This window comes from Simochromis diagramma, unplaced genomic scaffold, assembly GCF_900408965.1.
Source record: "Simochromis diagramma unplaced genomic scaffold, fSimDia1.1 OVJJ01000432.1, whole genome shotgun sequence".
NCBI classification, from domain to species: domain Eukaryota; kingdom Metazoa; phylum Chordata; class Actinopteri; order Cichliformes; family Cichlidae; genus Simochromis; species Simochromis diagramma.
The window spans coordinates 29,770-172,929 of record NW_024387260.1 but is presented as its reverse complement, the minus strand read 5'-3'; the positions used below and the strand labels follow the sequence as shown (position 1 = coordinate 172,929).

General features: G+C 42.0%; 3 protein-coding genes and 4 long non-coding RNA genes across 12 annotated transcripts in view; 4 read left to right on the top strand and 3 right to left on the bottom strand.

The window, feature by feature from the left end:
• The window catches only part of LOC120715328 (stonustoxin subunit beta-like), an 18,213-nt gene extending 6,897 nt beyond the window's left edge, over positions 1–11,316 (top strand). The window contains exons 2-4 of one of the 2 annotated variants that reach the window (XM_040002246.1): positions 4,008–4,103; positions 6,814–8,265; positions 9,445–11,316. In XM_040002246.1, the coding sequence (XP_039858180.1) occupies positions 4,013–4,103; positions 6,814–8,265; positions 9,445–9,986 (2,085 nt within the window). In that variant the 5' untranslated portion in view covers positions 4,008–4,012 and the 3' untranslated portion in view covers positions 9,987–11,316. Of the gene's footprint in view, positions 1–3,988; positions 4,104–6,813; positions 8,266–9,444 lie in introns of those variants that run through there. The other variant, XM_040002245.1, reaches the window with a different exon arrangement.
• Positions 11,317–25,315: 13,999 nt separating this feature from the next.
• Positions 25,316–43,593, top strand: LOC120715325. Of its 4 annotated transcripts, none has more exons than XR_005691595.1 (3): positions 25,316–25,538; positions 36,179–36,183; positions 43,583–43,593. It is a non-coding gene; the product is annotated as an uncharacterized LOC120715325 (long non-coding RNA). The 4 variants fall into 4 exon arrangements; XR_005691597.1 differs by lacking the exon at positions 36,179–36,183 and adding an exon at positions 25,650–25,654; XR_005691596.1 differs by lacking the exon at positions 36,179–36,183 and adding an exon at positions 38,320–38,326 and having other exon boundaries at positions 25,316–25,541.
• LOC120715327 lies at positions 25,784–45,540 on the bottom strand. Its single transcript, XR_005691599.1, has 3 exons — positions 45,530–45,540; positions 36,218–36,221; positions 25,784–26,020 (listed from the first exon to the last, which is right to left on the bottom strand). It is a non-coding gene; the product is annotated as an uncharacterized LOC120715327 (long non-coding RNA).
• An 8,843-nt stretch (positions 45,541–54,383) lies between these two features.
• On the bottom strand, positions 54,384–91,723 carry LOC120715324 (protein NLRC3-like). Of its 2 annotated transcripts, XM_040002242.1 has the most exons (10): positions 91,662–91,723; positions 91,457–91,586; positions 91,099–91,200; positions 90,319–90,385; positions 88,343–88,541; positions 86,391–88,185; positions 81,360–81,513; positions 76,083–76,276; positions 55,755–55,801; positions 54,384–55,593 (listed from the first exon to the last, which is right to left on the bottom strand). In XM_040002242.1, exons 2-10 carry the CDS (start codon positions 91,573–91,575, stop codon positions 55,061–55,063), a joined length of 3,210 nt encoding a protein of 1,069 aa, XP_039858176.1. In that variant the 5' UTR covers positions 91,576–91,586; positions 91,662–91,723; the 3' UTR covers positions 54,384–55,060. The 2 variants fall into 2 exon arrangements, 1 of the variants encoding a protein (XP_039858176.1); XR_005691594.1 differs by lacking the exons at positions 54,384–55,593; positions 55,755–55,801; positions 81,360–81,513; ... (3 more) ...; positions 91,457–91,586; positions 91,662–91,723 and adding an exon at positions 60,813–60,853 and having other exon boundaries at positions 76,083–76,256; positions 86,391–86,505.
• An 11,980-nt stretch (positions 91,724–103,703) lies between these two features.
• LOC120715321 lies at positions 103,704–110,545 on the top strand. The gene is made up of 3 exons (XR_005691592.1): positions 103,704–104,401; positions 106,879–109,565; positions 110,186–110,545. It is a non-coding gene; the product is annotated as an uncharacterized LOC120715321 (long non-coding RNA).
• Positions 105,316–106,982, bottom strand: LOC120715322. The gene is made up of 2 exons (XR_005691593.1): positions 106,312–106,982; positions 105,316–105,662 (listed from the first exon to the last, which is right to left on the bottom strand). It is a non-coding gene; the product is annotated as an uncharacterized LOC120715322 (long non-coding RNA).
• A 2,436-nt stretch (positions 110,546–112,981) lies between the features above and the next one.
• LOC120715330 lies at positions 112,982–143,003 on the top strand. Its single transcript, XM_040002248.1, has 7 exons — positions 112,982–113,346; positions 129,040–129,378; positions 130,487–130,825; positions 131,415–131,516; positions 136,035–136,286; positions 139,641–139,802; positions 142,945–143,003. The coding sequence occupies exons 1-7, from the start codon at positions 113,310–113,312 to the stop codon at positions 143,001–143,003; spliced, it is 1,290 nt and encodes a 429-aa protein (XP_039858182.1). The 5' UTR covers positions 112,982–113,309.
• The last annotated feature ends 157 nt before the right edge of the window (positions 143,004–143,160 follow it).

Genomic DNA, 143,160 nt, shown 5'->3' with positions numbered 1-143,160 from the left:
CTGCCATCCATGGATTCTGTCAGTGTTTTGATCTGTTCACCATCAACATTGCGTGCAGCAGCAACCACAGCCTCCCAGACACTGTTCAGAGAGGTGTACTGTTTTCCCTCCTTGTAAATCTCACCTTTGATGATGGACCACAGGTTCTCAATGGGGTTCAGATCAGGTGAACAAGGAGGCCATGTCATTAGTTTTTCTTCTTTTATACCCTTTCTTGCCAGCCACGCTGTGGTGGAGCATTGTCCTGCATGAAAATCATGTTTTTCTTGAAGGATGCAGACTTCTTCCTGTACCACTGCTTGAAGAAGGTGTCTTCCAGAAACTGGCAGTAGGACTGGGAGTTGAGCTCGACTCCATCATCAACCCGAAAAGGCCCCACAAGCTCATCTTTGATGATACCAGCCCAAACCAGTACTCCACCTCCACCTTGCTGTCGTCTGAGTCGGACTGGAGCTCTCTGCCCTTTACCAATCCAGCCACGGGCCCATCCATCTGGCCCATCAAGACTCACTCTCATTTCATCAGTCCATAAAACCTTAGAAAAACTAGTCTTGAGATATTTCTTGGCCCAGTCTTGACGTTTCAGCTTGTGTGTCTTGTTCAGTGGTGGTCGTCTTTCAGCCTTTCTTACCTTGGCCATGTCTCTGAGTATTGCACACCTTGTGCTTTTGGGCACTCCAGTGATGTTGCAGCTCTGAAATATGGCCAAACTGGTGGCAAGTGGCATCTTGGCAGCTGCACGCTTGACTTTTCTCAGTTCATGGGCAGTTATTTTGCGCCTTGGTTTTTCCACACGCTTCTTGCGACCCTGTTGACTATTTTGAATGAAACGCTTGATTGGTCGATGATCACGCTTCAGAAGCTTTGCAAGATATCTCACTATTTTTGACTTTTCTGAGCCTGTCAAGTCCTTCTTTTGACCCATTTTTCCAAAGGAAAGGACGTTGCCTAATAATTATGCACACCTGATATAGGGTGTTGATGTCATTAGACCACACCCCTTCTCATTACAGAGATGCACATCACCTAATATGCTTAATTGGTAGTAGGCTTTCGAGCCTATACAGCTTGGAGTAAGACAACATGCATGAAGAGGATGATGTGGACAAAATACTCATTTGCCTAATAATTCTGCACTCCCTGTAGTGCAGCAAACTAACATGTTTGTCATGCACTAAATTGCAGAGGATCTTCATGCAGTCTTCAAAAAACATGGTTAGTCTGCCTCAGTTTGTTTAACAGCATGTTTAAATCTGAGCTCTCTTTTTTTCTCTCCTGTCTTTTTTTTAAATCTTTTTCCATCTCTGCGTAAAGTTAGCTCTCTTTCTTTCTCTCCCTGTGAAATACAGCAGCTGGACCTTTAGCTGCAACACACTGTGAGACAAACTGCGCACAGTTTGTGTGTTTGCTGGTGTTTGTTGAGCTGATGGAAAGGCTGCATTTCAAATTGCCCGACACAACATGTTACTCCCTTTACGTTCGCTCCTCCTCTGTAGCACTACCTCGATGCTGAAGTATAGCAACTGCAACTTACAGACACCTGCAGTCGTTCTGGTGTTGTGGTAAAAAAAAACAAAAACGCCACCATCATAATTTTACCCCTGACATCTCTTTTTATGAACAATCCTCTGGTGATTAATAAATGAACAGGATTCCTTTCATAATTTTTATATTTTTTCTGTTCATAATTTTTATGCACAGCATTTCTAGGCGTAGCCAAGTGGCGGAAGGCTTTCACTTGGGTGGTCTCAGGATCTCATCTTTGCTTTTTGTGGATGATGTGGTTCTGTTGGCTTCATCGGGTGATGGCCTCCAACTCGCCTTGGAATGGTTCGCTGCCGAATGTGAAGCAGTGGGAATGAGAATCAGCACCTCCAAATCTGAGGCCATGGTCCTCAGCCAGAAAAGGGTGGATTGCCCACTCTGGGTCAGGGACGAGACCTTTCCCCAAGTGGAGGAGTTTAAGTATCTCCAGGTCTTGTTTACAAGTGACAGGAGAAGGGAGCGGGAAATGTAGTGATGTAGAACAATGACTTCACACAAAAGCAAAGTAACAAGCCTGTTTTGAAAATGTAAGAAATAAAAAGTAGAGAGAATTTTTAAAAAATGTAATAAGTAAGCAAAAATAAGAAAGCAGTCAGAAAAATAAATACTGAAAATTATACAAGTATACAAATATCTGAAAATTGCACGTAAGTACGGTACAAAGATTTATACTTCATTACTTTCAAGTTCTGACAATAATACAGACAAAACCCCTAGCCCCCTATAAGCAAGCACTTGGTGACAAAAGAAAGGAAAAACTTTTTAACAGGAAGAAACCTTTAGATCCAGGCTCAGGGAGGGTCAGTGATCTGCAGAGTTAGGGCTACGGAAGGAAGACAAGACAAAAGACACCATGGAAGTGACCAGGAAATTACTAATAAGTAATGATTAAAGGCAGAGAGGCGTCTAAACACATAGCCTGATAATAATGAATTACAGTTGTCCAGCCTAGAAGTAACAAATGAACATGTTTTTCAGCATCCATCTGACACAAGATATTTCCAGAGACATTGCACAAATGAAGGTTAAAATGTTCACAGTGGGATACTGTATTTCTCATGGTCCTGTAGAAGTGTTTTTGGGTTTTGTACTTTTAGTTTTTGATTCCATCATGGTTAATCACTGTACTGTTTTGGTTTCTCTCTCAGTATGTCTAGCTCCTTAGCTCTTTAGTATTTCCTGAATTCTAGTTTCAGGTTTTGTTATGTGGCCTCCCTGTGTTCTGTTTCCTGTTTTACTTTGAAGGTCCATGTCTTGTATTCTGTTTTGCTTCCTCCCTGTCTTCTCATGTTTAAATAGGTTCAGCCATGTCTCCCTCCTGTGTGCAGTTTCCTTGTTTTTCTCTTTGCTCATATAAGCTGTGTCCAAATTAAGGGGTAGCATGCTTCGATGGATGTATTTGTAGGCAATTACGTCACAGCGACACAATGAGGACTGTCCAAATTCGAAGACTCCTCCAAGTGAGAAATGTGTCCTATTTTTCCCAGATTTAAAGGATGTGTCAGGTGTATCCTTCGTGGACCTGGTTCAGAGACTTATCACCGTGAACAAAGCAAGACAATCAAAGATCGATCCATTCAATTTCATGCCCATGAAGGGCAGGAAGTAAACATCCCTTACTAAAGAATGTCTGCAATTAACCACTATAACCTCCTCCCCATCCTACAGGTGGAGGAGGAGAACAAAAGAAACACGCACCCTAACATTAACCCTCATGCTGTACAGAACCTGTGATGTCCAGATGGTATTTGTCAGAGTTTTACCCCTGATACTGCTGGATAAACAGAAACTCACTCAGGAACGAGGTCACACAGAGCTCAAGTTTTCACTCGCGAGAGGGAAGCAGTTGTCTCCAACCCATTTCAACTTGCTTCCCCCCTGCAGTTCGTTTTTATTTTTTACACATATGAATATTCATAAAGCTTGTTGTTGTGTTAACTAAGAGAAATTACTATATATGGTTACAAAGTGTGTTGTGCAAGCGTGGTTATACGATGTGAGTGCACCCCTCCTAGGATGATGTCAGTATCTTGTCCCGCCAGGTGACTTCCTTCATTGAGTAGAGTCTGTTCTTTTCAAGGCTGCTTGTTCCTTTAGAGGTTGTGCAAATATTCATATTCACGGGTTACATAGGGATCAAATAAAAGCATTCTAGCTTTTTAAATGGCAACCTACAACAGATACATTAAACCTAACCGTATTTCTCTTGTGTTCTGCTGTGAAAACTTTTGGATTTAGGGATCTTCTCTTATTTGTTGTTTGTGATCAGGGCAGTTCTGGAGAAGATGGGCCTGCAGGGGAAAGTCACCCCCTTACAGTGTGTGTTTTCCTTTGCTCGTCACTAGTCCATCTGTGTTACCTCTGTGTGTCTTCCCTATGTTGCCTCAGCGTTACCTCCTGAAGAATGCTGAATGGTCACCTCATCTCTAAACTGATGTGTTTGGATGTCTTTATTTGTGTAGGAAACATGGCCTCAACTATTACCGAGGTGGCTGCTCTCGGCCGACCTTTTACCTTAGGGATGCTCTACGATGCCCGGAGCGATAAACTCATCCCAGGTAAATGTAACCTGTCAGCCAGGATAAACATATCTTTGCCCAAATCTGTATTTACACTTTTTTAAAAAGTCGAGAGTCAAAAAAATCACCAAAAATCATAACATATAATAATAATAATAATAATAATAATAATAATAATAATAATAAATTTTATTTATAGGCACCTTTAAAGACCCTCACGGTAAACTTACATTAGTACAACAAATAAAAATATTAGGTAAACAAAGATAAAAAAAAACAAGTATCAAAGTATAAAAGCTAAACAAGGTAAAAATAGACCAAGACAGAGTCATGATGAAGGGTATGCAATTCTGAATATCCGGAGATCTTGTGGAAGTGCATTTTAAAATCTCGGGCAGAACAACTAAAGGCTGTGAGTCCCATGGTAGTCAGGCAAGCAGGTGGAACAGACAGAATGGAAGCTGAAGAAGAGCGGAGTGTTCAAGGGGGTGGGTACGTATGGAGAAGATCAGATAAATATGGAGGAGCAAGGTTATGAAGCGCTTTGAAAGTAAAAAGCAGGATCTTGAAATTGACGGTTAATACTACAAAGATGAAACTAAGAAGATTGAGTGATATTATTTTCATGTGCTGTGAAGGAAAGAGTGCTGCCAAGACTCTTAACCTGAGGGGGAGGTGCGACAACATAGTTATCAATGGGTAATGAAAGACTTCTGGTAGGAACTTGTGAGTAGTCAGTTTTGATTTGGTACCTATTAAATAAATTATGTTTTGTTGCCATTAAGTTTGAGAAATTTATGTGTAAACCAAACCTTGATTTCACTTAAACAATCAGGAGTGGCTGTGGGTTTGGAAGATAAGTAGAGCTGGGTGTCATCTTTTGACTTTTGCTGTCATGATGCTGCCAGGTCTCTCTTGGAAATTAGATTTTTAATCTCATTTAGATTTTTTACCTGGAAAAATAAAGGAAAAATTAAAAATCTGCATAACAGTGAAATTGGATGCCATATTTTCTGAAAATATTACCTAGCGGTAGGAGATAAAGTAAAGGACCCAGGACAGAGCCTTGGGGTACACCGGAGTTAACTGGAGCAGACGGTGATCTATGAGTAAGTAATTGAACAAACTGTGAATGGCCAGAGAGATACGAGGTAAACCAGGCGAGTCCTATATCACTGATGCCAATAGATGCTAATAAATGAAGAAGTGAGAGATAGTATCGAAGGCCGCTGTAAGGCGAAGCAGAATGAGGATAGTGTTGAGTCCAGAGTCAGCTGCAAGCAGAAGATCATTAGTGATTTTTACTAGAGCTGTTTCTGTACTATGAGATGAACGGAAGCCAGACTGAAACTGTTCGTGCAAATTATTTCCAGTGAGATGTCTATGGACCTGTGCAACCACTGTCTTTTTGAGAATTTTGCCTAGGAAAGGCAAATTTGAAATTGGCCTGAAATAATTTTAATTGGTGGGGTCTGAACCATTCTTTTTCAATATTGGAGTTATCATTGCAGTCTTAAGAGAAGATGTAATAGAACCAGAGATAAGAGAGGAGTGTACGATATTAGTGATCAGTGGGGCAAGAGATGGGAGTGAGAGTTTAACAAGATTAGTCAGCAGTGGATCAAGTTTACAAAATGATGATTTTAACTTAGTAATTATAGAAGATATTTGAATCATTGTAGGAAGTTAAAAGCTCAATAAAGAAGATGACAGTTGAGTATGGGAAAAAACACAAGTAGAATAATTGACCATATCACAAGAAGAGGGCAATTTTTGATGAAGATTCATGATTTTTATATTAATAAAAATCCATAAATTTGTTACAGACTGCAGCACATGTGTATGTATGGCAAAGGTAATTGGAAGTTTAACAATATTGTGTAATGTAGAAAACAAAGTATCAGTTTTTTCTTCAGCGGACTCAATAAAAAAGTGGGTTAAGCAGATTTAGCATGATAAACAGCTTCTTTACAATGTTGTATATGGCTGAGATACATGTCCTTATAGAATGTCCTGTTTTCCTGAAGAGACGTTCCAGGCGGCGTGCAAAAGTTTTGAGTTTTATATGTCAGATGTCTTCCATTACTCATCTCTTTATACCACAGTTTTAAATCTGTAATCAAACAGTTAACACGAGACAGGGAAGACACATAGGTTGTATATAAAAAGGTATTTTTTTTATGGTATACTTTGATAAGATAAAAATTACAGCACATTTAATATGTGACTTTATAGAGTAATTGAGATCACTCAGAAGAGCCCCTCATCTCAGGGATTCACAATACCTGAGACATTGGGTTTAATTTATGGCTGTACAATAAAAAAATTTTAATCTAAAACTGTGACCAAGAAAAAAAAATCTCTTGGTCCAAAAGTTTTGAAGAACATCTTTTTTTCTGAATAGCTATAAAACCAAACAGCAACAAAATTTTATAGAGTAAAATGTAATTCACCTCAGTTACCACAAAAGACATAAAGAACAAATATGAAGAATGCATGCAGTAACTCTTTATGAGACATGTGCTAATCTGCTCCTTTTTATTCTATTTTATTCAGTGTATTGCCATTTAAAGTTCTTTGTAATATTATTATTAGTAGTAGTATTGTAGTAAAAGAACCGAATAATAAATAAATATAACAAATGGATATGAAATTTAAATGCACTGCATTAAAAAAAAACAGATTAAGTATACACTCTGGTAAGATTTCTAATGACTTTTAACCAGTTTGTGGATCTCACATCTTACAGGTGTCACACTGTGGGATGACAAAACTCTACAGGAGAAATCGGTGCAAAATGATCATCACAGCAGTAACTTTGAAGTTAGTAGCTCTGATTCCATTGAAGATAAGTCATCTTTGTTGAGCATTGATGCTTCACTGAAGGCCAGTTTCTTTGGAGGACTCATTGAAGTTGGGGGATCAGCCAAATATCTGAATGATAAGAAGAAATCTCACAAACAGAGCCAAATCACGCTTCAGTACAAAGCTACCACCAAATTCAAACAGCTGATGTTGACTCCTGATGAAACCAAGAACACTCAAGGAGCAGACGATGTGAAGCATTTGGCAACACATGTAGTCACAGGAATCCTTTATGGAACAAATGCTTTCTTTGTGTTTGAAAGTGAGAAGTTAGATAGTAGTAGTATTCAGGAGATCAAGGGAACCATGCAAGCTGTGATAAACAAGATTCCCTCTTTTAATGTTGATGGGAAAGTTGACATCAAGCTAAGTGATCAGGAAAAAGCTGTGACTGATAAATTCACCTGCCAATTCTATGGAGACTTCATTCTTGAAAGCAACCCTGTAACATTTGAAGATGCAGTGAAGACAGTCAGCCAACTTCCAAAACTACTGGGAGAAAACAAAGAAAATGGTGTCCCACTGAAGGTCACACTGATGCCACTGAAGAATTTACATCCAGAAGCTGCTGAGGTGCTGACAGAGATCAGCATTAGACTTGTTATAAAGGCTCAAGATGCACTGAAGGGGTTCCATAATGTGGAAATAAGATGCAATGATCTGCTGGAGGACATAGTGGTGAGAAGCTTTCCACAGATACAAGAAAAGTTGAGCAGATTTCAGAAGCTCTGCATATTTTTCCGATCTTCACTCGAACAGACAATGGCCAAGAAACTTCCCTCCATCAGGGCAGGTCAGGAAGATGTGCAGGAATTAGAGAAAGTGTTTGATGGCAGAGAGAAGTCACCGTTCAGTCAACAGAAATTAATGAAATGGGTCCAAGAGGAAGAGAGAGAAGTCACCATGATCAGATACATCGTAGACATGATGAAGGGAACAAAGATGATCTCAGATCAGTTTGAGCTGGAAAGAGAGGTGTTTAAACCAGGAGTAGAGGATGTTCTCTGCTTTGTTTTCACCTCCCTGAAATTCACTGACCCATATCTGCAGAACATGTCTGACTACTTGGATAAAATTAAATCAAAAGATACTGACGGTGTCACGCCATCTACCCAGGACCAATGGTACTCCTCACATGAAGTTATAGCCAAAATGAAAGAAAAGGCAGAAGCTGTGAAGAACTGTAGCAGACTGTTTATTACAGCCATTGAAAATGACAAATACAAAGGAGCAAGTATCTACCACTACAGAAACACAGTCCTGGTCACCGATGATTTCTCAGGGCCTAAAGTTGTTGATGTGGAAAAGGTAACCAGCAGAAGAGATCTGATGTGGTGTAAGTACCAATCATGGTGTAAACAAAATTACACTCTTTCAGTTCAGATTGACTCTAACCTTTTGGTCCCATGACATTATTGCTGATTATTTTAATACACAGTGTCTTAAGACCTTGAAAATGGAAGGCTACTGGACTTTAGGTTTAGGTTTTAGGACATTTCACCTCTGATCCAAGAGGCTTTTGGAATTCTAAAATCAGAAATTCCTTTATTTTTAACTCCTAGTGTGGGTTTTCCCAAAACATACTAATCCTGTGTGTTCTGTCCTTAATGTGCATCCCTTTGTCCAACTTCACAGCTGACTGCATCAATAAACATCAGATATTAAATTCGACATTTTTATTCTGTTGTTTACTTTTTAAAATTAAATTAAACTAAAAATAGACATATTTGTTTTACATTTTTGTGATAAAAATAGGATGAAATTAACTTAGTCATTAGTGTCACAAGCAATAGCTCTCCAAGGGAGAATTGTTATAGAAAACATATAAACAGATAAACAGCTTGTCCTCGAGGGAAACGCACAGCTATTTTCTATTTCCATCACCAACAGAATCATGAAACCCTACCAAAATATAAGCTTCTGGGTGTTTTCCACAATGATAAAGAGCAAGGACCAATGAATGTAATGACAATGGGAGTGTGGCTCGATATTATCATAGACTTGTGGATGAAACCACTGAGAGAGCTTGCTCCAACCCATTATGTGAGCTACTGACCTACTGTCACCTAAGTCAAAGAGGTGAGTGGAGGATGAAGTGCCTGGGAAGGTAGGGGCTTATGACACCACTCTGTTCAATAATGATCATTCACAGTGGGCATAGATTACCTCTTTAATAGATCAAACCTAAAGAAATCCAGTTGCCTTCTTTTTTTAAGCTCTCAAGACTAACATGACCTGAATGACTGAGAACAAAGAGTTTTTTCTTCCACCAGGATAAATGTGACAAAAATGTACTTAATGCAGGAGAATAACAATGACCAACAGATTTTAACATTGTTTTAGAGATAGATGTCTGTTTCAGCAGCATGGACAGGAACTATTAAGGCAATACTTTCAGTGGACCAAACACATTGTTGTAGTCACTCAAAAGGTTTTAACATTTATAAAGAAAAGTAACTCATTAACTAATTTTATATAATTGTGAATGGTGAACCAGTTTTGTTCTCTCCAACAGATGCCTGTGATCTCACTCTGGATCCAAATACAGCATACAGCTTCCTCGCTTTATCTGAACAAAACAAGAAGGCAACATTTGGAGAATGTCAGACAAATTTTGACCTCCCAGAGAGGTTTGATTCATTGCCTCAGGTTTTGTGCAGGGAGGGGCTGACTGGGCGCCATTACTGGGAAGTGGAGTGGAGTACTGGTTCTAGTAATAACGTTGGTGTAGCTGTTACGTACCAAAGCATTGTAAGGAAGGGGAGCAGTACGGACATAGGACTTGGTTCTAATACCAAATCCTGGTATTTTGGTGTGTACGAGCAAGAGCTCAGTGCTTGGCATAATGGTAAAGTGTGGAGCGAAAGTCTTCCCAGTACCGGCTGCAGCAAAGTTGGAGTGTTTCTTGATTGGCCTGCTGGCACTCTGTCTTTCTACAAAGTCTCCCATAACACACTGAGTCACTTCTACACCTTCCGCACCACCTTCACAGAGGCTGTGTACCCGGCTTTCTGGATTAGGTACAAGTCCAATTATGTTGCCTTGTGTCCAGTTTAATTAGAGCAGCAGAGTCAGTCATAGCTGTAAAAAGTGTGGCCAAAAACAGAGTTAAAACACTTGTGCACAAATACATTCAAACTCTTGTGATATGTATCCTATGATTAATTTCACTGCTGCATTATGTTATATTAAAAAAAAGGAACCATAACATGATGTCTAACTGGCATGTCCTTATGGCTAAAGCAGCTTCCTCCCACCCAGACAGGGACATTACAAAACCTATTAAGGTGTTTTGCTGTAACTGGCACTGAAACTTTAGCAACAGACATCCTTTTTTTGAGTACTGGTAAACTCTTTTTCTTTTTGCTTGTCTTTGTCATAACTGCATGATAAAACTAAATGTATTTTAACACACTTCTTAATCACTGGTTCTGTATTTTGGATTACCGAGATATTTTGGAGAATTCAATGCTTCCAACTTTGTGGGAAGAGTTTAGGAAACATTGTTTTCTGTTCTAGCATGACTGCACTCCAGTGCACAAAATAGGGTCCACAAAAGCATGGTTGGAGAATTTGGGAGTGAAAGAATGTGATTAGCGTGCACAGAGCCCTGACCTCAACCCCAAACACCTTTGGATTGAACTAAGATGGAGCTTTTAATGAAAACATTGATGTCTGACCTCACAAATCATCTTCTGAATGGGAAGGACAGTGGGACTGAATGGTAATAATTTACAGACTTAATAGGAAGTTCTTGAATTGACTCTGCCTCATACTTTAAAACTTACCATGATTAAGGGAACATTGGGGATTCTGCTTAAAAATAGAATCACGTCTTTAAAAGTATTCCTGTACTTAATCTTTTGAAAGGATGGTAAATGTGGTGCTGGTTTTTGTTTCAGTATCTTACTTGGTTTACAATTAAGAGATAATTATTTTTCTTATTTTTACTTACAGATTATCATTCACAGCTATCAGTGTGATAACCAAAAAAATACTGCATTTGTAAAAATTAACGTGTATTGTAAGGGAGTATTACTTTAACAGATAGTGAGGCAATATGTGTAACAGCAGCTAATTTTTTTTCTGTTGGACATAGAAACTTTTGCAAGAATTTGCCAAATCATCACGTCCTTTCTTTCCAGCTCAAACAAACTTTGTGTAACACTGACATTTGCTGGACATCCTCAATAAAGTTGAATCCTGATTTGAACACTGTTAGAAATATCGTTTGGGTTGTTACTGAAAAAAAGTAATGTATAACACTTTATTCATTACGTTTCTTCTTAAAATAAATGCATTCTACTACTTAATTATACTTCAGGGAAAGTAAATTGTTACACTACTCATATGTTAGGATAAGATTATACTGTTGTAATGTAAAAGCATTGGAATAACCATACATCAGCACATATTTCCATGTCAATAAAGACATGGACAATATTTTTCTTGTTTTGGATGATGTTGATTATAGATGCAGTAATAACCAAGTCAAGTTCTGTGAGATCCCCTTGTTACCTTTTCATAAATACGCCTATTAGCCAGACCCAGAAATATTTAATGAAAATATTCAGTTACCGTATTTTTCGGACCATAATGCGCACCGGATTATAAGGCCCATTAAGAGAAACAAAAACAGTCAGATAAGTCAAAATTTACTCAACTCATTCTTCTTTCTTCCTCCACTTCCTTGCCATTGATTTATTAATGTTGAATTCTCTGGCAGCTGCTCTATTCCCATGTTGTTGCAGTATATTAATGACTAACCTCGTATTGTGGATGGATTATCACAGTTGTTCTGCTGACCGAAGTTTGGTCTGTTTACAGCATCCTGCCATGTGATTGCATTTGTCCCTAACCACCAGAATCCCTCACGTTAACTTATATCGAGTGGAAAACAGTTAGCGTTCATCCTCCAGCTTCACTGTGTTTATGTTATGCTAACATAGCTGTGTCGCTAGCGATCACGTAGCACATCATTATATACCAGCTAGTCCAACTTCAGTAACCCTACAAGCGTCACTGCTGTTTAGTTTTCTCTCTTCATTTATGTTGGAAGTGATAACAGAGCTGTACGTTCCAAAACCCCGCAGTCAGGACATGCTATATTGTATTTAGATAGAAGCTAGCGAGCTAACTTCCTGCTAACTTCTAACGCCGTTAAATGTCATAAATTCCGTTTTCATAGATGCCTGGATGTTAAACTTAATTGTTAAACCTGGTAAAGCAGCAAAGCTGATCATTTTATTAAAGATGAAAGAATTTAGACAGTTTTTAACTCTCAGTGATGCCACAGTGATCATTTGACTTTGGGACCTGAAGCGGACCCAGATGGACCCAGATCACTCTGCGAGGCTCCTGACTACGGTAGCCGTAATGATCTGACAATCCATCAAGTGGTGTGGCATTGTAGCTTACCAAAATTGTACTAAAACATTTTTTGACAGATTTTTGAGTGCCATGTACCACGTAAAATTTGTTCGAGGTCAGTAAGCACAACCAGAATTCATACATAAGGCACAAAGGATCATAAGGCGCTCTGTCGATTTATGAGAAAATTAAAGGATTGTAAGTGCGCCTTATAGTGTGGAAAATACAGTAATAGGAGTTTCAGCTATCTTTTACGGTGTGGTCTGCTGGGGCGGCAGCCTCTCTGATGGCGACAGGAAGAGACTGAACAGGCTGATCCACTGGGCCAGCTCTTTTCTAGGATGCCCTCTGGACCCAGTGGAGGTGGTGAGTGACAGGAGAATGGTGGTAAAGGGCCCCCATGGCAGATCAACACTACTGAAAGTCATCAAGCATCATCATCTGCCTTGGTATCAGATCCCCGACAGCCCTGTTAACCAACCTTACCAATAACCCTCGGATAGAAGGCCCACAACAACAACCACAAGTTACCAATATAGCTATAAAATGGATAAGAAAACCCTGAAGGACATAATCCTTCCATTGCCCAAAGACAGAGGTCACCCACTCCTCCAACGGATTATCAATTCCAAAATATTCATGCATTTTTAAATGATGTTCTGAGTCCCTCCAGGGCTCTAGTTACAGAAAACATCTGGGGCCGTATTGCTGGGAATGAAAGTGCAGCACATCTCTCCAAACATTGCACACACACACCCTTTTTACCCACTAGATGTCAGTTCTCTTAGTTTTCATGCTTTTTTTCCCTCTCTGGACAGTCTGTCCCCCTTTAACGGGTGGACCACATGTGGGATGACCGCTGTGTTTGCGCAATTGTCATGACATAAAATCAAAGACTATTACTAAAACTAATACTCTCAGACCTCCCATTACTTTCAAGCCTCCCTCGATCCCCATTCTGGTTGTTTCCAGTTTTGTGCTCAGACTAGAACCTCTGTCTGAGGGGCTTTTGACCTTTTTTTTTTTTTTTTTTGCCTGTCCCGTTTGGCTCTTTTGCCATCAGAATTATTGTCTAAAGGCGAAGAAAGATGCCCAACGGATTTACTTTACCAAATGGACCATCCCAGCTTTGCCGTAATGGTCTATTTGATTCACCTTTTATTGTTTATTTTATTTTATTATTTTTATTTTCACTTGCTAGATACGGGACAGACCTGAATGAGGAAAAGAAAAGGGAGAAAGGAAGAGTGGGGGAAAACAGCGGAGAAGAGGGACGGGGATAAAGGGCAAAAAAACAAAAAACAACTAAATAGGCAGACTAAAAAAACAAAAAAACAAAAAAAATACATATATCAATCACCTGGATCACCTGTTGAGAAAGAAAAAAGAAAACAAGCAGAAGAAAAAGAGAGCAATACAATAAACAACATCACGATGATATATGGGAATATAACAGTAAATACTAAATATTAAACATTATTGTGCAGCACGTAAGATCGACAGCACACAGTGTGCTTTGAGGTAGGAGCCAAAAAGGGTGTAGTTTGTGTGTGTGACCACCCGTGTGTACACCTGTGAGCATGGACGCGCTTGTTTTTTTAAAAGGTTCCTTCATGTTATGATCTGCTAGAGGGTGTGGGGGGGGCACAGCCCCGTCCTTCAGGGCATGAAGCAGGTATGGAGGAGATCAAAACTCCAGACATCCAGAGGCCCCCAGAACACAAGAGACCAAGGAAGACCAACAGAGGGGCAGCCGCGCCACTGTCCCAGAAAGAGCTGAGGAGAGTCCCAGATGAGGGCTCACTCAGCAGCCGCGGAGCAGAAGCCAGGGGGGGGTGTAGTGATGTGCCCGTGAGGTCTGCCGGCAGCCAGCTGCCCCAAAGTGGCCCGAGCGAGTCCCAGGCTCCAGGCCCCGATAAGCAGCCACCAAGGAGTGAGCCGGTGTGTACCTGGATGCGCACCCCCGGACTCAAAGATCCGCCAACGCACCGATGTCTGAGGGTGTCTGCCACTGGCAGGGGAAGTGGTGGTGGGAGATAGGCCTCCATACCTTGGAAGGCCTGAGATGTCCCCAGAGAGGTGGCGTCTGATACCCAACCTGACATACAGGGAGTGCAGAATTATTAGGCAAATGAGTATTTTGTCCACATCATCCTCTTCATGCATGTTGTCTTACTCCAAGCTGTATAGGCTCGAAAGCCTACTACCAATTAAGCATATTAGGTGATGTGCGTCTCTGTAATGAGAAGGGGTGTGGTCTAATGACATCAACACCCTATATCAGGTGTGCATAATTATTAGGCAACGTCCTTTCCTTTGGCAAAATGGGTCAAAAGAAGGACTTGACAGGCTCAGAAAAGTCAAAAATAGTGAGATATCTTGCAGAGGGATGCAGCAGTCTCAAAATTGCAACGCTTCCAAAGCGTGATCATCGAACAATCAAGCGTTTCATTCAAAATAGTCAACAGGGTCGCAAGAAGCGTGTGGAAAAACCAAGGCGCAAAATAACTGCCCATGAACTGTGAAAACTCAAACGTGCAGCTGCCAAGATGCCACTTGCCACCAGTTTGGCCATATTTCAGAGCTGCAACATCACTGGAGTGCCCAAACGCACAAGGTGTGCAATACTCAGAGACATGGCCAAGGTAAGAAAGGCTGAAAGACGACCACCACTGAACAAGACACACAAGCTGAAACGTCAAGACTGGGCCAAGAAATATCTCAAGACTGGTTTTTCTAAAAAAAAAAACAAAGCAACATACTAGACACAACACCATCGCATTAATCTAGCTAAGTGTAAACAGCAGTAAATACTAAAAATTCAATGTTGTTGTGCAGCACGCAGGACAGACAGCGCACAATGTGCTTTGAAGTAGCAGCCAAGAAAGGTGTAATTTAAGTCTACGAACAGTGAACATCCGTGTGCATACCTGTGTGGATCAGCGCGTTTGTATTCAAATGGTTTCCACATGTAATGGTCTGCAAGAGGATGTAGCGAGCCATAGCCCCGACCCCCAGGGCATGAAGCAGGCATGGAGGAGATCCAGGCCCCAGACATCCAGAGGCCTCAGAGTGCGAGAGCCCAAGGAGGACCACCGGAGGGACATCCGTGCCACCCTCATGGGAAGGGCTGAGGATCCCCAGACGAGGCGTCACCCAGTAGCCACCGAGGAGAAGCTAGAGGGGGCTGCACCGGCGTGCCCGCCGGCTCTGCCTGAGTGCCCAGCCCCGGACACCAAGATCCAACAATGCACCGACCCCTGAGAGCATCAGTCACCGGCAGGGAGTGTGGTGAGGGGAGATAGGCCTTGGAGGGCCTGGGAGTTCCCAGAGCGGTGGAGTCTAAGACCCGACCTGACATATAGACACAGACAAACAGGCACACACAGACACAAACATGCATGTTTGTTTTCTATTCTTCTTCTCTCAACAGGTGATCCAGGAGATTTTTTTTCCTCCCCCCCTTTCTCACTGTCCCTCTCCCCTTCTGTTTTTCTTTTCCTTCCTCTTTCTCTCTCCCTTTCCTATCCCTCACTCATGTCTGTCCCGTCTGTAACATCTGAAAATAAAATATAATAAATAATAAAAACAAAGGTCGATCAAATGGACCAATACGGCAATGCCACGATGATCCATTTGGCAAAGTAAATCCATTGGGTATCCTTGTTGGTCTTCAGACAACAATTCTGACGGCTAAAGAACCAAATGGGACAGGCAAAAAAAAAAAAAAAGACTGATTTTTCTAAGGTTTTATGGACTGATGAAATGAGAGTGAGTCTTGATGGGCCAGATGGATGGGCCCGTGGCTGGATTGGTAAAGGGCAGAGAGCTCCAGTACGACTCAGACGCCAGCAAGGTGGAGGTGGAGTACTGGTTTGGGCTGGTATCATCAAAGATGAGCTTGTGGGGCCTTTTCGGGTTGAGGATGGAGTCAAGCTCAACTCCCAGTCCTACTGCCAGTTTCTGGAAGACACCTTCTTCAAGCAGTGGTACAGGAAGAAGTCTGCATCCTTCAAGAAAAACATGATTTTCATGCAGGACAATGCTCCATCACACGCGTCCAAGTACTCCACAGCGTGGCTGGCAAGAAAGGGTATAAAAGAAGAAAAACTAATGACATGGCCTCCTTGTTCACCTGATCTGAACCCCATTGAGAACCTGTGTGATAGGGTTTCCGAAAGAGACTCAGGCGCAGGCCAGGGTATCCCTTTAAACGAAGAACAGTGCGTTTATTTACAGTGAACACATTCACCAAGTGGCTATATACAACGTGCAGGGGGAAACGGGTCCGGGTCGCCAGGGTCCGTGGGAAACAGGGTTGGGAGAAGGGTGTTCCACACTCTCTGTACAAATGTTCCTCCTCAATCACTCCTCTCAGCAACGGGTTCCAACAAAACGGTCTAAACACAAAAATGTCGGGTTAGCGGGATCACTACAAGAGATTCTCAAAACACAGGTTGGCTGGTACATAAGTCTAACTGACACTGATAGCTCAACGATCCAGCGAAGACTAGTGCAGACTCGCCATCTAAGTAGTGCACAGGGTCCATGACAGCACCCCCCCCTCAACGGGAGCCCCCCGGCGACCCACCAGGCTTACCAGGATGAGACCGATGGAAGGCCCGCAGCATACGCTCGTCCAGGACAGCGGCCCGCGGAACCCAGGACCGCCCCTCAATGCCATAGCCCTCCCAGTCCACCAGGTACTGGAAGCCACGCCTGCGGCGGCGAGAGTCCATAATCCGCGTGATGGAATAGGCGGGCAAGCCATCCACAAGCTGAGGGGGAGCGGAGGGGGCCTGGAAGGAGGGCACAGGGGGCTACTCCGGACAGGTTTGATTTGGGAGACGTGGAACACATTGTGAATCCTCATGTTGCGCGGCAGCAGGAGTTTCACAGAGACGGGGTTAACCAGCGCCGAAACCTCAAACGGACCGATGAAGTTTGGACTGAGTTTCTCGGACTCAGTCCTGAGTGGAACAAAGCGCGTGGACAGCCATACCTTTTGTCCCACGCTGTACGCCGGGGCCGGTGTGCAGCGGCGATCTGCGATCCGTTTGGTTCGGTCCTTGGTACGCAGCAACGCCGTCCGTGCGACCCGCCAAGCTCGTCGGCACCTACGTAGATGGGCCTGGACAGACGGTACAGAATGCTTACCCTCGACAGAGGGGAAGAGAGGTGGCTGGAAACCCAGTGAGACCTCGAAGGGAGACAGACCGGTGGTGGAGGACGTCAGACTGTTATGGGCGTACTCAATCCAGGGTAGTTCATCACTCCAGATGGACTGGTTAGAGGACGCTATGAACCGCAAGCTCTTGGTTAGCTCACTCACACTAACCGTTGCTTTGGGGATGGTAACCGGAGGACAGACTGACCCTTGCTCCTAATGAGGAGCAGAATTCCTTCCAGACGCCAGAGGTGAACTGGGGACCTCTGTCAGAAACTATGTCCTCCGGGATCCCGTGCAAACGAAACACATGGAGGGTAAGCAGTCGTGCGGTCTCCATGGCCGTGGGAAGCTTGGGCAGAGCTAAGAAGTGGGCAGCTTTAGAAAAACGGTCTGCGATGGTAAGTATGACAGTGTTACCTGCTGATGGCAGCAGTCCGGTCACAAAGTCCAAAGCTATATGGGACCACGGCCTGGACGGAGTCGGCAGGGGATTGAGCTGTCCAGCGGGCGGCTGACAAGACGGTTTATTCCGGGCACAGGTAGCGCAGGCAGAGACGTACTCCCGAGCGTCTTTAGTCAAGGAGGGCCACCAGAAGTAGCGCTGGAGGAAGTTGATAGTGCGGTGGACCCCTGGGTGGCACGTAAAGCGGGCAGTGTGGGCCCATTGAAGTACTTGAGAACGTACTGATTGAGGGACGTAGAGCCGTTGGGCAGGCCCACCTCCCAGATCCGGTTCCGACACCTGAGCCTCCCGAATGGCTGCTTCGATCCCCCAGGAGATGGCGCCCACGACACAGGTGGCGGGGAGAACGGGAGCAGGCTCAGTGGTGTCCTCCGAGGCTGAGTACTGACGGGACAGGGCGTCAGGTTTGACATTCCGGGAACTGGGTTTCAAAGAGATGGAGAAGTGGAAACGGGTGAAAAACAGGGCCCACCTGGCCTGTCAGGCGTTGAGCCTCTTAGCTGATTGCAGGTATGCCAGGTTCTTGTGGTCAGTCCAGACGAGGAAAGGCTGAGCCGTGCCCTCCAACCAGTGCCGCCACTCCTCCAGGGCTAGTTTTATCGCCAGCAGTTCCCGATCCCCGACGTCATAGTTTCTCTCTGCAGGGGACAGACGGCGGGAGAAGAAGGCACAAGGGTGGAGCTTACTATCCTTCCGTTGCGACAGAACCGCTCCAACCCCTGAGTCAGAGGAGTCAACCTCGACCACAAAGGGCTGCGTGAGGTTGGGTTGGATCAGGATGGGGGCTGAGACGAATCGTTTCTTCAGTTCTTGGAAAGCTACCTGAGCCTCTTTGTTCCACTGAAAAGGAAGCTTGGGAGAAGTTAATTGGGTCAAAGGCAAGGCAACTCGGCTGAAGTCCCGAATGAACCGCCGGTAAAAGTTGGCAAACACAAGGAAACATTGCAGTTGGCGCCGATTAGGAGGTTCCGGCCACTCCACGACGGCCTTTACCTTCACAGGGTCTGGGCGGAGGTCTCCTTGGTCGATTATGTACCCCAGGAATGCAACGGTGGAGACGTGGAACTCACACTTTTCTCTTTTGACGAACAATCGGTTTTCGAGGAGTCGCTGCAGGACCTGTCTGACATGGGTCTCGTGCTCGGACTGGTTTCTGGGAAAGATCAGGATGCCGTCTACAGTGGGGCAAAAAAGTATTTAGTCAGCCACCGATTGTGCAAGTTCCCCCACTTAAAATGATGACAGAGGTCAGTAATTTGCACCAGAGGTACACTTCAACTGTGAGAGACAGAATGTGAAAAAAAAATCCATGAATTCACATGGTAGGATTTGTAAAGAATTTATTCGTAAATTAGGGTGATTAAACAACGGGCGATTCTCTGCGCTCTTCTCTGTGCTCTTCTCTGTGCTCCTCTCTGTGCTCTTCTCTGTGCTCTTCTCTGTGCTCTTCTCTGTGCTCTTCTCCTCTTCTTGCTTCAACCTCAGGGGAAACTTACCCTGTGGTCTATTATAGACCTGAGGATTATTCTGACCCGCAGTTTGAGTTCTGGCACTCTATCTGACTCAACCAAGCCAGGGCTTCGGTCCTCCTTGGTGCGGTCCTTCTGGATTTCCACCACCCTCCTTCGTGGTTATTGCTGTGGTTCTGGAATCCTCTCAAGGTGACTAGCAGGGGCCCAAACGGCATGACTCTTGACCCCTTGTCTTGGCATCTCGGTGTTTACTGCGAAGGATCCTTGTATTTCCGTGACCTTGTCTAATGTCTGCTCCCTCCTCTGTAAGAGACAGAAAAGGAAAACACCTCTCTGCCTAGCCTTAATAATCTAATGTTATTATCCATTGTTCTTCTAGTGATTCAAAGTTGGTTTAGAATATCATATTCAGTACTCTCTGACCCAGAGACTTATTCAAATTATTATCTATGTGTGTAAGCGTGTTTGCAATTACCCCTCTGCACTCTACGGCTACGTTTACACTTCAGGTCTTAATGCTCAATTCCAAGTTTTTGATCAAATCCCATTTTTTTGTGTCTGTTTGTTCACACTAAAAATAAAATGTGACAGCAAATGCGCTCTACTGTGAATGGTTCACGACCCTCAAAGCGGCCCGCATGGTAATTTGGTATGGGTAATTTTTTCTCTGAGCTGTGTGATGAAGTGAGTGTGACAGAAACACTCAGACTGTGTTTCTCTGCTTCATCAAGTCAAATCTGGTCCTCAGAGACTGAATAAAGTCCTGTCCCACTAACAGCAGCTCCAACAGTCTGTTCACTGCTTTCTTCCTGTCAGTCTTCATCTTTCTGCTGCGTCTCCTCTTCACACTGACCACTTTCTATCTAACAGTGAGCTCCCTGAAGCAGCAGCATTCAGCCTGTTAGAGTCAACACAAATGTCTCCATCCAAGCTCATGTTGTGCTTTGTTGTCCTCTCAGTCCCCCAGGTGGAGGTGGATTCAGGGGTGGAGTCTGTCCAGCTGCCCTTCAACACCACACTTCACCTGCCTGTCTTTGTGGCTGGATGCAAAGGTTTGTAGCTCTCCTTGTAAAGAGAAACATCTTGAAGCTACAGAGGAGCGTCTGCAGAAGAAGACAGGGGAAAGAGGAAGAAGCTGAGGCCGCTGGAGAAAAGACAGGAAAAGGAAATCAGCTTCATTTGTTGGAGGCCGTTTGTTCATCACACTGAAATATTCCCACTTTAGAGACAGAAACAAAGTGAAGTGTGGATTGATGTTTGTCTCCATGATTTGGGCCCTGGAGTCATTTCTTCATCTCCCACTTTAAGACATATTAATGTCAGCCTCACACGTCCCACAGTGGACACATTTCTATTTCTAGATGATATTTGGAGGATTTTCAAGTGTTTCTCTGCTGTCACAGCATTCTGCTTAAGGCCTCTCACATCAAGATTCAGTTAAACAACAATTATAACTAAACAATTTGACGTAATGTTAATTTTCATTAACATTAAATTAAGTTACTGGATTGGCAATCACACTCTATTAATATTACTCGTTTTACCCCAGTTACTAAATAAGAAATTAGCATAGAAATAGAAATAGAAGAAAAAGAAATAGAAAGAAATAGAAATAGAAATAAATAGAAAAAATAAAAAATATATAAATATAATATATAAATATATAAAAATATATATATAAAATATATATAATATAATAAATAAAAAAATAGAAATAGATAAAGAAAAATAGAAAAAGAAATAGAAAAAAATATGTTGTTGGTTTTACTTAATTCAATAGTGGACATTGGTTGCACACAGGTGATTTGCTTTGGTAGCAACAATTGAGTTAAATTAACACAATCTATTCATGTTCAATAAGCCTGTGCAATTTGTGTTGATAAAATGTGACTTAAACATGTTTTGATGAAGTAATTTCAGCTCTTGGAATATTTTAATCCTTCACAATTTTCTCACTTTATCCCAACACCATTCAATAACTTTTACCCAATACTACTTGGTCACTTAAATACTACATGTTATCTTCAAATTACATATATTCTAATGTCAAATACACAATTTTCAAATGGAGGCCTTATAACAGATTGTATTGTTCTCTTCCAAGATGGTTGCTGGCATCCACCAGTAACCTTTCAAAACAAAAGGTCTAATTTCACTGCACTGACAGTAGGTAAAGAATTAAACTGACATTACTCCTCTACTGAATCTATATAAATCAACAGTTAAATAATGTCAGTCTTTCCGTGTTCTCTGGAATCAATCACAGCAAAGAAATTAGACTGTTTCTTTTGATAAATGTTACAGGTAACCATCTTGGGAAAGAACAACACAAAACATTCTATTTAAGGCCTCTGATGTCAAGATTCAATTAAACAACAATTATAACTACACAATTTGAGGTAATGTTAGTTTCCATTAACATTAAATTAGGTTACTGAATTGCCAAACACATTACCCATTTTACCCCAATAACTAAAGAAATTAGCACTTGCATGTCCAAACCTTTATTCAAGAGACGCAGAAATAACATTGATAGAGTGACTGTCAAAATTTCCAGCACTGATCATACTGTGACATCTTGGTTCAAAACAGCATTCTTAGAAATATTCAGGGTTCTTTACTTCAACTGAATGAAACTGATAAAACAGTTTCACACGACCCATATGGGATATTTAGATATAGATATTTATTTCATTCATTTCAAAGGTTTATTTGCATGACGCACAAACAGACACAATTGAAAGGTACAAATGTGTTGTGCATGAAACGAATTCAAACATGCTGCAGATGTGTGTCACAAGTTGATCTGGCTGTAGGCTGTGGCACTTGGCCAGAGGTGGCGCTGGTTGACTCGACATGTTAGTGCACAAAGTAAGCTGCTCGCTGTAGTTGTGAAGCAAAAACGCTGAAACCGGAGAAATAAAACGTGCGAGGGGAATGATAACGACGACAAGTCTCCCGATCGTTTACTCTTGCTGTCCTGTGAACAACATCGGCGTGGTGTTAATTGTTTGCTGTTTTCGCGTCGCGCATGAGGATATCACCAGGTAAACCCGCGACATTTTTAAACATTTTGTTGTTCAACAGCATCAAGACTGACGGAGTGTGTTTGAGATAACCTCACAAGTGTCACAGATGACACATTTGGCGTTTTTTTTGCTGGTTTGTCGGTAGCAGCTCCTGAAATGCAAGACTGCCACACATCTGTTCGACCAACGCCGGTTGATCTAAACGCCAGTAGATCTGGAACACCGGCAGCCGAGTTTGCTAAAAGGCCTCTGGTGAACTTTAAAACACGTTGAGGAGGTAATTTAGCCATTTAAATCAGCTGTGTTGGATTAAGGACACATGTAAAACCCACAAGACACCGGCCCTCAAGGCCTGGAGTTCCCCACAATATGTTTTTCACCTTGTGGCAGAGTCGTCAAAATGGATGGTTTTACCACTTTCATAATGAGGGGTTACGGAGAAAAAATTGAGTGTTTTACCCCTTGTGTGACAAATTTAACTTTTTGTTTTAATCTCAGTACCGGAATCACTTTGCCAAATTATTAAAGAGGACTACTGGTCCTAACCAGTCCAATGAGGATCATGTGGATAACGAAATGCATTTTTTAATGTTGCAAAGCCACAATCTACTTATAAAACACTAACCATGAACTCCTGCACCAAGATGCAGAGTACTTTTGACTCCCTTCAAGCATCAATGTCATAACAAAGAAAACTGAGATTTGTGAACTCAAAATTTTCAGTAGCACAGAAGAAAATGATCAATGACAAAAACTCTTGACTTTTTGAACCAGTCAACATGCAACACCAGCATTTACAAAGCAATATTAAAAGTTCCTGTTTGACATGAACTTTATAGTTTCCAGAACATATATTTAAAAAAAAAGGAGCAATTTCTCATAGTGAGCCAGTAAATGCATGACGAAATTTATGGCGTCCTTTCAGTGGAATCAGTACTCACGGTAATAGTTGACTGTTTCAATGGAAGCAGCAAAAAAAGTATTGTACTGACCTACTGCAATACATCCTAGTTTCAAATTTGCCACCCAACAACACACAAGTTACATCCTCATTTTTGTTCAAGTGTGCATTAATGCAAGTCCAGTAATCACCTTTATGACAATACATACAGGTATAAGTTAAACCTATGGCCGATTTTGGATTTCACAGCTGTATTAATAAAGCGCCCTGTGTGAGTATGCATGCACCTAATGGTAAATGGTAAATGGCCTGTATTTATATAGCGCCTTACTAGTCCTTAAGGACCCCAAAGCGCTTTACATATCCAGTCATCCACCCATTCACACACACATTCACACACTGGTGATAGCAAGCTACATTGTAGCCACAGCCACCCTGGGGCGCACTGACAGAGGCGAGGCTGCCGGACACTGGCGCCACCAGGCCCTCTGACCACCACCAGTAGGCAACGGGTGAAGTGTCTTGCCCAAGGACACAACAACCGAGACTGTCCAAGCCAGGGCTCGAACCGGCAACCTTCCGATTACAAGACGAACTCCCAACTCTTGAGCCACGATCGCCTCAATTATAATAGATTTACTAATAATTACAAAGTAAATCTATTATAATTAAGTTACAGAAACCTTAAGCGAAAATAAAATGTACTTTCTCATCATAACACCTTGAACGCACAATCCATCAACTGACCCCCGGTGAAATGCAGAATAGAGGTCGTCTCTCAATCTGCAGCAAAAAAAAATAGAAAAGACAAAAAAAGGACAGCAGGTGAGGGCAACGGGGGGGATGTAAGCTAGCATAATGCCGCTGATGCCATTAGCTGAGGCTTTTCAATGGCTAAAATCTCACTAACACATAATGTAACTGAAGATTCAGTTGGCAAGTCAATTCACACAGAAAACCAAATTATGTTATGAGCGCCTCGTAGTTAAGTGTCGTGATATTATGGCTTTTGCTCCAAAAACAAATTCAAATGAAAAAGCGCCAATTCTTTGACAACAGATAAAACAGCAAATAAGCTAATGGCTCTTATTTAGCGTTAATGTTACATGGCGATATTCTAGACGTTTAACTACATTTTGGTAAATATTAGTTCGAAAAATCAAGACATACCAAAAAATCCAGAAGCAGCTGCTCGACTTGACTGAGATGGATGCCTTCTTTAAACCACGATCCAAAGACCCCAAGACAAAATCACGTGCGGTTTCAGGACATTTACCATTGCTATATTATTAATAATAATAATGGATTGTGTTTATATAGCACTTTTCTAGGCACCCAAAGGGCTTTACAATTCCACTATTCATTCACTCTCACATTCACACTGGTTTAACAGGAAGCCACACTCATTGGCTTCCTGTTAAATCCAGAAATGAATTCAAAATCCTGCTCCTCACATACAAGGTCTTAAATAATCAGGCCCCATCTTATCTTAATGACCTTGTAGTACCATATCACCCTATTAGAGCACTTTGCTCTCGCTCTGCAGGCCTACTTGTTGTTCCTAGAGTATTTAAAAGTAGAATGGGAGGGAGAGCCTTCAGTTTTCAGGCCCCTCTTCTGTGGAACCAGCTTCCAGTTTGGATTCGGGAGACAGACACTATCTCTACTTTTAAGATTAGGCTTAAATCTTTCCTTTTTGCTAAAGCATATAGTTAGGGCTGGACCAGGTGACCCTGAATCCTCCCTTAGTTATGCTACAATAGACGTAGGCTGCCGGGGGATTCCCATGATGCATTGAGTTTTTCCTTTCCAGTCACCTTTCTCACTCACTATGTGTTAACAGACCTCTCTGCATTGAATCATATCTGTTATTAACCTCTGTCTCTCTTCCACAGCATGTCTTTTTTTTTTTTCTCTTAACATTTTATAGGTTTTCTGATTAGTCACGCAGGAAAACTTCAACAAGTACATTCTGGTTAAACTTTCTGAAGGAAACGGTTTCCAAGGCCTAATCCGTGGATCGACTTCCTTCGAGGCGTGGACGTCTATCAGCAGAGAATGTACCTTCACCTATCAGCAGAGAATGTCCCTTAGTCTGTAACACAGTCAAATATATTCTCAGGTAATATTCAAGCATGCCATTCAACGTGTTAGTACGAGCTCGGGAGCAGCTTGGGAGAACAAGAAAACAGAGACTGCTTCAGGTTGTCTTCCCAAATTGACTCAACTTTATTTACAAGTACAACAGTTTATATAGAGGGTAAAATTCATGAGACAGCAGATTATCAGTTTAAACCAGTACAGACCAAGATAAGGGAGCGTCTTCCTGCCCTTGGGTGAAGAAGCATCCTTTGTGTAGTTTATCAGTTCAGCTACAATTGTGATTATCTCAGCGACATATTTTCAAGGCACAAAACAAAGAGTTCTTTCATTAGTGAAATCTGAAACAAACCATTTGGCCTTCAACAGGTGTCTCCTAAAAGATTAAGAAACTAATGTAGCTGAGGGAGTGATCTCTGTGGTATTTCAACCTTGTACCAGCCTGTGATTCTCACACATCAATTCTTGGGTCAAAGAGAAAAATAACTAAAACAAAGGGGCCTTATTGAATGACAGAGTTTTCCTGCATAATGTCACTATAAAACAATATCCAGTAAATGCTCCCATGGTACTAAAATACCTAACACTTTCCATATGGGATAGGTGGATAGTAAAATCTGGTTATATCATTGGAAAATTCCCCTTTTTTCCAACATTACAAGTTTATCTTAAAGCTGGGATTCCTTCTGGGCCAAAATATTTTTTAATATAATCAATAATAACTGTATTAGATTCCGGAGAATGATGTGAATTCTCTGTAGGATGGTTGTCTTTCTTTTCCCTTTGATTATCTATGAGTCTTTTTAGCTTCTTCTTGATGCCTTCTGTTGGTGATTTCTCAAAACCTGTATGGCCTGAATGCAACATCAGGGTTTGTTACACTGGACTTTTTCACAAAGGTCATAACACATAACATTTGTGTGGTCTTTGGCGCTCTGCGGATGTCACTTCCTGCAACTTGGTGCTGTTCCCCTCAGTCCTAGAGGCCCTGTAACGTGCGGTGGAGATGAAGCCAGCCGCGGAGGTGTGCAGGTGGAGAGCGAATGAGCAACAGCTTCTGACTTTCCACAACACTACACATGAGCGGGAGGAGGGAGGTATGCGGTCTTCACACACCCCCGTTCTCTGCTGACCATCGGGGCGGGGGGGCTGGGAGGAGGTGTTGGCCGTCCGATTGAGATCTGGGATGCGGGGCCTCCCTGCTGCTGCGGAGCCTGGGGCGGTCTGCTTGCCTCCACCCCGGGATAAAGGGTAACATCTCCTGGGTCTGGCTTCTGTTTCCCCCTCTGGGGGTGAGGGTACCTGGACCCGGGGTATAGAGTATGTTTGGGGAGTGTGATTGTGTGTACATGTCCATTTATGTCTATCCTTACGTTGGGTGAGTGCTGAATGTTTGTATATGTGAGCATGAGGGTGGGAATGCATGTTTGTGTCTGTGTGTGCCTGTTTGTCTGTGTCTATATATTTCAGGTCGGGTCTTAGACTCCACCTCTCTGGGAACTCCCAGGCCCTCCAAAGTGTGGAGGCCTATCTCCCATCACCACACTCCCTGCCGGTGACTGATGCCCTCAGGGGTCGGTGCATTGGTGGTTCTTGGTGTCCAGGGCTGGGCGCTTAGGTTTGTACCAGCTCACTCCCGGTGGCTACTTGGTGGGGCCTGGCACCTGTTGCTCGTTCAGGCCTCTTCCAGGTGCGTCTGGAAGAAGAACAACATCTTCAATGTTGTTTGCTTCGGATTACTCCTCACCCCCCACCCAACCCTGTGGCTTATTATGTCTTTCGTAACGTTGTGCTGTGGACATTTATGTGCTTTTTGTGCAGAGGAGTTTTTTTGTTTCCTGTTCTCATGCTGTCCTACCACGGGAGCCCAGCATGAGAAGAGGTCTCTTTTTTTCCTCTTGTACTTTCCCATTGTAGTGTACATTTCAGTGTTTTTTTCTCTAACGCTACCGATCTCCGACTTGTATCCCCATGTGATGTCTATGTCGTGTGTGTAAGGTCGGGGGGGGGGGTCCCATTTCACTGTAGGGCAACCTGCATGTGGCGAATAAAGCTTGGATTGATTGATTGAAAAGAAAATATTCTCAGCCATCCCACAAATGTGCCGTTATGTGCAGAAACACTAATAATTACTTCTATTTACTTAAACTCTTTCAAGTTGCTTTTAGAGCCCAATCCCATGAATTAATGCTTCAATTTTGAATTTGAATTTATTTATTTAGAAGGGAAAGTGCAGTTTAACATAGTCCAAGTACAAAGCATGAAACTGATGTAATGCACATAAGTTTATATTGCTGTTGCTATAAATTAATTTGTTTAATGTATGAACAGTCTGTGTAGATAGGCTTTTAAGGTGGCAAATCTTAAACCCTAATTTAATAGTGCTGGGACCAGTATTTTTTACATTGTACTATGCATGCTTCCCTTCCTGAATATTATTAGAAAAAGAAGGGTACATTTTCAGTGCTTGACAAAATTGTATTTGCTCCATTTTGCAACGTGAAGAATCAGCCAACATGAGTGGGCCAACTGATGAAAGAAAAAGAATCTAATTTTCTAAATTTCTTTTTTCAGGACTTAAAAAATTAAAAAGTACCTGCTGACTTTGTGGTTGGCATCAGTTTGTCAAACTCCAGAAGTATGAGGAAGTGTCCTACAGTGGCATCAGTTCCTGTCACTCCTTCACAAACAAATATCCTGCACTTGTTTTCTGTAGTCACAAAACTGAATTTGGGATTTCTGCCCAAAGCTAATAGTGACATTTCGACCCAAACAGCCGTATTTCTTGAGTGTCAGCTTCAGAGCTGCACAACATGTTGATTACCACAGCTCAAATGGAAGAAAGCAGTCCTACATAGTTGTTTCATATGCACACCGAAAGACATATACTGTTAAAAAATGACTCCAAGAAGGCCAAGGTAATGCCATTTAGAACAAGCAGAGAGCATATTTAAGATTTTGGGGGCTGAGTACAATAACTTCAAGTTATTGTATCATTTTTTATCTGAATTTAGAATCAGGAAATTAGAGGTCACCCAAGTCTTTATATCTTTAAGACATTCCTGCAGTTTAACAAATTTGTATAACTAATTATATTAAAATGACAAAAAATTTAAACTCATTCTTTATTAAATGTGTTTCTTCTATAATTTGTGTGTTCTTTAATAGAAAGCAAGACACCCATGCTCATGCCCATGTTCGGATAACGTTAGGAGGAAGTGGTAGAGCGCAACACTGAGAAGAAGTGTAGAAAACAAGTCATTTCTAGTCCTCTTTAAAACTCTATTATCAGTTTAGTTAAAAAACATATTTTTGTGTTTTGGTGAAATGAAATTAGTTGTATGAACGCTACCGTATGCTTATTACCACTTAATAAGCAGAAGTTGTATTCCTAATCATAACTGGAAAAGATCACAGGGTAGATTTATAGCCCCTGAGTGTCAGATTAATTATTACTTGACTCACAACCATTTTCTCAGAACAATGTGGTTTTCATGCACATATGTATAGTACATATCCAACTGATATCTCTGTATAAAAACATTACAAAGACCAAAGCTAACCAAGTTCTGCTGGGAAAGAAAGAGAGCTCTACTTTCCCCTTTTACTGGTCTTCTATTCCACATCCTCATGTTTCTTGTATTGTGTCAAGCTTATCAGTTGGCATGATTGTTAGATAATGGTGATATCTTTAAAACACAACAGAGATGAACCAGGAAAACACCAGCTTAGCTGAAAGAAGCCGTTTGATCGGGTTACTTGTTGTTGCGCTGGAGGGAGTGGCTGAAAACTTCATCCTGATTTGCTCTGCTTCAGGTTGTGTTAATTTATTAATTCTTATGGCAGTTTCTGTGGCTGTGATAAGGTCCACTACGGGCAGCTGTAGCTGTCCTGTCTAAAAAGATCTTCATCTATTTTCCCTGACTGTCCTTGGGTTGATGACCCCCCTGTATTTCAGTTCATTTCCCTGCGACAGCCGACCCTTGTGAGTGTCGCTTGTGTTTTCTGTTTTACTTTGAGAGTCTCGTGTCCTGTGTCCAGTGTTTTGAGCTTTGCTTTCCCCTGTCTCATTATGTCAGATTAGTCCCAGCTGTGTTTCCACCTGTTCCCCATCATACCGTCACAATGCTGTGTTTTTCTCCTCTGTGTTTCTGCTCACTTCCTAGTTCTCAGTTCATGGTTTGTTTTCTAGTTTGAGTTTCTTGTTTCCAGTTTCTCCTTTAGGTTTGTATTTGTCGTGAGTTTTTCCAGCAATAAAGCTGCCGTTTTGAGTTTATTCTTCAGGCCTACATACGGGTCCTCATCCTGCTTGCCATACAACACAACCATGACAGTTATTGCAAAGATACACCAGCCTTAATGCAGAGGATAAGCCATTCAAGTACAGTTGGACTTCCTCATCAACCGCCCCAGGCGTAAACACCTCCAGACCATAATTTCAAAGCAACAAAAATACAAGGCCACAGACCAAAATATGACTGGGTTTGACCTCACAAGTAATGTAATTAAACAGCACCTTTCAGCTGAGCTGGTGTTTCATCCGTTCATCTCTTTTGCATTCCTCTTCCTCATTCTCTCAAGATTTCCTCAATCTCCAACAGTCTGAAAAGAGAAACAAAAGGTTACCAGCTTCACAAAATTCAAACTCCAGAAGTATGAGGAAGTGTCCTACAGTGGCATCAGTTCCCGTCACTCCTTCACAAACAAATATCCTGCACTTGTTTTCTGTAGTCACAAAACTGAATTTAGGATTTCTGCCCAAAGCTAATAGTGACATTTCGACCCAAACAGCCGTATTTCTTGAGTGTCAGCTTCAGAGCTGCACAACATGTTGATTACCACAGCTCAAATGGAAGAAAGCAGTCCTACATAGTTGTTTCATATGCACACCGAAAGACATATACTGTTAAAAAATGACTCCAAGAAGGCCAAGGTAATGCCATTTAGAACAAGCAGAGAGCATATTTAAGATTTTGGGGGCTGAGTACAATAACTTCAAGTTATTGTATCATTTTTTATCTGAATTTAGAAGCAGGAAATTAGAGGTCACCCAAGTCTTTATATCTTGAAGACATTCCTGCAGTTTAACATATTTGTATAACTAATTATATTAAAATTACAAAAAATTAAAACTCATTCTTTATTAAATGTGTTTCTTCTATAATTTGTGTGTTCTTTAATAGAAAGCAAGACACCCATGCTCATGCCCATGTTCGGATAACGTTAGGAGGAAGTGGTAGAGTGCAACACTGAGAAGAAGTGTAGAAAACAAGTCATTTCTAGCCCTCTTTAAAACTCTATTATCAGTTTAGTTAAAAACACATATTTTTTCCACAGCATGTCTTTATCCTGTCTTCCTTCTCTCACCCCAACCAGTCGCAGCAGATGGCCCCGCCCCTCCCTGAGCCTGGTTCTGCTGGAGGTTTCTTCCTGTTAAAAGGGAGTTTTTCCTTCCCACAGTCGCCAAAGTGCTTGCTCATAGGGGGTCATATGATTGTTGGGTTTGTCTCTGTATCTTCTGTACAATATAAAGCGCATTGTTGTGATTTATATAAATAAAATTGAATTGAATTAAGGAGCGCAAAAAAACTTCATCCTTGTTTTGTCAAATCTTCATTAAAATGTGATTTAAAAAATGAACAACTTCACTTCTTTGATTAATACTGTAGCTGTTACTGCAGTTGTTACTGCCACCCATCCAGGTAGTTGTAGGTACCCACCCTGTTACATACATGCTGATTCTGACTCAGAGTCTCAATGAAGGAGGAAAGGAGGGATGAAGGCAGCCTAGTGTTGGTCATGTGTGTCCAGGAGTCATCCAGGGCCATCTGTGGGGATGGATCCATGGATCCATCTGTAACAGGAAGACAAAGTCCAGCCTGTAATCACTGGCATCCTATCAGGCACAGCGTTTCCATCCAGTATCCTGACTACGCTAACAACCCATCAAACGTCTCCTCTTGTCCACAGAAGTCACACTTCCCTGTGTCATGTTTATCTTTTTAAGTGTGCTATTCAAGCCTGTGTGACCAAATCTGACTCTCCAGATTATATCCTCGTCTCTTCTGCAGCTTCTTCTACACGGCCCAACTGTTTTCTGTATAATAATATCTGCCTTTCCCGTCTCTGTCCCATTGTGCCTGCCACTCGTCCTTAGCTTGATTATACTCTTCACCTCACGTTTACTGTATTTTATAGTCAAAACTACACGACTTCTTCCTGCTGCACCTTTTGCAAACGTATCGTCCTGTTCATTGCATCAACACCGATATTCACAGGAAGCCATAAAAAATCCACTTCTGTCCCTCTGTGTTTGATTCTATACAATAAATGAAGTATATCAAAAACAATATCTTGCCTAGAGTCTGAAGACATATTACCTGTACTCACTAGCACGCTGCTAGAGTCCCAGCAAACCAAATACCTCCCTATTGGTGCGTCCTCCACCCAGTTCAAAGCCAGTAAAATCACTACCAGCTCCCCAGTATAAACTGCCACATCATCTGTAATTCTTTTACTCATCACCAAACTTATTTCTGGGAGAACAAATGCAGCAGCCGTTTTTTTATCTGACAGTGTTGATGCATCAGTAAATATCCTCACATGACCTGAGAACTTTCCCACTATATGAACCTGCTTTTAGTCGCCCCTCCTCCCTCACCCCAAGCTTCCTTTAGAACATAACTTCACTGTGGGTTTTACCAGCTGCTGCTAAACTGAGAGGTGTTGGTGCTTTATGTGTGAAGATGTGCATGTTTGCATCGGTTTAAAAGTGCAGATGGCTTCTTTCCTCATGTGCACCCATTTCATATGTTTTTATTGTGATGTTTAGTAATATCTGCTTTCCTCCTTCAGGGAGACGATAAAGTGAGCTCAACCTTAAACATGTGGAGAGAACATTTGACCAACAGTCCTGGGACGACTACAGAACAATGGTTTGTTTTTAAATGATAAAACCTTTGTTAAGGTTCAAAAATTGAGGAAGGAGAGTACAAACAACCATGGTCCAGAAGATCTTGGTCAAACAATGATTTTAATGACTACACGCGTGGGAAGACAGGAATTGATCTTCGACTTACTCAAAGCATACACAGATTTTTATAGCATCAGGGTTTTAATTAATGACGCCCCTTCATACGTCACAGACAGAATATATACATACGTCAAATCAAAACCACAATGACTTTTAACACAGTTCAAAAGAACATTGTCTTCTATTTTCATGGCCGGTACTTCCTGTCTACCTTTCAGTTCTTGTCTTGAAGTGAATTGTTCCTCTTTCTTGCCGAGACAACAAGAAACTGTTCCTCGTTTACAGAGACACTTTCGCAGTTACAACCAGACATGACTACCCTCTCACCTATAAATAAATCTAACTAATGTGTGTGTGTGTGTGTGTGTCACGACCTCACTCAACCTCCATGTCACCTCTTCAGAATAACTTAGACTCTGCTTTCACTTCTGCAAACTCTCTGCAAGCCTGTTTCCTGTCAGCCTGTGACTTTTAGTCTTTCTGAAAGACACACTATTAAACCTCTGAATGCAATATCAATGCTGCAGATTATATTATTAATGCAATGGTGATGATGATTCTTTAACAATAGCAGTAAAATAATTTCCCTGCACCTTCATCAAAGTTTTATAATGGAAATAATGCTGAGCCTGTTTTATGATGTTTGCCCTGCAGCATCAGGCATGATTAATACTGTAACAAACCGTGTGTCACAGTTATAATGACTTTAAATGAAGACTTGGATTGGATGGAGATGTTTGCTGGATTTTTACTGACTGTCACTTTAAATGTTTTCAGTTTATTTCTGTTCAGCTTCTAAATCTACTTCTGTACAATGTTTGCTGAGTTTTGCACTTAATGACGTTTTTAAGAAGAATAAATAAAACCTGACTTCATACAAAAATAAAGGTTTAATGATAATGGATTGGATTTATATAGCGCTTTTCAAGGCACCCAAAGCGCTTTACAATACCACTATTCATTCACTCTCGCATTCACACACTGGTGGAGGCAGCTACAGTTGAAGCCACAGCTGCCCTGGGGCAGACTGACAGAAGCAAGGCTGCCATATCACGCCATCGGCCCCTCTGGCCAACACCAGTAGGTAAGTAGGGTAAAGTGTCTTGCCCAAGGACACAGCGACCAGGACAGAGAGCCCGGGGATCGAACCGGCGACCTTCTGGTTACAGATACGCTACCCAACCCCCTGAGCCATGGTCGCCCCGTTACAGTGTTACAGTGGAGGAGAGTGCACATAATAAGAGTCATTAACAGAATTATAATCTGTCTCATTTTAGGACCAGCTCACAGGCACAACAAACTACAGTGCAATCAATGCACCAGTTAAACGTCCATCTGCCCGGCTTACAGCCAATGAACAATCAGTACGGTCCCCATTGTCCCCACCAGTGTTGGTCAAGTTACTTGAAAAAAGTAATCAGTAACTAATTACTGATTACTTCCCCCCAAAAAGTAATCCCGTTACTTTACTGATTACTTATTTTCAAAAGTAATTAGTTACTTAGTTACTTTTTAAAAACACGATTTACAACCTCAAGAGGTGATAAAGCGATAGATCTCTCAGCCCAATTCTACTTTTTCTACATAATCCATCATACAAAATGTAATCAAATGGAAAAGTCTCTTTTTAAAACTTGTTTTATTAGTTTTAATCTTTTAACTTTATGCATCAAGCAAAAATGTAATTATATGCAACATTCTCTGACTGGAAGAAATTTGTTTAATATTTAAACCTATTTTCTGCACATTCCAGCACATAAAATAGATTTTTTTGTGTTTACACTCAGTCTTTCAAATAAATGCAAGTAAAACACAGCAGAAAATAAATAAAGTCAAAGACTCAGCAGTCCTGTTGCTCTATTTTGACCTGTAAAGCAGGAGTGGCGTAGGCGGAGGTTTACCCTAGTGCAGGTGTGCCGCAGCGGTCAGTGGAAGAATCCGCGAGTTTCTCTGTGAGTTTCCCATTACGTGGTAGCGCACTCGGTGCTTGCTGGAAGTTTAGGGGGTTTTTTCGCTGTAAAAAGAAGTTTTCTTCCCACGCACGATGGACGCTAATGTTTTTGTCACTTTTTATGGAATCAAACTCAAAGTAAGGTCAGTACTTCCACGCTTTAAACGCTGCACGCTCATGCTCTCTCCCACAATCGATATGTGATCCATTGTTGATCTGCACACAGCTGTTGTCACGAACGTCACACTTGCTTACGTCACTGTCATGAGACATTCTCGCAAAAAATCACGGTTTTAGTAACACAGTAACGCAGCGTTCCTACAGGAAAGTAACAGTAATCTAATTACCGTTTTTGCAATAGTAATCCCTTACTTTACTCGTTACTTGAAAAAAGTAATCAGATTACAGTAACGCATTACAAGCAACGCGTTAATGCCCATTTCTGATCCCCACCAACATCACTGTACTGGAAAGACTGTGCTGCCATGGTCAGAGATGAACTGATACTAAAATGTAAGGCAGCTGATGTGTGTGGCCTTAGCAGCACAAATGCATCATGGCTGCAACGCTCCAGTGTGTTTAAACATTTGAACATTTCTGTGGCTTCAAACCAGCAGCTCCTCTGTACTCAGTCATGTTTGTGTGTCTGTCAGTTAAAGTGATTGTTGTTTTTAAAAAGCCTTTTGTTTTTGAGTTTTGTGAGCAGTGCCGAGCTTCTCTTTAGTCTAAGGTGAGTCTATATATTTGATTCCATGTTTGGTGTGATTTTCAAAGTCAGTAGCAGCAAACGCTGAACAAGTTTGGGAACATCAGAGACAGCAGTGGATCTACTGACCTGTAGGTGTTGGAGGTGTTTGTGTGCAGCTGTGGGTGAGTCAGCTTTATTTCACTTATCGATGACAAAGCGCTGTTAGCTTTGAGTTAGGATCCACTGAGCTGTTTCATCTACTCTACTATTCATCTACTGCCAGCAAGCAGAGCCCTGGTTTGGCTTTATAAGCTGGATGTGGCCTTGCTCAAGGGCACTTTAGCAGCATGTTCCCAGCAGTAACAGAGGGATTCAAACTGGTGACCCTGGAGTAGGAATCACCCAGAAAAGTCACCTTATGTCAGAGGTTTTAGTAAGACGCTGAACAACATTACAGCTCTGATGTCATTGATCTGTGCAGTGAGGACATATTGAACTATGAGGACACAGCTTATAGGTTCAACACTGACCCTGGGTCAGCATGTGCAGGCTGCCATGGAGTTGGTGTCACCGCTACAGACAGCTCAGGTTCAACTAGTTCTTCTTTGATTTGCTTCTATAGCACAAAGTTTGACACCAGTCTGGTCCAGTTAGCATCTGAATCCATAAACGTGTGATCTTGTCCCACCAGAGGAAGTCAGCATCATGGGGATAATGTCTACAGCAGGAAAACCACAGGGACAGTTGGGTTTGCTGCACATCTGAAACACACAAGTACAATTAGCTCAGATATGTTCATGTCTCTAACACCAATACAATGACTGAGTGCTCTATAGGAGCCAATGCTAACAACTGTAACACTGCTGTTTGTCATGGTTTTTAGACCAATGATAACAAAACGTTGGGAAAAGTGAAATACTGGAACATGAAATTGTTAGGTTTTGTATTGTTTATTGTCATTTATGCTTAGAAATATTTAACCATATATGCTTAGAGGTGTATAATCAATTGTGTAGTGATAGGATGTGTGATCTTTAGCAGGGAGCATCCTACATCCTGGGAGCATGGGAAGAGGTCGTACCTTGTTTTATTGTTTTATGGCAGGATAAACGTGTCTATATCTGTTTTAGTCTAAGTGCCTTTCGTTTAGATGAACTGCTGGACTTCCAGACCAGCAGGTGTAGGGAAGTCATTTATGGGGTCACACTCTGACCACACACACACACACACACAGTATTCTTTGTTCACATGTATACCTATGTAAGATGTTATGTGTTAATGACTCTATGCATATTCATGGAACCACAATAAAAGGAGTGCTATGGGGAACCTGGCTGAGAGTCTGACGGAGGTCAAGTGGTGGGACGACACTTGGCTCCAGGCAGGTCTCCCTCATGCATGAGTAACATGAAGAACTTTGCCTACTTGGTGTTCAATGCTTTTGCTGTGTTTTTAAATTGTCTCGTTCCAGCAGTGGGCCTGTGCTAGACAGACCCAACATTAATTGGTCCTTCGATGCCGGACCCCTAGAATTGACATTCAACGAGGGGAAAAAGAGACACGCCGAAAGACGTCAGCCAGGACGTATAGAAGTTCCTGTAGTAAAGTCCTGAGACGTGAGAATTCGTCATCGGGCCGGTGGATTAGCTGTCTGGTTTTTCTCCTCGCTGGATGGTGATTGACGGGATTCGAGATTAATTCAAGAATAGCACCAAGTAAGTACTGTACAAAGAAGAGTGCTGTAGCTGCATGGATACACGCAAGCACGGTCGCGCGGGTTTCACGCGGACCTGAGCCGTGCGGTTAATCGCAGGCTTATAAACAAAAGAGAGCGACACCTATGCCGCGCGGTTTCACGCAGGCAGGTGCAGCTCACTGACTGCGCGGGTACACGCGAGTCCAGGAGCTCAACGGCCGTGCGGGTTCACGCAGGCTGGGGAAAGTTATAGGCCTATTTGTGTTGTTTGTGTACGTCTGTGTCAGTTGTTAAAAGTAATCTGCATTAAGCTTAGGGTTGCTCAAATTCAGTACAATGACATATGAGATGAAGTAAAATAGGTAAATATTTAAACTAATGAAGTGCATAGAGGCACTTGACCTGTGTGAAAGGCTGTCGTCTTATTATGAGCCATTGTTGAGATATAGAGCACACCTGTGAAAACAACTAATATGCTGAACATGGTATGAATCAGCTGAAAACTACTTGATGGAGAAGCTGAGTTGAATATGAAAGTGCAAGTCTTTGCCACTGTGTGCAAAGCACGCAACCACTGTGAGGTTGCGTTGCGGTCTCTTCTGAACTGATGAGCAAGCTACACATTATCAGATCGAGAGCTGTCTGAGAACTCATCAAAGAGAGGGAAATAGAACTATGATAACTGTGATAACTGGAGTGTGCAGCGTTTCCGTGAGCATAGACTACAGCTCTGCATTTAACACCATAATTCCCTCCACACTCACCACCAAGCTGGAGCATCTGGGACTCAGCTCATCTATGTGTCAGTGGATCTCCAACTTCCTAACTGGCAGACCACAGGCAGTAAGGATGGGCGGACATGTCTCAGCCTCCACCACTCTCAGCACTGGAGGCCCCCAGGGGTGTGTTCTGAGCCCCCTGCTGTACTCTCTGTACACATATGACTGCGTGGCCACTACCAGCTCCACCACCATCATCAAGTTTGCTGATGACACCGTCATGGTGGGCCTGATCTCTGATAACAACGAGACGGCCTACCTGAAGGAGATTAGGAATCTGGAGAACTGGTGCCAGAGGAACAACCTCCTTCTAAACGTCAGTAAGACAAAGGAGCTGATAGTGGACTTCAGCACTAAGCAGGAGAGGAACTACCAGACCCCTGTCATCAACGAGTGCCCAGTGGAGAGAGTGGACAGCTTCAAATACCTTGGAGTTCACATCACGCAGGACCTGTCATGGTCCTGTCACATCAACACCGTGGTGAAAAAGGCCTGTCAGCGTCTCTACCACCTCAGACGCTTGAGAGACTTCCAACTGCCCTCCAAGGTGCTCAGGAACTTTTACTCGTGCACCATAGAGAGCATCCTGACGGGAAACATCTTAACCTGGTTCGGGAACAGCACCATGCAGGACAGACGAGCTCTACAGAGGGTTGTGCGATCAGCTGAGCGCACCATCCGCTCCGAGCTCCCTGACCTGCACTCAATCTACAGCAGGCGGTGCTGGACCAAGGCCAGGAAGATCGTGAAGGACCTCAGCCATCCCAACAACAGACTGTTCTCTCTGTTGAGGTCAGGAAAGCGATTCCGCTCCCTGAAGACCAACACAGAGAGACTGAGGAGGAGCTTCTTCCCGCAGGCGATACGGTCTCTCAATCACACCACCACACAGTACTGACCGACACATACAGTTCTTACACACACACTGGACTTTCTGGACATTGTTTTCACTTCATCACTTAACCCTTTACAGCCGATCAGAGCGGGCACGCTCCATTTTGCGTAACTATTTTTAAATCCCGGTAGCTCTGCAACCACGTAAGCTAGCGCAATAATTTTTTTTGCATATGAAACTGGAGGAGTTGTACTTACATCTGATGCCATCAGCTTGTCCTAGGTCACAGTTTCCTTCCACATATAGCTTTGCAAAAACTGCATAAAAATCACTTGCAGCAAACAAAAACCTATATTCCAGAAACACGCTTCGCCGATCCGATCAGCTATTTGTAACCACTTCCTAGTCCATCAGCGCGAAACTTATCACATGACCGCATGACCTGCCCGAAACCGGAAGTGACGTCATTTTGCGGAAATGTAGTTTTTTTTACGACCGGGGCCTTATGAGCCTATACTTGTGTTTTAAAAAGTTATGTTTGAGTTTATGACTTTCTGTGTCGTTTTTGGGATGCTTAGGACTAATATTGCACTGCTGGAAATAGTTTATTTTGATGCATATGCTGTTATTTTGCAAATTTGCACTTAATATTTATTTTCGTTTTTTCCTGCAGTGTATAAAAATTGGTGTATTTCAAAAATAAAACTATGAAGACACTCAAAATAAATTTCCTGTGGTGGGAAACTATTTTGTGCAACTTTTTTGTATTTACAGTTTTGAGGGATGAGCCTCTTAAATTTCTCTAACTAGAAATATATGTTAACAAAACAAAAACGATTTTTCAATTTTTTTGTAGTTATATGCACTTTTTTGCAAATTTATGTAATTACTATGCACCTAATGCAGAAATATTATTAAAATTTAGGCTGTAATGGTTGTATTGATGTATAGCAACTTGAAATGCTCCCAAAAATGGCTCCACAGCATGTAAAAATATAATATAAGCTCTGGCGGACTTGGTTCTATGGTAGGTCTTAAAGGGTTAAATCACTTTAAGCATATTTGCACTGCACAAGACATAATGTGGATTGCACAACTGGACATTATATTCTTCATTTCCAGTTAATACTTGTACAGCTGCTGTTATTGTGTATATATTTATTTATATTTCTTCATACATTCTTATATAGTTCTATATTGTGTATTTTGTTGTACAGTTATTTTATTTTCAACTTTAATTTATATATTTTATCTTATTCTTTCCCAGTTAAATTTACCCTTTTTAATTTTTCATATTTATTTCCTATCTTATTCATAGCCTTTTCCTTTTTTGTTTTCTTTAGGTCACGAGCAGTTGTCCAAGCATTTCACTACATATCGTACTGTGTATGACTGTGTACATGACAAATAAAATTTGAATTTGAATTTGAACAGTTTTCCTGCATCTTGACTCGTGTGTAGAGTGTTTATAGCATCAGCATCATGTTTTTGTTATTTGTTTTGTTGAGGCAAAAATAATTAAATAAACTTGTGATCATGCCTATGGATCACCATGGCACATATCATCAGCCATATGATTTATTTATGCAGATGAAAAAGTGAGTGTGAATGTGTCTGCCGTCACAGTGTTTTTGTGCGCTGTGTGAAAGTAATTGCCTTTGATTGTGAGAGCGGTGATTCTGCAGGTCACCAGCTATTTAAAAAAAAAAGAAGAGTGAAAATGAGCAAAAATTTAAATTTTAGATGAAAATAATAATAGGAAAAAGGTTTTGTGTTGATCAGCCAAGAACAACTACCATCTAATTTTCTGCTTTTAAGAAAAGATTGTTCACAAAAACAGAGAGAGAGAGAGAGAGATGTTTGTTGATTAAGCAGTGATGATAATAATGAACATGTCTTAGTTTGTCACTTTCAGGTGAAAAGCAGACCTGAATCAATTTTCCACATGCAGCGGTCGGAAGAAAGTTATAGTTTAACATCATTGGAAACATGCAGGCCGAGTTTCTGGCTGACTTATTTACAGCGCCATGTGTCTCTCAACCTCACAAGCGAGCTCTCACTCCTCCCTGAAGACAAGGAATGCAGCTCCAAAGAGCAATAACATGGCAGATAAAGAGACAGCAGCAAAGTCCTGAGCAAAGAGTCCCAGCAAACAGCAGCAGTGTGGACAAACAGCATCAGAGAAGAAGAGCAAACCCATCATCCTGCCTGATTGGATGAATGGCACCGTGTTTACAACAAGCTGCAACTTCACTGTGCATGTGAAGAAAACTTTTGAGGAGAACTGAGGAGACTGTTGGAGTTTGACTGATAGGTTTGTAGCCTGAACCCATCCGCTGGAACGTTAAAGACAATATAATTACACTGCAAAGCAAGACACAAGTAGGCAAAGTTCTTCATGTTACTCGTGCATGGGAGAAAACCGGACAAAGCGCCGTCCCTTCGCTTGACCCCAGTTGCTCTCGTCTGTTCTCCCGTACCACTGCCACTTTCATATTCAATTCAGCTTCTCCATCATGTACTTTTAGATGTTTCATACAGGGTTCAGCATATTAGTTGTGTTCACAGGTGTGCTCTATATCTCAACAATGGCTCATAATAAGACGACAGTCTTTCACACAGGTCAAGTGCCTCTATGCACTTCATGAGTTTAAATATTTGCCCATATCACTTCACCTCATATGTCATTGTACTGAATTTGAGCAACCACAAGCTTAATGTAGATTACTTTTAACAACTATCCACCTCAATTACGTCTATGGTCTGGCACACAGGCTGTTGTCGATCAGGGCAAGCTAAAGAGTTAACATTTTGTGTCAGCAAGGAGTGGGGGAAAGCCCTTCACCAGAGCATAGCTGCTGATGTGGGCTGGCCCTTCTCCACACACCCCCGGTTGCTTAGGAAACCATGATAACAACAACAGACGGTGTCACTGACCACGTGTTCTGCTCCGCACACACTCACACAACAATAACAACAACAACGACGACAACAACGACAACAACACAAAATAGGCCTACTCCGGACTCACACCGGACCGCTCGGGACCCTGACCCAGTTGTGGGATGCTCACCCAGTCGCGCGACAAAACCCAATGAAGGGACGCTCGGGACACACACCCAGGGCGATTTCAAAACCGGACACTCACCGGACGCTTGGGCCCTTGGGCGATTTAAACAAAACTTCTTTTTCGGGACACTAACCCAGTTATCGCTCCTCGTCATTCATCGAGGAGAAAAGACAGACTGCGAATCCACAGGAACTTCCTGGCTGACGTCAGTCTTTCAGCGTGCCTCTCCTCCCCTCGGTGAATGCGATTCCAGGGATCCGGCTCGAAGGACCAATTAATGATAGGTTTGTAGCTTGAACCCATCCGCTGGAACGTTGAAGACAATATAATTACACTGCAAAGCAAGACACAAGTAGGCAAAGTTCTTCATGTTACTCGTGCACGGGAGAAAACCGGACAAAGCGCCGTCCCTTCGCTTGACCCCAGTTGCTCTCGTCCGTCCTCCCGTACCACTGCCCTTTTATTGAGGTTACATGAATATGCATAGGTTCATTAACATATGACGTCTACATACACACAAAGAGTACCTTGCCTGTGTGTGTGTGTGTGTGGTGGATGTGTGTGTGTGGTGGATGTATGTGTGTGTGGTGGATGTGTGTGTGTGGGGTACTGCTGATCTAAGGGTCATAAAAGCACACAAGCAAACATCCTTGGTCAGGAAGAGGGTAGACCCTCCCTCATCCTAGATAACACCGTGGGGAAGTCCAGCAGTTCATTTATACACAAAAAGCACTTAGAGTAGAACAGACATAACTACGTTAATCCTACCATAACACAATTAAACAAGGTACGAACTTCCCCATGCTCCCAGGATGTAGGTGTGCATTCTAGTGTGGAATATACACCAAGGCTCTGTAGCCTGTTAAAGATCACACAACTTATCACTACACAATTGATTATACACCTCTGAGCATCTATGGTTAAATATTTCTAAGCATAAATGACAATCAACAATACAAACTCTAACATTGACATTTGCCACCTTTGGAGTAAAATAGCAAGAAGAGACAGTGAAACACAGGACAAAGCTGAAGGAGAACTGCCGGCTGTTGGACTGTTGAAGTGGGAGAGGACAACAGAGTGAGAAGACTAGGTGAGAACACAGAGGAGTGCTGGTGTTTAATGTGGGAAATCAAACTTTAGGTTAGCAAACCTGGGGAAAAGAAAACTGACTGCTTAAGTTGGAAAATTGAGAAGGAGTCTGAAACACTGCAAAAAAGAAACATATACAAAATCACACACACAAGCAGAACATGCATTAACCCTACTAACACTTCCAAACACAAGAGAGCTTATGAAGATTAGACAACATCTTAAGCGTGTGAGTCTGTTTATCATCTTGTCCAAGTCACCTCGAGACCAGTGGACTCATAGCACATTAGTTAAGAAATGGTCAAATAATAGCAGAGAAGTGTGTAAGAAAGGCAGCTTTAAGAACATGTCCTGCTGGAGATGCAGCTCCACAGACATGCATTAAACCTGCCTAATAACACAAACACACATGCAATGAAGATCAGCTTGTTATCTCTCATCAGTGTTAAAATAGTGTTAATTTAGCAGACACTCTTTATCAAATGCTGAATTTATCCAATGCAAAAAATTGACTCTAGGTTGCAGGACAACAGTTTAATTTTTGTGGGAAAAAGATTCTGGTTTGACCAACCAGTGATCAGATAATAAATTTAGTTGTTAATATAGTAAATTGGGAGAAGCTTCCTGCTTTATTAATGCAGCAAGTAATTTACTGTATATGGGGAATTGTCTTTTGTGATAATATTTTGAACATGCTTTTCTGTTGTCCTGTCATCTTAGTGGGTTAATAGCTGATATGCAAATTAGTTGATCGTTCTTAGATTAATGAAAGGTGATTGAATTCTAGTACGAGTGAATGGGATGTGTTGGAGTTTGTTGTGTGTTGAGTGGAGACTCTAAAACACTGGGTTTCCTGTTTTGAGGTGCGAGTGAATCCTGTATTTAGATACACAACTTTGAATACGTCAGAACAAACTTCTTTTGTGAAGTGCATGACAACATGTCACATGTTTTATGATGAAGGGAAAAAAGGAAAACTGAATAAAATCTGTGACCTAAATGAGTGAAGAGCACAGACCTGGGGATTAAACTCATAGCTAATATGACATTAGGGTTATGTTGTGTGTTGTGCGGCTGATGGTTGGTTTGGAGTGAATCTAGCTGATGATTTTTTTTGTTGTTGTTGTTGAGCCTGCCAATTAGTATGATGGTATGATAAACCATGCTAATGGTATGATTTACCCTCCTGAGATGAGGAGCTTGTGTCATGACTTAACAAGGCCTTTTTATTTTGATACTTTCACAGTGCACTGAAAGTTTTGTTTGATAATCTCTGTTTGAGCAGATCTGCACGTCGGGAATTAAAAGTGCTACACGTCGTCGAGAAAATTGTTACAAGTGAGTTTCTCCACATTAAAATGGGCTCTGGAGAAAGCCACTTATTTGGGGACAATTAGAAAATGATAGTTCCTGCCCAAAAAGGATTCAGCCATGTAATCCGATCTAAAGTTCTTCTTTTTCTTTTTGAAATGACGTCATTTTGCTAAGAGTGGAAACTAAATGCGACGATCGATTCCACTATCAGCAAAGAAAGAAAGAATGAATGTATGAATGAATGAATGAGTGAAAGAAAAAAAAACTGACTGACTGGTAAAAGCTGACAAAAGCTGACAAGACTTTACTGATGTAACACGACTGTGTGAAGTTAACGCCCACCTGACAAAGGTGCAGATGAATCTATGTGTGTTTCCTTTTACAGGAGCAGAAGATGACAGCAACATTCGAGGTTGCGTGATGGTTTTAATAATAATAATAATAATAATTAATTTAAATGCCACTTTCTGTGTCTGTGCATCTATCAGGGGTGTTATTCACTACCTTGTGTTGCTCACAGAGGAAACTGTGAGAAAGTGTGTACACACCTGCGCAGTGCTAACATTTACATTTCTATTCTATAGCATTACAGTTCTTCATGTGACTTGATGATGCAATTTATACCAGGACAACTGGCTGATGTTTTTTCCTACTACAGGATTTTTGGGTTTGTGTGTGAAGAAAACTGTGTTTATAGGTTAGGAGTGGTGATGCTGTTACACTGTGTTGTTGGGAAAATGTGAAGGTTACTTTGATGATGTGAATAACATTCTTTCCACAGCTATGGATGGTTGACTTTATGGTGTTTTTATAGCACCTCTGGAACCTGTCGACCTGCGTCTGACCACTGATGGTCAATGTGTATTGCTAATGTTTGTTTTTTCTAAGAGTGTATGTGGAGGATTCAGCAGAAGCGGACAAGTGACATGAGAAAAACGAATAAGAGATGCAGTGTTTGTGGAATAGTTTAATATGGAGCTCATTAGCTGGCCACTTTTGAGCTCCTAGTGATATATGAGTGGAGTGACTTTGCTTAAGAGCAGTCACCGATTACATTAATGTTGACTGAGTACATGGGATGATCCATGTCTGAGGCAAATTATGGTAATAGTTGTAGTTTACTGTTTTGAGAAAACCTGCACATGATCCTTGTCTTGCTGATGTTGAATGCTTATTGCTCTTGTGATATAATTGTTTACAAGTGTGAAGTTTGATTTCACTTCCAGATCTTGTTTTCCAGGCCATGATAGTGTGTATGCAGGCTCCTGGCAGAGCCAGTTTTTAAGCAAACTTAATATGCAAAACACGCTAACATCTTTTATTGCAGGATTATAGGTCCAGGGTGGTGCTGCTCCAGAGGAAGAGATGCCCTGATGTTGCCTGGGACTGTTACGGCCGAGACCGTTTTAGACGAGTGACAGGACTCAAATGCAGGACGCCGAACAGCTCGTAAGTAGATTTTAAGAATAATGTTTAATGACTCCACAAATATTCATAAACAAAAAGGTGAGTTAGACAAGTACGACGTTCCACCACTGAAACTAAGTAACAATCTGGTCCGGGTCAGAGGGGACAGCTATTCCGGGGATTGGACTGGAAAGCGAGTCACATTAGATCCAGGAAAAGGTCGGGGTCACTGTAACAGAGTGCAGATGTTCAGATACGGATAAGGAGACTTTTGACTATGTTGTTGGTTCAGAATCCTCCTTCGTACTGCGTACTTGCCACAGGTGGTCGGAGATGACATAGAGGGGTGAGTAGTCCGGGTGTGTAATCCAAAAACTCCTGGCGTGGAGGCAGAGAGGCAGGTAGGTGATTCGGGTAATAGCCTGTGGGACTGCCAGATGGTCCAGTATCCAAGTAGGAGCTTTTCGGCAGGGGTTGGCAGTTAGGTGTAGCTAAGAGAGAGGAGCACAAAAGACAAACATACAGTGAGGCAAGGTGATTCACAAAATACGTAGGGAATTATGGTGGTGGCCTGCACTGACTGATGTTAGCAGAGAACCTGGCGAAGAGAGATTGAGTACGCTGGCCTTGTGAGTCCCCGGCTAAATTACCCACAGGTGTAAGCGATCAGCAAAAACACTGAGGCCCCTCCCAGGGGTGGAGACGCCGGCTCGGAGGGAGACACACTGGCACACACCCGGACCATGACAGTGACAGGATTTAGCTAACCTTTTACTTTAAGACAGGAATCTAGGTTTGATGAGTTGACTCATGGGAGTGTCCATGCATCAAGAGGAGGGGTCCAGGATTAACATGAAACAATGAATTAATATTAAATTTGGATTTTTATGATTTTTGTGAGATTTGTGTGATTAACAGTTCATTTACAGGTATTAAACCTATGCAAGTGGTGCATCCATGTTCAGATGACGCTTTGATGGCCTATAAGTGAAGTTCACTGAACTAAAGAATGTGGTTTGATGATTGTTGACATGCTCTCCAAATAGAAGTTTTTCCTCCTAGCAAGGAAATACAGGTGCAGCAGTCAGAGTGTTGCTGAAAGGGATCTCCTGAGAAATCTTCAGAGGCCCAGTGAGAAGCAAGAACCATTCCAGGTATAGCTAACAGCCCAGGCAGTGGTTGAGGTCAAAGGTCGAGCTGGTTGGGGCCCATCAGGAGCCACAGCAAGGACTATGAAGCTGCGTTGGAATGAGAGCTGTGCCAAGGGGGCTTTCCAGAGGCCAACAGAGGAGATTGTGGACAACAGACGGGCACCTGAAGGATGAGGGGAGCGTGCCAAGCTCCATCGACAGCGCAGAGGGAGTCTAAGGATGGCATCATGATTCTGTGAAAAGCACAGGAACCAGAAGCTATGGTGGTGATGACAGCAGTTTCCTATGAACATCACCTAATGTTGTGTCACTGTACTATGCATATGATGACACTCTGAAGGCTGCTGGGATCACAACAGCAGTAAGATAACTGGACCCAGCACCCTTTCCACAGAGGGGTTTTTCTGCAGAGCGTGGACAATGGAGGAGTCATAAGTATCCCCCTCGCAGGACGAAGGCCTGAAGTGAGGTGATGGGGGTTGGTAGAGGCCATAAAACTAGAGTGCTGACAAGGTCTGCAGCTTTCAAGATAACTGAGACCCATGTTGACAAACAACAAAACCAACTGGTACGTTTGAATGTCTATTCTACATACATTTGGACTCTGGTCCTATGGACAGTGATGGAAACAACTGGAAGAAACATTCATGACGCCCTGCCGAACTAAAACCACCCTGCACAGATGATGGGTGATCACCGCAGAGCTGGGATGTTTTTGAAAATGTTTCTTTCTTATTTTCACTATTAAATTAACAATTCCTTTGTTTGCTCGTAGGATGTAGTTTGCCATTGGATGAGATCAATGAGGAATGGGATAACTGCTAATACATTTGTTAAACTGTGTATTTTTACAGTAATTTAGGGTGATTGACATATGCTGAGTATAAAAATGTTTGCATTGAAACTGTCAGACATGAAGTATTCATAACTGGGAACTTTTCTAGCATAAAGGTCAAAAAGGGGGGAATGTTAGGTTTTGTATTTTTGATTGTCATTTATGCTTAGAAATATTTAACCATATATGCTTAGAGGTGTATAATCAATTGTGTAGTGATAGGAGGTGTGATCTTTAGCAGGCTACAAAGGCTTGTGCACACCTACATTCTGGGAGCATGGGAGAGGTCGTACCTTGTCTTATTGTTTTATGGTAGGATAAACGTGTCTATATCTGTTTTAGTCTAAGTGCCTTTGTTTAGATGAACTGCTGGACTTCCAGACCAGCAGGTTTAGGGAAGTCATTTATGGGGTCACACTCTGACCCCACATACACACACACACACACACACACACACACACACACACACACACACACACACACACACACAGAGTATTCTTTGTTCACATGTATACCTATGTAAGATGTTATATGTTAACCCTTTAGAGCCGGTCGGAGCGGGCACACTCTGTTTTGCGTAACTATTTTTAAATCCCGGTAGCTCTGCAACCACATAAGCTAGGGCAATAATTTTTTTTTGCATATGAAACCGGAGGAGTTGTACTTACATCTTATGCCATCAGCTTGTCCTAGGTCACAGTTTCCTTCCACATATAGCTTTGCAAAAACTGCATAAAAAGCTCTTGCAGAAACAAAAACATAATATTCCAGAAACACGCTTTGCCGATCCGATCATCTGTTCATAACACTTCCTACGTCGGAATAGACGTCAGCACGAACCTTTGCATGTCTGCCATTACCTGCCCGAAACCGGAAGTGACGTCATTTTCACGGAAATGTAGGGTTTTTTTTACCATCAGGGCCTCAGGGCCTCTACTGGTGTTTTTAAAATTTATGTTTGACTTTATGACTTTCTGTGTCATTTCTGGGATGCTTAGGACTCATATTGCACTGCTGGAAATAGTTTATTTTGATGCATATGCTGCTTTTTTGCAAATTTGCAGTATAATATTTATTTTCATTTTTCCTGCAGTATATAAAAATTGGTGTATTTCAAAAATAAAACTATGAAGACACTCAAAATAAATTTCCTGTGGTGGGAAACTAGTTTGTGCAACTTTTTTGTATTTACAGTCTTAAATTTCTCTAACTACAAATATATGTTAAAAAAGCAAAAACGATTTTCAATTCTTTTGTAGTTTATTGCACTTTTTTGCAATTTATGTAATTATTATATACTTAATGAATACATATTATTAAAATCTGGGCTATAATTGTTGTACTGATGTATAGCAACTTGAAATTCTCCCAAAAATGGCTCCACAGCATGTAAAAATATAATATAAGCTCTGGCGGACTTGGTTCTATGGTAGGTCTTAAAGCATAGGTGTCAAACTCTGGCCAAATTTGGCCCGCAGCCTAATTACATTTGGCCCGCAAAGACATGCCAAATTACTATTAGAGCTGGCCTACTGGTATTATACAGCTAATATATATATCGTTTTGTATTAAGCTTTGCTTGTTCCATATTCAGTTTTTCAGCAAAACTTGTTTGAGTCCATAAGAAAAGATTCATTCTTATATCTAGAGGAAGATTTTTTTTTCAATAAATATTAATGTTAGCCCGCGACCTTGTTCCAGTTTTGAATTTTGGCCCACTGTGTATTTGAGTTTGACACCCCTGTCTTAAAGGGTTAATGACCCTATGCATATTCATGTACCCACAATAAAAGGAGTGCTATGGGGAACCTGGCTGAGAGTCTGACGGAGGTCAAGTGGTGGAACGACACTTGGCTCCAGGCAGGTCTCCCTCATGCATGAGTAACATGAAGAACTTTGCCTACTTGGTGTTCAATGCTTTTGCTGTGTTTTTAAATTGTCTCATTCCAGCAGTGGGCCTGTGCTAGACAGACCCAACATTAATCATAAATTATTACATTTAAACCAAAATAATACAGCTAAATTTCTCCTGTTGGCTTTTAAGCTGCTCACCTGGATGCTAAATCAGTGCAGTCCTCCCTGAACATTAGATAACATAGATCAACACACACACACTTATTTTTGAGAGGCTGGCTTCACTAAACTCACAGAAACTGTTAAGAAGCTCCTCAAATGATGACTTTGGAGTTTTGTTTTACTGTCAGTGTATAAAAGCTAGAAAAGGAAGAAAACCAGAAGAAATGATCAAAGTGCTGCTGTGTGCAGGAAAAACTACAACATGTTAGTGATAAACACAAACAGGGTGTGAAACACACTCCCAGAGGAAACGCTGTGTGCAGGCTGGATCTGTCTGCCACTTCCTGTATCTCTGCCGCATGCTGCTCTTTGCCCTCTGTCACAGACTGGGACAGACACCAGTGAAACCAGTCACTGTGTTCATCAGCATGTGCTTGTAGCCAGCAGCCTGTAATGTGAAGCTGCTTGAGTCAGTTTTCTGCTTAGACCATGTAAACCTTGGTGTCTCCTACATGTACAGATGTTTCCTACAGACTGTGCTGCTCCAGCTGTCACACAGATGTTGAATCAGCAACATCTGCTGTCACATCCTCCCTTGTGCCACAGATAACAGGCTGCATACAAGAGGCTCACCTCTCCTACCTGCTGCTCCACTCCCCATCACTGTTTTGGCCACGCCTCCCATTGGTCAGCAGGTAAAGGTGAAGCCTGGGACATGGAAGCCTTTACAGCAGAGCTTCATGCGCCTGACAGCGTCCAGCAGCAGGCTGAGGAGAGAAAGGTGACAGAGTTCAAACACGCTGTTACACACAGTTTCTCAGCTCACTTTGATCTAAAAGAGGTTCTTTCCTGTTAAACCAGCTGAGAGTGAGCACATGTTCTCCCCCTGAGGTTCTCATAACAGAGGAAGAACTCAAAGCTGAGGAAGACGAGGATCTCCATCTACTCACAGTCAAACAAAATGACCATTAGAACTGAAACTTTAACATTTGTTGTCAGTTCTTGTGTCACTCAGCACATCTCAGCACATCTCAGCTGTTTCTCTGAGTTTCTGTTGCTTCTGAATGTCTTCCTGTGATTGGCTGTTCACAGAGACATGTCTGACTACATGAATCAGCTCCACATGTTCTCAGCAGCAACATGGAGGCAGCTGTGACAGGTTAAAGACAACATGTTTCTAAGTGCAATTAAAACAAGAAGCAAGTAAAGACACATCTATGATGGAAAGCAACAGAAGAGCAACGTGAGCCAAAGTTAGTGATGGAGGATGAACTGGTTCTGTCTCTGTTGGTGGGGTCATATACTGGCAGGAAGGAAGTTTCTCTGGGATTTCTCCCTCACGGCACCAGTGAACCCTCTGTTTCTGTCACTATTGTCTCTTTGAACTTTGATTATTTTGTGCCTGCTTTTACAGCATTTTCCTATTCATGGTGTTTTATAAGTAGCAGTGTGTGTGAGCTCTCAGGGCCACCATCCATCCTGTAGAGTATCTTGTTATGTGTAGTTTCACCACTGCAGTGATGACCACAGGGTGGCGCTGTGCTTTAAAGTCATCATAGGAAGCCTGAGCTGGGCCTGTTCCATATAACGATATATATTGGATGATGATATGAAAAATCTTTTGTTTCATGGTGTTATAAAATTATGTTACATGGTTGTGATGCTCACTGTAGTGTCTATATTAAAGTTGTCTCTTTCTCTTATATTTAATATAACCACACTACGGACGGTCGTTAGCAACAACGATGGTAAAACCATTGCGTGGCTCCGCCGTCTGCTTGTTTATTTTCCACTTGAACCTTTCACAATAAAGCTCAAGATCCTATTGAAACTTTTCAAAATAAAATGAATCACATGAAAGAGCATGCAGAGAGTTTACGGATGAAAAGCCAAAAAGAGCCGTCAGGGGCTAAAAAATGAATGTTGCAACAGGCTTTTCCCCGCAGCACGCCGTGTAATAAATACTCACAGATACTCACAAATGTATCATTTCATGCATTGGTCAAAACACTCGACGCCCAAATGGAAACACTTCAGGGAAGTTCAGGTTCATTCAAGTTCATTTGCCCGAGATTCAGAAAATTCACAGAAAATGTAAAATTGTTGTGATATATATGTTTATCAGGATGACAGGATATGAGATTATGGTCATAGCGCACAGCCCCAGTGATGTTAAACATAGGGGGTTCAAACCTGTTGCTGCTTCATCAGTGTGGACGTTTAAAGATGGATGTAACCATTTAATCTGCTGTAGAGTTTTATGGAAGTACGAGTGTTTGACTGCTTTTCTAAACATCATATAAAGTAAAACATTTACACACACATGAACCATGAACACTGTGACATCAGCACCTGCAGTAGTGCATGAATAAACAGATTGTACAACAACAATCACAGTGATGTGGTGTCTCCTCATTCAAATGTAATCCCAGCAGCAAAACTGAGCTGAACATATTCCCACTACATGTGAGGAACACCAGCTCCAAATGCTCTCCTGACCTCCTGTGGAGTTTGTGTGGATGACCTGGAGCAGGGTCCAGAGTCCAAGTGCAGGAGCTGGGTCAGCCACTGTGACAAAGGACCCCTCCTCCACTGTGGGAGTCATCCAGGGGCTCCAAGGAAGATCCACAGTGGGGCCAGGGCTGATACTGTAGTCACAGCAGGGACCTCCAGAGCATTCAGACACACAATCAGCTTATTTCAGGACACGTCACTGCAAATATCTGCTCACTTCTACATCTGTGTGTTGGGTTAGAATACAACACATACAAATAAATTTATGACTGTGTGACACAGATGTGTGCAACAGTAACAGGTAGTGCACTACATTTCCCTGCAGGCTTTGCATGCACAGAGCATCGATCCAGCAGTAGTTGGTGCTCACAGTGTTTATGTGAGCTGAACAGTGTCTGTGCTGTCAGTATGAACAAACTGCATCTATCAGTGTGTCTAACATCAGCATGGAAATAACATTTCTAATCACATAGAGGCAAAGACAGCAAGTTCCATCCAAATCTTCCCCTCACACAACGTTTCATGCTGTTCATGTAACAGGAGGTGAACATGCTGGGATTAAAGCTTCATCTCATTAATAACAAACCAAACAGGAGTTTCCACAGAGAAACACTGACAGCACATCATCACTGTTTACAGTTACAACACCATCACATAAAGTCTGTGACTCTGCCCTGCTCAGCTTCATCACCTCCTCTTCACTGTTTGAGGCAGCATTTAACTAGTATGGAGGAATCATTTTTGATCTTTTTAGCCTGTTAGCTGATTACTATGAAAACAGATGTATGTATGAATGAGATGTTACAACATGCAGCAGCCTGAACATTCAGCTGAATAAAGTGTGCAGGAGGAAGAGTCACAGTGTTATTCAGAGCTCTTAAACTTACAGAAAAATGTTAGGAAGTAACAAAGTAACCAAGCTGCATTTGTTTAAATACAACCCATCATGTTCAAACTATGTGAGCTCGACCCCTCTCTGCTCTAGCTCCACAGTTTCATTGATGGTAAAGCATGGTAAAGCTCTAAAGATCCAAACAGGAGAGGTAAAACCCCCCCAAAAACAAACCCTGAGCTTTAAAATGAATAGTGATGATTAAAACCGAGAGAGGCTGACAGCGATCACTAGGGGTGGGTTTGATTACCGATTAAAATCGATTCTAGCTTGGATAACATGATATTGATTCATTAAAATCCTGAATGGATTTTTTAATATAAATTTATTTTGCCCAAAACGCCAAAATCTCAGGTTAAACCTCACAAAATTTCAACAACCACCAAACAGTTAAAACAGTAAATGAGAGCAGGAACACGGACTCTGCACAAAGACGTAAACACAAAGCGTTTACGGATCACGCATCAAAATCAGGGAGATGTCGCTTTCACCCCCGACAGCACGGACATGGTCGGGGCTGAAAGCCGACAGCTCACTGATTCTGATGTTTCGGCACGTCCGTGCTTCGTGTTTACGCCCTGTTTGTGGTGATTCTGAAGCTGCAGGTTTTATCTCTCCAAACATTATTGACTGAACTGCGGTGTAATCTATATTGATGTACATGCATGCACCACTAGGTGGCAGTACTTACCCACAAACAAGAAATGTGTTGGCATGTGAACAGCCATGAGAAAAACTGTATTAAAGATTGTTATTGCTCCACGTTATCGCTTGAGCAGGAGTTTTATTCAAGAGCCCAAAACAACATGAACCAGCAGCAGAAGAAGATCCAAACTACGCTTCACATAAACATTATGGATTCACTCTGACTTTGCAGTGTACCCTTTCACAATAAGAGTCTGAACACATATTTTACCAATTTTACCTGAATTAACATGAAAACACAGTGTTTTTAAAATGGTGAAAGTCCCTCTTTTTACTCCTCCCCTCACCTGTGGATGGATGGTGCTGTTACTGTGGTAACAGCTGTGAGCTTGGATGTGTTTCAGTCCTGCCTGGTTATCACTGAAGGAATCTTTACTTTCACATTTATTACAGGTAATACCTCTGATTTTTCTGACTCGTGTATTATGAACTAAATGTATCCTGATCTACACAGAGATGGATGAGCAGAGGTCACATGATGAAAGAACAAACATGGAGTCTTTTATTTATTTTGATATTTATTGATGAATGCAAACAAACCCTGACACTGAACCATCGTCGAGCTTTCACAGAACAAACCTGATCCCATGACCTGCTGACGCAGACCCAAACAGTAAAAAGCTCCATGGCAACAACAACAAACAGCCTCACATATGTTAACAGAGGCTGTTAGAAGCACAGAGTCTTTACAGTCTTTCTCCTGTTTGGACACAGATCTCTGCACATCTTCATCACAGTTGCTCACAGACGTGCGGAGTGAGTGAATATCAAAGCTAAGTTTCCACCATGTTTGTAGTCTGTACTGGGATGCATGGAGCATCTCTCTATGAGCACTCAGTGCTTTAAACAGTGAGTCCCAGTTTAACCAGCAGCCTTCCCACCACACATCACACAGACATGGAAACTTCAAACCTCAGACTGAAGACACCATCAGAAATAAATAGATTGTGATGAAGATGAATAACTGGAACAGTTTGCTGTGGTTTCTTCCGTTCCTGTCAGAAATAAGAGTCTGGCAGCACTTTGCTCTCCTTCCACATGTTTAAGGAGGAAGTGAAGAAGAGTGAGTGAGTCGTCTTCCTCTGTGGGCCCAACATCAGGCAGCAGCCACGGATTTTTAAAAGCCCAGCACACTGGTTAGAACTACATTCAAAACTATTGAGCCAATATTTTCAGCTTCTATGGCTGAAACATTTTCATATGATGAGCTTCCAACAATGAGTGAAACAGTAAGAGGATGTGGAGAGTTTGGAAACATCCGATTAAGAAAGAGAAATCAAACATTTGGATTCATTTTAATGAGCTGAGACTTGTTGAAAATGCAGAGGAGCTGGTTGTGAACTGAGCTTCAGAGAAACACAACATACTACACAAGAAACACAACATATTGAGATTCACTGTGACGTTTTGAGTGGAAAAAGACAGAAAACAACATGTGGATCCTGGAATAATGGGAGCTTCCATCTTTAAAGGACTGAAGAGGAAGAAGTTTACAAGGAATCATTTAGAACCGTTTCAAACATCAACTGATTGAATCCATGAATCTGAAAACGTTTTTCTGAGTGAAAGAGACAGACATGTACAGACTGAACTATCTGTTCAACGGTCAGAGTGTTTCTCTAACAGGAGGACACTCTTTACACTAAACTCAGCACAGACTCACTGAGGAACCAGAATAGAACCAAAACCCAGGATAAAGAGTTTGAGTGAATGTGGTGTTGAAGGTGTGGAGGTGGATCAGAGTATCAGAGGAGACTCTGTAGAAGGACAGAGTGCCAGCAGGACAGTCCACATACACTGCTACTCTGTTAGAGACAGAGTAGGAGGAGGAGGAGGAGATGGGTGTTTGTCTGTTATTGTGAAGGACAGAACGAGGAGCACCACTATAGCACCACAGACTCCAGGACTGATCATTCCATCCAAACAAACAGTCATCACTGTCTCCTTTCCTTCTGATTCTTCTGTAACTCACTGATATATAAACTCTTCCTCTCCACTCGACCTCCCAGTAACAGCGACCAGTCAGACCATTTCTACACAGCAGCTGATGATAATAATCAAATCTGTCTAGATGATCAGGATATGACTGAACCTCCTCCACACATGTCACCTTCCTGTTGTTGTCAGACAGTTGGAGCTTTGTGTTCACTGTGTTTGTGTCGATTGTGAGTTGACAGGAATCTGATGGAGAGAACAAACACAATCCAGCTGCAGTTAGTGATCCATCATCTGTTCATTGATTGACACTTTGATGATGACTCCTGACATCAGAGATATGAATGATGAAGATGGTTGAATGTGCGCTGCTTTGTTTTCATGAATCACATTAAAAACACACTTACACTTCCTCAGACCTGGTCTCAACCATCGGACTCCAGCAGGCTCCACCCTGAAAGGAGGAGGGGGGTCAGACCAGCATAGTCAGCATGCACACATGGACATTTACATGGCTCTCATAAACATGAACATTCACAGTGTTCATCAAAGTGAAAGCCCGGGGGAATGGATTGTCTGTGGTGTCTGTTTTTTTGTTAACAACACTCTGTATCGTCCACCTGAAGGAGGAAATGTGAACAGTTTATCTCCATGATGTGAAAGGTCTGTAGAGATGTGTTTGTGCCTCATTCTGGACCTTTACAGGTCCTGGATGGAGGAAAGACAGCACAGATGAGCCTCTCCAAAGACCTTATTGTCTGGCCCCATCATGCTTCATGACTGAGGTCAACCAGACCGTGATTGATGGAAACAGGACAGACTGAATGATGGCCATTTCTCCAGACTGCACAGGGTTATATCTTTGGATTAGTTCTGACACATTCGTCAACACCATATCTCCAGTCATTGGAGAAAATATCAGAGCAGAAAAAAGTCACATTTTTACTGGAAAAAGGTTTCCGTTATTAACTAATGCAAATTTGATGTGAGTTAGCATTATCTGATAATTATAACGATGTAAGGAGTTAATGCCCAGTAGGTAGGCTGCCGTTACTAGCCAATGCTAATTTGACTTGAATTAGCATCATCTGTTATCGCTAACTCTTTTCCCTTGCGTTATAACGATGTGAAGAGTTTATGCTAAGTAGGACGCCATTAGTGGGTAATTCTAATTTTAGGTGAATAAGCATTAGCAGCTAATGCTCATATCATTTTCCTTTGCTTTGTACGAATGACAGCAGCTAATGATACGAAGTCTTCCGTTATTAACTAATGCTAATTTGATGTGAATTAGCATTATCCAATAATGCTAACTCTTTTTCCCTGCATTATAACGATGTGAGGACTTAATGCTAAGTAGGCTGCCATTAGCGGCTAATTCTAATTAGGGGTGAATAATACCAGCTAATGCTAATACCGTTTTCTCTTTCCTTATAACAATGTGAGCAGCTAATGCTAATTTGATGTAAATTAACATTACGCGCTAATGTTTACACTGTTTTCCCTTACTTTGTAACAACGTGAGCGGCTAAAGCTAAGTAGGCTGTTGTTAATAGCTAATTGTAATTAAATGTGAGTTGGGCGTAACACGACACCATTTTCCCTTGCATTATAAAAATGTGAGCACGTAATGCTAAGTAGGCCGCCATAAACAGTTATGTCTAATTTTAGGTATATAAGCATTAGCAACTAATGCTCATGTCGTTTTTCTTTCCCTTATAACGATGTGAACAACTAATACTAAGTAGGCTGTCATTATTAACTAATGCTAATTTAACGTGAATTAGCATTAGCCTATATGTAATGTAAACACTGTAACAATGTGAGCGGCTAATGCTAAGTAGGCTGTTGTTAATACCTAATGCTAATTTGATGTGAGTTAGCATTATTGGATAATGCTAGCACTGTTTTCTCTGACTTTTTAACAATGATAGCAGCTAATCATAATACTCTCTTCCCTTGGGTTACAACGATGTGAGGAGTTAATGCTAAGTAGGCTGCCATTAGCGGCTTATTCTAATTAGGGGTGAATAATTACTAGCAGCTAATGCTAATACCATTTTCTCTTTCCTTATAACAATGTGAGCAGCTAAAGTAATTTGAGGTAACTAAGCATTAGTAGCTAACGCTAATACCCTTTTCTCTTGTGTTATAATGATGTGAGAAGTTAATGGTAAATGGTAAATGGCCTGTATTTGTACAGCGCTTTACTAGTCCCTAAGGACCTCAAAGCGCTTTACACATTCAGTCAGCCACCCATTCACACACACATTCACACACTGGTGATGGCAAGCTACATTGTAGCCACAGCCGCCCTGGGGAGCACTGACAGAGGCGAGGCTACCGGGCACTGGCGCCGCCGGACACTGGCGCCACCGGACACTGGGACACTGGCGCCGCCGGACACTGGCGCCGCCGGGCCCTCTGACCACCACCAGTAGGCAACGGGTGAAGTGTCTTGCCCAAGGACACAACGACCGAGACTGTCGGAGCTGGGGCTCGAACCGGCAACCTTCCGATTACAAGACGAACTGCCAACTCTTGAGCCGCGATCGCCCGCGATCGCCCAAGTTAATGCTAAATAATGCTGCCATGAGTGACTCTTTTCCCTTGCGTTATAACGATGTGAAGAGTTTATGCTAAGTAGGACGCCATTAGTGGGTAATTCTAATTTTAGGTGAATAAGCATTAGCAGCTAATGCTCATATCATTTTCCTTTGCTTTGTACGAATGACAGCAGCTAATGATACGAAGTCTTCCGTTATTAACTAATGCTAATTTGATATGAATTAGCATTATCCAATAATGCTAACTCTTTTCCCCTGCATTATAACGATGTGAGGACTTAATGCTAAGTAGGCTGCCATTAGCGGCTAATTCTAATTAGGGGTGAATAATACCAGCTAATACTAATACCGTTTTCTCTTTCCTTATAACAATGTGAGCAGCTAATGCTAATTTGATGTAAATTAACATTACGCGCTAATGTTTACACTGTTTTCCCTTACTTTGTAACAACGTGAGCGGCTAAAGCTAAGTAGGCTGTTGTTAATAGCTAATTGTAATTAAATGTGAGTTGGGCGTAACACGACACCATTTTCCCTTGCATTATAAAAATGTGAGCACGTAATGCTAAGTAGGCCGCCATAAACAGTTATGTCTAATTTTAGGTATATAAGCATTAGCAACTAATGCTCATGTCGTTTTTCTTTCCCTTATAACGATGTGAACAACTAATACTAAGTAGGCTGTCATTATTAACTAATGCTAATTTAACGTGAATTAGCATTAGCCTATATGTAATGTAAACACTGTAACAATGTGAGCGGCTAATGCTAAGTAGGCTGTTGTTAATACCTAATGCTAATTTGATGTGAGTTAGCATTATTGGATAATGCTAGCACTGTTTTCTCTGACTTTTTAACAATGATAGCAGCTAATCATAATACTCTCTTCCCTTGGGTTACAACGATGTGAGGAGTTAATGCTAAGTAGGCTGCCATTAGCGGCTTATTCTAATTAGGGGTGAATAATTACTAGCAGCTAATGCTAATACCATTTTCTCTTTCCTTATAACAATGTGAGCAGCTAAAGTAATTTGAGGTAACTAAGCATTAGTAGCTAACGCTAATACCCTTTTCTCTTGTGTTATAATGATGTGAGAAGTTAATGGTAAATGGTAAATGGCCTGTATTTGTACAGCGCTTTACTAGTCCCTAAGGACCTCAAAGCACTTTACACATTCAGTCAGCCACCCATTCACACACACATTCACACACTGGTGATGGCAAGCTACATTGTAGCCACAGCCGCCCTGGGGAGCACTGACAGAGGCGAGGCTACCGGGCACTGGCGCCGCCGGACACTGGCGCCGCCGGACACTGGGACACTGGCGCCGCCGGACACTGGGACACTGGCGCCGCCGGACACTGGGACACTGGCGCCGCCGGACACTGGCGCCGCCGGGCCCTCTGACCACCACCAGTAGGCAACGGGTGAAGTGTCTTGCCCAAGGACACAACGACCGAGACTGTCGGAGCTGGGGCTCGAACCGGCAACCTTCCGATTACAAGACGAACTGCCAACTCTTGAGCCGCGATCGCCAGCGATCGCCCAAGTTAATGCTAAATAATGCTGCCATGAGTGACTTTTTTCCCTTGCGTTATAACGATGTGAAGAGTTTATGCTAAGTAGGCTGCAATTAGCAGCTAATGCTAATACTGTTTTCCCTCCCTTTCTACAACTTGAGCAGCTAATGCTAAGTAGGCCACTTTGCTCTGCTAGGGATTTGTGTGACCATGATGGAAACTTTGATAAGCTAATGCTGCTAAGCTAATGCTGTTTATGGGCCCTGTTAAAATCAATATTTCAATCTCATTCTGTTGTTTGAGAACAATAACAGAAAAATGTGCACTGGAGAATAAATTTATTACCGGACACTGGGACACTGGCGCCGCCGGGCCCTCTGGCCAACACTAGTAGGCGGTAGGGTAAAGTGCCTTGCCCAAGGACACAACGACCAGGACAGAAAGCCCGGGGATCGAACTGGCGACCTTCCGGTTACAGATACGCTTCCCAACCCCCTGAGCCACATGTTTACACAAGCCCCGCTTGTTTAGAGACTTATTCATCATGAAGAAAACAAGACAGTCAGTGATTGATTGATTTACTTGCAAGGGAGGCCTCGGCCGGTGTCTCAGAAAGCACTCTGAATCCTATCGCAGACTGACCCCAAATCCGGCCTCCGCTCGCTGCCTTTTATTGGGAGAAACAGTTCACACAATACACATCACAGCAAAAGCACCTCCCACCGTAAAACCCCAATGGTTCTAAGACAAGGAACTCTATGTGTGTATGTGTAAACATCTGTATGCATGTGCAAAAACGTGTGTGTGTATGCATGTGAGAATGTGTATGTATGTGTGTGTGTGTTTGAGTGAGTGTGTGACAATGTGTGTTTCTCTGTGTGCATGACTTCCAACTGTTTCTAACAGCATCCTTAGTCATAAAATGGTAATCTCCCCCACACTCAATATATGGTCCAATTCCTGTATTGGTTCACCATGCACAACACAGTGAAGCCATAAAAGGGCAGGAAGCTTACCACACAAGAATCAGTTCTTTCAGATAGGATGTATCTGCAATAAAACCTCCCCCAGCACAGAGTGGCTGGAGAGGTGGTCAGAGACAAAGGAATGTCTTGATCCTACAGATTGAACTCAGATCTTACAAATTTAAGAAACACAATGACACATTCAACAATTAGACTTAACACTGACTGTCACTGTGGACATACAGCATGGGAAACATACACATGGCAGACACTTTATTAGATACACAGTGGCCACTATCTCAGGTACACCTGTGACCTAGTCTATCTAGATGGATAGACTCATATCCTGGATGATTGTAGCTCAGGTCCAGCTCTCTCAGATGGGAGGGGTTGGAGCTCAGAGCTGAGGCCAGAGAAGTACAACCTTCCTCTGTGATCAGACAGCCTGACAGACTGCAGACACACAAAACAACAATCCATCTGTCAACAATCATTTTCTCTTTGTCACAATAACATCTATCCATTTACATCCATTCAATGTAACTTTATTTAGGAGTGACAATTCCCAACAGACAACAACAGTCATCTCAAGCTGTTTAACAGTGTAATGTAACAGCCTCCAATATTAGAGAGAAAGCCCCAACCATCAGACAATCCACTGTGAGCAGCACTTGGTAAGTCAGAGATGATGAGTATCATCACAGTGATGATCATTTCTCTGTTAACCCAGGCTTTCTGCTTCAGGATCTGTGCATGCTCACAGAACAAGGAGACCTTTAAACATCCTTTCACTAAATGGATGGACTGAGCACGCCCTACAGATGAACTGGTGCTAGAGATCATAAAGACCATCAAACAGTCAAATTCAACACTTTAGATGGAAATATGAGATCCATGCTGCAGACAATCATGAACCTGCTGAATTCATGAACATCAAGAATGCAGCGAGTGGTAAAATAAAGATTTGACCTCAGTGTGCTCAGTGTTCCTGTCTATTCCTAACATGATAGCTGCACTTTAGAGCTCTAAAACTGGAACTGACACATATTTAAACACTAAATGTTACTCAGTACATTCAGTTCTGACACTCGCCCACAGTCCAACAAAGGAAACATGGAGATCACATCAGTTTGTCACCAAAGACAAATTATTAGGGCAAGTTAACCTGCTATTATCATATTAACTCATTAATTGATTAACACCAACAATTATCAATTCAATTCAATTTTATTTATATAGCACCAAATCACAACAGCAGTCGCCTCAAGGCGCTTTATATTGTACAGTAGATCGTACAGTAATAGATACAGAGAAAAACCCAACAATCATATGACCCCCTATGAGCAAGCACTTTGTCGACAGTGGGAAGGAAAAACTCCCTTTTAACAGGAAGAAACCTCCAGCAGAACCAGGCTCAGGGAGGGGCGGGGCCATCTGGTGCGACCGGTTGGGGTGAGAGAAGGAAAACAGGATGAAAGACATGCTGTGGAAGAGAGACAGAGATTAATAACAAGTATGATTCAATGCTGAGAGGTCTTTTAACACATAGTGAGTGAGAAAGGTGACTGGAAAGGAAAAACTCAAACTGGAAGGTGGTTCCACAGAAGAGGGGCCTGAAAACTGAAGGCTCTGCCTCCCATTCTACTTTTAAATACTCTAGGAACAACAAGTAGGCCTGCAGAGCGAGAGCAAAGTGCTCTAATAGGGTGATATGGTACTACAAGGTCATTAAGATAAGATGGGGCCTGATTATTTAAGACCTTGTATGTGAGGAGCAGGATTTTGAATTCAATTCTGGATTTAACAGGAAGCCAATGAAGTGAAGCCAAAACAGGAGAAATCTGCTCTCTCTTTCTAGTCCCTGTCAGGAATCTTGCTGCAGCATTTTGGATTAGCTGAAGGCTTTTCAGTGAGTTTTTAGGACATCCTGATAATAATGAATTACAGTAGTCCAGCCTGGAAGTAATAAATGCATGAACTAGTTTTTCAGCATCACTCTGAGACAGGATATTTCCAATTTTAGTGATGTTGCACAAATGGAAGAAAGCAGTCTTACATATTTGTTTAATATGAGCGTTGAAGGACATATCCCGGTCAAAAATGACTCCAAGGTTCCTCACAGTGTTACTGGAGGCCAAGGTAATGCCATCCAGAGTAAGAATCTGCTTATTTCTAAGATTTTCAGGGCTGAGTACAATAACCTCAGTTTTATCTGAATTAAGAAGCAGAAAGTTAGCGGCCATCCAGGTCTTTATGTCTTTAAGACATTCCTGTAGTTTAACTAATTGGTGTGTGTTATCTGGCTTCATGGAAAGATAGGGTTGGGTGTCATCAGCATAGCAGTGAAAATGTATCATCATCATCATCATCGTTTATTTGTGTAGCACTTTAAGAACACACCAGGCAGACCAAAGTGCTGAACAACTCAGATCAAAACAAAAACCAAATTAAAATAATAAAATGAAATGTATACTATGTCTTCTAATGATACTGCTTAAGGGAAGCATGTATAATGTAAATAGAATTCGTCCTAGCACTGAACCTTGCGGAACACCATAATTAACCTTAGTGGGTGAAGAGTATGGAACGCCAGGACTGCCATAATGAATTAATTAAATACACCATTAAATAATTAATTAAATGTGGCAATAATTAATTAAAATTGGAATTAATTAATTAAATAAATAGTTATGACACATGTAATTAATTAATTATTGACAAATTTAATTAATTATTTATGTATTTCACATTTTAATTAATTATTGACACATTTAATTAATTAATTATTGACAAATTTAATTAATTATTTATGTATTTCACATTTTAATTAATTATTGACACATTTAATTAATTATTGACACATTTAATTAATTATTTAATGATATATTTATTTATTTCATTTTGGCAGTCCTGACGCCTGGCTCTCATCATGAAATAATTTTATCTGTCAGCCTCACCCATCAAACTCAGGGGGCGGGGTTAACGCTGATCGAGTCAAAACCATTGCTTTGGCCTGGTGGCCATTGTTTCTAGCACACAACAACCTGCATGTGGAAGCTAACAGAACTGAACTTTGAAAAACCCTGTTTGTGTGTCACCAAATACCGTTTTAATATTTTTTAGCCGAGAATGTAGTGGTTTAATCTTCATGTGTCTGGTCGGTTTGTCAAGATACAGCCTCTTTGCAAAGGTGCTTCGATGATTTCGGAGATGTCTGCCCAGTCTCACGGCAAAGCGTGGGATAGACCCGCTCGCCTCGCATGCAATCCCACCGACAAAGCGCAGGCCCCGGTACACAGCTGTAGTAACCCCCGCTGACTTCTTTTACTGAGGTTATATTTATCGGTGTTTTATTTCCTGATGTTCTTATGTGTCCTACGTGTTTCTGTCGCCAATTCTGAATTATAACTAACATTAAAAACATGTTTAAGGAGGCGAGAGAGCAAATAAATCTGTTTAACATCTGATCTTTGGGTTTTTGTTCAGTAATCAGCGTGACCTGTGTATAAACGCATAAAAGAGATAACGTTGGTGTTTCCGTCATGTAGTAACTGCTGGCTTTAACTGTACAAAGGTTGTTCGACACTATGAAACACATACAGACTTCATGATGTTCGGCTAATATTTTTATTGTGAATATTAATCATGCTGACCTCGCTGTACACCACGCAGCGAGGTCAGCATATCCACGATATCCTCAGCTCCATGAGTTAACACAAAGTTTCCCAGCTGACTATCTAACTGCCAACTATTCCAGAGACGTGAAAATATACAGCATAAAGAAAAGTGTAAGAGACCCAGCAGCAGATTAGAATAACAGTTATACATTTAATAAATCACCAAATGAATCCAAGAAACGAGCAAACCTGTTCCGACAATTTGAGTTTGTATTCCCTCAGCTGCAGACTCGCTGCTGTTTAAATGTTTGAAAAGGAAGATTAGATATAAAGCAAACGTCAAACATAGACTCAGTCTGCCTTCACATTTGATATGAGGCCAGCACGTATAGTGGCTGTGTCCTGTTTTAAGATCATACATGTAAAATTATTGTCTGACCTCCGTCGATCCAGCCGCTCAGAGTCCGTGGTTACCATGGTTACTGCATAAGCAGCTATAATGTTAACAGCAGGCACTGAGGAAACCGGCAGCATGGGTGTTTATGTTTTTCATTGCAAAAGAACCGTCTGAATGGTTAACTGAAGTTAACTTGGATAAATTATAGTTAAGGAGTATCACAGATAACGCCTACGTGAGCTGTGCGACTGTTCACCACTACACTGAAATCAGCAGGCTATTACTGAAATACACGTGCTATATCATAAACTATGATATAAACAGGGAGGTCCTATTAACATGTTTAGTTTTAAAGGACACCTTCCTGCCTTTAGTCTCCTTCATGAGCAGTATTAGTTTTCTTCTAACATCCAGAAGTCTGCACGATGTGTTTCATAGTTTGTAACAAGCCTTTGACAGGTAAACATAACATGACCGAAAAAGCAAAAAGAGAGAGAGAGAGAGAGAGAGAGAGAGTGTTGACATAAGAAGAGAAAATGCTCTCAATTATGGAGACAGGCAAATGGTTCATTTATGTTTGATGTGTGTTTATTCCTCCCTAAATATCGTCGGTTAAGTTTGCCATGCACGTCAGATTTTCCTGCGCATTTTTATACCTCTGCCAACAGAGAGAGAAAAAAAATCACATTCTAACAGACAGCTGGTGCTTAGAATACAGTTGAATAACTATTAAAAAACAGATGATATTTAGATGATAGTTCAGTCTAACACATGTGCCAGTCAACCATTAAACGTCTGTGAAACTATGCAGTTATGAAACGTAACTTTAACCTCAGCCAAACCGATTTGCTCAGTTGTAAATAAAACAGCGAAGTAAACGTGACCCGACAGACAGAACCTGAGTGAATGAAGTCCAGCGTTTAACCACTGAGAGCTAAAACTCAGCTGAGGTTTCAAAGCCGTGTGCCGGTGATTGGACATCAGCCGCTGATGAAGCTGGTTCGCTTATAAAGTGCTCTGTAAGGAAACAAGCTCCAGCAGCTCTGCGCTCGGGGAAAACACTATATTTCCTTATCTTGTGCAGAAAAATGCACTGACATTGCTTTATATCGAGTACCGGCTGCCCAGTTAAACTGTGACTATCACCAGGAAACGTAGGCGTGTTTCTTGAATTAGCAGCAGGTGTTAAACAGCTGACAGATGAGGAGGAGGATGCATGCAGGTAAACTGAGGGTCTGTTGAGCTGATCGCTGGTTTCGTGAGAAAAATGTCAGCTCGTTCTTTATGTTACAGAAGCACAGAGACACAAGACCAGGCGGAAAGAGACGATCGTTCGGTGAAAATGAGAATCTGCGAATGCAACATGTGGAACACGGAGAGTGGAATATGTAAACAAACCGGTTAACGTAACCCCCTCGGTGCACTCTGCATGCTAATTGTTAGCAGAGCTAGTGAAATCTCTGAAAACATCTGAGCACTTTTGCAAACATGTTCTATGTTGACAACCTGACCAGACATACGTCGCGACATTCGCGGCTAAAACAAAAGTGTAGTTGGTGACAGAAAAACGGGGTATTTTAAAACTACACCACCACCATTGCTGCCTGTGATTTGATCTGCATTCTGGGATACCTGGCTGCCCCAAGTCTACACAAGCAATCGATTATCTAGGATCGACCTGTTTTGACTTACTTTGCACGGCAACCAATCAAATGTTAGAGAAGCTGCATGGGCAGCGTTAACCCCGCCCCCTGAGTTTGATGGGTGAGGCTGACAGATAAAATTATTTCATGATGAGAGCCAGGCGCCAGGACTGCCAAAATGAAATAAATAAATATATCATTAAATAATTAAATGTGTCAATAATTAATTAATTAAATGTGTCAATAATTAATTAAATGTGTCAATAATTAATTAAATGTGTCAATAATTAATTAATTACATGTGTCATAACTATTTATTTAATTAATTAATTCCAATTTTAATTAATTATTGACACATTTAATTAATTATTTAATGGTGTATTTAATTAATTCATTATGGCAGTCCTGGCGTTCCATAGAAGAGGACTCTCCATTTACATGCACAAATTGGAGTCTATTAGATAGATAGATATAAACCACTGCAGCGCAGTACCTGTAATACCTACAGCATGTTCTAATTGCTCTAAAAGGATATTATGGTCGACAGTATCGAACGCTGCTCTGAGGTCTAGAAGGACAAGCACAGAGATGAGTCCACTGTCACAGGCCATAAGAAGATCATTTGTAACCTTCACTAAAGCTTTTTCTGTGCTGTGATGACCTCTGAAACCTGACTGAAACTCTTCAAATAAACCATTTCTCTGCAGATGATCTGTTAGCTGTTTGACAACTACTCTTTCAAGTATTTTTGATATGAAAGGAAGGTTGGAGATTGGCCTATAATTAGCTAAGACTGCTGGGTCTAGAGATGCTTTTTGAGTAAAGGTTTAACTACAGCCAGCTTGAAGGCCTGTGGTACATAGCCAATTATTAGAGATAGGTTGATCATATTTAAGATCGAAGAATTAATTAATGGCAGGACTTCTTTGAGCAGTTTTGTAGGAATGGGGTCTAAAAGACACGTTGATGGTTTGGAGGACGTAATTATTGAAGTTAACTCAGAAAGATCAATTGGAGAAAAAGAGTCCAACTTAACATCAATGGTACTAAAAGTAGCTGTATGTGTTGCTCTGTGTTGGTACAGGGCATTGAGGATGATAACAGTGGGTGGATTATATTCTTAAACTTAGTTACAGCACTTTCAGAAAGACATCTACTGTGATAAAGTCTACTCTCCACTGCTGTGTAATCAATTATTGTAAATGTAAATGTTATCAGGAAATGATCAGACAGGAGAGGGTTTTCAGGAAACACTGTTAAATGTTCAGTTTCTATGCCATATGTTAAAACAAGATCTAGAGTGTGATTAAAGTGGTGGGTGGGTTCTTTTACATTTTGAGAGAAGCCAATTGAGTCTAATAACAGATTAAATGCCATGTTGAGGCTGTCAGTTTTAGCATCTACATGGATGTTAAAATCACCTACAATAATTATTTTATCTGAGCTGAGAACTAAATTAGATATAAAGTCTGAGAAATCAGACAGAAACTCAATGTAAGGCCCAGGTGGACGATAGATGATAACAAGTAAGACTGAGTTTTACAGCTGGGGTGGACAAGGTTAGGCATCAGGCTTTCAAAGAAAAATTGCTGCCACACCGCCCCCTCGACCTGTGGTTCGAGATTTCTGGTAGTTAGAATGACTCGGGGGTGTTGATTCATTTAAACTAACATAATCATCCTGCTGCAACCAGGTTTCTGTAAGGCAGAGTAAATCGATTTGCTGATCAATTATTAAGTCATGTACTAACAGAGACTTGGAGGAGAGAGACCTAATATTTAATAATCCACATTTCACTGTTTTACTCTTTGGTTCAGATGTGGATACCGTGTTGTTCACTCTTTGTGATTTTTTATGTTTACGTTGTTTATTGCTGGTTTTTAGTTTGTTTCTTGTCTGTTTGGGTTAGGGTAGGGTTAGAGACACAGTCTCTATGGAGAAGAGTTTCTTCTTTTTATTTGTGGGAGGGGGGGGGGTTGTAGCAGGAGGAGAGAAGCTGCAGAGAGGTGTGTAAAACTGCAACTCTGCTTCCTGGTCCCAACTCTGGATAGTCATATTTTGGGGGTTTAATAAATTTGTCCATATTTCTAAAAATAAGAGCTGCTCCGTCCAAAGTGGGATGGATGCTGTCTCTCCTAACAAGACCAGGTTTCCTCCAGAAGGTTTGCCAATTATCCATGAAGCCCACATTGTTTCTGGGACACCACTCAGACAGCCAGCAATTTAAGGAGAACATGCGGCTAAACATGTCACTCCTGGTCTGATTGGAGAGGGGACCAAAGAAAACTACAGAGTCTGACATTGTTTTGGCAAAGTTGCACACCGATTCAATATTGATTTTAGTGACCTCCAATTGGCGTAACCGGGTGTCATTACTGCAGACGTGAATTATGATCTTACTGTATTTACGTTTACCCTTAGGCAGCAGTTTTAAATTTCGTTCAATGTCGCCTGCTCTGGCCCCTGGAAGACAATTGACTATGGTTGCCAGATTCTCTAGCTTCACATGTCTGAGAACAGAATCACCAATTACCAGAGTTTGACCCCCGGCGGGTGTGTCGCCGAGTGGGGAAAGACAGTTAGACACATGAACAGGTTGGTGGTGTACCTGGGGCTTCTGTTTAAGACTATGCTTCCTCCTCACCGTCACCCAGCCGCCCTCTTTCCCCAGCTGCTTGGGGTCTGCCGAGGATCAGCTAGCGGGGCCTACGCTGTCTTCGGCTGCACCATCTACAGGGGCCTGGCTAGCTACGGGTAAATGAAGCCGAGTCTCCAATTCAGTAATCCTGGCCTCCAGAGCTGCACATATGCTACATTTGTTACAAGTATCATTACTGCTAAAGGTGGCCGAAAAGTAACTAAACATCTGACACAATGAGCAGGAAAGTGCAGGAGGGACAGGTGAAGTAGCCATGATGCTGGCGAGTCGGCTACAAGCTAAGCTAAGCTAGCGCAACAGTATAGACACAGTGAGTGAATACTTTGGTTATAAATTACGTAGTGAGTACACAAAAAGTGTGCTTCGGATGAAGCACGTGCAGATTATACTATGAAAAAAGAATGTATCTAACCGTTTTTAGTTAAATTGCTAAGCAGATAAGCTACTCAAAATCACCACTGTGTTTGAGCAGGAAGTGATACTTTACTAGTGATGCGCGAATCATGAACGAATCGTTCAATACTCGAGAATCACTTTGCTGACTCATGAATCATGATTCACAAGCCCAACTGACTCACTGACTCATCCCTGTTGCTGTTAGCAGCAATGTATCTAGCTTATAATTAAAATTGTGGAGAAAAACACAACATCCAGTATCTTAACAAGCCATAGTAGAGCCAGTGTTGCCAACTCCTCAGCAAGGAAAATCGCTATTGGTTGTCCTAAAAGTCGCTAGAAGTCGCTAAATGACGTCATCACCTAATTTGTATAATTGGTCATGCTAATGTAATTATAACCTAGGTTGTTGGAGAGAGAAATAACATCGTGGAAGAGACAAAGTGAGTAAAATACGTCCTCAATGCTTTTAGAATTTATTTAGAACTACAAATTAAATTTGTTTTAGCAATTATTGTTTTTTTAATGTCACAATTGCAACCCTTTATCCAGGCTTAGACCGGCAAAAGTGACACGAAATAGGCACTCTGGTGGAGTTACTTTGTGTGTGTGTGTGTGTGTTTATAAGTAGTTTTAACCCTTGTGATCTGCAAAACAGCATAACAGTAAAAGAAGAACTGACTGCGTTACAGTCAGTGCGGGAACAGCGGCTTCGCTCATGCGCGATTTTTTTGCAGTTTGGATGCACAGGTGTGAGCATCTGCAGCGGGGGGAGGACTATCCTCCGCCTGTGAGCAGCTGTTGGTCTCTCTGGAGACTACTGGCCGTGGCTGGGTAACCATGGTTACCTGGGAGTTACAGTACACGATATTAATGAAGAGTGGGAGCTGTGTTCTATAGCAAGCAATTTGTTATGAGGTAATGAGCTGATCTTAGTTTAACCGGAAGCCCATCACAATAATTGCAAAGCCTTTATTTTGTCCAACTACCATCAGTTCGTCTGTACTGATGGTAACTTCAAGTCACACTAATGCTGTTTAGTTTGTATAGTGTAAGTAGTAGAAGTATACTACAGTACTCTAATCACTGATAGGATAGATTTATGTAGATATACACCTTTGTGTTTAACATTACTGCATTATAGCACTGTGACCTTTGTCCTTATATATGGTTATGTTAGCTATACTGACGTATGCATATAACTGGATATGTAACTTATCTATTCTTCTTATTTGTCATGTATTTGTATTGTGTACTTCCTTTTTGTAAGAAACCACACATGTGATCACAGTCAGTGAAAGAATAAAGTGCCTCAAACCAAACCTTAAGCTCCTTATTCCACATGCTGGGATAATTTGGTCTTCAGTGGTGTTCTGGCTGACACACCGGAGTGACCGGAATGCTAAAGAGTGAATCAGACACACCAGTGTCATCCCTGATATCTCCACTACATTAATCGTCCTTCAGCTTGTGGCTGCAGTTAGCTGGTTTGCTAGTTATCCAGTTTGCTAGTTAGCTGGTCTGCTCATTAGCCAGTGTGCTAGTTAGCCAGTATGCTAGTTAGCAAGTTCGCTAGTCAGCTGGTGTGCTAGTTAGCCAGTTTGCTAGTCAGCTGGTGTGCTAATGTTACAATCCCTGGCTAGTCTAGGGGGTTTGAAGGGACGAACATAAAGGTAAATAGTGAAGGAGGAGCCAAGATGGTAATTTTAAAAGGTTTATTTCATGCCAGAGTTGAAATTCTGGTTCAGACTGAGGGTTAACTTCAGGGAGAGCCAAGGCCAACATACCGTATTTTCACAACCATAAGGCGCACTTAAAAGTCTTAGATTTTCTTCAAAAAGTACGGCGCGCCCGATAGTGCAGTGCGCCCTGTGTGTTGTAATGAGGACGTAGTAGAGAACACAATGAGAACGCTAAAGGGAGAAGCATTTCGACGGTCACCATTCGGCTAAAAGCAGTTTCACTTTCACTTTTTATGAAACGGTGCCATTTTTCCATCCGGACCAGGACTACGGTAGCGCAGCAACTTCCAGCGGATTATAAGGAAAAGCTGGCCATCTTCCGCTCCTACTGCAGCAAACACATCGGCGACAAACACATCCAGCGATGGATGACCGATGGAGACCACAGTTTCACCAAGAGTGGAAGGCAGCGCCGGGCGAGTTACGCCACAATTTGCCAATGGATTGTAGATGCTTGGGCTAACATGTCTGCTGGCACTGTTGTTCGAGCTTTCGCAAAAGCCGGCATCATTTCCGAGGAGCCGCACGGCACGGAAAGTGACTCTGACAGTGAAGAAAGTGAACCTGGCATGTTTGATGGAGATTTAGCGCAGCTGTTCAATTCAGACACAGAGGATGAGGACTTCGATGGGTTTGATTGATGATAAAAATGTGAGTACCAAACTTTGTTTTGCTCCTGCTTTATTTTTAAATACGCACACTTGTATGCTTGTGTGTTGTTGATGATGACGATTACTGGTAATAAAAATGTGAGTAAGGTACCGAACTCAGGTTTGCTCCCGCTTTATTTTTAAATACGTATACGGTACTTGTATGCGCCCTATGATCCAGTGCGCCTTATGTGTGTGTTAAATACAGTAATGGCACACATAACTGAGACTGCGCCTTTTAGCGCAGTGCGTGTTATGGTCGTGAAAATACGGTAATAAACAAAACATCCCTGATATGAAAATAAAAGAAACTTACCTAACTCCAAAGTAAACAAAATATACAACATATAGCCATAACCTACCTAACAGCACATAAACAGGAGAAAACAGGGTGTCAAAACATAAGCCAGCTCTCCCCTACAGGCAGTCTGAACATGAAAACACAAAAATGCACATACAAGTCAAAGGCATGCAAGGCTGCACAGGTATGACAATGAAAATGGCCAAAGGGCCCAGAAACATAGCTCCACAGGCCTTAAGTAGTGCTCTGCTGATTAACAATTAGCTGGAATCTGAGCAGTATCCAATCAGAACAGAGGTGGTGGAGCCTAGACAAAACAAAGAGTTAGTAGGAAAAAGAAACATCCACCTGGGGGATGTAACAGCTAGTTAACTGCTGTGCTAGTTAGCTGGGCTGCTAGTTAGTGGTATGCTAGTTAGCTGGTGTGCTAGTTAGCCGGTTTGCTAGTTGGCCGGTCTGCTAGTTAGCTGGTGTGCTAGTTAGCTGGGAGCTAACTCACTAGAACATTTGATGGCAGCTTTCAATTGAAATTTGAGTATTTTCATTTATCCAGGGATAGAAATTTGAAGAATGGACAACACTTTGCTTCAGAGGTGCCACTGTATCTAAATAAAATGGAGAAAGTGTTGTCTCCAGGAATTTAGCTGATTTAGAGTGGCCAGGTACGGTGGGTGTGTTCCAGTTAAAGAACACGGAGGCAGACTTCCAAGTTCAGGTGATTTATTCGGTCTGTTGTGATGATACTTGTGTAATCGTGGATCTATGTTTGGGTGCATTGAAGGTTTGACGCATGCTATACTGATGGTTCACTTTATGAAAACTGTACTCAACACTCACAGGTACCAACACCTCAACAATCACTGCACACAAGGTTACAACTAGCATCAATTAGCTTAGTAGCGCATTAGCGTAAGATAGCATTAGCATCCTCACAAGTGAACAAACATAATCAATAACATTTGACCTACACAACATCATACAATCAGAACGCACCTTCTGGCATTCACACACGGCAATAAACAAAGGAAACACAGGTTGGCGGTGAGAGGAGAAAAAATACTGAGAGTGTTGCCAACTGCTCAGTAAGGAAAATTGCTATTGGCTGTCCTAAAAGTCGCTAGAAGTTGCTAAATGACGTATCGCCTAAGTTGCATAATTGGTCATGCTAATCTAATTGTAACCTATGTTGTTGGAGAGAGAAATAACATCGTTGAAGAGACATAAAGTGAGTAAAAAACGTCCTAAATGCATTTAGAGTTTATTTAGAATTACAAATTAAATTTCTTTTAGCAATTATTGTTTTTTTTAATGTCACAATTCCAACCCTGCTCCTTTACCCGGGCTTGCACCGGCAAAAGTGACACGAAATAGGCACTCTGGTGGAGTTACTTTTTGTGTGTGTTTATAAGTAGTTTTAAACCTTGTGATCCACAAAACAGCATAACAGTAAAAGAGTAAAAGAAGAACTGACTGCTTTACAGCACCCGCTGCTTGTTGAGAGTAAAAGCGATACGCGCTTTCACGTCTTTTTTAGCGACTTTTTTTCTAAAAAAAAAGTCGCTAAGTTGGCAACACTGGCCACCACATGGCCTCGAGTACCTATGTGGTGCATTCAAGGAGCATCAGCATAGACATGGTGGGTTCAATAATGTAGGACACAACAATTTCTACGGCGAAAATACTATCAATGAATGAGCCATAACATTTTAGCCATGTAAACAACATGTTATCAGTGGGCTTTCTAACAATTTACATTGACCATTAAAAGACAAAATACGTAAGTCGAGGTCACTACAAGCCATGTGAGGGTCAAACATGGCAGAGAACCTTCCAGCAGCATCTTAGTTTATAATCCGCCTTTTGATCATCAGTTTAGCAGATGAAGGATCCAAGTAAAATAACAAATTAAAAAATATGCAGCTATGGTCACTCACATGGACATCCTCCACACATACATAGTGTATATTTAAACCCAGGGAGAAAACGAGATCCAATGTGTGACCCTTTGTATGTGTGGGGCCAGAAACATGCTGCCTAAAGTTAAAAGACTCAGCGATAGTGATGAGCTCAGCAGTAGTGTTACAGGATGCTTCATCAATATGAAGGCTTAAATCTCCCAACCTTCTCCAATGTAATGATGGATGTCAGAAGGTCGTTAAATTCAGTTAGGAAGACCCCATCAGGTAGAATAAAATACAATAAATGGTTTTTAGGGAACTGACCATCATCTGTGACTCAAATGAAGAAAAGGAGTCCGAGGTCATCAGACTGCATGTGAATCTGTCCTGGTAAACAACAGCGAGTCCTCCACCACATCCTAAAAGACGCGGAGTTCAGATGATAGAGCAGCCAGTCGGACAGACTTCATTCAAGTGGACATAATCAATGTTCCCTCTAAGCTGCGTGCATGCACAATCACGCACCGCAGACACGGTCTCTGCGTACAGAAAATCTGCATTGCGCACAGAAGAATAAATCTAACCTGAATTGAAATTACAATAAATACGTTAACAATTCTGTTTTGGCAGTGTTAGTCAGTAAGTTACTGGCTGCTCCAGTTTGGAATTAGAACGATGCCACCTTATCCCATAGTCCAGCCAATGATGCGATTCAGATTTGTATATACGCAGCTAATCAACGTCGCTGACAGGCTATGACAGCGTCCTCATGTGCCGACACCGTTGTTTTAGCAAGCAAAGCGGCGTGGCTGATGTGGAGTGAAAAAAATTATTGCACTAGCTTATGTGGTTGCAGATCTACAGGCATTTAAAAATAGTTTCGCAAAACGGAGCGTTCAGCTCTGAACGGCCGTAAAAGGGTTAACAGTATCTCCCAATCATAATTTAAAGCAGCAGAAATTAAGTCAGAACACAAAAGAGCAAAAATGACATAACACAACAGTGAAATACTACATTGTTGCTTCCAGCGAGCTGCAGCAGCGGCAAAGCCAAACACAGGCACCATTTTCCTTGACAGAAGAACTTAGCACACAGCAGCTACAAGCATAGAGTGCACCACTATTGTTCAAATGGAAGAAATAGGAAACACTCAATAAAAACTTCGACAGCTGAAACTAATGTAGACAATGTCTGGGGAGGAAGTCAAACTAAACTTATGACACCAGGCACAATAACTACCAAAATAAAGCGGGGAAAGTAAACTAAGAATCCCTAAAGCAACTAAACAGAGGAGCTAACAATAAACAAGAAGTTGAAAATACAAAAACACAGAAGCTAACATGGCTAACACTAGCATCACTGTATGTAGCCCGACTCTTCCCACAGCAACATACAACTGTCATGGCTAGACATCTCATTGACTGGCTCATGTTAGCTTGTGAAAATATAAAGTCCCAGCATTACTAGCTGTTTTATATACTGTTTAAAATAAGCTAAATGTGCTTATAATGTGTAAATAAAGGCTTAAGCTAGCACGGTTAGCATCAGCACCAAGCCCTATTATATTTATACACTGTTAGAGCAATGGCTCCAATCTACAGCCTTTAAAATAAGGATTGAAATGCTGTGATTGCAGCCATTCCCCAACTCTCTGTGAATGGTTCTCATGGCCATTGATCAGTGGGCTTTGATCAGTGGGTTTTGATGAGTGGTTGTAGATCAATGGTCATGAGAATTTGTATAATTTTGATTAAAGAACTGACCTCCCAGCCCATTGTTCCTTCGGTGGGCTGGTTTCTGTCATTATGCAAATGTACTGTTCATAGCGTTGGAAACCTGCAGTCAGCTGAGATTGAAGAAGTCACTTGGATGAGTGATGAAACGTTTCTCCCACTGAAAACGCTACGTCCAGATGAACAGAATCAACTTTTGGAGGTTTACTTACCTGGATGACTGAGCATCAATCATCCAGTAAATAAAGGGTGGCTGTAGCTCAGGAGGTAGATGTTTCTTTGCAAGGAAAACTCAAACACTGAAACAATACCACCAGTAACCTCCTAAATATCGAAATGTGGTGTCATTAAAGACATAATAATTTCATTAATGCCCAATAGACACTAAAACATGTAATTTGGACATTTTATGCCAAACGAAATCAAATATATATATTGTGGAAGATTAGCCAAATTTATGTAAATTGGCCAGTACATGATTTTTTTTAAAAATAAACAAACATATGACATATTTTACACTGTATTTCAGTGTCTAATAATCCACTCAAATGTAAATATAAGTTCAGCTAAAAGCTCTATTGATAAGTCAATCAATAATATAATTCACATTTTAAATGATCATATGTGTTAATGTTTGAATCCTGACCTGAGAGTTTCCACTGCACACTGTGATCTCTTTAGTCCAGCAGACAGAAGCGTCACTCCTGAATCCTGCAGGTCACAGTTACTCAGGTCCAGCACTCTCAGACTAGAGGACTGGGAGCTAAGGACTGAGGACAGAGCTTCACAACTTCTCTCTGAGAGGTTACAGCCACTCAGTCTGAAAAATAAAAGATAAATCTATAATACTTATGTAAAGTTTGTTATTCTATTATTATATTACATGCCATCTTTTTATTTTTGAAGGAAACCTTAACATACTAAGATACAACATCATATGGATGAACTTGAATAAAATGTTTTATTGATTCATTTAAAAAAAAATGTCAATTGATCTGACCTCAGAGTATTTAGTTTACAATTTAAACTTTGTAGTCCAGCAGACAGAAGCTTCACTCCTGAATCCTGCACATTTTTGATACTCAGGTCCAGCTCTGTCAGAGTAGAGGACTGAGAGCTGAGCATTGAGGACACAGCTTCACAGTTTTCCTCTAAAAGTTCACAGACGTTGAGTCTGAAAATGAAAACATGAACAAAGACTGTCGTTAAAGTGTAATCAGGGTGCAATAACTAATCTTATATTTTAAATTAAGATTATTAAGATCATTAAGATGGCGGCGCGCACGGGTGCAGCGGCTCTTAGCTCTCCAGTTTGGTGCTCGTTTTTACTTTTAATGTGGATATTTTTGAATGTTTGCAACGCCGCCATCTCTTACAGTCGCCAGAACCTAATTGACCTAGGTTTTAAATATAGTTTGTTTGTTTATGGCGACTATCAGTGAACACAGAACATCCTGGTGGAGATAGCGAGACCGCCAGGGTCACCATGGATGGTCTGCCCGCCCAGCAAGCGTAGAAGGCGACGGAGGGAAAGAAAGCAGAAGAGGGGATGCCGGTCGGGCTCAGACGCTAGGCTACGCAAACATCCACACTGGCCAGCACTTCCGAGCCTTTTCCTATCGAACGCCAGATCCATCACCCACAAACTAGACAAATTGGAGCTACAGATAGCCAACACAAGCTTTGTACGTAACTGCAGCATTATTCTTATTACGGAGACGTGGCTTCACCCGCTGATTCCCGACGCTGCAGTCGAGTTAGCAGGCTGCAAGCTACACTGGCATGACAGAAACAGCAACTCAGGTAAAAGCAGAGGAGGAGGGCTATGTGTTTACGTGCATAACGAGTGGTGTTGTAACAGCAGGATCATTCACACACACTGTTCTCCTGATTTGGAGGTTCTGGCAGTCTCGTGCAGACCTTTTTACATCCCGAGGGAGTTTACAGTAGTTATTGTGATAGCTGTTTATATACCGCCGGATGCTAACGTTAGCACGGCTCTCAGCCTCTTGCTCAACACCATAAACAAACAACAGCTTGCCCACCCCGATGGGGTTTTTATTGTCGCCGGCGACTTTAACAAAGCGTGCCTAAAGACTGTGCTTCCTAAATTTGTCCAGTTTGTGGACTTTGCTACGAGAGGAGAACACACTTTGGACCATGTCTATTCAAACATCAGGCATGCTTTCAGAGCGACACCCTGGCTGGATCTGACCACCTCTGCATGTCCCTCACCCCCACCTACACCCCCCTGCTGAGAAAAACAAAGCCCCAGACAAAGACAATAAAAACCTGGCCTGAAGGAGCCCTTTCTCAACTGCAGGACTGCTTCTCAACAACTGTATGGGATTTATTCTCCAGCCACAACCTCCAGGAGTACACGGACACTGTACTCTCGTACATCAGGAACTGTGTTGACAATGTCACCGTCAACAAAAGGGTCAGGGTGTTTCCAAATCAAAAACCCTGGATGAATAGCGAAGTGCAATCCCTCCTAAAAAGCCGCAACACTGCCTTCAAGTCAGGGGACAGGGCTGCGTATAGGGCGGCCAGGGCAGACCTGAGTAGAGGCATCAGGAAAGCTAAGGCTGCCTATAGGAGGAGGATTGAAGATCACTTTGCTGACAACGACCCCAGAAAAATGTGGCAGGGGATCAATCACATTACCAACTACAGAAGCAATAATCAAGCAACATCTAGGACTGATGCCTCACTGGCTGAGGATCTAAACCGTTTCTTCGCCTGCTTTGAGACGACCAGGCCCTCAGCTGCCACACCACTTCCACCCGCCCCCAGCACTGGCACACTAACACTCAGGGAGCATCAAGTGAGGTGTGTTCTAAGGTCAGTGAATCCCAGGAAGGCGGCAGGTCCTGATGGAATACATGGAAAGGTTCTCAGAGCATGTGCTGACGAACTGACCGGAGTCTTCACTAAAATCTTCAACCTTTCCTTGTCATCAAACACCGTCCCGCCCTGCCTCAAAACCTCCACCATCATCCCCATCGCCAAGAAGACAGCTGTGGTCAGCCCAAATGACTACAGGCCTGTTGCATTTACGCCTGTAGTGATGAAGTGCTTTGAGAGACTGGTCTGTCAGCACATCAGGGCCGGTCTGCCTCCCACTCTGGACCCCCACCAATTTGCCTACAGGACAAATCGTTCCACCAAGGACGCTATCACCATAGCGCTCCACACTGCGCTGAGTCACCTGGAGCACCGAGGAAGCTATGTGAGAATGCTCTTTCTGGACTTCAGCTCAGCATTCAATCATATCATCCCGGAGATCCTGGTCCAGAAACTGTCTCACCTGGGACTCTCCACCCCCATCTGCCTCTGGATCAAGGACTTCCTGACAAATAGACCACAGTCTGTCAGACTCGGCCCCCACCGGTCCAGCACCATCACACTCAGCACCGGGTCTCCACAAGGATGTGTTTTGAGTCCCCTCCTGTTTACGCTCTACACATCCGACTGCTCCCCTACCCATCTCTCAAACACCATCATAAAGTTCGCAGATGACACCACAGTGGTTGGACTCATCTCAAGGGGGGATGAGTCAGACTACAGAGATGAGGTCAACAGACTGACTGAGTGGTGTTCAGTTAACAACCTCCAACTGAACACCACGAAAACTAAAGAACTTATCTTCGACTTCAGGAAGGGCAGAGCAGACCCGGCCCCACTTTACATTCACGGGAACTGTGTGGAGAGGGTACATTCCATGAGGTTTCTGGGCGTGCACATCTCTGATGACCTCTCCTGGACTGCAAATACTACGGCGGTGGTTAAAAAGGCCCAGCAGCGTCTCCACTTTCAGAGAGTGCTCAGGAGGAACAACCTGGAGGAGAGGCTGCTGGTGACATTTTACAGAGCCACCATAAAGAGCATCCTAACGTACGGCATAACAACATGGTATGCAGGGTGCTCAGCTGCGGACAGGAAAGTACTGCAGAGGGTCATCAACACAGCCCAGAAGATCACTGGCTGCTCTCTGCCCAGCCTGGAGGTCACTGCAAACTCTCGGTACCTCAGCAGAGCTGGCAATATCATCAAGGACCACTCTCACCCCAGCAACCAACTGTTTGAACTATTACCGTCAGGCCGACGGTACAGGTCACATAAAACCAGGACAAACAGATTCAGGGATAGCTTCTTTCCCAGAGCTATCACCGTAGTAAATAAGCACAAAAACAATTGAACCTATTCCATACCGTCACTGTCATTATATTATGCTGCTATTCATACTGTCATTATATTAATGCTGCTATCCTGTATATATTGTACATACTATTGTTTGAGTACTTACGATTGTTTTTTTGTACTTTTTATATTTTACATTTATATTTATTATTGAAACTTGCACCAAGGGAGTGGCACTCCAATTTCATTGTACTCTGTACAATGACAATAAAGGCTATTCTATTCTTATCTATTCTATTCTAAATATAATGTGGTGTCATGTGTGATCAATGTGGTCCTCAAAAAGACCCAGCAGAGGATGTACTTCCTGAGGCAACTGGGGAAGTACAGTCTTCCACAGGAGCTACTAATCCAGTTCTACACTGCGGTCATTGAGTCTGTCCTGTGCTCCTCCATCACAGTCTGGTATGGTGCAGCCACTAAACAGGACAGGAGCAGACTGCAGCGGACTGTACGGGCAGCAGAAAGGATCATCGGCACCCCCCTGCCCTCCATCCAGGATCTGTACCTCTCAAGAACCAGGAAATGGGCAGGGAAACTCATCACAGACCCCTCACACCTTGGACACAGACTTTTTGATCTGCTGCCCTCTCGCAGACGGTACAGAAGCCTGCAGACCAGGACCACCCGACACAGGAACAGTTTCTTTCCCCTCGCCATCTCCCTTCTAAACAGTTGACTTGTCACACTGATCCCACTGCCAGAATGCAACTGCACCTTATGTACATTCTGTAGTATTTATTCCACCTCATTTCATTTCTGTATTTTATGTATATAAGTTTAGATTGGTTATTTATAGTTGGTTTACACAGCTTTGTGTATGTATGTGTATGCATGTCTGATGTATATATAGACACGTGTGTGTGTGTGTGTGTGTGTGTGTGTGTGTGTGTGTGTGTGTGTGTGTGTGTGTGTGGGACACCGGCCTTGCACATCTAGAAGATGCATGCCGGTGCCGTCTCTGGATGCCCGAGGAATAAAAAGAACCGGGGTGAAACTGATTTCGCAACAATAGCTAGCAAAATAATAATTGGAATGAAAAAAATAGCATGTGTAATGTACATGTACTGGAAAATTATTTACTAGCAAACTCTGCCACTGTCGTTTTCCATCAAACACTCATTAAAACAGAAACCTACATGTATGTTAGCGCATTCATCCCGACTGCCCGGGGGAAGAGTGGGGTCACACATTAAAACAGACGGCAGTGCAAGGCAGCCCAGGCTGAGAAATTTTTCTTTTACATTTTGCGACTCATTTTATTTCTCTATCTGAAAAGAAAACTATTCAGTCAGAAAGTTATTTGTGGTGAATGAAATACAGCTACACTTTCAAGGACTTTTAAGCACCACATCTGAAATTAAAGCACTTTTCATACCTTGAAAACACAATATTAAAATTCAAGCATTTTCAAGGATTTCAAGTACTCGTACCAACCCTGTCTACCGTAACCAAATTCCTTGTATGTGTCTGCACATATACTGGGCCAATAAACATGATTCTGATTCAGAATCCTTGTTGTTTTATGCTGAGAAGATTAGTAAAACTTCACTTTAACTTAAAAATTACTAAAAATGGTACGAAACACAGTAAATTGATAAAGTTTACCTTTACTGGTTAAATTGCTTGATTTATTTTCACAGTTAAAAAATAAAACAAAACAAACAAACAAAAGAAAAAAGAATACAAATTGATCTGACCTCAGAATATTCAGTTTGGCGCGTGGACTCTGCACTACAGCAGACAGAAGCTTTACTGCTGAATGCTTCAGGCTGTTGGTACTTAGGTCCAGCTCTCTCAGACTGCAGGACTGGGAGCTGATGAGTGATAACAAATCTTTACAGCCTCTCTCTGACAGGTTACAACTGCTCAACCTGAAAAAAACAACAAGAACAACAAAACAATAATATTTATTATCAAATAAAATCTCTTTATATGTTGAGCCTAAGTAATCAAATGCGTACAAAGTACAAGTACGCTACAATGCACAATTAAATAAAAAATGTTAAAGAATGTAAGTGTAACAGAAGAAAAATATTTCAAATTAAACACAATTATTCCAATGTATGTAAATGGAAACCAGTGAAGTACAGGTTAATTTAATGACACTAGTTTAGTGTCTGCTGACACAGGCCTGTGAGTTATACAGTATTACAGTTACTACAGTACTGCTGGTCACTTTATTAATTCTAATATGTGTGAATGTAGTTGTAAATAATGTATCACATCCTAGACTTGGTGCAGACTCTCATTTCATTTTCTGTCTAAAAGCTGCTTTGACTCATTCCCCTTTAAAGCCCCGCTCTCCCTAAAGGCCAACTTAATTTTGATTGGATGATTTCATAAAGCATGCTGAAGGGCAGCAGCCAGTCATCATGAGCTCCACCTCCTCCACCTTCTGGCTTAGAAATTATAAGAAACTGTAAATCTCATAAATACTTTTCTTGATGCATGCTCAGTCATCCAGGTTAGTAAATCCCAAAAGTTGATTCTGTTCATCTGGATGTAGCGTTTTGTGGGAGAAACGTTTCGTCACTCATCCAAGTGACTTCTTCAGTCTCAGCTGACAACAGGTTTCCAACCCTATAAACAGTACATTTGCGTAATGACTGAAACCAGCCCACTGAAGGAACAATGGGCTGGGAGGTCAGTTCCTTGACCATTAATAATAATAATAATAATGGATTGGATTTATATAGTGCTTTTCAAGGCGCTTTACAATTCCACTATTCATTCACTCTCACATTCACACACTGGTGGAGGCAAGCTACAGTTGTAGCCACAGCTGCCCTGGGGCAGACTGACAGAAGCGAGGCTGCCATATCGCGCCATCGGCCCCTCTGGCCAACACCGGTAGGCGGTAGGGTAAAGTGTTTAGGTTTCAGTCATTATGCAAATTTACTTTTTATAAGATTGGGGAAAGCTGCAGTCAGCTGAGCCTAAAGAAGTCACTTGGATGAGTGACGAAACATTTCTCCCACTGAAAACGCTACGTCCAGATGAACAGAATCAATCTGTGGGGGCTCATAAAACCATGATTAGAAATAAATCTTCTCAGATGTATTTTTACATTTTAGATCCACAGCAACAAAGTTCACAGCACGACGTCTCTGTTCAGTAATTATTATTCCCGTAAACACTAGCTGTCTGAAACTTGTCTAGAAACCTTGGACACTGGCGGGCTTCTCTTGCTTACCTATCTGCTCATCCTTTTTCTTTCGGCTCGCATGATGATTTCCTGGTTGAGTTTATAAAGACTTTTGCTCATCCCATTTCTGAGGGTAGTTTGGGGAGAAAGTTACTGACTCTCCGGCAGGGCCGTTACAGTGTGGTCAATTATGATTTCCCAACAGCCACTGCCGAGGCAGGCTGGCCGGATCAAGCTCTGCAGGGTCTATTTTCCATCCATCCGCCTCCACTTTTCCTTTTTAGGGTTGTGGGGGGCGCTGGAGCCTATCCCAGCTGTCATAGGGCGAGAGGCGGGATACACCCTGGACAGGTCGCCAGTCTGTCACAGGGCAAACACATAGAGACACAGACAACCATTCGCTCTCACATTCATTCATACATTTACACCTACAGTGGAGCAAAAAAGTATTTAGTCAGCCACCGATTGTGCAAGTTCCCCCACTTAAAATGATGATAGAGGTCAGTAATTTGCACCAGAGGTACACTTCAACTGTGAGAGACAGAATGTGAAAAAAAAATCCATGAATCCACATGGTAGGATTTGTAAAGAATTTCTTCGTAAATCAGGGTGGAAAATAAGTATTTGGTCACCTCAAACAAGGAAAATCTCTGGCTCTCACAGACCTGTAACGTCTTCTGTAAGAAGCTTTTCTGTCCCCCACTCGTTACCTGTATGAATGGCACCTGTTTGAACTCATCATCTGTATAAAAGACACCTGTCCACAGCCTCAAACAGTCAGACTCCAAACTCCGCCATGGCCAAGACCAAAGAGCTCTCGAAGGACACCAAGAAAAGTATTGTAGACCTGCACCAGACTGGGAAGAGTGAATCTACAATAGGCAAGCAGCTTGGTGTGAAAAAATCAACTGTGGGAGCAATCATCAGAAAATGGAAGACATACAAGACCACTGATAATCTCCCACCATCTGGGGCTCCACGTAAGATCTCATCCCGTGGGGTCAAAATGATCATGAGAACGGTGAGCAAAGATCCCAGAACCACACGGGGGGACCTGGTGAATGACCTGCAGAGAGCTGGGACCAAAGTAACAAAGGTCACCATCAGTAACACACTACAACGGCAGGGAATCAAATCCCGCAGTGCCAGACGTGTTCCGCTGCTGAAGCCAGTGCATGTCCAGGCCCGTCTGAAGTTTGCCAGAGAGCACATGGATGATACAGCAGAGGATTGGGAGAATGTCATGTGGTCAGATGAAACCAAAGTAGAACTTTTTGGTATAAACTCAACTCGTCGTGTTTGGAGGAAGAAGAATACTGAGTTGCATCCCAAGAACACCATACCTACTGTGAAGCATGGGGGTGGAAACATCATGCTATGGGGCTGTTTTTCTGCCAAGGGGACAGGACGACTGATCCGTGTTAAGGACAGAATGAATGGGGCCATGTATCGTGAGATTTTGAGCCAAAACCTCCTTCCATCAGTGAGAACTTTGAAGATGAAACGAGGCTGGGTCTTCCAACATGACAATGATCCAAAACACACCGCCCGGGCAACAAAGGAGTGGCTCCGTAAGAAGCATTTGAAAGTCCTGGAGTGGCCTAGCCAGTCTCCAGACCTCAACCCCATAGAAAATCTGTGGCGGGAGTTGAAAGTCCGTGTTGCTCGGCGACAGCCCCAAAACATCACTGCTCTCGAGAAGATCTGCATGGAGGAATGGGCCAAAATACCAGCTACTGTGTGTGCAAACACTGGAATCTGCCTTTGGTGGCTTTTTTGCAGCAACTGTGACATTCACTAGTAGAACTGACACACAAAACAAAACAACAACTACACTACACACTAACTACACACCAACTACACAGTAAGTACACAAGACAACAAACTAACTATAGACTCCAAACACGGTAAACGTCACAAGTCTCTCAGAAGTGAAAACTCACTCTCTTTCTTTCTAACACTCGCTCTTGCCGGTGTCACTCCTAAAACCTCCCCTTCTTCCTAAACAACCAAATGTCACGTTTCCATATATATGTTGGATTGTTTGACACAAACAGTGAAGGGAAGGCTGTTTTTTTTCCCTTTTTTTGCTTACAGGCAGAGAGTTTTTGCTAGCGCCATTTTTACTGTCTCTCCCTGTAGTAAATGCTTTGATAGTGTGAGTACAAGAAAATAACTTGTATAATATGATGTGTTAAATGTGTTTAGATCAGAGGAAAAGGGAAGGATTTGTTTGTCTGTGTTTTAGTTTGGCTTAGCTGTAGGCCTGAGAGTGTGTAATTGTTTAGAGAGAAAGGAATTTATGGACACTGGGGGTCTGCCTGCCATAAAAGGAGACAGGAAGCTACAGTTGGGGGTTGCTGATGCTGATGCTTGTACCTTTAATAAAACTCATAATTGTTATAAACTTAGAAGTAGGTTTGCAGGAGACTGTCCACATGATCTGTAAATGTAAGACAAGAAGAGGCCACTGGCCCAGTGGATGCAGAGTGGGAGTCTATTTTTTTTTAAATATGTTAACTCTGTTTTGTATGTTGTCTAAAGGAATTTGGTGTAGCTTAGGTGAGGAGATTACTGTTATGACTGTCAAGAAGTCACCTACACAGAGACACGCACACACACACACACACACACACACACACACACACACACACACACACACACAGTGCTTAAACTGTTACACTCACACTCACTGGCGTGCACTCACATAGATATACGGGTACGCACACACACAGACACAGAGTTTTCAGCATGGGGGTTTTATGATGGGGTCACTTCTATTAAGCTGGTTGTAACAGACAAAGGAGTGAAGATCTGCAGAGGGACCCCGGCTTTGCATATCTCCCCTTCTAGAAGATGCATGCTTAAATAAAATTGAATAAAGGTTTTTGTGAAAATGACTACTGAGTTCCGGTACGTCTCTGGATGCCCGAGGAATAAAAAGAACCGGGGTGAAACTGATTTCGCAACAATAGCTAGCAAAATAATAATTAGAATGAAAAAAAATTGCATGTGTAATGTACATGTACTGGAAAATTATTTACTAGGACTCACCTAATGCGACTGGAGAAAGCAAACTCTGCCACTGCCGTTTTCCATCAAACACTCATTAAAACAGAAACCTACATGTATGTTAGCGCACTCATCCCGACTGCCCGGGGCAGGGGCGGGGTCACACATTAAAACAGACAGCGGTGCAAGGCAGCCCAGGCTGAGAAATTTTGCTTTTACATTTTGCGACTCATTTTATTTCTCTATCTGAAAAGAAAACTATTCAGTCAGATAGTTATTTGTGGTGAATGAAATACAGCTACACTTTCAAGGACTTTTAAGCACCACATCTGAAATTAAAGCACTTTTCAAACCTTGAAAACACAATATTAAAATTCAAGCATTTTCAAGGATTTCAAGCACCCGTACGAATCCCTGAAAAAATGTTTGTAATCATGTATGATTTTTGTTCCACTTCTCACGTGTACACCACTTTGTACTGGTCTTACACGTGGAATTCCAATAAAACTGATTCATGTTTGTGGCTGTAATGTGACAAAATGTGGAAAAGTTCAAGGGGGCCGAATACTTTTGCAAGCCTTCTGTACTTACAGAGCTTTGTTGGAGGCTTTGATCACTGGCAGCAACCTCAGAAGAGCCTTCTGTGAAGCAAAGTATTTCTTCAGGTCAAACACATCCAGATCTTTTTCTGATGACAGCAAGATGAAGACCAGAGCTGACCACTGAGCAGGAGACAGTTTATCTGTGGAGAGACGTCCTGATCTCAGGGACTGTTGGATCTCCTCCAGCAGAGAACGATCATTCAGTTCATTCAGACAGTGGAACAGATTGATGCTTTTCTCTGCAGACAGATTGGTTCTGAGCTTCTCCTTGATATACTGGACTGTTTCCTGATTGGTCTGTGAGCTACTTCCTGTCTGTGTAAGCAGACCTCGTAGGAGATTCTGACTGGTCTGCAGTGAAAGACCCAGGAGGAAGCGGAGGAACAAGTCCAGGTGTCCATTTGGACTCTGTAAGGCCTTGTTCACAGCACTCTGGTAGAAGTGTTTCTCTGCAGATTCTCCTGTTTCAGACTTCTGGGAGATTATTTGGTCTTCCAGCAGATTGAGTCCAGAGTTGATGAAGGTCAGATGGGCATGAAGAGCAGCCAGAAACTCCTGAACACTCAGATGGATGAAGCAGAACACCTTGTCCTGGTACAGTCCTCTCTCCCCTTTAAAGATCTGTGTGAACACTCCTGAGTACACTGAGGCTGCTCTGATATCGATGCCACACTCTGTCAGGTCTGATTCATAGAAGATCAGGTTTCCTTTCTGCAACTGATCAAAAGCCAGTTTCCCCAGTGACTCAATCATCTTCTTGCTCTCTGGACTCCAGTGTGGATCTGTCTCAGCTCCTCCATCATACTTGATCTTCTTCACTTTGGCCTGAACCACCAGGAAGTGGATGTACATCTCAGTCAGGGTCTTGGGCAGCTGTCCTCCCTCTCTGGTTTCCAGCACATCCTCCAGAACTGTAGCAGTGATCCAGCAGAAGACTGGGATGTGGCACATGATGTGGAGGCTTCGTGATGTCTTGATGTGGGAGATGATCCTGCTGGCCTGATCCTGATCTCTGAACCTCTTCCTGAAGTACTGCTCCTTCTGTGGGTCAGTGAACCCTCTGATCTCTGTCACCATGCCTACACAGTGAGGAGGGATCTGATTGGCCGCTGCAGGCCGTGTGGTTATCCAGAGGCGAGCAGAGGGAAGCAGTTTCCCCCTGATGAGGTTTATCAGCAGCACATCCACTGAGGTGGACTTTCTAGGGTCAGTTAGGATTGTAGTTTTGTGGAAGTCCAGAGGAAGTCGACACTCATCCAGACCATCAAAGATGAACACAACCTGGAAGTCCTCAAAGCTGCAGATTCCTGCTTCTTTGGTTTCAGTAAAGAAGTGATGAACAAGTCCCACCAAGCTGAACTTTTCCTCTTTCAGCACATTCAGCTCTCTGAAAGTGAATGGAAACATGAACTGGATGTCCTGGTTGGCTTTGTCTTCAGCCCAGTCCAGGCTGTATTTCTGTGTTAAGACCGTTTTCCCAATGCCAGCCACTCCCTTTGTCAGCACTGTTCTGATTGGTTCGTCTCTTCCAGGTGAGGCTTTAAAGATGTCTTCTGGTCTGATGGTTGTTTCTGGTCTGTCTGGTTTCCTGGATGCTGTTTCCATCTGTCTGACCTCATGTTCATCATTGACCTCTGCAGTCCCTCCCTCTGTGATGTAGAGCTCTGTGTAGATCTGATTCAGGAGGGTAGGGTTTCCTGCTTTAGCGATGCCCTCAAACACACACTGGAACTTCTTCTTCAGGGCAGATTTAAGGTTACGATGACAAACTGCACCTGGAAGTTCTGAATAATAATAATAATATTAAAAATACAACTTCAACAATTGTATTTTACAAAAGGCTGATGACAATTTCTGACCCACTGAGAAATGACTGAACACACTGGTATCATGAGTGTCTCATTTATCCAGCAGCTTAAATCTTTATAGAAATCCTCTTACTGCTCTGCAGACGGTCAGCCAGCTCCTCCTGCTTCATTCTCCTCAGGAAGTCGACTGTGATCTTCACAAATGCCTCTCTGTTCCTCTGCTCATCATCCTCCCTCTGAAACTCCAAGCACTGGGGCTTATTTGGATGCAGAGCCTTCTGGATCTTTTTCAGCTCGTTCTTCACAAAAGTAATGATGTTGTCCTCCAGCAGCTGGAACAGAATACTTTATGAATGACCCACCACTCTGAACTTCAGTCTACACAACATCCACTTCTTTACGATCAAGGGGCACATCATCAACGATCCCTCCACCAATTATACGTTTGACTTTATCTGATTAACTGAGACTTTGTCCACAACTCCATGATCCCAAAACATTGATTCTGTTGATATGGATGCAGTGATTTCAGTGGGAGAAACATTTCACTGGTGTTCAGAGCTGAACGACCAACAGGTTGAGAATCAAAGCCAGAAACTTGTAGGTGTTATAGGTGACTGAGTTGATCATACAGACAGCTGGTCTTAAAGGTTCACTCTATTTATCTGTCATCAGGATGCTACAACACAGAACAAACACCATCCCCACAGACACAGCAGCCAGGGAAGCAGAAGAACATCACATCAAGAAGGCCCTGAGTAAATGTGAACGCTGGTTTGAGGGCGGAGTCAAGGAGGCCATTTATGTGAAAAGGGAAAGACCATCTCTGAATGGAGGAGGGGCCTGACACCATCTTACAATGCTGTGATTGATCAGTGGTTGTTGATCAATGGTCCTGACAATATGCGTACCAATGATCAATGAACTGACCTACCAGCCCATTGTTCCTTCAGTGCTGCTGGTTTCAGTCATTATACAAATGAACTGTTTATAAGGTTGGAAACCTGCAGTCAGCTGAGACTGAAAAAGTCACCTGATGATGATGAAACGTTTGTTGCACTGAAAACGTCCAGGTGAACAGAATCAACCTTTCTGGGATTTACTTACCTGGATGACTGAGCATCAAGACACAACTCTGTGACTTTTCTCAGTTGAATCCTCTCCTCCAGGTTTGTTAACATCTACCAGACCTGTGGCGCTGCCCAGGGACAATAATCTATGTGAGAGGTGGAAAGTCATACAGGTGTCTGCTCCTGCCTTTAGTTATTTTTATTCTACTATGTGTCAACTGGCTGAACCTACTCCAACTGTCTACTGTCTCCCTAAACTCAACAATGACTTAGTGATCTATCCATTCTCTGACCAAACAAATCCTGCCTCAGGATGTTAACATAGCAGGACACTGATGATCCCACTCACTGTGAACAACACATTTTGACCTGATTTGCTGCTCTGGTTTACACGTGAAGTTTGATTGCTGTCACCAACTTGAGAGGCTCTACAGAAAAACTGGACTTGTCCACAAAAAGATGCATAAAAATCCTAAACTACATTACAAGGACAGCATTGCTCAATCAACTCTAATTACTATTGCCATGCTATCTCTTCTAATTAAGGTACAGACACTCAAACTTTGATACTGCATGCACCTGTAGAGGGCCACCAACAGATGGAGCTTTCTTAAACAAATCCACTTGGATATTTAGCTGTAGATGATTTTCTCAATATGATTGTAGGATTTTGAGTTATTCTTTAGATTTATTTAAACTCTTATATTGTGCACAAGTGTTGATTGACCCATAATCTCTCTGTACTTTTTATAAGAGGAGTCAGACTTTCAGTTAGTTTTTCTTTTTTAAGTGCTCTGCAGGCTCTATGAAGGTGTGTCAAAGTTGTTCTTTGGACATTGGCTGTTTTTTAAATCATTTTCAGTCCTCGTACAGGAACATTCTTCAAGCTAAATCTAAGTGTGTTAGACCAGAGTTAACTTGATAGATATGCGTGGGTGTGTAACTCTTAGAAGAGTCCTTGGTGTTCTGAAAGGGACCTATAAATAAATGTATTATTATTAATATTAATAATAAAAGTAGTTGTTGTACATGTACAGACCATAAATATTGGAGTCCAGCTGTGTTTGATGCTGCTGGGCAGACTGACCACTGGGAACCTCTGAGCTCTGCTGATCCACTCTGTGGAGGAACCATGGACACACACACACACAAATGAAGCCAGTTTCATTATTAAAATGTGAATTTAGCCCCTAAAAGCTGTGTTCAGTCAGTTTTGCTGCTTCCCTGTGTCTGACCTCACAAATGTGCTTCTGATAGAACCGTTAAAAATCCCGTAAACACTTTAAACCTGTGAAAAATCCTTTTCAGAACAGTTCAAGCTGTTATATGTTGAACTCTTGGCTGACATCATATTAAATGCTGTGGACTCAGAATATGATGTCACTCAAGTTTACATGTGTGTGAAGGCAGACGAGTCAGTACTTCTGGTAAAGTTGCTCTGAATTTATTGATTGATTTCCATGAACACCACTGTTGTTCAGTGTTGTCCTGATGGAGTCTCATTAACAGCAGCCAGTATGATCCAGGCTTTAGCTGCTGGGTCTCTGTGTGACCTCTCAGACTGTTTAACAGATCAGACACAAAGAGCATCAGAGCAGCTCTGTTCTTTAAAGACAAACATGAACCCACTCAGGTCACACTTTCCCCACAGATATGAGCATCACTGTCCTCAAACAGCAAATGACCAAGTCGAACGTTTTGATCTTTTCTCTTTCATCATTTTCTTTTTAATGAATCTTTGTAAAAATCTGAGGATCTTTCAGGTCATATTTATCCAGGAAAACACAAACATGCAAAGGAGTCATCACAGCTCTCTGACCTCGTTGCTCCAGGTTCACCACTGAAGGCTGGAGGTTTATCTTTGGACCGGTCACTCCTCACAGAGGGACAGCTGGATCCTGCAGACTGTGACCCCTGACCTCTGCAGACACAAACATGATTGAAGCAGCTGTGATCACACAGACTGCAGATAATGCAGCTGTTTCCTGACAGTAACATCCTCTTAGATTAGAGTTCAGCTTTTTACAGGAAAACTGGACAAAACTGATTTTTGTTACAAACTCATTTTCATTTCCTCTCAGCTCACAAACACAGTCAGACAATCAACCAGAATCAACACTAATTATAATGTCAGTGCAGAATTATTTATGTTAACTCAGTGAGTTCAGCTCTCTGACCTCATTGGTCCAGGTTCAGCACTGAAGTCTGGATTTTGACCTCTGGACCGGTCACTCCTCACAGATGGACAGCTGGATCCTGCAGACTCTGCTCTGTCCTCCTCTTCCTCCATCATCATCTTCAGTCAGTCTGAGAGGTAAACCACAAACACTCAGTGAGTTCACATTAACAGGAGTAACTGAGTTACAGTCGCTGACCTCTGACCTGTCATGTAACCTAGAAACCAGGTCAATATGTCTGTAGGCTCTCAGCCATCCAGGTCATATGACCTAAGGAGCTTGGAGAGAAAAGAGAGACTTCTTTAAGTTTCTTGAAGACGTTTCATCCGAGAAGCTTCTTAAGTTCTAAAACCAAACGGAGGAGAGTCCCAGATATTTAAACCTGAGGGAAAGAAAGAGGGTCGCTGACCCACTATTGATCACGTGATGAGTCACATGATCAATAGTGGGTCAGCAATATAACAACAATATAAACATTTATTTAAAGGAGGAAACTGAGAGCCTTTTCACCAGGAGCACAAACATCTGGAGCACAAACATCTGGAGCATCATGTTGACGCTGTTGGTTGAGATCCTGAAGACTGAAGTCCAGGCAGCTCCAGCAATGATCCACTGATGTGATTTTATTCCATGTATGAATGTTTTTATTGACAGAGATGAGGTTTGTGTGTCAGTGATGCAGTGACTGTTGTTGTTAACTGTACAGGCTGGTTAGACTCTATGAAACAGATCATACAATGATAATGACCATGTAACAATATAAAGCTGAGGCTACAGCCCCACAAACCAACACACATCCTATATAACACACGTTATATCTTTCTCTGAGTGTTTACGAACACAAATGAAAGATGAAAACAGCCCAAAGAAACTTCAAAGTGATTCTACTGTAGAAACATGAACAGGTAGTATTAAACCCGATTCTTTGATCCCCATGATAGAACAGAGAAAACTCGACTCAGGAGTGGTCGAAACATTTATAATTCTTCATTCAATCATCTTCCGGAAGAGAGAGCCCTGCACAGCCCAAAGCCAGATGCAGAATCTCTAACATTAGAATCTAAAAATGTGTCTCATATAGGTGTTATTATCTTACGTCACACATAGTTTCGATGCAAACAACTCCTTCTTTGTTACTAGTTCCTCTTTTTTGTGTCTGGTTTCCTGTATTTATTTATATGCTTGTACAGCTCTACACTAACTTCCTGTTTTTCAGTCTGGCTGAGCACTTAGTTTGTGAGTCAAAAGTGGCCTATCTTTACAAGACTTTATTATTAAAATACATAAAACAATATAATCAAAAAATAAGGACTAAGAATATATGTTTATTCCATAAACCTGCAGCCTGACTGCTCAACACTTTGTTACCTGTTCAAGTTCAGCAGCAGCGAACTTTATCACGGTGCTGGTCTGGGGTCAGCATTTACTCAGCTTTAACATCACTCTGGGCTCTTGGCTAGCTTAGCTTTAGCTTAGCGTTACACACATGTGGTGTGTAAATATTAATCACAGTGACAGTAAAGGACTGTGACGTCATCACGTACTGCGTCCTCTGTGGACTGAGTGAACTCAAAGTACAAACAGAACACAAACACGAAAGTAGCTCAGAGTGGCAGACACACCTCGTTGGTCCAGCTGTGATTCTGTTATCGTGAACTATGGAGCGGCAGATTTGTGCTGGAACTAAGCTGCACACAGCTGATGTTAGCCAGGAAACATTACAGACTGACTTTGATGGAGAGACCGGAAATACAAACACAAACAGTTTGTTGTGTGAAGAAATCAAACATGAGCTAAACAAACAGTAAAGTTCCTGAAGACAAACTGTTAAAGGAGGAAACAAAGCAAACTTACAGTTTCTTCACACACACCAACAACAAGCTCCACTCCACACCTGGACACTAAACACAGAAACACAGGTGAGCTACTTCCTGGAAGGAGGCGGGACTTCACCTGAAACTAAACACAGGTGGGAGGAGCTCGGCTGTGTGTGTTGATGTGTTAAAAATAGACTGCTCAGACTGAGTCAGAGTAAACTTCACATGCTGACGTGTCAAGACATGAAACCTTGTTGTAGCTGCAGGTGTGAACACACTGATCCCAGATCAGCTCTGCTGTATTTGCAACATGAACATTTCTGCTGCAAAGCTTCAAATGTTCAGCATGTTTCTCTGTTTCCAGTCTATAGATCCAGTCACACTTTCTACCTTCACCTGGGCCCTATTTCAGGAAGCCGGTTTAGAAAACTCAGAGTGAAAAACGATACTCAGGGTTGAGAAACCCCGAACTGTCCAACTCGGAATATTCGGTTTCAGAAAGGCTGATAACAATTAGTTCAGTCAACGCGGAGTTGCTTTAACACCAAGTTAAGCGCGCGCACGAGGATACATAAAGCCCTGATTAGTGGAGCACAGATTAAGCGAGTCACCATGGAGACGGAGGGAAAGAAGGCGCGGTCAATGTATTTTACAGCGCTTGAGGCCGAAATTCTGATGGCAGCATATGCCGATAACATGCAAATTCCGCGGAAAAAAAGTAACACAGCCTCAGCTGCAAAGGAAAGGGAGCATGCATGGCAAAACATAGCCGACAGAATCAATGCGTGAGTGTAAATTTAAACATTGATCTAGGGATTTCCACCCATTTAACACGTTATTTTATTATATTTTATTTTTTATTTTATACATTTTATTTTGTGATGTGATGTGAGCGCAGGTGCAACCCAACAGGCCCCAAACGTTCCTGGCAGCAAGTAAAAATGAAATATAAAAATATAGTCCAAACAGGTGAGGTGTAATTGTATTATGAGCCATAGTGCTTGGTCTGTTTGTCCGATGTAAATCAATTGCAGTTAGAGGCTACATTAATTTTCTTTCTGTAAGCACTTATTGAAATTATCTGAGCACATTACAAGTACATATTTGCTTACTCTGTATGCTCAAATGTGACCCGTTATAGCCAACAGAAAAAAAGCGGAGGCCCGAAAAACAGGTGGGGGTCCTCCACCACCACCACTCACAGAGGCTGAGCAGTTGGCTTCCACATTTGTGATAATGTTGGCAGCATCACATATGATCTTCACAGTGCAGAGAACACAAATTAGCATCCATTACTATAATGAAATAATTTGTTAGTTTGAAATGCTACAGGGAACTATGTACCTGTACATTAATGCTGTGGAAAGACTTCCTGTTCACATAGTCTCCTTCATTTACTGAAGGAGCAATGATTGGAATGTGAGTGCCATCTGTACAGCCAATCACGCCTGGGAACCGTGAGAATAAATGTAAAATATAAGTAGTAGTTCAAGTATCACCACATCATGAATTAAGTTTCGTTCATCCTGATACCTGCAATTTTGTGGAATCCCTCTTTGATAAATCTTGTGGGTCTATGACCGAGGAACACCACAGACGAGTACAGGAGACGTTTCAGTGCAACTGTAACATTCCTGACTGCCCGACAGACGGTAGCCTTGGAAACGTGCTCAGCGTCACCAATATTATACAGAAAGCTCCCGTTTGCAAAAAACCGAAGTGCAATACAAATAATATGTACAGAACTGAGAGGATGTCCGCGATGTGTCACATGAGCAATATTAGGCCTGAGGATGTTATTCAAATAAATTATAGATTGTGCTGAAAAACGGTAACGTTCACACAGGAAATCATCAGGAAATGATAAAATGTCCAAACGCGCTCTAATCACTCTCTCCCGGCGGAGAGCTCTGCGGAGAATTTGGGCTTCAACATCTACCGGCTCTTCAAGGACGGGGCACGCCATGTCTGACACTTCCTACTGTCAGGTTTCTGACAAAGGGGCGGAGACAGTCAGGGTTAGTTGAAGTAAACCTGCTAGGGGGCAGGTTAGCTTCACGGAGTGTGTCGTCATAGTGACTCACTGAGGCTTCATCTGAACTCGCTTTGTGAAACCGAAAACCCAGAGTTTTCGTTAACTCAGGGTATACTTACTCAGAGTTTGCACTAAACCGGCTTCCTGAAATAGGGCCCTGTGCAGCAAATACTGAAAGCGGAGCTGAAACCAACCGTCCAATCAGTGAGCAGCATCAACACCTGAGCTTCATTCAGACTCTGTTATTGAAGATGTTGTTGGAACAAAGTTCATCTGCTGCTCACATGAATCCTGTGATGAAAGATTTATTTCAATGAATGTTTCTTCAAAGCTCATTTCAACATGTTGAAGTCAAAAATGAAGGTGAAACAAAAGAAAGAAGAGAAATAAAAATTTAACATAAACCAGTGACACACTCCAGGGCCTGATCAACCCTGGCAGGGCCTCCTTGGATGAGGGTGTCTAGTGATAATGGCCGAAACACCTGATGAACCCAAGGTCCACTACTGAGGATGTGTCACAAATTTAAAGTGGTAATCTAGATTGATCTCTAAGTGATTTTTTTTCATTAGCAGAAAACTCTGGATAGACAGAATCCCTAAAAGAAAATGGTCTTGTTTTACACACACCACGGAGGAGTCAACAACACCTCTAATCAATATTAGTATTTCTTATTGCATATAACCTACAGTGCGCCCACCTCGTACGTGTAAAGTATCCCTTAGTGGAAAAAAAAGAGCCGCGCCCGTATTTGGAAATCGGCGCTAAATAATTTTATTAAAACACCCCCGGATGAGGTACTGTGGTTTTTGTCATTAGCAGAAAACTCTCAACAGACAGAAACTCTAAAAGAAAAGTGTCTTGTACTACGCACATCAAGGAGGAGTCAACAACCCCTCTAATCGTTATTAGTATTTCTTAATGCCTCCAGCCAAGCAAAGAATTTCATAAAGGCCTCCACTCCTTGTATGTACAAAATAACCCAGAGTAACAAAAAAAAAAAAGCACATATTCAGAACTCTATCCCAAATAATTTTATTAAATCACCCCGATGCGGTATTTTGGTATTTTGTGCAGCCATTCCTTCCCAGACCAAGTTTTTCTTCATGTTTGAGCCACTTTTACAACAGGTTTTCTCAATAGACAGAAACCCTAAAAGAAAACGGCCTTGTTTTACGCACATCAAGGAGTCAGACGACCGTCGGTTCATCCCGGCCAATTACCTCCGAGAGCTCGGGATGCTTCCTCCGTCTGAGCGTGTGAGAAAACCCCCCAGAGAAAATTATTATTTTTTAAGAGAGAGAGAGAGAGCGAATCGATCAAACTTTTCTACAATGCGTTATACCACTTCGGGGGAGGAGGGGCGATATAGCACGGACCGGCTGGATGACTACGCCGGATGGAAGCATAACCAGAAGTGTGGTAGGGACTTTCCCTTTGACCTTCATTCAGCTCCATGATCAACCGTTCAATCTCTCCTCAATATTGCTGTAATGTAACAACAAAGTTAGTTTTTTAAGATCAGACAGGTCCCCAAAACATTCCTTTCACATTCCCAGTCACTGAATAAGCATGTGTGGCACAAATAAGCTTCAGGGACTGACTTGTTTTTTTAGAACCGACCTTTGACACTTGGATGTTGGCTTAATTTTACCCTAGTAAAAAAACACGATACTGTGGTGAATACTTACCTTGATGGGTTTTTCACAGCTATTTATTTTGAAAAAAAAAGAAGTAAACATGTTACAAGGACACAATGCACATTGCAGAGTACATGAATGGGAAGTAGGAATTCCTCCTTAACAAATGCCAAGTCATCATCTCCATATTGTGTGTCCCACTTTTTGAGTTTCATTGAAGTGTATCCAAGTGCACAAGATGTAAAACAATCTATTAGTTTTTTAAGCCATTCACTGACTCTAGCTACGTCAAGATGCCATTCATTTAAGAGACTAATCATTCTTTGAACTTAAATTGTGCTAACTTCAACCCAGTAATATTAAAAAATAAAACATATTAGAACTCAGTTTTTGTTGGACACAAGAACAACTCGAGCATCTTTCTTTCGAGAGCCGAACTAGGGCTTACATGTTTGCCGTGCCCCTGGGGACCAGTGCGAGGTTGTGCGGCGTGGAGGGTCCAGGCACTCCCACAGCGCAGACTTTGGTATTCACACAGAGCGTTTCTGGTGTGGCTTATGCAAAAAGAGACAATACAGCTCCCGGTAAGCATGTCTGCTGAAGCATGCCCTTTGTAAATGTCTCTTTGATTATTCAAACAGTGTTTACAATGTGACTCATTTGTTATCCAAAAACATTGTATCTATGTTACTGATTTAAAATAAAAATATATTCAAGTTTTTAGCTAAAAAGACTCTTGAGCATATTCATATAGCAAAATCCACACAACCAGTGTGCACCCTAATGTAGATCTTTGAACTGTATGTTAATCAGTACACGAAGTGTACCTCTGAAAAGAGTCCATCATTTGTGAATATGTACTGATTTGTTTTTTAACTGCAGTTTTCACTAACTGCGGATGATGAAATCCTCTGTATTGTAGAAAATGTCTTTAAACTATCACTGTTCCTACTTACTGAGTTCCCGAGCTACTTCTTTATTATGTGAATAAACAATTTGAACAAGAAGTGATTTAAAGACACATTGAAGCAAAGGCAAAAAATTTGTAATGAAATTCATGTGACCGTTCTTCCGAAATCCGAGAGAGTGAAAATCCAAGAGCTGCTGCAATCCGCTGCATTAATGATCTTTCTGTAAAAGTAAAATTACAACCGCTATTGAAAGAAATGGCTCTCTACAGGCAATAGGAAGTCACTCTTTTTTCATTACAAGCACTGGTGCAGCTTAAGAAAGTAAAATACATCCGCTATTGTAAAAAGGAAATAGTTCTTTGCTGAGAAAAAGAAAATATTTAAACAGAATTCAAACTATGAGTTTGTCTGTGAAAAACTAACTGGCGCGATCATTCTGTCTCTCTATATAATTCAATTTCAAATGTTTGTGTCAAGAGTGAAAAAAGGGGGAACTTTTCTAATGTATTGTAAAGAGCAGCATAACTGGAAGTTGAACTGCTCAGTTTTTTCCCTTTGAGCTTCATTTCAGGTGGAGTCATTCTGGATCCTGAGTGTGTCCCAAAGGCCACAAGGATCATCCAGGATAGAGGTACAGACTGCACTCCGGGACAGAGGATCAAGGAAACATGTTGCTCTTCATGACTTTATGTCAGTGTTACAGGCCCCACTATGATGGGCGCGTAGCCAGATTACGATCCTGTAAAACAGGAGAGAAAGTGAACACAGGAGACACGCTGCCATTCGCCTGGCCAGTCTTGCCAGAATTTATTCATACAACACAAGCATATCTGCTCCACTCTTTTGTTAACTCAATTTCACAATAACTGCTCATTCCCTCACATGGCTTGTTTTCCACCAGTACATTTCAATATTAGTCCACACTACTGGCATAAAACAACAAAGGGTTTAAATGAATGAAACAAATGACAACTACACCTCTTTTCCCATAAATGAGATAAACAAAATAACTCACATCATCATGGTAGTGTCTTATCATAGAAATGAAACTACTTTCAACATTACTGCACTACTTTCCTTGCCAGCATTTTTGTTGGCCGTACTCTTATTAGCGCTCTCACTTCATATGTCTTTTTCAGACTAGTTAGATTCTAACACTGAAACAGCAAGTTTACACATGACTTCAGGCGGGCTCAGAACACTTTACACACACGTTATACAAAATATTTGTCATGAACACAAAGCTACAAGTTTATCAGGAACTGTAAACCCAACTGGGTTGGTGCTTCTTATTATTATATGGAGTATTATACGCAGTTGCAACAGCTTGTTAGCGTTACCCAGGCATACAGCCTAGCTATAACATCCTACAGAGCTAAAGTAGCTCACATAGCGACAGTATAATGCATCACATATCACAGACCCGTCTTATGTCATGAAGGTTTAAGTATCACTGTGGTAGGACTCGACTTAAGCGGTCAAAGAAGTGCAGGAGACTGATGCTGTCCAGTGTAGCAAGTGATTTATTCACCATTCTGTGGCCCAACAATATTTACAAAGAAACAAATAAGAAACTCAACTCTATAATTAACTCAAGTCAAATAAACATAACTGAACTTAAATCAACAGACATTAAGGTCAAACTGCACACAGCTACACTGACCTGAACCTTTCTCCCTAAACACCTGAGTTTGTCTGCTTAAATAGTCCACTTAACCAAATAATTTCTCCTCTGGACTATTCCATTCAGTAGGTAGGTAAGATGAACATGATTATATTCAATCCTCTACTCCTCCTCTTGACTGGCAACATAAACTCTGGTGTAATCAATACATATCACAACAGTAAATCTATTTCTTTATAAACCCTTTAAAATCAACTTTATTAAATTATAAGAACTCTTCCCCTCCTGCACTTGGTCTCTTCCTGTGACCTCAGATGAACCCAGAAGGTATAAAGCAGGAAGTAAAACTACATTTCCTCCTTTTGCTTCTGGAAGACAGGTAGGTAAGGTAAGTTCAAAACAATACCAATTAACAGTTGAAATAAAGAACATGTTAACTTAACAAACTTGTAGGAATTGATTTAAACCAAGATGTTATATTATATAATCTGTAAAAGTGCAAAACATAAACAAACCCGGGATAGTAGATGTTTGCCTATTGCAGATTACATGTGAAATATGGTTAAATCAAAACAAGAATGTTAACTAAGAATGTAGACAAATGGTCTTCTCACCCACTTTGTCACAATCACAGTGTCCAGCTGTGTATTTCTTTGTTTTTGACCACATTACTGACCTGTAAAACAGGAGAGAAAGTGAACACAGGAGGCACGCTGCCGTTTGCCTGGCCAGTCTTGCCAGAATGGAAAACTTACGGCAGCTATTCACCCGACTCAGTTCCCAAAGCACGCTGCTTCCCCCTACTGTCCAAAGTGTTATACACTCTTCTGGCAACAGGGAACTTACATGACATTGTTGATTTAAACTACACTAATAAACCAGCAAAATAAAACATGCATAATAATCTCCATATATCACAACACTTAACTCACAATTGTGACCACATTTCTGTGTGGATCACATCAGTGCTTTGAACTAGTTTGGGATTAAGCTCCATCCTGTATCTCTGTGAAACCTGACCGTTTGGCTTTTGTGCACATGCACATTATAAAGCCGACACATTCATTCAGTTTACTCTTTCATTCTAAAGTGAAAGTGACTGTGTGAGCTTTCTATACAAAGATGTGTAGTTGTGTTTACTTGACTGCAGTTTCAGTCAGAATTAAAGAGACTAACTGTGTTTAAGAGAGGAGGCAGAGACACCATCGATGTCACAGTTCCAACTACCCACACCAATCACATTCAGTCCAGTTCATGTGGACACTAATCAGATGTTGTAAAAGCAGAATGGGAGTCTGCATTTAAATAAATGATGAGTTCATAGTTATTTTTCAGGCCGACCACAGTTATTCTATAACATGATGGTAAAAAGGAGCCCTGTATATTTGATGGATCTGCTTGAATGCAGAAGTTTGTGAAAGAAGTTCCTCCAGTGATTCTCTGCAGTTACCTTGAGTGGGTCCAGTCCAGCTCCAGTTACATGACCATTGTACAACATCTGTTGCAGCTGCATGCATAAACCAAGAATAGCTAATACATTGTTGAAAACGTGTCTCTGTGCTTGGAGCAGATGTTTGTTCATGCAGGGTTTTACTGCTGGTTTCTTATTCCACCTTATTACCCACTCTGATACATGACTGAGTCCCCATGTGCATCAGTGGGTGTGGGCTGCTTCTCACAACAGGAGATTTAAGAAGAGTCTTCCTTTAACTAGGAAGTGATCCACAGGTGGCCTAACACATGGAGACAGACGAGCATTGGCACATTTAGACTCAGCAGATAATCCACGCAGACGTGAGGAGAACATGCAGACTCCTCACAGAAAGGCCCGACGGTGGGTTCAAACCCGTCGGCTCACACGGAGAAAATCTTCCCTTGTTACCCGCCGACTCAGCAGATTTGTGTCTCTACAGCTTTGTGTTCTTCTTCAAAATGAAATTCAAATGGAGGGTTTTGTTTGACACCAGAGATCAGAGATGCCCCACAGACCAACACATGAAGTACTTTCAGTTTGTGGATTAGAATGAGAAATATATCTGTATTATCAGTTTATTATAATCCACCTGAATCAGTGTTTGGGATCAGATTTCTGTGTGGCCTGGTTCACTCACTTATCATCATTTTAACATCATTTTCTATTGACTTTGACTGTATAGAAATGATGCACACTTAACACCTCGGGGAGTGATGCTCCCTTTATTGGGTTTTGGCTCATGTCCTTGCAGTTTCTCACATTACAAATATCTTTGTTGTCTTCTGTGTTACACTTTAATGATGTTCTCTCGAGGGCAGCAATATGTCTGCCATGTTTCTGCAAACAGACCAAAAGAACAGTAATATTTAGGATTGTTTGCCAATCGCTGCCTCTTCCTGTTTATCACAATGTTACCGTTAATTAGAAAGTAGCTGTTGGTGAACAGACGAGATCTTTCCTCTAATCAGCGATGTTTGATAGGGCTCTATGTTGAGGCTCATAATGACACTGGCACAGAGACTCGTACCGTTTAATAAGCTGTCAACAATCTAAAGTGTGCATGTGAAAAATGTCTTATCTCTGTATGTGGCACACCAAGGGCTTTATTTACATATCAGGCTTCTTGACTAAACTGAGAGCATCATGTCTCCCATTTCTGTGGTATTTTAACGTTTCAACCACCAAACAGGCTCAGGGGACAACAAATCACAGCTGATCCCTTTGAAATGTCCTCAAATGTCACAGGATGGCATTGAAAGAGCTATAAAAGGACTAAATGAGATAAAATATAAAATAGAGCCGCAATAAAAACTGACAACAAGACGCCTACAAGCTGTTTGCTAACCAGAGTTAAAAACTAAATGAAAACAACTGGTCAGGGTCACGTTACTGCACTGGTCCTATGCAAGGCTTAGAGCTGCTGTCATCATATGTAGGAAAAATATGTAGAAGAGCTTCTAAAGGAGGTGAAGCTTTTTCAAGCTGCTGCTTTTTGTTTGTCCTTAACTTCTTCCCTGCCAGGAAAAGACAGAAATCATAACAGACAAAGAGCTTTTTGAAGTAAACAAATTCACTTTGTTCTTCTTATTCAAGCTGACGTTTCAACCAGCTGCCATTCAGCAGCACAGAGGTTACACTCTACTGTCTTATTAAAGGACTGCAGGACGATCCATCTCCACAGGTTTGTGGTGCTGAACTGGCATTTTGCTTTGTCTCATCTAACAGGTACATGAAGGGACACAAAGATGGAAATCCAGCTTTAGTTATGTCCCAGACACATGGGCCTAGAACATTTGTCAGATTGCTGCAGTTGCACATAGTCTGCATAGAAGTTTACCTGCAAAATCAACAACTTGAGAAAGTGCAATACAAACAAGAGACATAGAGCTTCACTTTCAAAGTAAAAGCTGGGCTTTACCTCTGCAACCAACGTGCTTCAGCTTCAACTTTCACTCTAAAGACACTTTCCAAGGATTAGCTAATCCTCATCGTGTTTACAGGCACGTTGGTGTCTCCCATGCAAGCTGCAGCCAATCAGGACAACCTTCAGTCCATCAAAGCAGTCACATGGAGGTTTTTGGTGGACGACCCTCTTTGTGACTAATTTCACCAGCCAGCAGTCAGGGTGGAGAATGCACATTTTTCACCAGCAACCAGACATGTCAGGGGGTCTGAAGTGTGTTGGTCTCAAGGTTTATGTGACAACGTACACTGCAAACATGCAAACATGTGTTGTCCAGTGTGATTAGGTACGACTGTACAAATATAAGAATTTTTCAAAGCACATATTACTCATAAAACTGTCAGTAAAAACTAAATTTAAAAATGGGTAAAAAATGGGTCCTGTGTGATGTCACACACATTTAAATAAGTGTTCACTGAAGCTGCTGAAGCTGCTGAATGTGAGCACTGATGTCCACCAGCAGAGGGCGCCCTCACCCTGCTACAGGGATGCATTAAGGCCGCCCACAAAGGTTTATTGGACTGGGAGAAACGTGCTGAGAACCAAAGAGCTCCAGTAACAGACTCTCAGTGTCAGACTGAAGCTGATCAGACCATCACAGAGAGCCTGTGGGGGACCGCTGACCTCTCAGCTTTGTGAAACACAGACGTTTTCTTCAAACACTCACAGCAGTCAGAGTCAGTTTAGTATTTTAATGTGTTTCAGTTACACTTTGGTCAGGTTCAGGCAGCAGAACTACTTTCTACATTCTTGTTCCTGTCAGAGCGTCACGTGAGTCATTAAACATCAGTGATCAGTATCAAACATGGAACATGTACAGGAGACACGTCAGTCTGTGTGGACCTTCTGATGTCATCACTGTGTTTACTTTGTTGTCTTATGGTTGGGATTCAGAAATGTTCACTGCCATCACTTCATGAAATGTTACAGGGGTGTGTGTGTGTGTGTGTGTGTGTGTGTGTGTGTGTGTGTGTGTGTTACTAAAGTGTTTGTCTGAAACAGATTCTTGTGTGTTTAGTTTGTGGGGCGACGACTGTAACACTGTCAGGTTCACTCACTGAGAGAAGAGCAGTGACTGGAACAATCTGAGCTCATATTGTGAACAGAAGAAGAGAGAGCTGTGCCAACTGGAGCTCAGAAACATTAAGATTCATTAAACATTATGAAGAGAAGTGAACCAGTTAAACTTAAAAGTCTGAATGATTAAGTTAAGTGTTTGCTCGTAGGGGGTCATCGACCTCATGTTTGTCACTGTGGGAACTTTGTGTCGACTAAATGCAACTTAAAGCTCGACGGCTGCCCAAATGTTTTAAAGAAGTTGATGCATTCAAAAAGCTGTGACACTTGTTGCTCAACACTTTTTAATTTTTGTTTTCAAAGCTTCTTCTGGTACGAGACTGACACGCCAGTGGGAGGAGTCAGCAGACGACCCGCTCTACCTGCTGAGCCACAGGTGGAGTCATCAGGGTGGAGTCGTTTCAGTAAGGACAGATCAATAGAAAGAATGAAGACAAAGAGTTATTGATGAGCAGAATATAGACAGATGTTTGGTGGTTGGACTCCGATGGCCCGTCTCAGCAGAACTGACCCCAGCTGTGACGAGGATTAGAGCAGGACCCCAAAGAGAGAAAGTGATGTCACCACAGCAGATCTGGTCTACAGGGAAAAGAACATGAGCGTTAAAGCTGATGCATGGCACGGGTTGTTATGTGAAGGCTGTGTGCAGGCAGGAATGGTGGACCCAAAGTGCAGACGCTCGGAGGCACAATGTAAACTCAAAACAGCTTCAATGCTGAACTCAGAAAGGTAACAAAACTGAGACTCCAAATAAACTCAGGCGAGCAGACAGAACACACAGCATAGAAAACAGTAGATCACGACCCGGACACAGAAACACAGGGCTCAAATACACAGAGGGAGCAACCAGGGAATGGGTAACAGGAGGGTAACACAGCTGGGGCAAATCAGGCCTAACGAGACAAAGGAAGCAACACCAGACGCATTTACATGAGACACGGACTTTCAAAGTAAAACAGGAAACATAACACAGACTGAACGTACAGACAGACTCACAGGCAGGCACTACAACAGAGGGAACAGAGACGTGGGACCAGGACAGACACTGACACTGACTGGACACGGGGATGTAGCAGACAGGGGAGACAGTGAAAGGGCAGAGGGATGCAGAGGCTGGGTGAGAGTTTGATGCGTCTGATGATGACAGCAGAGAGTGAAAGTCCTTCAGCTTGGTTTAGGTTATGTGTCTGTGAGCGAGGGAGGAAGGAAAAGGAGAGTGGAAAAGTACGAGCTGTCACCGAGCAGAAACGGGAGCTGGAAGCATGTAAATATAATAATAACCACTGCAGCCAAGAAGAGGGCCTGACGAGCCCAGTCGTCTGCGTGCGATGAGGGGGCGGGGCTTAGATAGCCGACGGCACTGGGGAAGGCGGGGCTAATGTTCAGATTGAGCAAAGAGAGCATCTTTGTCCACTGCTGTCATCTTCCAACCTCCAGCCAATCACAGTGACCTCTGAATGAAGAGATGTACACCTCCATATAAACTATAAAATCATTCTGACTCAGTAAATTCATATTATTGATTTTATTGTATTTTTAAAAATGACTTAGTCACAGCTGAAGATGATCCTGGTATCTGATGGAGGTGAAAAGGAGACCTTTCATCTGTCCCATCTGCTGACAGGAGTCTTCAAAGTTTACCCAGAATGCACTTGGTGAAGCTTCCTGCAGTGAACGATCAGAGCAGATGAAACGTGAACAAAAACGCAGGTTTCTGCTCCTCTACATCACCAACACCAAACTATGATAGATCCATCATAAGCACATGTGGTCTGTAGGGTCGATGTGCTTATGTGGTCGTGACTAGATGTGATTGGTTTGTAACTTTTAAAAAAGCTTCAGTGAGTTTTTCTGAAAGTTTCACGTCTCTGATGAAGACATGATCCAATCAGAAATGCTGGAAGAATGATTTAAAAGCACAAATGTTTACTTTAAGGGCCTCAAAAATATGAATAATATGAAGACAGAGCTCTGAATGTCTTTGTAAAAAGTTCTGAGTTGATGTGGGCTCGACCCCAGAAGCAGACAGAAATCAAACTGATCGGCTCTGAAGGTCACATGTTCACTCAGAACGATCATTAAACTGTGTTTGTTCAATCCTGCAGCACTCAGATATCCTCAGAGGAAATGCTACAGAGACCAGCATCAACAGCAGCCTCATATTCACACACAGTTACTGATACACGGTCAGTGAGAAGAAAGACGTACACAGAGCAGAGGAGGCCGAGAAACAGCATCGAATACATTCCAGCTCCATGGAAGAAAAACTACAGCCTATATTAGTCTGAGGAGCTTGAAAAGCCACTGGACTTACTTAAGTTTCCTGAAGACGTTTCATCGAGAACCTTCTTCAGTTCTGAGAGCAATTGGTGGAGAAAGGCCCAGATATTTAAGCCCTAAATAGGGTCCCTAAGAGGGCCGAGTGCCCCCTTTTGATCCTCTGCTTAATCACAAGAGCCAAGCTGTGAGATTTTGTGACTCCAAGCTCCTTAGACCACCATGACCTGGAGGACTGAGAGACAGACATACAGCCAATGATCCTTCACAGACATAAAGTGCCAGTTTGATCCGTCTGATGATGACAGTCCTGACAGCTCGATGTTACTGAGCACAGAACAGAACAGAATAGAATAGAATAGAATAGAATAGAATAGAATAGAACAGAGGAGGTCCATATGAACATGCTGTTTATCTGAACAGCTGCTTTGAAGCTCCAGATGTGAGCAGTGTTTTTACCCCTTTACTGTCTGATAGTAATGTTGGATTAAACTGGACATTATCTGGTATTACAGGGATTATTTTACTGTTTCTGTATTATTATGTTTGTTCAGTGATATTCTCTGAGATATTCTTTCTGATTTACGTCACACTGTTTCCATAGTGTCCATAGTTTCCTTCATACAGCAGAGCTTGTGGGGAGTTCTGTATCAGAGGGGTGATGGAGGAGCAGACAGTCCCTGGATCAGTTGCAGCTGTCCGGTTGGAGATGTCTGAGGGTCTGGGTGAGCGCCACAGATGTTGGTGTGATGTTTGATCTGCTCTACACTCTCAGCTCTGAACATCCAGAGAGCTGCGGGTACATTTAAGGCCGTCCACAAAGGTTTGTTGGACTTGGAGAAACGTGCTGAGAACCAAAGTGTTCCACAGTGTGGACACCAAGCAGGGAGTGAACAGGCTCAGGCAGCAGCAGTGCTGATATATGCCTGGCCTCCATTCTTCTCATTAAAGCTGCTGAGCCTCCAAACAACAACATTCACACATGTGAGCCTCACAAATATCACTGACAACCAAAAGTCCCATTTTTATATTGCTGTCAGCATTATTCCATCATGAAGCAACGATAGAAACACATCTTCATTTCATCTCTGTTGGAGCTTCTTGTTCAGTGAAAAGACAAAAAGCTGCCAGTAAATCAGATTCACTCTGCTGCACTGAAACACTGTGGACACAGTCTGGAGACACGCAGACTTTAAACTTTATTTGCATGATGTGAAAAGAAACCACATCATAATTGTGATCATGTGGGACTTTAGAAACAGAGGATCGCTGTGATCAGAGAACCCGGCCTCGTTAATAACCTGTACTGATCTTTCTGTAGTTTTAAAGTCCGGCCCCACAGCTCCACACAGCCACACATGTGAGGAAGTAGAGCAGCAAATGATCTGCAGGCCTTATAGCTTAATACATCCTCTGTTTGATACTCACTCAATAACCACTTTGATGTTTCCATGGTAACCTGTGATCAATCACAGCAGCTGAAACAAATAAACTCTTTCAGTTTGAATGTTTCACATTTTCCTTCAGTTTCTTGTTGATGTATAAAAATCATAAATGTGGTTTTCTTCATATTAAGGGACAGTTTGTTAACATCAGAGCACATTTTAAGGACTTCCAGCTTCCTTCAACAGCAACAACACATCCTGTAGATTTATCACACAACTAAATCAGTTTGGATCATCTGCAGAAATAACACGTGAACAAACCAGCAACATCACAAACATCATGAATATGAAGTGGAAAGAGCTGTGGACCAATCAGAGGTCCCGGGCTCCTCGCTGTGGCTGTGTGCTGTGTACCTGTACAGGTGTGTGTGAGCTGAAGCCCACGCTGTGCGTCAGGTAGGAGGTGAACTGTTCAGGTCTGAGCCTCAAACTCCTGCAGGGACCAAACGTCTCCTGAAAAACATCCATAGAAAAGAATCTTTGACTGTCTGAGCTCATTGTCATATTCTCCACACTGCTGTGACCTGCTATATGTTTGTATTCAGCTTCCAGGGCACGCTTATATCACATTCATGTTTTGGGGCGTGAGCCAGTGTGATGGAGCGAGCCGCTCAGACGTGAGAACACAGCGGCCATTTTGGGAAAAAGTGTCTTTTATTGAGCCAGAAATGCACAAATATCCAACAGGAAGTGACACGGGGCCTCAGAGAGGTCAGCTGATCAGAACTAAAGTCAAACAACTTCACTCCAAACTAACTGCTCAACACAATCAAAGTGAGCCGACCCACAAGAAACAAAGAGGACTTAAATACTGGCTGATCAGAGCAGTGTGAGACATGAGGGCAACACAAATACCAACAACCATCCAACAACAACACAAACATTGGCCCCCAATGAGAGGGCTGTGCTGGGTTTGGTCCAATCAGCACTTCCTGTGTAGAACTACCAGCAGCCCTCAGCAGTCACATGGAGCCTTCAGCAGCAGCAAAACAAAGAAATGTGACAAAGACAGAATTTAACTGTGTTGTACAAAAGCTCACTAAATGTGCTCCAAGTAGAACTAATGGATTTCACCAAAGTCCAAATGAATGAGTGAGATATATGAACAAGAAGTGTGAGTCATTATATTTGTGTGTGCAGTGTGTGTGAAACTAACACAACTCATACTGCATCAAAGTGTTGCTGCACGGGGTCACTCACTGCATAGTTGTGTGTCTGCAGGTGCGCCCGTCACACCAAACATCTGTTGCTGTGGCTGTTCCACAGCTGCAGCTCCAGGATGAATAATCTGCCCGGCAACAGGCTCTGATAGGCCCGTTTAAACAGTCTGACCGCAGACACGTGAACACACAGAACAAACAGCAAACAGAGAAAATAAGAAAAAAGGCTCTTGGAAAGTTGAACATCAGCTAAAAACCTAATATGTTTCTCAGGGTCTGATTGGACCCCAATCAGAGGTAAAATGAGGGAATCATGGACTTGTATGTAAATACTCCAAATAAGTGGAAATGTTTCACTGTGTGGGCAACTCTGATGTGGAAGTGGGTAACAGACATGTTTTAGCCTTCTTTCCAGGTGATGCTGTCAGGTGTGATTGTAGCCACGCAGCTACCGAGTGGACAGAATGTAAAATCAAATCATCTTTACTTCTCATTTCATGGATTTTATGCTTTATTTTAAACCTTAATACTTTTTTCTCCTCTGTGTAAGCTGGACTTGGAGTTTGTCAAGCTCACAGCAGGAAAGACGGATCGCTTTTATGAAGATGGGAAGCATCATTCTGAAACTCACATCAGAGGAAACAAGAATGTTTCTCTGCTGAAGGACTTTGAAGAGAAGACTGAAGGTACTTTTCCATCAACATAAACTCCTCCCCTCATGTTTACAGCTAGAAAGTGAAAAAAAGGATGATTAAATAAGAGTCTCCTTACTGTCTTTAGATGACGAGTAAGTGGAAGTTAAAAAGTTAGTAGAATAATTATACAACAAATATTTATAAATTTTACTTTTGCTGCCACCCTCTGATAAACAGGTTGGAATATCACTGTGTTTACTGATGGGGGAGAATGAGGTCTATGGAGACGGTCGTTAACAGGCTTTAAGTTATGTGGCCTTGTGCAGCCGTCTTAGCTGCACATGTTTGTAATAAGTTTCTCCAGCTTTGTCTGAGAAGACAGTTTATCACATAGAAGCCACAGGAGGAGCCTTTAGCCTCTGCATTTCTGATTTCAGCCATTTTTGTTGTACATTTCATGACTGATTGAATAACACATTTGTCTCATTACTGAGAAGTAACAGCTGCTTAACATGAAGCCCAGATGTTGGTGTGGGTCAGTGCTGTGGGCATTTTTCTCCAGCATTAGGATCAGATTACATGACCTGGAGTCTCAGAGTGAAGTGTTTATATCTTCTGTGACCACGGCACGTTAACTTCCTGTTACTTTAACCATAAATCTGTGATCCCAGAGCTCAGTGAAGACAGGAAGTGAAGCTGCTGCATCTACAGGAGGAAGAGGAGGGACCTGAGTTCCTGTTAGAGGAACAAAGTGCTGATTAAACAGACTGAACATCCTGAGCTCTGAAGAACAACCTCAAAGTTTCATCTTCTCAGACTCACAGGGAGGAGCGTCTGCTGTCAGTGTCAGCAGCACAGCAGGTGTGAGGATGAAGGCAGACTCTGACCTGATGGTCACATGTCACATGACTCTTCTTCTCCTGCAGAAATGATCCCTGTAACTGCTGCCTGCTCCAATCAGACGTCAGTAGATGATGATGAAATAATTTAAAATCTGTGAGGAAGATGAAATTAAAATGCAGCAGCTGTAACAAATAAGACGAGATTAAAGCAGAAAATCATCAATCTGCTGATTTAGTGCACAAAGCGTTAGATAAACATTTTAATGTGATCATTATTTAACGCTGAGCAACTCAGTGCTGCTGTTTATCTCTGAGGTGATGGCTGCACGTGTGAGTCTGAAGCTTTAAACCCACGTAAACATGGGAAGAACACGCAAACACAGAAAGGCTCTGGCCTGATGGTGGAATTGAACTTAGGATCTTCTTGCTGTGAGGGAACGGTGCTAACCACTGCACCGCCGTGCAGAATGCTACCCTTAAAATAGTCTGTATATAAAAGAATCACTGAAAAGGTGGCACTTCTAAATGATTTACTCTACACATTACAAGTTTTGCAGTTTTACTAAGTCTGTGCAGGTTTTCAGTCATAACGGCTTCAAGGCAACAGGAACGTTCCCTCTGAGGTGGAAGAGAAAGAAAAGGAACATTAAAACTAGAGATGGCACGATACCATTTTTTATGTCTGATACCGATATCATACATTTGGATCGCTGCCGATACCGATATAGTGTGTTATTTAATCAATAAAACTGTTTTTTAAATATCTTGCTGCTTTTTGTATAAGTTCATACTCAAGTTACAAAAACAAAACAAAACACTGAAGCTATTCTGTTATACCTGTATGCAAAAAATACACTGCACCCAAAATATTTCATAGTTCAGCAAAACTGATCAATCTAATAAACTTAAACCTACACCATCCTCCCTATTCTGGTATTTTAAAGAGTAAGCAACCTAACTAATACGGCTCTAAAACTCCCAGCAAAAAATAAATAAAAATAGGGAACCACCCACCCCCCACCTCATGATGCTTAATCAACGTAATCAAAGTCGGAAAGCAGAATCTGCAGTTCAAAACTGTCTGCCGTGCCAAGCTAGCACACCTGTCACGCACACCGACCCTCTGCAGATGTCACCATGACCCGAAACACCCTGGCACAGTGTCAGTGCAGACTTTTATGGACGGCTTCCTACGGGGGAATATCTGCTTGTCATCACAGACGAGTATTGTCGCTATCCAGTCGTTGAAAGTGTACGCTCAACATCAGCATCTTCTGTTATCCCAGCATTGACGAAGTGTTCTCCATGTTTGGAATCCCAAGGACAGTAAAAACTGATAATGGTCCTCCTTTTAACAGTGAGGCTTTCTCACAGTTTGCAGACTACCTAGCATCACAAAATCACACCTTGTTGGGCTCAGGCGAATGCCATTGCTGAGAGATTTATGAGGACCCTAGGCAGAGCACTGAGAGTTGCCGAGACACAGGGCACACCATGGAAACAGCAACTAAACATCTTTCTTTGTGAGTACAGATCTACACCTCATAGCACAACGGCGAGCTCACCAACCGAAATATTGTTTCAACGCCAGCTGTGTACTCCCCTTCTTTGTAAAATAAAATGGTAAATGGCCTGCATTTGTATAGTCCTTAAGGACCCCAAAGCGCTTTACACTACATTCAGTCATTCATGATAGCAAGCCACATAGTGGCCACAGCTGCCCTGGGGCGCACTGACAGAGGAGAGGCTGCCGGACGTCACCGGGCCCTCTGACCACCGCCAGTAGGCAAACATGGGGTTAGTATCTTGCCCAAGGATATTTGGCATGCAGCCAGGAGGCAGCCTGGGATCGAACCACCGACCTTCTGATTAGTGACTGACCTGCTCTGCCACCTGAGCTACAGCCACCCATTCTTTAACACCACTCCACGCAAGTGTTCAGATGCTGAACTAATAAAGGTATCTATCTTATCTTATCTATTATCTATCTTCCCATTTAAGCTGGAATGAAGCATGTGTCCTGTTGGTTCAATGACTGCTCATAGGCTCTGATACGAAAACAGAGGATCTACCACTAATCACATCACACTCATAAAAAGCACGACTACAATTTCATAGTTTTTATTGTGTTTTTACTGATTAAACATTAAAAGTAAATAAAAAAAAAAATCCCAAAACAGATTCCCACTGATGTCAACATCTCCCAGTGTTACTACTTAAATATTTAGCAGAGTAAATTTTGATGGAATCAACACAGACAATTAAAAAGAAATGTGAAAATGTCATATTTGACTTCTTTTCTCATCAATACATGAGCATTTATATCATAAATCTCATTTATATTAGGTTATATTTGATCCTGTATTACTGAAAACTATGACTTAAGTGGAAGTTAATGAAAGGTGATGATATTACTCTTAATTTATTGAGGCTCTTCCATAACTCACATTATGTTATTAATCTGTAGCAGATCTTATTACTGCCTCATGAATCAGATTTTAACAGGATGTGTTCAGTTTAACTCTCTCACCACTATAAAGGCTGAAGCTTTAAATCATAATATAATAATGTTTTATTTTTTATAAAACACATTTTAAATAGAAACGCTTTTATGATTTCACCTTAACAAAGTTCACTTCCTGCATGAAGGTGATCACAGCTCCATGAACTATTCCCACAAACATCACTGAGCCTCAGACTTTCTTTAACAGGCCTGTCAGACCACAATGATCCAGCTGTTTGTGTTCATGTGGCGCATTTATACGTTTCATTTCAAATCTACTTCACATTTTATTATCTGATATCTGCGACACACGGAGACTTCCTGTTAAACAGAAAGTAACCTTTGTGCGTGGGCGTGTTTGGAGCTGCAGGTGTGTCCAGGTGTGGGTTCGTTGGGTCAGCAGAGGATTTAACGGGACTTTGTGTCGGTTTGAGTTGTTTTTAAAGGAGGATGAAGACGCTGGTGGTGTTCCTGCTCCTCATGAACGGTAAGAAAGTCTCTGTTTAACCTGCAGCAGCTCCGCAGACAGTCCTCTGTGACCGGAAGTGCTACACTCAGGCGCAGCTCGCGCCTCTGACGTCATGGAAATTCACACAGTGTTGGAAATACAGATTTAATGACGAGGCTTTAATAGTAAAAGTGTGAGGGAAGGTTAGAAACAGACCAGACTAACAGACTGTGGACTTTGTAGTCACAGATTGGTATGGCAGAGCTAGCTAACCATGCTAACGTAGCCTCGTGTCTGCGCTGTTTCCGGTCTGAGCCGAGCTCATTCAGCCCTCTGAGCTCCGCTTCTCCGCGCTAAACACAGCACAGGTGCACCTGATCAACGGTGACAACAAACCGGAAATAAACACGGTGATATTTGGAAATGTAAATCTGTCTGTAAGCTCCAGCTGAACAGAAATGTCAAATACAACTTAGTAAACCAGGTGAACAATTAAATAAAAACACTTAAAGGCATAAATATGAAAGAAAGCAAATAATAATAATCAGGAATGTCTGTGAAGGTTCTCAGTCATCCTAGTCTAAGGAGCTTGGAAAGAAAAACTCTCATCCGAGAAGCTTTTTCAGTTGTTATGATGATAATGATAATATTAATAATAATAATAATAATAATAATATTAATAAATGTAATTTTTAAAGATACCATTATATTCAAGGAATTAAAAAAGACAAATGTGGTAGAAACAATGTTCTGCTGTTTGAGTCCCAGCTTCATTTGAGTTTTAAAAATGTATTCTCAACAATTATTTACACACGGATCACTATATATATGATCTATTTAACCTTTGGTGCATTAGGGAATTCTAAATAATCAAGTTACTCTTTACTCTCATGAGTATCTGTGAACAATACACAAGAACAAAGTGATGCAGGATTTAGACATTTATACCACAGCTGCATCTACTGGGAGGCTGAGGGGAGCACTGGTGGCTGTCAGTATTTTTCAAAATATAATAATGTTTTTGTGTTTGTCTGATTTTCCAAAAGAAATACAAAATGATGCTGATTAATAGTTGTGATTATATCCAAAGAATGAGCTGGATCAATGAGTCTGAAAGATCTTCACTTGATTAAATTTCTCTGTTTTCCATCCATGGAGATCAGGACCCTGGGTCTTCATGTCTCAATGGTGGACCTTCAGTCCACCAGTCCAGGGCTGGGTGCTCCGGTGTGTACTGAGTCACTCCCGGCATCTGCTTGGTGTGGCCTGCTGGCTCGTTGCCGGGGCCCCCTGGGGCTTCTGCACTGTGTCTGCTGGCTGACCCCGTCCAGGGGTCTGCTTTGGTCTTTTCTGAGTAGGTAGTGCGATTCCCCCTGCGGTGAGCCTCTTTGGACTCTCGTACTCTGGGGGTATCTAGATGTCTGGGGCCTGCATCTCCTCCATGCCTGCTTCATCTCCTGGGGGGGGGGGGGGGGGCTATGGCTCCACATACCCACTATTAGACATTTACATGGTGAAACCTTCTGAACACAAGCGCTCACACACACAGGTGCACACACACATACTCACAGACACACACTATCTTGGTTGGCTGAAGCCTCTAAACATATCATGTAGTCCTGTGTGCTGCTCAGTAACATTTAATGTTATCATTTACTGGTACTTGTACATATCTTGGTTGTTGCCACGGTTTCTCTGTTGTTGTTTTGTGTGTGTGTGTTTTACGCAGGTTTGGAGCAGATCCTCAGTGTTTTTTCTCCATCTCTATTTCTCTCTCCCTCTCCTTCTGTAAACATCTTCACCAGTTTCTTTCTTTTTCTTTTCTTCAGACGCTCTTCTCTGTTCTGATTGTAATAACTCAAAATAAAAAATTCAAATAAATTTCTAATAAAATATGACCATTATAGCAAAAGCAGTAATGATGCACTTGGAAAAATAATTCTGTTGGGCATTTTTTTGGACTTCAGACAATAATTCTCATTCTCGTCTTGTCCTGTGCAGCTACACTGCCGGACGGGACAGGCAAAAAAAAGAATATAATAATCAGGGCTGTCAGTGTTAACGCGTTAAAACGGGCTAATTCACATTAACGAGTTAACGCAGACCAAGAGTTACTAAGGAGTTACTCAGCATTAGCGTATTTAAGCCACATTAACGCGTTAATGCCATCATCATGACTAACGCGATTAACAATTAATCCATCTGGAGCGCAGACTGACTCAAAATCCCTGAAATGTCTCTGTCACTGCATTTTGGGCAGTTTGTCCAAAGACTGCAGAAGCCCCCCTGCTGGCTGAGCCCCATCCAGGGTCTGCTTTGGCCTTTGTTGAGTGAGTAGTGCATTAACGCGGGCTAATTCGTGTAAACGAGTTAACGCAGACATGAATTAGCCTCTTTTAATGTGTTAACGCTGACAGCCCTAATTATTATATTACATTCTGCACTCCTGATGGCTTTAATGCGTTAAAAATTATAATCACGTTAATCGTGATGACCACATTAACGCATTAATGCTGACAGCCCTAATAATAATACATGTAAAAACCAAACAGTATGTCAGGTTGTTATCCTGGTATTCAGTCTGTGCTGCTCTCACTCAGAGATCAGAGTTCATGTTCAGTAACCACACTGACAGCAAGAGGAGGAAACAATTGGTTTAGTTTAAAAGAACAGTCTGAGCTGTGGATTAAAACAATGAGAAATATATAAGTGAGTCACATATCAAACACAGACCATTAACCTCCTAGGACCTGCCGTCCACATATGTGGACATCACATTTTGGGTTATTTAGACCAAAATACTCAATTTTGCTCTACAAGGGCCTGATATCCACTTACGAGGACATTATACTGCTACTGTTCCATCAAAATTTTAAACGAATTTCCTCATATGTGGCTCCTATTTTTCTTAAAAACAAAAATAAGGTAAAAAAAAAAATCTGGTAATTCTTTGCTTTTACATTCATCGGGCCCCAATATTCCCAAATATCAAAGAGAAATTAAAAATGCATGCTGTGGAAGAGTTCAGGTCTTAGGAGGTTAAGTGTAATAAGAAGCAGAATAAAAAGCTGAGTGTGAGGGTCAGGGTGCTGTCTCACTGCAGAGGCTTCAGGCTGAATCCTGCTGAGCTCACAGTCAGACTCACCTGTGCAGCTTGGACAGGTAAACACATCAGGACATGAGGAGAGTTGGCAAAAGTACAGACATTCAGTACTTAAGTTGAAGTACAAATACTACTATTAAAAATACTCCAGTAGAAGTACTGATTCAACTTCTTTACTCCAGTAAAAGTAAAAAGTAGAGGCTCTGAAATGTACTTGAAGTAAAAGTAAAAAGTAGCTCTTTGAAGGATGTTTGTAAAATATATTTATACTGGGGACACAAGTCTGGTCTAAGTCTTCTGTCAGAGAGACTGCAGCAGTCCAGGAGTTTGTTAATTGTCTTTAATTAAGTCCCACAAAAGATTTGTTTACATGAAAATGTTTGTGAGGCTTAATCTGAGTTCGGTGCAGCCAAACTTGAACTTCTTGTTTTATAGTAAACAGCACGTGTGACTATAAACATGGTTTCCTGGAAACAGAAATGGACAATTTTATAATTAGCAGAGTCATAGATAACTAGGAAAACAATCACAACACATCATCTACTCAACACAAGCAACATCTCACAATGTCCACAAGGGGTCACTGCAGACCCAGAATTGGCTAAATAGCGCATGTCTTACAAGTTGCTAATAGTGAGCAGGGCTCGCAAATTTTCAAAATCCCTGGTAGCCCTTCGGGCAGGGACTCTTCAGTTTTTGGTAGCCCAAAATAAATTTAAGTAGCCCGAATAAAAAAGAGAGCAATTTTTTGATTAATGTTTTGTTTCCGTTACAATATTATACATTAAAGTATAATATTGTAAAGGAAACAAAACATTAATCATAAAATTTTGAAAAACAAATTACAACATTGTATAAAAATTACAATCATCAACTCAAATACTTGGTTCTAATTGAACAGAAATTTCTATGAACTTGTAAGAACTGTGTAGGACATGAATCAGTCTGTGTCAGATCCTGAATTTGAAATTTCCACTGAAGTCACGGGTAAGAGACAAGTGGAACCAAGATCGAGGCCGTTTGCTTTTTGAAGTTTGCAAAGACTGCTAAATTTTGCCAGTGGTAGTTCACTCTTTGCAACATAGTAGCTGTTCTAAACAGATTTTTCAGGTTCATTTTTAGTATGTTATTTGCAATTGGTGTTTGTTCTGGGAAAGATATTGCAGACTGAGCAATAATGCATTTCTTGCATTTCTCATGGGTTCTAATGGGGCCTTTCTTAAAATGACTGGTCCCAGTAACAAAGGCGCTTGTCGACTCAGAAATCGAGAGAAAACCAACAACACACCCGGCAGAACATTATGTTATTTACACGCCTGCACATAAGTGGTCCGCATGTGCGCATTCGCTGTCAAAATAAAAGACGCGCACCAGATAAGAAGTTGCAACGCGCGTTTGCGTCCATATAAAAAGCACTGTTTTTGTCCGCTAGAGTGGGATTTTCACGGCACATTCTGCACCACATCTCTGTGCGTTCATCATTTGTTTGAAGCCAGCTCACCTCCTGCAACCACTTTTCCAAGAATACGTGCTTCTTTTGTGGTTCGGACTCCTGACATTTCTTTGGAGGTGGAGGAACATCACAGTAATTGCTTAAAGGAGCTTCTTCGACATCTTTAAGAGTTCTAAACAAATGTCTGTCCTCCTCCAGAAAATCCTATGTACGCAAACACGCGTTGCAACTTCTTATCTTGTGCGCGTTTTTTATGTTGACAGTGAATGCGCACCTGCGGACCACTTATGTGCAGCCCTGGTTATTTAGCTCGTCATATTGCAGCCACAGAAATTCTTTTGTCCATGAAACCATAAAGCTGCACTTTCTTTTTGCCTTATAGTCTGATTTGTCATAACTTTTCCGTTTTGTGGTAAGCTTTTCTTTGGCTGTCACTTCTTCACCCTGACCTGTCTTATTTGGCTCAGCAGAACTAAAATATATATCGTGCTGCTTTTACACGCGCACTCACATAAGCTCAGCGATTCTCTGCGCGATCAACCTCTCACATGTTTAAGCTGCGGGAGATTTCACTTGTCATGTTTGCATAGTAAGCTAACGATTGATAAGACGATGTCAGAGGAATTGGTGCACAAATTATCATCACTCACAGATCAGTGCTGTCGCTCTCTATACACAGTTCGCACGATTGCAAAGTGAAAGCAAAAGACAAGCGCAAATTCAAACGCGATTTCAATATGTCACATATTGACAGTGGCTCACCGATGCCAATGACATAATTACCCAGCTACATTTCTGAAAGAATGCAAAAGCATTGACATATATTTTTCCTTCCTATGATAGCCCGACGGGCAGGGCAGAGATAGATTTTGGTAGCCCGACTGGAAAAATCGCTAGCCTCGGGACGTCGGGCTAGCGATTTTGCGAGCCCTGGTGAGGCATAAATATGGCAAGCTAGCAACAGTTAAAGGAAACCATAGAAAAGTCCTTTATTCCTCATCCCGCTGGTTGTGGTCATTGCAGGAGATTACAGCCAGATTATAATCAGCATCATGTTAATGAATCTGCCAAAGTAAGAACACTTACAGATTCATCAACTCACTCAGTCACACAAAACTGCATCATAGCTGCGTCACAGCAGCTCCTTCAGTCATTCCCACTCTGTGTGCTGAGCACGTGACCACTGGTGCGCTTGTTTCCTTTGGGTGCGCTTGATTCTTGCTTCTAGACATCCTGAGGCCGAGTCAGAGCAGGAAGTTGGAACAATGTTTGTATTTTTGTGCAAAGCTAACTGACCCTTGTGCTGTATTAACATAATGATAAAATCATATCAGTATATGTGAGTACAAACTTTAGTCTAACTTTTTATTCTAACTGTATTCAGCTTGAACCAGAAGAAAAAGAAGGACAATAAAACTATGTTTCTATTTCCTGTTGCTACATTGTAGAGGGCGACTTTGCCTCTAAACAGGAACATGTGTACAGTCCTGCATCAGCAGCTTCATTCTTATACAGACCTTTCTACTCTGTGTGTTAAACTGAGCTCTATGTTTGCTACATAGCAGTCAATGAATCCAGTTTTTACACCACAGTTAAGTTAATGTAGTTAAATCTGTGTATTTGTAACTCAAACATTCAGTGTTTTAAACAGAAACCTGACTTTGACATATTTAAGTTGGTATGAACACAGTCAGAGCTGCTGCTGCTTTTATTGTTCTGTTGCTTTTTCAAAGCTTTCTGTGCAAATCAATAGAAATATTTATTGTTGCATCTTAAAGCTGCCAGCACAGCAGCAGCATGAGGAGAAGAGTGTTTGCTCAGGAAATACACGGGTCCCTGAAGAGTTCAAACAGGAAATATCCCTGCATTAAATCTGCAGTTCAATCATCAGCAGATTACTGTCAGTGTCATCTGTCACCAGGCAGGTTTTAACAGGCGCCACATATTATTATAACACCCTTTTATATTTGGATGATAAACACATTTAGTTGTGTTTGGTCTTTAACTTGTGCTCAGTTTCCACAATGAATTCATGATGGAAATCTCTGATAAACTATCAAAATAGACACTATTTCCCCCCACCACACTCTCTGTTGGTGACCACCATCATCCGGTGTGCTGGTGGTTCTGGTTGCTCGGCAGGGCCTGCCCCCTGGCTCTGTCAGGCCCCTGCTTGGGGGTGAGGAGGTCTTTGAGTCTCAGATCTCTGCTCTGGTGCAGCCTGCTGCTGGGATCCTGCAGGCTCCCTGTGACTTCAGCACCATGGCTGCAGTTTCTCTGTTGTTTGGTTTTGTTGTGTGTGTGTGTGTGTGTGTGTGTGTGTGTGTGTGTGTGTGTGTGTGTGTGTGTGTGTGTGTGTTTGATTGTTTTTGTTTTGTTTTTTTTGTTTTTTTAGGGCAGGTTTGGAGCAGATCCTCAGTGTTTTCTCTCTCCTTCTCCTTCTGTAAACTTCCTCACTAATTTCTTTCTTTTTCTTTTCTGTTCTGATTCTAATAACTCAAAATAAAAACTCCTAATAAATGTCTAATAAAATATGACCATTATAGCAAAAGCAGTAATGATGCACTTGGGAAAATCCCAACACATGTAAGAAGTAGAAAGTTCAGATATGTGTTTAAAATTGTAGGGAGCAAAAAGTAGTTAGAAAAAAAACTACTCAGGTAAAGTACAGATACCTGAAAATTGTACTTAAGTACTTACTGCCCAACTCTGGAGAAGAGGAGAGTTTTATTCCTCACATTATGTAAATAATAATGTAAACTTTATTGATCCCTGTGGGTAAACTCCTCTCTGCATTTAACCCATTCACTCAGTGAAGCAGTGGCAGCCATTGGGCGCCCGGGGAGCAGCGTGTAGGGACGGTACCTTGATCAGGGGTACCTGAGGGGAGCTGTTCAGGGGAATCGAACCCCTGATCTTCCGATCATGGGCCACCACTCTACCTACTGAGCTATCTCTGCCTGATAAATGAGTTAGCTGTTAGAACTGTCATCAGTTACTATGAAACGATGTAATCAATATACAGTAATAATGTAACATTAGAGTACTGACCTGAATGAGTTTTGCCTCCTGAGGGTTACAGCTGTGTATGATGTGTTTAACAGGCACAAACTAAGATGTACAAACATGTTCATCCAAACATTAAATACACCTCCATGAGTCACCTGATACACACCTGTGCACGTGTAGTTGTGAGACAGCTTTCAGTGAGCTCACATTTAGGCTGCGTCCACACGTACACGGGTATTTTTGAAAACGCAGATTTTTCTGTGTTTGCACCTTTCGTCCACACGTAAACGCCGTTTTCGATCACTGAAAACTGAGATTTTTAAAACTCAGTTTTTGCTTTTACGTGTTGACGAGGAAAACAGAGATTTAGTCACGCAACGTCAAAGGTGTGCGCCTTTTTTGACGTGCCGCTGTGCGCCACGTTATTGTTTACATGAGATGAATTTCTACAATGGTGGATATACACAAAATACTGTTGCTGTTAATCTATCTGCAGTTTTACACACGTACATGTACACACACAGTTACTGTCCCTCCATTTACAAAGACGTCAGAGTGAACAGAGTCAACACAGACGCTCTCACAACCTAAATCCAGACGCCACGTCGTTGTCGGTTTTTAATGAATTTAATTTGTATTTAATTTAAATTTATGCATGTTGTATGTATTTGTTCATTCCTAAGTTGTGAGTCTACAGCAGCCAGAGTGCTGTTTTTGGTTATTAACATTTGATGAAGTCACTTAAAAACACAAACACTTTTCAGAAGTACTTCAGGTTTGCATCAAACCTGCTCACTCTTTCCCTCCCAGGCTTCTAGACTCCTGATTGGCCAACATTTCTACACGGCGTGGATTTGACATGTTCTTGACCGTGTTTGACTGCGTTTTTGGCGAGATTTTCTTTAAAAACACAAACAGAAAATCTCAGTTTTCCAAAGTAGGTGTGGACGTAGCCTTAGTGTGAGCAGCCAAACATGATGGCAGACTGCCACAGATCACTTCTGAGGAAAGAGGAGGCGTTCAGCTTCCTCATAGTTTCACACCTGCATGAAGCAGCCTCACCCTGACAGCTTCAAATCACTGTGTCAGCTGATCACTTCCTGTCCTGTGATTGGCTGAGCTTCAGGCCTTCTCTCAGTCAAACTGGAAACAGGGATTGAGACAGTGTGAGGGTTTGTGGAGTGCCACAGTGCTGTAATGAATACTGTAGTGGAAGAAGTTCTTTCACACTCTTCATCCTGGAGCTGCTTTATGTCCATGATCTGCATGGAAACACATCTATGGAGAGGAAATCCAGCTGCTGAGGGTCACATCTGCATCATTGTAGCTACAGTGGATGTTTCAGCGTCAGGACTGAAGGCGGAGCTTTGTGCGTGTCAGGGTGAGGCCGCAGCAGCCGCCTCCAACCGGAGCGCTCGGGCGTGAAACTAGGAGGAAAGCCGACGTCCTCCTCTTTCCTCAGAAGTGATCTGTGGCCGGCCGGACTTCATTCCACAGATGTGCTTTAACAAAGTGTGAAGCTGAACTCTGAGCTGTGACAGTGTGAGCAGTGTGAGAGTGTCAGTAGATGATCAGCAGAGGAAAGTGAAGCTGCTGTGAGCTGATGTCCTGAAGGGCTTTTAAAGAGTCTCTGAGTTTGACAGGAACATGAAGATGTTTGTGGTGTTTGTGATCCTCCTGCACGGTAAGTACACCTTCCTCTCTCTGCTCTCATCATCAGCTTTTCTTTCATCTCTCTCTCTTTAATGTGTTGAAGTGCAGCAGGAGGAGATTTCCATCAAACACTGGATTCTGATTCACATCAAACTAACAATCCAAAGCAGCAACTTTCAAATCTCTGGATTCTTCTTGGTGGCTTTCAGATGAGCTCATGTTACAATCAGCTGCTGTGTGTGTTGTTGTGTAGCTGAAGCTCTGACTCACATTTCATATGTGACCAAAGGAAACTTGGTGCTGTGTGACACACTTTAGATTCTCTGCTGCTGCTTTGAACTCTTCAAACTAAAGAGCCAAACTGATGATTGACTGTGCAGCTCTGACATGGCACCAAATGTCCCTGTTATCAGCTGCTGGATGGACGTTATCAGAGCTTTTTAGTGCCACACGGATCACCAGGAGCTCCTCCTCTGTCTGCAAACAGGCTCAGCAGCTCTGATCATTGGAGTCAGCACAGAGTGTGGAGACATCTAGTGGTCGTGGAGAGAAGTGCATGTAACGTGTGCGCATCGAGCTTTAAAAAACTCTGTCCAATCACAGACCTTCTCATCTGTTTAAGTAGAGACAACATGCCCACAGCTCAGGATGTGAAGCTTGTGTCCCAGTTTAGCTCAGTGGGTCGAGCAGCTGAAAGGCTGCTGCAGGGGATCAGGTTCAATTCTGCAACAGATTTTATTGAAAATCTGATGATCATATTTTTGTCATGTTATATATTTCAGGGAATTTCTCTGAAGCAGGAAACAAAAGGAAAGAATCAGACAAAATCCTGCTGCAGCTTCATCCACTTATTTAAAGGGTTAAACACACTGGTCACAGTTTGAGGTTTAAAGTAGCTGCGTGTGTCCACAGATCAGCTGACCTGCTGATCTTCATGATCAGTCTGGTTTCCTGCAGATAAAGGCCGAGACTCTTTAGTGCTTCAGTTCTCCAGAGAACCAGGAGGTCTGAGATCTGCAGGAACACAAAAACAAGAGCTGAAAATAGTTACTGTGAGAAAACAAGGCCGGAGCATTGCTGAGTTTATACAGTTATTATACTTACTGCTGCAGAACATTGTCCTTTAAAAAAGATTTGCTGTTATTATAAAGTAAAATCTTGTGATAAAGAACAGATAAGAGTGTGAAGAACAACATGAGGAGGATGAGGAGTAACTATGAGGTAATTATGACACAGACAGCAAAGAAACACTGACTAAAAGTTTCATCTTCATCTGAATCATCATGAAGGTTCAGTCTGAATTCTCAGGGCTGAATCTGAAAACACTGATGAAAGCTGACAGTGTGACGTCAGACACGGACTCAGGGAGGCACAAAGCTCTTCAGTGAGGGATGGAACAACCTCCAATATGTAAATGGAGTCAACAAAAACACTTTAAACCATTTATTATGTCATTATCTCTTCTAACAAAACCAACAGAAGGTGATTTTTTACAAGCTTTAAAGCAGAAAAACACTCTGCAGTCCGCACTGATAAAACAACAAGAACTTGCACAGGTGAAAAAGTTGTTGGTGGGGGTGGGGGGCAGCTTCACACATTCATACTCTGATGCATCCATCTGAGTATGAATGTGTGAAGGAAACATACATGTATGCATGCACAGTATGTATGCAGGCTGTATGCAGTAAATATTTGATTAAAGTCCAAGTCTACACAAAACATCATTTAAATCTTGTAGTGTGGGATTTTAATAACATTAACATCTATTACATACATACATAAAAAAAAAAAATCATAAATATTTTTAATATCTGCTGCCTGCATAGTGACTGCTCACTATATTAAGAGCTTCTAAAATTCTGGTTATTTTCTTCATTCCTCATCCTCATTTAAGCCGTGAATCAATCCAACAAGATTTGATTTAATTAAAAAACAAACAAACAAACAAATATTTTTTTAAATAAGTCAAAGGCACCAGGCTGTGAATGATTCCCAGATAGTAACAGACTCCAGGGTGGATCCATCCTCAGTCAGCAGATCCACGGAGTCCCTGATTCCACAGGATCAGCTCTCCTTCAGATCCATCAGACTCACTGCAGACACACAGAGGATCCACTCATTTTATTTCTGACCACGATCAGACTTCACAGAAGCTCTGTGGACTCAAACAGGTCAGTAAACTGTGCTGTCAGGTTAACTCATGTTTGCTGTTCAGTAACATCAGACTGGTAGGAGATAATGAAGCTGATCATGATTTTATTTAGAAATGTGAGACTGAACCAGTTAGCTTACAGCACATTAGCTTACAACATATTAGCTTACAGCATATTAGCTAACAGCACATTAGCTTACAGCATATTAGCTAACAGCACATTAGCTTACAGCACATTAGCTAACAGCACATTAGCTTACAGCATATTAGCTTACAGCATATTAGCTAACAGCATATTAGCTTACAGCATATTAGCTTACAGCACATTAGCTTACAGCATATTAGTTTACAGCACATTAGCTTACAGCACATTAGCTTACAGCACATTAGCTAACAGCATATTAGCTAACAGCATATTAGCTTACAGCATATTAGCTAACAGCACATTAGCTAATATAGAGAGAAGATTTAAAGAGTTAAAAGTTTAAAAAAGACCTCATGGACAGGATCTATTTGAGTGTAGCAGGTTTAATCGTTCAGTTTTCTGTCCTGGTGCTGACTTTACTCCAGGACTGAGCTCACAGGAGTTTTTCACCCTTTCAGGAATAATTGCACATAAAGTTAAGCTAACTTAGTTAAGCTAACTTAGTTAAGCTAACTTAGCTCACTTTGTTTTCAATGAACTTTGTATCTCCAGATTAAAAACTGCAGAGACATCTATTAGGTTAAAGTGAGCCTCATGAAATGAATGTCTCAGAGACATTTTTACTTATTACAGCCCATTGTTGGCAGATTGTTGAACTATTAACAGTTCATTGAAACAGAGCCAGATAAATACAGCTAGCTGTTTAATACAGGTGACACTGAAGTGATGTTTTCCACAGTACTCGTTGTGTTACTGGACAGAAATGTTTGGATGCATGTCAGCATCATCATCCTATGAATGTTTCATTACTCTGTCTGACGTCTTTTATGTGTGGAGACCAGTTTGATGGTGGAGGACATCACAGGAGCTGTGCTGCTGTCCCCGTCCAGGAACATGATCCTGCTGGTCCATGGAAAGGAAACCGGTTTAATGGTACCAGAGCTTCTACTGGACTAACAGAGGAAGCAGTGATCAGAGGCTTCAGACAGAAGGTGAAGCAGTTTGTTTGCATGAACACAGATTTAGACGGTGTCTGTGGGCTGGGTGGATGTTCTCCTGTCACTGTGATGGAGGTAAAGAAGCTTTCTTCAGTAACATAATGACACAGTTGACACGTTTATAAGGATTTGATTCATGTTTACTCTTGTTTTGTGTTGACTTTGGGATAAAACCAGTTAATAAGAATCTAATAAAATAATAATAAAAGCACTAATGTGACATTTTAGTCTCTTTGTTTGTCCTTAAAAATATTATAACATTATTATATTATTATTATTTGCTGTGGGTGTGGCTATTTTAAAGGGCTACAGGGTTTCATCCATGTTTAATAAGAACTCGGTGGTGTTTGCAGAAAACAAGTTGATTCTTTCTGTGTGAATGTTTGAACTCGTGCTGTGTGACGGTGGACGTTCTTCTGATTTCTGGATGTTTTCATCTCTAAATGCTGCAGTTATAAAACTGATCACAGGCCCACCTGAAGACAGAACATGAAGACAGTGTTGATTACAGCTTGGTTATAATAACCTTATAAATGCATAAATATATCAGTGTGTATTGTGTGTCACAAAGGGTCTCAGTGATGTGTTAAATACAGAAATCATGTTTTGAGATAAAACTCTTAGAAGCTGTAGTTGTGCACGACGGTGTGAACGCTGTAAAATAAGAGCGATGCTCAAATGAGCAGCTAAACATGTTTGGAGAACTGTTGACAGACTAAACCCTAAAAATCCAACAGTGTCTGTGTTTCTTCATTGTATGAAACAAACATGAATTCCTGCCTGACTGGTTCAATTAGTTTGTTCAGTAGAGTTTAAATAAAGATCTAAAACTGAACGTCTTGAAAGATTAAAAGTTTTATTTAAAAAACATCTTTTTGCTGCAGTTTATGAGATTTTATTTATTTAATAATTGTTCAGTTAATATTTGATGTCCTGCTGAGCTGTGAGATGATGTCATTATTTCTGCTCTGAGACAGAGATTAGACACGTTTCTAATCTGATGTAATCTGAGTATCACTGATAGACGACTCTGTGACAGCTGCAGCAGACATGTTTAATGAGTCACTGTTCATACTGTTCATGGTTCAGTCACAGCAACTGTCCCAACTCTGTGATTAATGTCAAGTCTTATTGTTAAAAGAAACATGTTATAATAAACCTGAGCTCTGATGGATCTGTCTACAGATGTGAGATATTTCAGACATTTTAAATAAAGAACACAGATTTTATCAGGTCACAACAAGCCACATGAATCACAAACAGATCAGGAACAAATAAGCTGGGAAACAGCTGGATCTCTTCTTGTGTGCAAGTGTTTGCGGCTCCATTTCACAGCTTTAAGAACACTTTCAGGACTTTTACTGTCAGAGCCTCGATGTTTTTAACCTTTATTGAACACAAACAGTTTACAGAAAAGTATAAATATGACAGATGAAGTCACACAGTGCAGACAGCATGAACAACACATGCAATGCTCGAGTGTTTACAGAATTACAAAGACTCTGTTTTTGTTCTCAGAGACTGAGCTTCAAGTTATTTATAAAACGACTGAAACAAGATTAAAATGTGTTAAACTTTGGTTTTAGGTGTTGAAACTGTCAGCTGTGGATGTGACATTCACCATAAATGAAAAATGAATCACCATCGTCCTCGGTAAAGAGACAATAAAACCTGTTTTATGTTCATCACATCAGTCCAGCAGAGAAGCGTCACTGTTTCAGAACGAGCAAAGTTAAGAACATCTTCACAGCTGAGCATCATTTAAAGTCACCTCTGAACATTCAGAAGTAAAAACTGTGACTGTTTCCAGTTAATGTTCAGAGTTATTGATCCAAAAGGAGACGAGGCAGAGTCGAGCTTCTGAGAACCATGTTTCTGATCAGTTGGTTTGATAAAAAGTCTCTTATGTTTATATTTGTTGTTCCAGATGTGATTTTCACAGGATAAGAATTATGTAAATATTATGTTTGTACATAATTGGGCAGCTTAGTAACATCTGTTTGTGAACATAATCATTTATACTCCACCTTAATACAAAGATCATCCTCTGACTGAGTGAAAGAGACGAAGAGGTGTAGCGTTCACAACAACATCTGAATGCTACACATTTCATCTTTAAAATGACTCGGCAATAACAGCAGTCTGTACCTGGAGAGGATGACGTGTGTCTGATCACAGTCAAATCAAACGTCACATTAAACCTTTGAACTTAAACTTAACCTAATAGAAGCTGTGACAGACATGGACTGTTTAGAGCTCTGATGAACAGGAAACATCTTACTGTAAACCTCCAACGTTTTAACTGCAGTGACAGCAGAAATGATCTGTTTCATGGAAACTTAGGATCAGAAGTAAAAACACTAAAGATGTAAATATTAATCCAGGCTGCTGCAGAAGGTGGATTTACTTTGCTCTAGTTTAATGCTGCAGTGATGATCCATGGATGCTTTTATGTAGTTGTTCTCATCATTAACACAGCTCCATCTACAAACCACTGATATATTTTACAAATGAGGAAATGTAGTGAGCTGAAAATGCTGTGATTTTCTGAAAAATGCATCCCAGAAACACACAATGTAAACAATGGTGTAGACATGAAGTGATGATGATGGTCCTGATGTTTCTGAACAAAGGAAGGAAGAAACAGAGATTCTTGGTTTTTCCATTGCTCGGGAAAAGGCAGCAACAGTGAGAATTTCCTGGTTTTCCTGTTTCCGTCTCATTGTATATTCAGCAGGCAGCACGGTGGTGGTTAGCACTGTTGCCTCACAGCAAGAAGGTTTGACTCCACCATCAGGCCTTTCTGCATGTTCTCCACATGTTTGTGTGGGTTCTCTCCAGGTACTCTGCTTTCCTCCCAAACACACACAGTGAGTGTGGCTGGTTTATTGGATCATTCTAAATCTCCATCGGTGTGAGTGGTTGTCTCTCTTTCTGTTTTTTACTGAGACTGCTGACCTGTCCATGGTCCACACTACGATAGCTGAGATAGACTCCAGCTCCCCCGTGACCCTGAACTGGATAAGTGGAAGAGAATAGATGGATGGATGTTCAGTACACATTTTGAGCTATGAGTTTGTTGCCAAATGCAGTGATCTGATTGGCCAGATCTGTTTATTTGCATGCAAAAAATGTGGACTAAACTTTGAGTGAACTGATGCAGAGTTCAGGTTTAGACTCACACACACCTGATTCATGTTTCTGTCTCTGTGTCCTAAGTTTCCCAGCATGCCTCGGCTCTGGAGGTGTATGAGGGGGTGGAGTCTGTCCTGCTGCTCTGCAAGGACACTTCTGTGCCTCTTGACCCCACTCTGGTGTGGAGCCGCCACGACCTCAGTCTTCCAGTCGTCCACCAGCGTAGCCTCAGAGGAGATGAACTGAGAGACCAAAACCAGCGTTACAGGAGAAGAACGTCCATGACGACGGACTCTCTGAGGACCGGAGACTTCAGCCTCACTCTGAGGAACCCCATCACCTCTGACAGCGGCACCTACACCTGCACCATCACTGCATATGGAAATGAACGGACACTGACAGAAGTAGAGCTGCAGGTCAAAGGTCAGCAACACACCCAACACACCAAGAAAGACTGTTGACTGTTTAACCTTTGTTGTAGCTGTTTACACAGATGTTCAGGCTCAGCTGTCATCAGACTGTGTGAACAGCTTCAGTCTTCATCGAGGACAAACCTCCACTCTGCTGTTTATCTCCAGACTGAGTTCAGCCTCACTGTTCATAAATGTCCTCACACATTCATAAGAACTAAAGCAGGAGGTCCAAACAGCTTCAGGTGTGAGCAGCACAGAAAGGTCTGACTTAGAGAGACACCAAAGACAGGAACAGGAAACAGACGATTATCAGACGTTAGAGACTTTAACCCAACATCCAATCTGTTAACATTAGGTTCTGACGCTGTGGCCATCAAAACTGATCATAATGGCTCTCTATTATACTCTATTCAACTCTACTTTATTCTCTTCTCTTACATTCTATTCTATTCTTTTCTATCTTATTCTGTTATATTCTGTTCTATTTGGGGTTTTTTCTATTATGATCTTTAGTGTTGAATTGTGTTCTGTTGTATTATGTTGTGTTCTATTTTCTTCTTTTCTCCTCTATTCTGCTCTTTAAATGTAAATTTTAGTTTTAAGTTGTGAAATCAGACATTAAATCTGTATATGAAGGGAAATTGTTTTTTTTCATATTGTGAAGTATCCAGTAAACAAACTGAGGTACCTCATCAAGAAATGACTGCAGGATAAACAGGTTAGCTCACCTTTCTGTGATTAGTTTACAGTAAAGAACAGTGTGTGACTGCTGCACAGCAGCTGTGCTGTTCAGGGTCAGAGTTCACTCACATCAAGTGTAGCAGAGATGACACTTAGATTCATTCACTGTATTTAACCTTTATACCAACTTCCAACCATCTAGTATAAAGACATCATCAATACAGTTTACTGTATGCAGAAAAAGTTTCTCATGTACCAATCAAAGAGCTACTTTGAGTACATTTCAGAGCCTGTACTTGAATAAAGAAGTTGAATCAGTACTTCAACTTTTACTGGAGTATTCTTAACACACATATTTGTACTTTGACTTAAGTGCAGACAGTCTGTCCTTTTGCCGTCTCTGCACACAGCTGATTCATGTGTCTCTGTGTCCTCAGTGTCCCACCAAGTCTTCACCATGGAGGTGTACGAGGGGGCGGAGTCAGTCCCGCTGCCCTGTCACATCCCGTTTGTATCTGGACCCACCACAGTGGTGTGGAGCCGCTACGACCTCAATCCTCCAACCGTCCACCAGCGTCAGCAGGAAGAGGACGAGCTGACAGATCAAAACCAGCGTTACAGAGACCGAACCTCCATGAAGACTGACGCTCTGCAGACTGGAGACTTCAGCCTCACTCTGAGGAAACCCCACATCTTTGACAGCAGCAACTACACCTGCACCATCAGAGTGACGGGAGAAGAACCCAGACTGACAGATGTTCAGCTGCAGGTCAAAGGTCAGTTTGTCTGAACATTAAAGCTGATGTCTTTATTTGACAGGGAACTCATGGTGCTCAGAAACAGCCTGATGGAGATGATTTGAAGGTCAGACTCATTCATGGAGGATTGTTTGTCTTTTCCAGAGTGTCAGTCAGTCATTGGAGCAGCAGAGCAGGAACTGTTTGTTAAAACAGGATAACATTTAATGAAAGTAAAAGTAGAGTTTAAACTTTATTAAAACGCGATTGTTTTTTACAGTCTGTAGTTTTATGTTTGCAGCATTTCAGGATCTCAAATTAAAATGTATTGTACAAACACATAACACATGTTATAGTGTGACTAATAAGGATTTGACCACTTTCTGCTTTAGCCCTGAGCCTTGATATGACTTTGATAGTTTCCTGGAACATGAGTTATTCAGACTGATGGTGTCTTCACTGCTCTTTCAGTTTGGGTGGAGGTGTTTTCTAACTGATGTAGAAGAAATCCATCCTGCTGACTTCATTCTTTGACCTGTGAAACACTCAGCAGACCTGTTAGAGACTCTTTATTTTGGTTCACAATAATCGTGTCCATGTAAACCTCGTTCTGTTCTTGGTCTCACAGAGCCGTACACTTTCCCAGCTGAGGCCTCGGTGATCCTGGCTGTCCTGGCCGTCGCTGCCATTGTGGGTCTTGGAGTGTATTTATGGAAACTCTTCTACAGAGGTAAAAAAAACCCCATAAGTTTATTATTTAAAAAAAAAAAACTAAAAATGATGAAGACTGTTCACCTTTATACAAAGAGACTTTCTAGCTGGTGTGTATGCTCACAACAACTTTCCTCAAGCATTCAATTTAGTTTTATTTATACGGCGCCAAATCACAGCAACAGTTACCTGAAGACACTTGATATTGTGAGGCAAAGACCCAACAATAATAGCTAATCTTTAGTTAAGCAGATAAACATCATGGTCCACATTAGTAAATATATTTACATTTAGGATTTGATGGCTGCAACATAAGTTTGGGTGATATGTAAACTTTTCCGACAATCGTCAGCCCAACGACCGATGATAGGCGATATATTCGCGCATGTGCATACTCTTTGATGGGTGGAGCAGTGTAATCATGCACGTACTGATTTGCACATTTAAAACACAGAAGTCCAAACATGGACGAACAAATTGCACACTGGAGGAGAAGGCGCAGACTGTTACCTCAGCGAGGAGGTCGTAGACGGAGAAGAAGATCCACTGGCTCTGTGGAAACTGCATGAAAAACATTTCCCATTGATGTCACACATGGCACAGAAATATGAGTTTTGTTTAGAGGGAATGTTTTACCTTCTTTTCTTGTGTGTTTCAGTATTAATGAAGCTACTTTTTGGATTATTCATTTATATATTTATTTATTTGAGATGTGCCAAATCGCACAAAACACTTAACTTTACGTCTGAGATTTTTTTATGGTTGCTGGAAAAAACATTTTGGTTTTTAACTTGTTTGTTGTTTGGTCGAGTGTGTGAGACACAAACACTGAACGGCCTGTAAACACGCTTATAGTGGAAGAAGAAGCCAGTTTCTCTTTGTTTCCACCATTGTGGAATTTTTATTTAAATAAAATGATTTTGTTTTTCTGAACATAGACTACTGCTGTTCTTTCTTCTGTTATGAGTTTAATAAATGAATCGCTGCTACATTTTGCACTCTCTGAAGAGGGTGAAGTTAAAACAACGCTATTATTTTTCTGTTGACTGCTTCTGTTAGCTTCAACCAACATTATTAGCAAACTTACTCATGGGCAAATAAATAGATAAATCGCCCTTGTAAAAACCATCGACGGTTGGCTCAGCCTCACTTCTCCTCACCTTCTGATCTGAGGAGGTTGTAGTCTTTCCAGATGGAAATGTTCTGCACTCTGATATAAATCCAAGGAGCTTGGAAAGAAAAGGGGCTGGACTTACTTCTCATCTGAGAAGCTTCTTCAGTTCTGAGACCGAATGGTGCAGTCCTGGATTTGAAGCCCTAGTGGGAGTGTCCCTTATGAGTGTCATTGATCCATTATTGGTCATTGTGAGAAACCATTGTCAGATCTTGTCTCACTCTGTCATGACCTCAATAGGTCACATGATAGGATGAGGCAAGGTCTAACAATGGTTTGACCCAAAACCTGTGCTGATAATGACCCCCACCCTTTTTCATGCCTTGGCTCATGTGATGAGTCACATGATCAATAGTGGGTCACCCTCTTAATGGACACCTCCCACTAGGGTTTAAATATCTGGGACTCTCCACCTCTGTAGAGCTGAAGAAGCTTCTCGGATGAGAGGTGAAAGAAGTCCAGGTGCTTTCTTTCCAAGCTCCTTTGATTTGCATGACCTGGATGAGAACCTCCACAGATATACTGAAATAAAACTCCTCTTCATTGTGAGCCATACATTTTCAGTAGGAGATGGATCTGGACTGGCAGCAGGATGTCTGCGGAGTCATAATGTTGTAGCCCATGCGGAACGTGATCTTTCATCATCCTCCTGAATAATAATCTGTCCGTTTAAGGATGATGCGTCTGTCTACAATCCTCAGGGTCAGAGTCAGCGGCTCTGTCATGAGTGCAGCTTAGCCATGTCATGGACACTGACGCATCCCCAGACTATAACAGGTTTTGCACTTTTCACAGATAACAGTCTGGAAGATTTTCATCTTTGGTACAGAGAAATATTTTTTTCTCCAGAAAACAAGCTGAAATGTGGACTCACCTGATCACAGCACACAGTTCCACAGTCCTGCAGTCCATCTGAGTTGAGTCGATGTTTGGCTTCCTCACAGCGCAACACAGTTTCAAGCTGCATTTCTTGAGGGAGCAACAGACTGTCTTAAGTGACATTGGTAATGAGAAGTAATCCTGAGCCTGCTGTTTGTGACACTATGGTTTCTTAGGCAGTGCTGCCTGAGGGCTTCAAGATCACACAGTGGTTTCTGACTTCATCCTTTGTGCACTGAGACGTCTCTGAATTTTCTGGATCTTTTCACAATATGATATTCTGTACATGCAGAACGTCCCAAGTTCTCTGCAGTCTTGCATTGAGAAATGTGACTTTTGGACTCAGTAACAATCCGTCCATCCGTCCTCTTACACTTATCTGATTTTAGGGTTGTGGGTGGGGCTGGAGCCTATCAAAAGGACTTCAATCCAACCATCCATTTTCTAATGCTGATCTGGGGCCGCGTCGTGGGGGCAGCAGCCTAATAGAGAAGCCCAGACCTCTCTCGGCCACCTCCTCCAGCTTGTCTGGGGGAACACCAAGGCGCTCACAGTCCAGCTGAGAGATATTATCTCTCCAGCATGCCCTGGGTCTACCTCAGGGCCTCCTCCCACTGGCACATGCCCAGAACACCTCACCCAGGAGGCACCCAGGGGGCAAACCTGTCATGTTCCAGAACCTCCTCAACTGGCTCCTTTCGATGTGGAGGAGCAGCGGTCCTACTCCGAGCCCCCACGGATGACTAAATTCCTCACTACGAAGTAATTGTCCCGGATTGGTCACTCTACCTTTTTCCGGCTGAGGACCATGGCCTCATATTTGGAGGTGCTGATTCTGATTCCTGCTGCTTCACACTCAGTTGGGAAATGCTCCAATGTGAGCTGCAGACCGCCACCTGATGATCAAGGAGTTGTTTAACTGCCTCAGTGACCTCATCCCTGGTGATAGACGAGTCGTCCCCCTCGGCCCCAGACTCATGATCCCCAGTCTCTCTTGGAATGCCGGATGTATTTCATGGACCTCTGCCAGGTGCTCCCAGTGCACCTTCACTATATGTTTAGGAGTGCCAGGTCTGCCCAGCATCCTTCCCCACCACCTGATCAGTTGACAGCTCAGCCCCTGTCTTCACCTGAGTGTCCAGAACATTTGGCTGCAGATCTGATGATACTAATACAAAATTGATCATCAAGTTGCCTAGAATCTCCTGGTGCCACGTGCACTTATGGACGGCCTTATGTTCTAATATGGTGTTTGTTATGGACGAACTGTGGTTTGGACAGAAGTCCGGTAACAGAACACCGCTCAAGTTCAGATCAGACAGGCCGTTTCCGCTAATCACGCCCCTCCAGATCTCACTGTTGTTCCCCACATGAGCGTTTAAGTCTCCCAGTAGGACGACATAGTCCCCAGTTGGAGCACCCTCAGGTAACCCGCCCTTTGTCTGGTCCCTCACCCAGGACCAATTTACCATAGGAGACCCCGACACCATAGCCCCTGGGATCCCTGGGACACACAAACCCCGCCACCACGTTAAGGTAGCGATTGACAGAGGGGTTAATAACAAGCCTTCTGTGAGTACAGGTACACAACCCATCCTTTCCTTACTTTGATGGATGCTTCTTTTATAGCTCACCTGCCACCGGTGAGCCTGGTCAACGTAGAGTCTTCCAGTCTGCTGTTATTTGACCTTTCTGTACAGTTTTGAGTCACATCTGAACTGCCTTGTAGCTTTTACAGATTTTTGTAGCCATCATATTCTAAATTTGTGCATATTTATTAAATACAATAAAGTTATTGAAACAATTCAGAACTTTTCTTTATGCATTTATCAGTTAAAGGTTCACATGAATTAGCAGAACAGAGTTTTGGTTTTATTGGATGATGCAAAATTTCTCACCTTTTCCAGAGGAGGTGTAACTGCTCCTGAAGGTTATTCTTTTGATGTTTGGAGCAGAATAAAGAGCCAGGCTCCAACTGATGTTTGAGCATGATATACACGGCCAGCCTGCTCTTTCTGGCTCGAGTCCTCAGGCTCTGGCAGGATATGCACTTAATTGAACATCCACCAAAAGCATGCACCACAAGGCACAACTCTCAAGTCCAGCATTAGGTGGAAACAACACAACATGAAACCAGATTAAACACTCAATTTTGAACATTGCAATCACATAATAATTACATGTCAAAGCGACAGAGACAGGAGGGGTTTGTACCCGATAAATAAAATCTATCACAAAAGTGAAACAGTGAAATAATACACAGGCTTTTACTTTTACCATTTACATTAAATCAAAGTTTTAATTCATCAGCATCAGTCTGACATTTTTAGTTTGTGTTTATCATTTATGTATGCTGCTCTGCACAACTGTTTTACTTCCTCTTTCCATTAAAATGTTAATTCTGTTGAATATTTTAGTCAAAGAAAATGTTCTTGGTGCTGCTCCTGTCTGTACAGCTCATGTTGTGCTTTGTTGTGCTCTCAGTCCCCCAGGTGGAGGTGGATTCAGGGGTGGAGTCTGTTCAGCTGGCCTGCAAAACCACACGTCACCTCCCTGAAGACGCTAAAGTGGAGTGGATGGACAGTAATTTTGAAAAGGTCCACGTGTACAAGAACGGCTCTGACCAGCCTGAAGAACAGAGCCAGGTTTACAGAGACCGAACGAAGGTGAATGAAGACCTGCTGAAAACTGGAGACCTCAGTCTGACCCTGAAACACCCCACAGATGGAGAAGCAGGCAAATTACACCTGCACCGTCTACAGCAGGGAGAGAAAAAATCCTGCTGAAGAAAAGGGTGTGGAGCTCCAGTTCAGAGGTCAGTGGAAGCAATTCAGTTTTATTTGTATAGCACCAAATCACAACAACGGTTGTCGCTTCATATTGTGAGGCAAAGACCCTAAAATAATACAGACAGCAGAAAACCCCAACAATCACATGACCTCTATGAGCACGTAAGTAAACAAAGTTTATTATTAAGCGCTTTTCACAGACAGACAGTCACAAAGCGCTGTACACAAATATTAAAATAAACAATAAAATCAACAGACATTATACACAGGGTGTAAACGATCAAATGTAAATAATGTAGAAAATATAAAAATATGTAGATCAACAAAACAGAAAAGTTTTTAACTGTTTTTTAAAAGAATCCACAGAGTCAAGCAAATGTAGTTGTGGTGGTAAACTGTTCCACAGCCTTGGTGCAACAGACTGAAAGGCTCCGCCCCTTTTGTCTTCAGTCGTGTACGGGAACAACTAAGAGACTCTGAGTCTGTGAGCGGAGATGACGAGCAGCAGTGTATTTTATAAGAAGCTTGGATAAATAATCTGGGGCCATTTAGTGCTCCGTATGTTAAAACAAGCATTTAAAGCTAATTCTAAACTCTATCGGGAGCCAATGTAAAGAATATAAGATGGAAGTGATGTGAACACGCTTGGTAGAGCGAGTTAGTAGTCTGGCTGCTGCGTTTTGTATTGTCTGGAGGCAAGAGAGGGATGATTTATCCAAGCTAGTAAACAGGGAATTACAGTAATCTAAGCGTGATGACACAAAATGCATGAATGAGTTTTTCCAGTTCAGCTGAGGAAACCATATGTCGCAGTTTAGAGATGTTTCTTAAATGATAGAAACAGGAACGAGACAAAGATTTTACATAGAGTCAAGGCCAGAGAAGAGTCAAATATTACTCCAAGATTTCCAATATTTGACTTGACAGAAGGACAGAAAGAGGCAAGAACACTGACTGATTTTAGAATGTAGCTCAGGAGGAGCTATGATCATGGTCTCGGTCTTGTTAGTATTTAGAACAAGCTAGTTGCTTGAAAGCCAATCAGAAACCTGGGTTAAGCACTGGACTAGGGTGGACAGCCTATCCAGCTGATGAGGCTTAAAGGACATATGGAGCTGAATGTCATCGGCATAGAAATGATAAGACAGGTTCGCTAAAAGATTGAATGATACCAGCTAAAGGAAGCATATAAAAAGAAAATAGTAATGGACCTAAAACTGAACCTTGTGGGACCCCACAGGTCAGGGCAGCAATGTCAGAGGTGAACCTGTCAGTCCTAACAGAAAAGGTCCTGTCTGATAAATATGAAGAAAACCAGTCTAGGGCAGAGCCAGATATACCAGCCAAAACCTTGAGCCTGTTAAGTACGATTTTGTGGTCGATGGCGTCAAAGGCAGCGCTAAGATCAAGCAAAATGATCACAGAACAATTCCCTGCGTCAGATGCCATTAATAGCTAAAAAAACATGCTAAAAAAAACAAAAACCAAACAGTGTACGGCTGATTCTCTGGATTTGCTGCTCTTTATTTTTCTAATACATCTCTAATTCAGCTTTTCTTCCAGTCTCTTGTGCTGCTGTAACAAGTGAATGTCCCCAGTGTGTGATTAATAAACTCTGTGTGTAATGTCCAAGTCTATTAACTAGAAACTTCAACCCTGTTGTTACATTTATTATTGTGTAGTTGAATTTTGAGAGCTTCTTGGATTTAGACCTGTGGCAAAATCAACAGGGGAGGGGTAAGTGTCTTAAGTGTTAAGATGTATGTAATGTATGTAACCTACTGTGCCAGCGTCCTGGGTCCATGGCTAGGTGGAGCTGGGAAAGGGGTTGTGGACGTTTTGTAGTGTGAAAAGGACAGGAAGGCTTAAGAATCACAGCAGTGTTTGCAGTGTGGGCTGTGAGTGAACCACAGTAGGAGTGAAATCAAATACACCTGCTCGATTATCCAGTCCAATCACAGCCACTCGCTCACAGCTGTGACCACTCCCAGAGTAGTGGTCACAGCTGAACTAGAACTAGGAAATAGACACTAAACTTAGAATATAAATGAACCCACCACCCAAAATGTAAACACTGGCTCACAGACCATGGACCATAGAAGAAGTAACTTCTACTGACACAACGTATTGAACCTTTTGGAAAGGCACTGTGAGGCTGCTGCTGCTTCTCTTTTATGCCGGTTGGCAAACAGCTTCTAGGTGCACTGCTGCCACCTTGTAGACTGGAGTAAGGATCAGACTCTACCGTACCACCATTAGATTCTTTGAAATACCCGTTTCTTTCAAAAATGTAAGAATATAAATGTTTTTAAAATTTAAATACCAGCAAATTCCAGCCAGAGACTGAGAAACCAATGTAAAATCAGCTGCTGATACCTTATCCCCTCATAAAATCCACCTGTGTACCAGTATTTAAACTCCTTATCCTCAGTTATTCCTGCTAATAATCCCATTACTGTCATCCTGATTTATGTGAGTTAAAGTCCCCACAACAAACCATCCTTCCTCCCCAATGATCTAGGATGACCGTTAGTGTATCTACAGTAGAATCACCATGACAACCATTTTAAAGTCTCTCTGTGCTGGTTTTCATCTCACATCCCCCTCATTAAAGTGGTTTGAAGCACGTAGCGAGGCTCCAAATGCTCAACCAGACCGCCGACAGGTCTCGCATGCCACAGCCGCTCTATCGTGTCGTGAGCTGGGTTACGCCATGTCGCAAGTTTGTGACGTGCTTTTGTGGCAGTTAATGGATCAGATTACATTTTGTATTTCTCTTCGATATCCGGTCCAGTAATTTAGGTCAGTATCGGACCGATACGTTACAAACTCCTATACCAAAACTCATATAGCCTATCATAACTTTATCAGGGAGCACTTCATCTTTAAATTCCAGTAAAACTAATGTACTGTGCACCTTCTCTCCATTGCTGAAAGCCTGCAGTCAACTTAAGCCTGTAACGTCTCCTCCTCTAATTACTTTCTTCACTTCAGATTTTGTCCCCGAGCACTTTTCAGTGGCTGTTTCTCACAATTATAATTTTAACCATTCTGTGTGTTTCATTTCAACCAAACTGGTTGAAAAACAAAAGAATGAAGGTGTTTCAACAGTCCAGACCTTCGTCTGATGAAATGCTGTGGTGGAGCTTCAGAGAGCTGTGGATAAATCAGTGCCAATGCTTTTTATTTTTCCATTTATTTTCTCTAAGATTGTGATTTCATTAATAAGTAAAAGCTCTATCACAGTTCTTTCTCGTCCTGCTTCTCTTACACAAACTCTTCCTCCTCCTCTGCATCTCAGTCCCCCAGGTGGAGGTGGTTACAGAGGTGAAGTCTATCCAGCTGCCCTGCAAAACTACAATTCACCTGCCCAGAGACACAAAGGTGGAGTGGATGGTCAAACGCTCCAAGAAGGTCCACGTGTACCAGAACGGCTCTGACTGGCCTGAAGACCAGGACCAGAGTTACAGAGGCCGAACAGAGCTGAGGAGAAACCTGCTGAAAACTGGAGACCTGAGTCTGACCCTGAAATACCCCACAGACTGGGACACAGACACCTACACCTGCACCCCTACAACAACAGGAAAAGATCCTGATCAAGAAGGAAGTGGTGCTGAAAGTCAAAGGTCAGTGCTGTAGATTCAGGTCAAAGGTCAACAGTGCACCCACTGGCTGGATGCAGCTTGTATTGTGGCTCCTCCCCCGTTGACCTCCTTGATAGCTTTAGGTCAGCTTAGCTGTGTTTCATCCAAATCCCAGAATTCCTGAGGAGCAGGAGCTGTGTCTCCTCTTCACACTGACCACTTTCTATCTAACAGTGAGCTCCCAGTGAAGCAGCAGCATTCAGCCTGTTAGAGGCAACACAAATGTCTCCATCCAAGCTCATGTTGTGCTTTGTTGTCCTCTCAGTCCCGCAGGTGGAGGGGATTCAGGGGTGGAGTCTGTCCAGCTGCCCTTCAACACCACACTTCACCTGCCTGAAGGCGCTAAAGTGGAGTGGATGGAAAATTACACGAAGGTCCACGTGTATGAGAACGGCTCTGACCAGCCTGAAGAACAGCACCAGGTTTACAGAGACCGAACGAAGATGAATGAAGACCTGCTGAAAACTGGAGACCTCAGTCTGACCCTGAAACACCCCACAGATGGAGACAACTGGACACTACACCTGCACCGTCTACAACAGGGAGGGAAACATCCTGCTGAAGAAACAAGTGGAGCTGAAAGTCAGAGGTCAGTGCTGTAGATACAGGTCAGAGGTCAGAGGTCAGACTCATGATGGTGGTTCAGTCTCAGTGGCTCCATCCAATAATGTTACAGTGTTAGCATGTCTGATGTTTGTGGCTGTTTTGGTTTTTATTTGATTTCCAGCCAAATGTAAAAGCTTCAGCAGATGAACTGTAGGAGCAAAGTTCATGTGTGAGACTTCATCTGAAAGGTAACATCTTCTAGTTTCTGAACATGTGTTTGTTTAGCATGTGGCTGAAAACAGGCTAAGCTAAGTCAGCTCCAATCTCAGGAAAAACCTTCTTTGGTCCTCATCTATAATCAGTCATATCTGAGTCACAATAACGAGAAGATGATTTCTAGCAGAAGTGTGAACATCTCCACATCCTTTCTCCATGTTATCATCCAAAGCTGTGTGAAGTTTCAGAGCTCTGCAGCTAACAGAGACTTTCAGTTTGCTGCTCTCTTCCTCTGACAGCTCCATTCTTAGGGAGCGTTAGGTTCTGTTTCACTTTATTCCACTTATTCAGTCTGATGTTCTCTGATCTGTTTCTCTTGTTTAGTGTCTTAAATGCTGCCAGTGCCTCTCTTTGCTGTAACCAACCTTTCTCTTTATTTCTGAGCTTTTTAAGGACTTTAACTGATGCATCAACCTTTGAAAATGGAAAGAAATCAGTCAGATTCATGGCTGCATCACAGTGTCACATGTAGTTCTCCACATCAGCTGGATTATATCTATAGCAGCAAACAGCAGCTGATGCACAAATCTTTGTCTGTGTTAATAAAGTTGGATCAGTTCAAATAGTTTGTTGCTCTGCACTTGAAAGCAGCTTGTAGTTTACTAGCTAAGCCCACAGAGCTTCAGTGTTTCAGTGAGACTCAGTGAATTAAAATGGAGATGCTAATCAGGGTTAGCACATGAGCAGTGTTGTAGCTCTATAAGTTACTAAGTTTGTTCATGTGGAGAATCTAACAGATCTAAGCATGTGTAGCTCCCAGTGAAGCTGCAGCATTCACCCTGTTAGAGTCAACACAATGACCAGGAACTGAATAAGGATTTGACCACAGCCTCCTCCTGGAGGAGGCTGTGGTCAAATCCCAGCACATCAGAACAAGCGTGCCCTGTTCAGTCATTTCAATGAGCTTTCTTACAAGGATCCATGTGCAAGTGACATGAAGCTGCAACAGTTTTACAAGCTGTGTTACAAAATGAATGTCACAGAGCAAACTTGGATATAACACTATAAGTCTTTCTCTTTGTTTCCTTAGTGCAGCTTTAATGATCTCTGGTTACTGTGGGCCCATTAAAAAGTGTGGACGTGTCATTTCCACAGAACATTTCACAGATAGAAGCATAACTTCATAAATATAGTGTTTTAAATGCACATGCTGGAGCTCACAGTGATGCTGCTGTGTGACAGGGTTGTGTTGTTCACACTGTCATACTTGGTTGTCTTGGCGACAGGCTTTCTGGTATCTCTTCATAATAACTTGTACCTGTGGGTCACATGATCAGGGCTGGTCACTCAAAGAAGAAAGAAACATTCAATTCAATCTGTTTACTCAGTTTGATTCTTTTAGTGCTTTAGTTTATTTCACTAACCTGATGCTGCGACTACAGACAGAATCATTTTGTCCTCTTTAATGGTTTTGTAGATTCCCAGTAGCTCGACAGAAAGGCTGCTTTCAGTGCTCCACATAATATGAAGCAGTAAGCAGCTGTGTGGATAGTATATGGTTCAGACTGGGACTGTGATTAGATAGGACGAAGAGCGCTTTCATTAAAATGACATCATCTGAGTGGAAAACACTAAAGTGACTCAGATGTGTAACAGGAAGTGTGGACTGTGATGTCATCAGACAGACAGAAACAGTCATTCAGTAATAAAGTGATTTAATATCCAACAACAGGAAAATAACATCAGACATGTTTGGTTTCATTCAATGTTGCAGCTTCAGCTCATTAAGGCTAAAGTTCACTTTTTAAACTGTAAACTTAATAAAGCAAACTGAAAGTATTGTAACATTTAGAATAAACACATGTTTGTATATAAACTGACCCCAGCAGCAGGAGCTGAACACATCCACAGCTGTGAGGGACACTGGTGCTGTGACTGATTAAACACATCAAACACATCTGTGGACTCAATCTGTCAATATTATTTGTCATATTTGAAACAGCTTAAAAACAGTGCTGTGTTAGAGCTGTGCTGTCATGTCTGATTGTATTTAAGGTCCAATCATGTACTTGTGTATGTGTAACTAAGCAACCACGTGGGCGGAGCTTCAGCTCTGAACATTTTAGAGCATCAGCTGATAAAAACACTGAGACAGGAAGGATTTGAAGTCTTCTACGCTCTTTATTCTTGCTTGTGCAGAGTTTGTGGCTGCAAAGCGACCGTCAACAACAACTGCTTCCTCTGCTGACAGGAAGTGACATCATCCCACCTGAGGCTTTGATTCAAACAATAAAAGAACTAAACTGCTGAGTAGAGCAAAGATGGGTTTACTAAAACAGAGGATCAGATGTCAGGTCAGGTAATGTCTTCATTTAATCCAGTAACAAACCAAAGTTCCAGGTTTGAGCTTCTTGA

What these genes read in the sequence shown, in the direction of transcription:
- LOC120715324 (XM_040002242.1), bottom strand. Translation starts at nt 91,575, where the DNA reads ATGATGATGGAGGAAGAGGAGGACAGAGCAGAGTCTGCAGGATCCAGC. An exon ending in GCTGGACTCCAATATTTATG is followed by an intron (nt 88,542 to 90,318) that starts GTCTGTACATGT and finishes ATTCTGTTCCAG; the next exon opens with CTGCTGGAGGACAACATCAT. An exon ending in GGCTGACCGTCTGCAGAGCA is followed by an intron (nt 88,186 to 88,342) that starts GTAAGAGGATTT and finishes ATTATTATTCAG; the next exon opens with AACTTCCAGGTGCAGTTTGT.
- LOC120715330 (XM_040002248.1), top strand. Translation starts at nt 113,310, where the DNA reads ATGAAGACGCTGGTGGTGTTCCTGCTCCTCATGAACG. An exon ending in ATGGAAACTCTTCTACAGAG is followed by an intron (nt 131,517 to 136,034) that starts GTAAAAAAAACC and finishes TTGTGCTCTCAG; the next exon opens with TCCCCCAGGTGGAGGTGGAT. An exon ending in GCCTGAAGACCAGGACCAGA is followed by an intron (nt 139,803 to 142,944) that starts GTTACAGAGGCC and finishes TTGCTTGTGCAG; the next exon opens with AGTTTGTGGCTGCAAAGCGA.